Below are 111,303 nucleotides of genomic sequence, written 5' to 3'. Positions count from 1 at the left end.
TATTGGTGCAGTCATGCATTCAAGCTATATCTCTTTTGCAAAATTACCTTAGACATCTATCTGAAAATCTATCTTTTCCATATACAAAATGCAATTGCTTGAGTTTAATGACATGTTTTGACCTGGCTCAGCAGTTTTGTTTGGTGTTGTCAGCTGAAACTAGAGTGAAATTTTCACTCAGTCCGGTGATCCGCTCTAATAGTAAAACCAGAAGCAATTCAAAGGTTGACTAGCTGTCAGGTGTTTCCCTTGCTGTTTTCGTTTGGAAGTATTGCAGTGTGGCTTAGCCTGTTTTTAACAGTGGTGCAGTAGGATATGACTCCAGAAAGCATTCTGGATTTATGTGGCATAACACAAACTAGGAATTTCATGGCAGCTGTGAAGGAGTCCTAGACAAAGTGGTGATCCCACAGTTTAATTCAGGGATGGGGATGCATATCCCATGCTGCTGTGAATGGGAAACCCCTTCATAGATCTTGCCTTTGACCTTCAAGATAGCCAAGGATGCTGGCATTTCTTTAATACGAAGCTACATGTTAAAGCTGAACCAATGTTAGAAGGCTAATTCCCAAGTCAAGCAGATGCTGACATTTACACTGGCTCTAGTGGCATTGGACCTCTTATGGAGCTGCATCTATTTGTCAAACTGGAATAAACCTACTTTTTTTCTGGGCTAGTTTTGTGGCTTATGAATTGAAATATCTCAGCAAGAGGTCCAGTGAGCACTGGAGTTGACATGTAGGGGAGTGAGGGAATGTATGGCTGACAGCCTGGCATTGAAGGAAGGATGTGGGCAGGACATCTTTTTGCAGGTTATGAGCTATTAGACCACACTAAATAAACCATAGCATCTTACCTCATCCTTCTTTCCCTCCCTACCCCCTTGAATTCACTCTTTTAAATATAACGTAGAAAGCAGCTTGTATATATATACAAAAATCACATTGCAAAACTGGGTATCGGTGATATGTGTAAGGAACAGGTTTGACACTTCCTGAAGAGTTATCCTTGTAGGAACCAGGGATGGTAGGCAAAAACGAGAGATCCAGGTGTTTTTTTTAATCTCTGATAATAGCAGTTAAATGTTAGTATCAATTAAAATAGAAACAAAACACTATATAGAGTGCTGTCAGCAGTCCAGGTCTTTTGTCTCCAGTCTCTTGCTCCACGTGAGGGCTCCTGCCTCCTGTGCCAGCCCTAGGTTCCAAGTTGGCTCTGGCCCAACAGTTCAAAATGGGCTGCATGTGCCACTGTTTGCAGATGGCTCATGCTCCAGGTTGCTTTACGGCAAGGAGTGTGTTGAACTTCTGCCATTAAAATGGCTTCATTTCTGCTCCATACTAACTGGGGAACTGCATGAATTGAACTGGAGCTGTATAGGTTGTTGTCTTTAAAACATCTGTATATCAGAGCTGGCACATATGAAACGATGCTTGGGGGAAAGCTGTGTTTGTCAACAGAGGCCAAATTTTACTATCTTCATCCAGGTTCTCAGAATGGACTGCCATAATAATAGGCAATTTTGTAAATTTCTAGACTACGGGAGTTAGGGAAGGACTATGAACCCCTTCTGAGATTACAAAAATCCCACAATAAGAAACAAACTGGAAACTCCATGAGTGAAGTCTGGAATATAAGGGTTATTTTAAGCAGTTGGATTGCACACGAGGCTACAGAAGGAAAGGAGACATCTCTCTGTCAGCAGTGGTTGACTCCAGTAGGCTGTAGGGCTCTGTGCTGACAGTGGAGGAAAGCAAAAGCAACAGTGGGATCTGTACAGATAGAGTCATGCCCTTAGGGATAAAGCATGTCTCATCATATGCTTGACTTGGGGATTAGCCTTCTGACACCACTTTTCCCTTTTGGTTTGGGAGGAGCGATTACAGACTTAAGGAAAAGTGACTGGTGTAGTTCCATACTCTGCTACTAAGTGTCTGCAAGTAGTAAAACTTTCTCTTTTATTTAAGCATGGCTATATGGTGAGAAGAAGAAACAGTTGTGAGGGACATAACTAATTATGACAAACTCTGATAGATGGCATTTGTTTATTGGAACTCGAGAGATACATTGTGAAAACCCCAGTTTTCTGGTTGCTCTGCAGGTTAGGAATGATATAACGCTGGCGTAACACTAGCATGGTAGGACAGTCTCTCCATCTCAGAAACCAGCGGTTATGGCACGAGTGTTGTTAGTATAATTCCCTGAAGACAGGAGGGTAAGAATAGTCTGAATCACCCAATATGGGCGTATTGTGAGTAGTTATGTTAATAGTGTGACTGCTTTAACATCAGAAGTTCTGAGGAGGAATTTCTGAAAGCCAAGAATGGTAAATGAATAGAAGATTTTTCTGGAACACAAAGTTTTGCTTTATAATAAGGACTATGAAGGGCACAAGACAGCATGCCAGCTGCAGTTTCATACTGCGATATACATATGTATATTTGTGCAAATGCACCTTTTTTTTTTTTCTCTTTTTTGGCAGAAAAGCTGATTTTTATGAGCCTCCTGCTTTGCTTCTCCTCCCACGGGCTTCTGTCTCCTTAGTTGTGCTGCCCATATAGTTCAGGTCACCAGCAGAGAAAAGATTTAAGTTTCCAATTATTTCATTTAAATTTGGTCCTTTTACAGATCAAAGAGAAACAGCAGTTTTGTAAAAAAGTTAAATTGATATAACTGTATTTAAATGAAACCTTTGCCTGTGTGCTAAGCTCTTCTGAATATGGCTCACATGAATGACTGAAGAAGAAAACTAGACTTTTGTAAATACAGTGATTTTTCAGTAGTGTTTGCTTGTAGCCAGGTTTAGGGGTAAAGAGAGATTGAATCAGTTCAATAGATTATCACTATGTTCTCAGTCCCCAAGGGACATAGAGACCCAAAATGAAAACACGGTGTACGCACATTTTGTTAACACAGTTTTGTTTGGCTAAAGATGAAAAAGAAATAGTTGGGGAATTCTTGTGAGCAGTAAACTTCATTCCAGGCAATGACAGCAGAGAAAATATCTGCAGATTTGGTATGACTTTACAGTTTCGGATGAGTATGTATTTAACATTTATGATGAAACTTGGCCTAGCTTAATTCATTTCAACTGGTGCTTAATGGATGATCTGGGAACACTTTTAAACTTCCTCTTTAAGAGAAAATCTACCATTTTCTCTGATAAATCTTCCTGTTTTTACAGGGGCAGAGATTTCCAGGGGCCGATGACAGTTTATCATTTGGAAAACTGCCCTTCATTTCCACACATAAAGCTTGACAAGGAAAAATGCTTTCTTCTTTTACTAAATTGTTCTGATATTTCTCTAGTGGTATAAAATGTGTTCCACAGTCCTTGCCCTAAATAAATGTGTATTTGTGGTAGGTTAGATCTATTCAACGGAACACATTCTCTTCACAAGAATAAAACCAGAAACATTTGTGAAAGAGAAACACAATCCCTGATCTAGGTGAAGGAACCATGTCATCATGATACACCTTCTGATGTATGGAAGTGCCATATTATCTGAGGATAGTGCTTGTGCAGCTAGGGCTAATGTCACTTGAAGCACCTGTGCCCACCGATCCCACTGTAATAAATCTGCACGCACACGTCTTATGTGCTTCTATCAAAATTATGGCTGCCATCTATAAACTGCTGCAAAACATCTGGCAAATTAATTTTCAAATTAGATGTAGAGCTAGGTTAATGAATATTTAGTCTAGCACTGATTTCTGGGACATATTTTGACACCCATATAGCAATCTGATCCAATGCCCACCTATGTGTGCCTGACCTTGACTGACTTCATCATGATAATTTTTGTGTCGTCTTCACTGTGATTTTACTTTTAGAGAACTGTCTCCGGTTAGCTTATGTTTGTCCTCAAAAAGCAAGTAAGTGCATACATATCTGTCCAGGTGAAACCACACTGCTATTAACCCTGTAGGCACTGGCTGGAGTTCTGCAGCCCTTCTTTAGCCCTTTGTGGGGATCAAAGGCTAGTCTTTGTCTTACTGCACACACTAAAGTACGGAAGCCAGTTTGATTTCCTCCACTTGTGCAAAGGAGGAAAAGAACTATGCTGGGCATCATTTTGCTTTTTTACCCCTTCCTACACTGAGTGAGCTGGCAGGAATTTACCACAGTGGCTGAAGGTTGATCAGGGTGTCCTAAGGATAACCTCTCACTAATCGATACAGTTTGCATTTTATGTTTCTGCTGGGCATTACCACTGCTCAATTTGGTCACTGTCAGCCAGGGCCTAGTCATTATCTAGGCCTCTGCTGGGATAGGTGCAACCAAATATTGACACGTGAGAAAGTTTCTTCTCCATAAAGCTTATAAATCACTAGATACTCAGAGTAACTCCCAGCTTCATGGTTTTAAGTTAACAAAGGAGAAAAAGGGGAAATTTAATAGCTACTTTTCAAACCACTCATCTACCAACACTTTTACTGCTTGATAAGCCTGATCTTCAGTCTGATTGTTTTTCTTTCTCTAGCATTAAATCCCTCTATTCTCTCTCTCCAGCTTCTCCAGTGCTAACACTTTAATGTACCAGTGTACCCCTTCTCCTGGTTAACCTCTCCTGGATGTTTCCCATTTCCGCCTTTTTCATAGGCTTGTGCATGGGAAGGCATGGTTCGTGCCTGTGCTTGCTGTTCTGTGGGCTGTGCACGGGAGAATGGCTGAGTAGGGACCCACAGCAGTTCTCAATGTACAGAGTTACTCTGTGATGTGCCAGTCTAATTTTTCATTAGTAGCCAACAGTTTTGCAACATTGGGAGCTTTGGGTAAGCATCTATATCCCTCTGCAGATCGAAGGGTGAGAACAATATCTCATTTTATATGAAACAGCCCTTTCAATGAGCCATGCCACATCTGTTCCTTCACATCTACTCTGTTGCTTTCCTGCCAACAGGAGACTTCTATATATATTTACATTAACATGACAGAATACCAAACATACTAAAAAAATATTTAGGGAGATTTTGTATTAGAGGGTTCTCCTCTAAGGTTTTGCTTCTGCTCTACAGACTTTGCATGCCTCCCTTCCCCTTCAAGTGTGAAAATACACCTTGTGCATAGCTTGATATCTCAGAAAGACTCTGTCTAGAAAATTTTGTCACTGGGTTGCAGTATTAGATACTAGGAGTTGTTTTACAAAGATATTACACTTTAAAAAACCTGAAACCAAATCACAGGCACTACTTTAGTAATACATAGAAAGAAAACAGAAAATAATGAATACCCCCCAAAGGGGGTATTTGTTACCTGAGAAACCAAGGTGAAAAAATCTGTAGGCTGTATACAGTCCTGTTACATACACTGGCTAGAGTTAATTTGTCTGTTTTAGGTGGAGTGGTGTTCAGACCACACAGAGCAACGCTAGCATGCATGGCAGTAATGCTTCAGGCTTGTTTTTACCACAGTATTCCACTGCACTTCAATGCAGTTCTGAGAAGCTAGATTTGCTGGTGTAACGCTGTTGTGGCACAATGGGGATTGAATGTGAGCTTTACATTGCCTGTAAAGGAGTGGTCAAAGTGAGCATGAAATGTTTCTATCCTAGAAATCAGTGAAACTGTGAGCTACAACATCCTGGCTTCTACTCCAGATTAATTTTTGTCTCATAGAGACCTGCCTGTGAATTTGTACAAAAAAAAAAAAAAGGGAGGGACATGCATAAAAGATTTTTCAGCAGAGCTTATTTTTCAGTCTGATCACTTTCTCTCATAAGGTCTACAGCACAGCCTCCTAAACACTTGAGTAGCATGTCTGAGAGGAAGGTGTAGCCTGCTGTGGAGACTGGAGGAAGGAGAAGAGGAAATGGGAGTAATGTAAGTTGTTAGTGCTCCCGAAAGGGGAAATGAATCTCTAGTAGGGAGTAAAGGACAGAAAAATCACAACCACACTGAGGAATGGTCTGCTGTCAAAAATTCAAATAAAGGTTTGGTTATATCGTTTTACAAGCAGACTCGTACTGCCAGTATAGCTTATTCTGTGTTAAGTTTTTGCTATGTCAGAAACTGTGTTCATTCCCAAGTGTCTATTTAGTGAAAAGAAGACTTATCTTTGGACGCAGAGAAAAAAAAATTAAAATGCTCTGTCTTTATGCCAGGTTGAATTTCTGGGCATTCATAGTGGTAGCCTTAGGCAGCTATTCTGTGGGTCTGACAATGAGGGTGCAGTCCTGTAACTGTGGCTGGTTGGAAATGTTGACAAATTGGAAAAGGCCTGATGTCCAAATGAGATGCTATGGAAATATATTGTTTTGACAGAGCATTGTTCAGGAACAGGGACTCACCTTCAAAAAAGGAAAATAACTTGACAGTTGTAGCTCTCAGCTGGGATTTGTGAGACTTAGGTTTGAATTTCTACTTTTTGTAATTTAGCCTAAAGAGTGGAGTTTGGTTTTTGCAAAAATCTAATTTTAGTGTCCTAGCGCAAAGTCTATTAGCTATTTTAAAACCCATCTCTGTCCATCTGTTTCTGCCTTTCTCTGTCTTTTGTGTCTTGCAGATTTTCTTTCTGTTTTGTAATTTAAAAAAAAGAGAAAGGAAAGAAAAATCTTGGCTTTGTCCTGATGCAAAGCAGGACTATGTTTTACATCTCAACATCTGCAGGGCAGGGAAAGAATTTTCTGCCCAGCTCTGTCTGGAATGTAATTATGGCAATTTTAATACCCTTAGCTTTATTTCTTGTTATTGATACTATCATTGACCCATGTCTGTTTGTTTTTGTGTAAATGCTGGCAAAGAAATTGGTGGGAAATAATGGTTACCAGATGGCATCAATTAATTTTCTTTTCCAAATGGAGAAGGAAAGAAGATTCTCGATGTTTCTGCAGCAAAAATCCAAACCTCTCCCATTCTCTTCACAGTCCCCAAAGCAAGAATTTTCTAACTCTCACATTCACAATGAGTGGCTAAAAAAATCTGCTGTGGCCTGAAAAGTGAAAACTGGGGGCAGCATAATGCCAAAAATAAGTTCTACGCCCATTTTGGATTCAGAATGTAGGAAAAAAGCCATCAAAGATCACTGTACTGACTGCAGTCGTTTCCATAATGAGGAGTTTGGTTTTGTTTTTCATACACTACGTTTGAGTTAACTGCTTTGCTGAATGGCTGCAGAAATCAGGAGTGCCAAGGAGGTAGAACAGTCACTCAGACTTTTAGTTTAGATCTGATGTGAGTTCTCAGGCACATCTAGGCAATTTCTGAGCTTCTCTATTTCTGATGTCAGAGCATGTCTGGCATCCAGGGTGTACATAGCACAGTACTTGGATTTAGTCTGTTTTAGCATGCTTTGTGCATAAATGGGTTATGGATAGATGTCTTTCTCAAGCACCTTAGCAGGTTGTTTGTCCTGCATGGTCAACACGAAGAAAAAATGATCACTTAGCTCTATTTTTATCTACTTACTTCATAATTGTGAAAAAAGTAGTGATAATGCTGTGCTCATGTATGCAGTCATGATAGGCATTTGTTTGACAGAAATGAAGAGCTCTTTTGCTGGGTTACTCAGACAGTTCTTACTACAGAAGCTAACTGCAACTAACTTGTTGATATTTGAGCAGATTTTTTTCTTTCATTTATTCTGGAAGATCTACCTAATGCAGACAAAAGGTATTATTTCATTAACATCTAGGAATACTGTGTCAGCCTGTTCATATTCATGGTAGAATTGCAGGGCTTTAATGCAAGCAGTGTGTTGCAAACACAATGAACCAAACAGAAGTAGGCCACTTCACATCCAGGGACAGATTTCCAGGAAGGGTTTTTTTTTGTGCCCTTAGTTTGGGGTTGCTGTCAGTTTTCTTCTGATTCCCATGTGCAGATGTAGGGAGGAGGAGGGAGGAAAACTGTAGTGCAACACAGCAGTTAAAGGACATGCAGTTCTATCATGTAATTGTGCATGAAGCAGATGGCCAAGCCCTCTTTATGCTGGGGCTGCATCTGGCCTCAGAGTTATATTAGGACAGCATTTATGGGCAAAGCCAAGAATGATCCTCGTCTGTGAGAAGTGGGACAGCTACAGGCCAGAGCTTCAATGTGTGGCTGGAGTCAGCACAACTCAGGTTTTTACTCACACTACCAGGATATGGCAAATAATTGTGAAAATAAAAAAAGCTCTAAATATTTTTCTGAAACCACATGATAAATATAGGATGAAATAATAGCGAAAAACAACAGAAGCTGTCAGGGGAAACAAGGGATGATGTTTGGTTGGAAGTTTCGAAAAAAGGCTTAAAGAAAAGCCTACAGGCAATGAAATAAAATCTAATCAGTTTCCTTCTCTGCAGGACCTCTGGACTGGAGTGTAATCTCTGTTACTGTCATGTTGCTTTCCAAGGATGGAGTTTTAAAACTAACTCTTATTAATTAGTTTGTTTATTTTGCAACCACCAGGCTTCTTCATTGGCATCATAAAAGATCTGTCAATTGTGCAGTCTGCTGAGTGCACATGCACATAAGCTCCCTGAGTTTTAATGTTATTGACAGCAAAACTTCCAAAAGTTTGAAATCCAGGTTCAGCTTATATTTATATTTGGATATTTGGAAAAGAGTGGGGGTGGGGAAAGCTTCCTAGAAGTTAGCACTTTCATTTCATAGTTTTTTCCTTTTGAACATGGTGTTTGGACAAGACAAAAGATGAAAAATACCCTGAGGACAGGAGAAAGAAGGAAATTTAAATACCTAGCCATACAAGGCTATGTATTGCCATTGTAGAACTTTTTACTCTAAGCCATGATTTCCCTTAAAGTGGGGACACCAAAATTTCAAGGCTGATTAATAATATTTCATTTTCCTAAATGAGTTCAAATTAAGTAGATACAAAATGCACATTGCCTTGGATAATCTAGTATCTGTGAGGTACAGACAGGCTCATGTGTAAATTATTACCTTAAGGATTTGAAAATTACTTCTTTTTTTCACCAGAGGACAGTGAACTTCATATTCACTGCATAATAATAAAAATGCTGAAAAAGGACTTTTTACCAGGGCATGTAAGAGATAAGGGGGATATGGCTTTAAACTGAAACAGGATAGATAAAGATTAGGTATTAGGAAAAAGTTCTTTACTGTGAGGGTGGTGAGGCATTGACACAGGTTGCCCAGCGAAGCTGTGGCTGCCCCATCCCTGGCAGTGCTCAAGGCCAGGGTGGACGGGGCTTTGAGCAACCTGGTCTAGAGGAAGGTGCCCTGCCCATAGCAGGGGATTGGAACTAGATGATTTTTAATGTCCCTTCCAGCCCAAACTATGATTCTATGAGAATCAGAACAAGTATCTCTGCAGTTACTGTGAAACAACTACCATGTGGTAACTTGTTACACAGGTTTTAGGTGTGGAAAATCTTGGTGCAGGAAATTCATGCCCAAAATACAATCACAGTGAGTGTAAAATACCTGGGATGCACTGATCAATCTGTGTGGTGAGAAGCTGTTTGTATCACACAGAGGTAAAGGATAATGGATTTGAGTACGTACATATAAAGGAATCCCATCAATGCTACTGCTTCACCTGTGGTAGTCAAGAAGTATTCAACAAAATGCCCCAGCTTTGCAATGTCAGTTTGTCTCTTTACCAAGATGCTGTCTCTTCTGACTGAATGTGCCCAGCAGCTCACCTGTTGGGGATTCCAAGGTAGTTTCTGCTGGAGCCTGAGCTGCTTGCTTAGTATGTCCTTGATACAATAAAAGGGTTGAATAGCTTTCTGTTAAGTACCAGCAGAAATAACAAAATTTTGCTAATAATGCAATAGGATCACTGGATCTGGGGTATGCCAGGGCTGCATCAGGGAGGAGAAGCTGTAGCAAGGTTATTAAAAGCCACAGAAAAGCAAAACATCTGATTTTAACATTTCTTTCTTACCAGTCTTGAGGCAATTTTTGTGTCTCTAAGAATAGGATGAGACACTGTACAGCTATGAGGCAAAAAGACAAATAACTGGCTCTTTTAGATACCAGAGTCTACTGAGAGACTTCTAATACTCTTCTGCTTAATTTGCTCCTGTAAGTGACACATATAGCTTGGGTGTTTGGACTGCTTTCCTAGCTTGTGTCTAGTGAACTGTCAGATTCAACAGACTTGATCTGTGGGACTTTTGTGCACCTCCTTTCTGAATGTTTTATTGATAAGAGTTATTATACTAGAGTTTTAGACAGTTGGTAGCTAGAGACACGCATTCTAGCCCAAAGCAATTTAAACTCCTGGATCTAGTGAGAATGACCTTACCACCTAACTGCAGGTTGAGTTCATAGCAGAGAGTGAGTCTAAACTTGTAAACTACTCTTCTGAAGTTATATTCCTATGTACCAAAAACTGCTATGGGTTATAGAGAACAGCAGGAATAAATCTGTATGCACTTGTGCAGTGACAAATGTATGCATTTTTATTCCAATTTTCTCTATGTAAAAATCAGAAAGATACCTGTAAATGGAGACTGGTAGACCAGATCTCTGCTTTGAAAATGAGTGCATTTAACACCAGAGTTAAGTCAAAAGTATAACCCTCTAGTTTTGCATTCACTATTTAATAATGCCCGGCACAGCTTTATCCATAGTTTCATTGTAAATTAATCTTCCTGGAGTGGAGCATGTCTTCAACTGAGATGTTAGCACTTGTCTAACATGTCTTGTAACATCTCCCATGGCCTCAGATCCCTTGCTTGACTTCTGTAGAAGTTACTTGGTTTCAAGTTGTGGGAAAGACGTGGAATGACTGTTCTTTTACCCAGGCGCTTGCTGAAATCTAGCTGAATGCAACTGAATATGTGCTGAAGCAACTATTTTGCTTTTTGATATGAAAAATCAGCAAAAAGCTTTTGCAGAGATCTTTCTTGTCTTTGCTTTAGATCATTATTGATTCATTGAAAAAATCTGTTTCATAATTGTTTCGTTAAAAAAAAAGTTTCATTAGTAAATATACTAGCGGCATGAAAATTTTACTTTCTGTAGTGTTTTACATATATATACTGAAATAGTCAAAATCTTCTTGTAGCTAGATTACGTTGCCTTTATTCCATCTCAGAAACCTGAAATTCTGAATTCTGAATTTCTCATTTATTAGTTTTGGTGGACTTTATCTTTTTGAGGAGTCTTACTTGGTACTTGCTTTTTGAAGATAGGTATTAAACTTTTTATGGAAGTAAACTCTTGGGCTATTCATGAAATATGAAAAAAGTACCATAGAAAGAACTAGAAAATTATGAAACACTTGTTAATTCTGTGGGTGTAAGAATTCAATGTTCCAAAAGGGCAAAGACTTAAAACTGTAACCAGTGTAAATTTTGGATACTTAGAGACCCAAATTCTGCTTCCTTTTTGTGGATGTCTAGACTGAGTGATGAAATTAATGGCATCTGTCTGAATTTATTATGCTGGTGTAATAGCTCATATCTCTGAAAAGGTAATTGGAAGGATGAGCTAGACAACCAGTTTATTATCTATAGTTAGCTTATATTTATAGGTGCTATAGGAAAGGTGATTAGTTGGAGTGGAATTTGGCATTTCAGTCTTTGCCATTTTCAGTTCATTGCCTATTAGGGAGAAGGACTGAATGCACTATGAAAGAATATGTGTGATAGTTGCAAAATTCAGAAGACACAAAAGAAGAAAAGACAGTTTAAGCTGAAAAACGTTAGTCTTCGACGGCTATGAATCTGCTGCAGTCCTTGAAATGCACTTAAAGAACACTGCTGTCATCAGGCACAATGTGGGTTCACAAAGGGAAAGTCATGTTTAACTAATTTGAAATCCTTCTGTGATAACGTCATTCACCTAGTGGATGAAGGGAAGGTGGTGGAGGTAGTTTTTTTTGATTTTAGTAATGTATTTGATATTGTCCCTCACAGCATCCTTGTGATCAGCTGGCTGAGGGGCAGGGCTCAAAGGGTTGTCATGAATGGGGGTACATCTGGCTGATGACGAGTCACCAGTGGTCTTCTTCCGGGCTCAGTTCTAGGCCCGGTTCTGTTCAGCAGGTTTATCAGTGACCTGGATGCAGGAGTTGAATGCAATATTAGCGAGAATGCACCAAAGTGGAAAGCGCTGTTGGCTCTCTTGAGGGCCTTGCAGAGGGATCTGGATAGATTGGAGTGCTGGGCAATGATTAATGGGATGAAATTCAACAAGTCCAAATGCTGGATTCTGCACCTGGGGTGGAGTAATGCTGAGCACAAATATAAACTGGGAGATGAGTGTCTGGAAAGCTGCCCTGCAGAAAGGGACCTGGGGGTGCTGGCTGACAGCAGGCTCAATGGGAGATAGCTGTGTGCCCTGGCAGCCAGGAGGCAAACTGCATCCAGGGGTTCATCAAACAGAACATCACCAGCCAGTCAAAAGAGGTGATTATCTGCTGCACTCAGCATTGGTGCAGCCTCACCTTGAGCCCTGTGTGCAGTGCTGGGCCACACAGTTTAAGAAGGATGTGAAGGTCTTTGAATGCATCCAGAGGAGGGCAGGAAAGCTGGTGATAGGGCTGGAAGGCATGTCCTGTGAGGAGTGGCTGAGTGCTCTGGGTTTGGCTAGGCTGGAGAGAAAAGAGGCTGAGGGGCGACCTCATGGCTCTCTGTAGCTTCCTGAGGAGGGGATATGGAGAGGGAGCTGCTGATCCCTTCTCCCTGGCATCCAGTGGCAGAATGCATGGAAATGGTTCAAAGCTGTGCCAGGGGAGGTCCAGACTTGGCATGCACTCTTCATCCACCCTGACCATCCATAGGATGGATGAATAACTGCTGATCTGGGTGCCAGTCTCCATCCTGAACAAGATGGTGACATTCATGCAACAGCTTCTCCATGTCATTGTGTGACAGCGCAACTAATATACAAATACCAGTACAAGAACATGTTTAGGTTGATCTCTCATTTTTTGGAATGGGGATTTTGGTTCTCAACCTCTCCCAATTCAAACTTTTTAACTTTGTTAGGACCAGAGCAAAATAAAATGTAGCTGATAATATCCATACTAATATGGATTCATATAAAATTTTGCCCAGTCTATGAACAGCTGAAGAACTCCTGGAAAATTGAAGAGTTCTTTCTGTATTGACATCTGGCACACAGTCTGGGGCTACTAAAATAGCATGAAATATAAATCAATTTGACTTGCTCTTTAATTCTATGTAAGTTTTGCAGTCGAGGCGCAGAATAAGTACATCTACATTCCTCTCAAACCTAAGCCGTGTGAAAGATCTTGGGGAAAGGAACAATGCACCTTACGGAAGGCTCAGTGAAAGAGGTATAGCACCTCTGCACTTGGAATGATCCTACATAGAATAATGTCTTTTGAATCCTAATTCCATTATACATCCCAAGAGAAGCCTGCAGTCCTTGGGGAAACCTTCCTGTGGGGAAGAAATATGAGATAACTTAGCAAGATAATTTTAATTGGTCTAAACTTTTAAGTGCTTTCTTGTTACAATCACTTTGGTAAAGGGTATGGTTTCCTGATATAAACCCTTATGTGAATGTACACTTATACTGCAATAAAGATATTTCATACTGTAGAATTTCTCAGGAATAATTATAAATCTTTTTTTACTGTAACTTGGTCTGCTTTAAGTCATTGATGCTGCTTTAGCCTACCAGACTAGGTAACACACAAACTTTGTAGTTAACTATATACTTAATATGACACCTCTTTCAAAACTGGAGTATACATGATAATGATTCTCATAAGATGGATTGCTTTTCTGGAAAATCCATAATGAGGCATTCAGAATGATGTACCCCTTTTTCTCATTCTGGAGCAAAGGGTGCATGGGAAGTGAAACCTTCTTTCTACTTACAAAATAAATACATCACTATGAGCTTAAAAAAAAATATAAGACTGTAAGTCTTAAAAAGTCAAGCAAACAACTTATGTTAAGTCTTTACACCAGCATCAGCAGTTCAAGATGACCACTCAGTCTCTTCAAAGAGGCAGCCAGCTCATAAGATGGATGAGATTGTCTCTAGGATGATTTTAAAAGAAGGTGCCACGCATTGACAAAAAAAATTTATAATTACACCCATTAGAAAAAAAGAAAAAGAACTCCACTCAGACTACAAACTACTACATTGGCATGTTGTTTAGTTACATGTAAAAAAATTGAAAAGAATAAAGCCAGTTGCCAAGGTTTTGCAGGGAGGAGGTTAAGTTTAAGCATATGGGAAAAAACAGACCTTGTCACAAAATATCCTGTGAGCTTGTAGCCTGGCACCAGCTCCTGCTGTGCACAGCAGGCATTTCCCCTCCAAACTAGAGCATACACTCACAAGACAGTAAAGAGGATCAGCATTTCTCCTGATCCCTCCTTGAAGAACACATATTACCTCTGGCTTTGTCAAGAGGATATAGGTCCATCCTAAAATGGGATTGAAAGAAGCCAACAAAAACAACAAAAAAGCAGGCATAGATTCTGTATTAAAGGTGCTCTTCCTTATTTTTGCTAGCAAAAAATGTCACCTCCAAAACCCAGGTAGGCACACCAAAACCAAAGCACTGTAAAGTTGTTTTCCTCTTTTTCTGTCTTCCTTTCTCTCTGTGTAAAAGTTCTCCTAGTACAAAGATTTTTCTTAGAAATGTGAAAAAGAGAAAAATCTACTGTACATCAGTAACATACTCATTTTTTCCCCTTGAGGGTCAGCAAAATCCATTCTTGTATTTTCAGTCACCTCAGTAGAGAGATAAATCAATACAGAATCCATGGTACGGTCAGAGTTGCAGTGGAAAAGTTGATAGATACTACTGCAGGTAGTTTTGCACAGGCAGCAGAACATGTAGGTTAGAATGAGAAGTGTCTGAAAGAGTTTCTTCACCTAGACCTGTACTGCCAAAATGCCTTCAAGTGCTATTGTTGGATGTCCTTGCAGTCACTTCTTCATGCTTATAGTGGTGGTGGTTTTTTCTTGCTGCTCCTAGGCATTTGTTGATATTATCTATCTGTGATACTTTTTGTAGAAGAACAAAGAGAAGAGGTGGGCTTTGGCCCAGACTTTGGCTTTAAGCCTTTTTTGTCCTGTTCAGGTTTGGGACTCACAAAGCTTAGATTTGTTGTGAGTTATTAATCAGGGTTCCTCCAAGGTTTTTATAGTTTATTACAACTTAATGAAGAGTCTTATGAGGTGTTTCATAGACAGAAACTCCTGCTACAGCTATATCTCCTGGAGAGAATTGCTGAAGGAAGGGTTACCAAAATCTGGTCCCTGGAAGCTGCTTTTTTTCAGTTTAAATCAGGGATGCTGTTCATAAGTGGGTGATTTCAGGCAGGGCTCTCATATCCCTCTCTACTCAGTACAAGGCTGCCAGGATAATAATGCTGCTGTTTTCCTCCTCCACCTGCTACCAATCAACATATGGAAGCTGAGTCCGAAGGTACAGTGGCATTTGAGTGTCTTTATGTCAGTGTGTCTGCTCATTTTCAGGGTCTCCACTGCACAAAAGGTCTACCTAGGAACAACAGAAGATGCAAAGCACCTTTTTATTTCACACTTTTTTTGGCCTGCCTTATTCTTTGACGTAATTTGTGGGGTCATGCAAAAGTATTCGCATATCTTACTTTTCCTCTTGAACTGAAGGGGGACCAGTGCTTAACCAGAAAAGAGAATCTGGACCTAATTATCCATGTCATGCATAGACAGGTTGTTGAACTTTTCAGTTCACCTGCTGAAAAAATGAGGTCTGACATTAATTAATTAATGGTGGTCATTTATGTTTAATATACCTCTGCTTGAACACTTGTTTTCCTGTTAGAAACACTTGAACAGCAAGTAGGAAACCCCATTGTTGGTTTCCTACCAACATGCAAGCTGAGATAACAGCTCAGAAAAAGGCCACAAAGCATGACCCGGTATCCAGCCGAGCCCACTGGGTAAAGGTGCTTAGACCTAATATTTTAATTCAAGTCCCAGCTTTAATTTAAAGCTTCTGCTTTAAGTTGACTGCTTTAAATGGAAGACTGATTGCCTAGATGGATTTTCAGTGTTCCACAGCAGCAGTCTATTAACCTATTTAGATGGTATCTACAGTAGCAATGAGATTAGAAACTAGAAAGGAAACTGGAAGAGAAAGAGAAGTCAAGAAACCAGAAAGAAGGTTAAAATTTTGTTACTTTTCTTCATGAAAGCACCAGAAGTAAGGATCATATTGTCCCACAAGTGAGCCTGGCCAGCTGATATGAAGTAATCCTTTGAAGGCAGTCATGTATTAGTTAGATACTGAACGAGATTAATGGCTAGATAATACAAAACGATTAAAAAACATTACTGATTTCTCCCCAGTGAAAACTCCCCATTGAGTAAACTAGCTCTTGGGAGCACTGTGTTTACAAAAAACTATCTTTTTTTCTGGATTACAAAGACCTGAAATCTGTACTTTCCAAACTTTCACTGATTACTTGTAAGAAGAATTGTAAGTCTGCTTCAACAATTAAATTTCCATCAGGCTCCTTATTTGACAGCCACTGCTCTGGGGCAGAGGCACTACTCTGGGCCTTAGAAAATCTAGTGCTGCTTTCTCCAAAAGTACCTTTTGTTCTATAGCTACTTTGTCTCTGGATATGTTTTACAACTTTAAAACGATAATGAATTTTAATTTAACCCTATTTTGTCTGTTTTTCCTGATATAAGCTGTCATCTTCCCAATGGGAGGATCCTTGTCTCCCTCTCTTTACATTGGACCTATTCTTGTGAAATCTTCATGTCGCCTATAGGCCAAGGAGATGTTATTGTAAAGCATATATGTGAAATCTGTAGGTACTACTTTGCAGGGAATCCCTTCAACCAGCAGTTCAAGACATTATTGGAAGCTGGGGATCAGAGGGCTCCCACAGTAGCTCTTTGTAGCTATATTTTGCTGTCGCTTTGATTGAAACAAAGACTGGCCATCCTACAGCCCTGCAGCAGGAGAGAATTTGTTTTTCATGGAAAACCACAGCCTATTAGCAGTTGTAAGCACAAGCTATTGCCCATTACAGCCATTCTTAGAAGAGATTGCCTGCGTACACAAGTGGAAAAGTCTTATTCACTGGACTATGCAAATCAGGAAATGGCCACACTGAGATCAAAATCAACTGCGCTTAAAAGTCTGCACTCCGCAAGAAAAAAAAAAAAAAAAGTGTTATGCTGTAAAAATGCTTTTCTAGAGAGGATACTTTTAAAGCACAAAGTAGGTATCAAGTCTAAACAAATGTGAAGTTTGAAAATTGTAAACAGTTCAAGGAGTAACAGGGGAAACATAAGATTCTAAAGACACTAAGCATTTTTTTTTTTTTTTTTTTTTAATTAAAAATGTAGAATTCTGGTAAGAGTAAAATGATTTATGAGAGGCCCCGGGAAAATATTATGGACATGTTTTCTTTGCCATGATTGAAGTACAGAAATTGAGGTAGCTAAAAGAGCAGGTTATAACACAATTAGCTTTGCAATTCTTCCATTGCTTTTGCACAAGTATGGCAGGAACATTTCTGACCACAGAAGGAGACATATATACACTAAAGAGTCTAAAGTAAGTCTAAATGGTATTCAAATTAAACTTCTTGATGAGATAGAGAAAGGACAACTTCCAAGGTGTAAGGGATAGTCACCTAAGTTTTCTGAAGAACAGTCATAAGAAGAGTCGCCTATTTGCCTGGGAAAAAAGGTTTAATAGTAGTTATTTGAACTGTTTAAGTGGCTACTGCATTATTTAATTTGCTATTTTAACTTTCATATCAGTCACCGAAACTAATATATTACACTCCTACTGAAGTTTTTCCTACAGAAAACATATTCTCTTTTGTTCTGCAGTACTTGGGAGAAAAAACTGAAACCACTACTTTAAAAAATTAATTCCTCTCAAGAAAGAGAATTGGGTGATAAGAGACATAACTAACAGACTTGTCTAGATGACCATGAAAAAATTACAGATAGTTAAGGGAACAAATATCTTCTCTATACATTTACAGAAAATGACATCCTGTGTCAAAATCTCTATTTTTAAATCCCCTATCCCCTCTCTTTTTTTTTTTTTTTTTTCCCTCCCTCACAAAAGAGTGTGAAGATCCCTGGATCTGCTGACAGCCGGCTTGATTTCTCTGTTGCATCTTCCACGGTGGACCCCTGCAGGTACAGAAAGCCACAGCTTTAGAAAAAATATGTTCTTCTGTTTCTTAGGACTGTTAGAAAAGCCGGGAGAAGCTGATATTGCTAGTTAGGTTCTATAAAAGGTTTCAATTAAAAGAACAAAACCCAACTCTGAAATCTCACTTGTAAGCCCAAAGATAAGTGGAAATGTTCTGGCCTGCTTCCATACCGTAAGGCTGAGTACAAGCAGCCTGAAAAAAACAAACCCACAGAGGTTTTCTTGCTAGTGACACTCTAGGAAAGTATTTTGAGAATCTCCTCTTCAACTTTACTTTCCTCTGCAAGCGTAAAAAATCAAAAGTAGAATTCTTTCAGCAGTGAGCATGCACATTTTTTCCTTCTATTCAAAAACCCTTTTTGAGACATTGGAATGCATTTCTGGCGGGTGGTCAGGAGCACAGGAAATTTGAAAGGAGCTGTGAATAGCTGCTAACAGTTGCATTTAGAAAAGAGAAGATAGTGGAAGCTAGAAAAGCTAGAATAGGAGCTTGTTCTTTACTTAGTAGGAAAAAGTCAGATTCTTGGACTTCCAGGTAGCTTACTAAAATTTTTTTTTTTCTTATAAACCTCGATTTTCCTTTTTTGGTTGCTTTATTAGCAGCCTTTGACTTAGCACTTTTCCCCTCGACTAACCAGAGACTTGACTTGTGGTATCATGTTTCTCTGAGACGCATTTTGTTATGTTTGGTGTCTTTGTTGTAAAGTTCATGTCAGCCGCATTCTGCAACCTAACAATGTAGGATCCTGCTTAGTGAGAAAATGCATACCATATATCTGCTGTCTCAAACTCTGAAGCTAATCTAGTTACCACAGTCATCTTGAAATATGTACTGTTATGTTATGCAGAGTCCTACAAACACACTTGTATAGAGAGGAGTTAGTTCCTTTCATCCATGGATAACAGCATCACAGTGTCTGTTAAGCACAGAAAAATATAGTTTTTTTAAAATAAGCCTATTGGTAAACCAGTAGAATATAGACTGCTTTTAAAAAATTCCTTTACATTTTTTTGTTCATCAGTCACTGTATCAGCTGAACAAGTGTTTAGGAAATTCACAATATATTGCCCAAAATAAAAGTTCTTCATTTTTGCAGGAGAATTGAACAGGAAACTTAAAAACTTGCCTGTGAAATTTTGCTAAAAGCAGTTACAGTCTTAAATCCTACCTTCATGTAGGCATGTGTTTTTACATCTGCCATCACCTGAGAGTTATAAATACTGATGTTACTTCAGCTATATTGAAATACAATGAACTATGAAAAAAAAGTATTTTAAAACAGAGAAATATTGGAAATATCTGTTATACAAGGACTATATTGCTTTTACGTATTCTTTACCCCTCCCTGGACCACAGGGCAGGGTGATAAGATGACGTATTGATGTCTTGCCTCCTCTGTTTTTGTGGCTCTGTAATTGCTGGATATTCTTTCAGCAGAAGCTGAGAAACAGGATTGTCCCTCAGTACTATATTTTCCTTATGTTACTGCCTAACACAGATTGAAGTCAGGGTAAAAGGAGGAAATAGCTCTGTAAAACCATTTTTAGTAAAAAATCATGCCAGTCTGCAGTGGTTGGGAAGCTGTATTAATTTATTGCCAGCATCACTTTGGCAAGGATACAGAGAAAACTCGTGAGTCTTTTTTCAAGTAAAAGTGTGCACTTAAAGAATGATTTCGAGACAAAAAATTTGAGATAATGCCAAAGTTTTAAAATACAACCATGAAAAGGCTCAGTTGGTTCCCCCACCCATTACCGGCCTTTCCCTATCAAGACTAAGTATCTTCTAATACGGGAAAGGTTATTTTCAAAGCACAGCATGTATAGTTCATTTCCCACATGACTTCTCTTTCTTGAAAAATATTTGCTTCAAGTGACTGGAAAACAGGTTCTTTGAAACAGTGAGCTCTCCCTGGCTTCCAGTGTGAAAAACTTTTAACAGTTTCAACTAGAGGTTAGTGAATATGTAGCAAGGTTACATATTAAAATTGTCATAACTGGTGGTCTTCCTTTACTGTAAGTTTTCTAAAGTGAGAAAACCTAATAGCAGCAGAAATACTTTCCTACAAGAGTGATACCAGAAGTCCTGAGCATTTATGTTAGAATAATTTTAAAATAAGAGCAAGTAATCTAAATTAAGGACTAGAAACATGCAAAGAAAGTATGGAGGTCAAGCACAAATTTAGAAGTCAGATACAGATGGAGAGCTTAGTTGTTTAATAACTAGTTGAAGGGGATTGAAATCTGCTCATAGACAATTAACAAAAGAAGAGGGAGAAGCAAAAGTCACCAAGGTGTTATAGTGTGAATTATTCAGCCATGTTGCCACAATTCCCATGGCAGAAAGATTGGTCCACTGTGTGTTTCTTAATACCACAGGAACTTACTCTTTGTGAGGTCAAGGACAGGTAGCTGAGAATATACCTTTGACGGGTATTTGTTCCGTTAGTTGACTCTAGGGAGAATTCAAAATAGTTGTGACTGTGTCCTAAAACAACTACCTGTATCCAGTTCTGTGGATGTCTTCAGTTGTGCTCTTAATTTTAAAAAGTAAAAATATACTATAAGGGCAAAAAAGGGAAATGTTTTCAAATCTTCCCTAGCATACCAACAGTGAAAATGCTCTCACCAATTACCAGTCCCAACTTCACTGTGTCAGAGAATAGAAGCAGAACCTAAATGAATTAAGACAGAAAAGGCGGATCAGCAGACGCATGAAGTGTAAGGTGCAGCATAGGTGGGAAAGGTGGAGTAATCCCTCAAAGCAGATATATGTGTATATATTTATGATTTGAAAAAAAATAGTTAGCAAAGTTGTTAACTAAATTCAACCCACTTCAGATAGCAAAAAAACCGGTCAAGAACACTGACAGAGCTGTTAAGAGGATCTTGACCTTTCTAGCCTAGTAAGGAGGCTCTTACTCATTATACTACTGTAGCCTTTCAAAACCAAGGAAGAAATAATACTGTATTTTGTTGTCAAATACCACTAGCCATTGCTTACCATCATCTGTTTCCTGAACATATCACTGTGAGAACTTGAAACAGCTTTCCAGGTTGTGCCCTGGAAGACTTAAAAGCTACTGCTTCTGCTTTCCTGCCTAGGAAGTCAATCAATAAGCAATTGAAAGGCAATTATCACCTGTCTACCCTCCACTCCCAGTATGGATATCTCCACTACAGCTCACCTGAATGAACATATGCTACAGCACATACAGGCTGCCTATGCCTCTTTCTGGCACATGCTGGCCTAGTACTGCACAGATGCAGAGGCAGATGTAGCTTCACTTATATATGTGGGATGAAGATTTATTTATACTTATGTAGGCATAATTGCCCCAGGAAATTTTGGAAAGCCAGCAGATAGTTCAAGAAGAGATTTGTGAATGGAAAAACCCCATCTGTAACACATTCAAGGAAATACCTAATTAAAACCTGAAACACTTCAGCAATGAGTTGAATGATTTCTCATCTTTTAAAGAAGTCCTAATTACTTTAACTTTAGGATACCTAATAGGGTTGAATTATGCAGTAGCAGACAATTTTGAATGTCGATCTAATCCCTTTGTTTCCAAACAGGGGCCCTGTCCATTACTTGGGCATGGAAATGAAAGCTGCTACAAACTGGCAAGTCTTTAGCCCTGTCAAAACCTCATGAAATCACAGTATCTCTAGGTAGGCTTAAGGGTCTGCCAAGCCAATAGAAAATGGAAAGCCTTGTATGTGAACCTTGCCTTGTATGCAGATGGGTGCCTGCTTCAAGGAAATTTGCACCTGTGAAGTTCAAACTTGAACAAATCATCAGGTGAATGTCAGGCAGGTGGCCAAGGCTCTTTAAGTCTAACACGAGTTATTGAAGCTTTGTGGGCATTGTAAATTATACATAAATTGCCATGTCAAATAGGCTAGTCCTTTGGGAGAAATGTTATGACAATATGGATTTATGCACTCTGCAACACAAAGGCACAACACAACGTTAAGGCAATAGAGAATATAAGGCTAGAAGCTATACTTCTATTAAGGAAATTTAATGTTGTTTCATATGGGGCTAATAATCAGCCAGTTCCACTACTGTTGAAATTGGTGGTGACCCCTTGAGTAACCACTGTAGGTGTTTTGAGTACACTGTCATCTGCAGCTATTTGGGATATATCTCACAGAATTTGTGAGATCATGAACACACAACAGAATGACTGTACTGCAGTCTTTGGAAAAACAAGCACCTCTTTTTCTCATGTACAAAACTACATGAACAAAATGTGAAATTACTTGTTACATAACTTGGGGAAATGGAACTTTAAAGGCCAAAAATGAATAGGTGATTACTAAAATTTTACTTTTTGGATACCAACTTTACTGGATGCTTATGCATTTCCCTGGTTTTCATATAAAGCAAAAAGAGAAATCTGCAGGAAGGGAGCAGCAATGCCTCTTCTAGGATGTACTGAGAAATATCTTCATTTTAGACTCCCTTGTAGCACTTGCATAGTTTTTTCCATACCTTCCTCTTTTACTAACTTCAGCTTCTTGGTGTTAAATTAAGCTGGCAGCGGTATAGGCCATTTTAAATCGATGCTTGCAGAACTGTAAGAAGTGTTAAGTGCCAATGAAGAGTCAATGAGGAGGCAATGATAGCTGTTATCAGCTTCCCCCCCGCAAATGTCCTGGGTTTTCCATCTGTGTTCACCTTTCCAAGTTTGATTAAGAGGGATGTTTGGGTTTTTTTCATATATATAGATATGTATATGTATATATTTAAGAACTAATTTGCTTGGGCAACAAAAAGTTGTAACCCTTCGGACAGGTTTACATTCAAATGCACCTAATTTTCCTGTGGTAAACCATGATTTCAAACAGCTAAATCAGTTTTGGACTAGATATATTCATAATATCTTGCATGTAGTTTGCAGCATTTCACTGTTGTGCCATAACTGGAAGAGACTGTGCTTCTTCGGTGGAGTCAACATGTTGGTTACAACATTGTTCATTTCCAGCTGAAAATACAGAAGGTCCCTGGTGTGTGAGTGAGGACAGAGATTTTTTCCTTCTCTTTCTATTTCTTACTATTGATGTGATGCACTTCCTTCTGGATTAGAGAGGGTAGGTCATGCTATCAGGGAATATATGAACTGCTCCGGTCCAGTGAACTGCTTCTAGACCCTGGCTGATCATATTGTCCTATCCCTTCAGACAGAAAACACATTGAACAAGAAGAAAAAGTGTCTTCCTCTTCCTTTAGCCTGTAACTTGAATTTGCTTAACTGATACCTGATTGGGTGTTTCTTGGTCAAAAGCAGGGGAGGTAAGAAGAGGATTTGGAAAAGGAAGGAGTGGGAAGCATGCCTTCTGTTGTCAGCGAGCCCTGTCAGCTCACCACCACAATCCTACTGAAATACACCTTGGGGTAGAATTGGCTAAATATGTAAAAATGATCTCGTGGATCCTAAAAACTGGGTCAGAAACATCACAGGCTTTGTCATCTGCAATGCAATGATAATCCACAATTATTAAGACCTCCCAGTAAGTACACTGGGACAAAGATTGGTCAGCAGGCCAATGGCATTTTTTTACATGGTTCATATCTGGAAAGATATATTACCATTTCATATTAGCCTGATAGACATTAGAAAATGGGTACATGCTGAGATCAATAGAATTATGTAAGTTCTCAGCTAAGTAAACTGAAATATAATGAACTATATTTTTCTCTGCATGTTTTCTGTATTTTTCAGGAAACAGTTTAGACAGGGTCCCTTGAATGTATCAAATGTGTAGTAACTTAGAGATCCTGTAAATCTATGTTTTCTCTTAGCCACAGTTGTATTTGCAATTACCAGAATATAAATTCAGTCAAAATAATCTGTGTCGGTAAATGTGCCGTGAGTTTTTCCCTTTTGTAACTGTAAGTATATTAAAATCCTGGGGGATAGATTTGGTACGGAGTGTTAAAATAAGCTGAGATGGGTAGTGAAAAAACATGACTCCAGAGGAAAAAGTGAATGCCATCTCTTCTAAGAATGTACCAAACATTTATGACTTACGACATAACTAATAGTGCTATGACATTCTTTCTCACCTCTCACCCTTGCACTCTTCTTTTTTTTAAATTCGTTTAACATCCTGCTGAATTGAATATAAAAACTTGCTTCCACCGATAGAGAAAATCTCTCTCTGCCTCTCTGCTTTGTCTTCCCACTCCCAGCTGAGCAGCCCAGTTGTGCTGCCACATGTTAGATCCAGAAGCCCTATGATAAACTCATTTGTCTCTCAGAAAGTTACCAATAGATTTTGCTGGAACAGTTTTCTTCTGAGTTAATAAGAAGCTCACAGAGAGGAACTGATCATTGCCAGAGCTGGCACAAGTTAAGTGATGGAAGTATCCAGCTGAAAGCAGGGAAGGAATTAGGACATAAAAAAGGACATCAAGAACTCTCTTTTCTAATGAAATTGAACTTCAGGTCAGTTTCCTCTGTCTGAAATCATGCCTTAAACCCTACATTCAGACTTGGACTACATGCCACTATAGAGAAATAAGGCCTGCAGACACCTGTATATACTACTCAGACCTTAGGTCTGCAGGCAGTTTGTTCTGTACGCTGTTCTCTTCCAGAACAGATCACAGAAGACACACAGAAAACTTTAAATTTGGCTCCCAAAATCTTATACCGGCAAATTACTCTTTGTATGGACCAAGCACAAACATGGAAGTAATGGTTCCTAAGAGATGCTTTGGATACACTGGTCAGAAATCACTTAGAGCAAAGCGAAGATCTGATGCTTTCATTGTCTGGTGATTAGTTGATAATTACTACAGAGGACAAGAACTGTACAGCAGGTAATTCTCACTGGCCTTTATTGGAACTGCTTTAAGAAAACATTGTCCACACTGGAGCCAAACCTAGCAATATTTATAGTTAACAGTCAGTATTAAAAATATAAAATTTCAAACACCTGTGCATAACCTCTTGAAGGCCAGAAAGGTCTTTGAGGTCCCTGGGGCTTTTCTGAAGACCCTTAAGTCTCTTAAAATCAGTTCAGTAGCAGTACAGTCTTTAGCTCTCTTGTCAGCAGTCCAAAGTGGTTGTTTGTCCTAGGCTTTGCTGAGAATTCTGTTCACCTATGGCTTTTCCATAGTCCTGCTTACCTAAAGCTGTGCTTGTATGGGAGACTTGCCTTCTGCTGCTGCTGGTACTCACCTGAGCCTGAGGTTTGCCAGGTGGGGAGTTAACCAGACAGAAATTAACACTGCAAAAAGAGGTTGATTTTTTTTCATCAGATGCTTTAGCTCCCCAAACTTGCTGCTCTGGAACAGCACAAGTACCAGTGCCAGCGGAAAAGAGGGGCAGAGGTACATGTCCAGGGCAAAGAAAAAGGTAAGATTACCTAAACAGGCCTGGTAGGTTTTCTTCTTCTTCTGACAGTTTTATCCTTCTTCTTTATTACTTCTTCTGACTCCCCTAATAGGGGACTTATGCAACCCTCCAACAGACACAAAACAGGGTATCTAAACCTTATTCAGTCACAAAGTGTTTTTTTGCCTTTTAAATTTTATTTTTCTTATTTTCTATTCTCCTTCATTTCTCACTTGTAATGAAGACATCAAATCTCTGAAATACAGGCTTACAGTTAACCTTATCAGAGCTAATGAAAAAATATTTCAAACACAAACTACCTGATAATCAGTGATGGTCAGAAAACAACCTGCTATCTCCTTTTCTTTTTGGCACCTTCTGCTTGTGGATACAGAGTAAAGTATTGCTTAAATGTTTTTTTCTTCCTATATACAGAGAAATGTAGGTTTTAATTGCCCCGTTTTCCATACAGTATGCATTTTTCCTAGTTCTTTTAATCCTGGCATCCTATGTTGTTTCGTAGTTGTTCTAGAGTCAAGGAATCTGATAGAGGTATCCTTTATCCTGCTTCTTGTTGCAGAGACAAAGAATCTGATAGAGATATCCTTTATTCTGCTCCCATGCTGCTGTGGATCAGTGCTGTGCAAGCCTCTAGACAACCCAGCAATCTGTCCCAGCACAAACTGGCTTTGAGTAATTATGGGTAGGACACAAAGAGAAGGCTCCTCACCTCCAAAAAAATAAGGTGTGGGAGCCTCTTATTCGATAGTGCTGGTGGTTTGACTAGCTGGTGAAAAACACTGACTGGTACCTACAGTAATAGGGGACCAAATTCAAAAAACCCTGGAGCTGAAAGGACCTAATTAAAAGATGTCTTCACCACTGTGGCTATCTATACAATGCTACTTGAATAATGCCTCTTCTTTTTGGGCTATTTTGTTATTTCCATTTTAGTACCTAAGCTCTTTGCTTTTTTGAACATCCTTGTTAAAAACATGTAATTTTGTTGCTACAGATCATAGTGTCTTATGGTCCTAGTAAAAATGTATATTTATCTGTTGTTGGAAATAGTCAAAAACATAGCAAAATAGTTCAATTGAAATTATTAGGTAAGTAGCAAATATAAGACAGACTAGGGACAAAGCGGGCCCTCTTGGGAAGCTATTGGGAGAACTGGCTACCATTGATTTGGAGAAGGCTGAGGTTCTTAATGACTTCTTTGCCTCAGCCTTCACTAGTAAAAGCTCTGACCACACCACCCAAGTCTTGAAAGGCAGATGCAGGGACTGTGAGAACGAAGACCTTAGGCCCACTGTAGGAGAGGATCAGGTTCAAGACCATCTTAAGAACCTGAATGTGCACAAGCCCATGGGACCTGATGAAATCCATCCACGGGTCCTGAAGGAGCTGGCGAATGAAGTTGCTAAACCACTGTCCATCATATTTGAAAAATCCTGGCAGTCAGGTGAAGTTCCTGATGACTGGAAGAAGGGTAATATAACCCCCATTTTCCAGAAGGGGAAGGTGGAAGACCCAGAGAACTACAGACCAGTCAGTCTCACCGATGTGCCTGGCAGGATCATGGAGCAGATTCTCCTGGAAAGCATGCTAAGGCACATGAAAAACAATGAGGTGGTTGGTGACAGCCAAATGGTTTTACTAAGGGGAAATCCTGCCTGACCAATTTGGTGGCCTTCTGTGATGAGGCTAGGGAACTGATGGACAGGGACAGAGCAGTTGACGTCATCTACCTGGACTCTTGCAAATATTTGACACTGTCCCACATGACATCCTTGTGGATAAAGAACTGGCTCGACGGCTGCACGAAAAGAGTTGTGGTAAACGGCTCGAAGTCCAGTTGGAAAATAGTAACGAGCGGTGTCCCTCAGGGATCGGTGTTGAGACCTGTCCTGTTCAACATCTTTGTCGGTGACATGGACAGTGGGATTGAGTGCGCCCTTAGCAAGTTTGCCAACGACACAACAACTTGTGTGGTTCAGTTGATACGCTGGAGGGAAGGCATGCCATCCAGAGGGACCTTGACAGGCTTGTGAAGTGGGCCAATGCCAACCTTATGAAATTTAACCAAGCCAAGTTCAAGATCCTACACCTGGGTCGGGGTAATCCCAGGCACAGCTACAGGCTGGGCAGAGAAGAGATTCAGAGCAGCCCTGAGGAGAAGGACTTGGGGGTGTTGGTTGATGAGAAACTTAACATGAGCCAGCAGTGTGTGCTTGCAGCCCAGAAAGCCAACTGTATCCTGGGCTGCATCAAAAGAAGCGTGACCAGCAGGTCAAAGGAGGTGATCCTGCCCCTCTACTCTGCTCTAGTGAAACACCACTTGGAGTACTGCGTGCAGTTCTGGTGTCCTCAACATAAGAAGGACATGGAGCTGTTGGAGCAAGTCCAGAGGAGAGCCACGAGGGTGATAAGACGACTAGAGCACCTCCTGTATGAAGACAGGCTGAGAAAGTTGGAGCTGTTCAGCCTGGAGAAGAGAAGGCTGTGTGGAGACCTCATAGCAGCCTTCCAGTATCTGAAGGAGGCTTATAAGGATGCTGGGGAGGGATTCTTCACCAGGGACTGTAGTGTTAGTACAAGGGGTAATGGGTTCAAACTTAAACAGGGGAAGTTCAGTTAGATAGAAGGAAGAAGTTCTTTACTGTGAAGGTGGTGAGGCACTGGAATGGGTTGCCCAAGGAAGCTGCGAATGCTCCACCCCTGGCAGTGTTCAAGGCCAGGTTGGACAGAGCCTTGGGTGACATGGTTTAGTACGAGGTGTCCCTGCCTGTGGCAGGGGGGTTGGAACTAGATGATCTTAAGGTCCTTTCCAACCCTAACTCTTTTATGATTCTATGATTCTATTACCAATCTTTCTGATTTTAAACTTTCTGAGTAATTATTACCAGCTCTACTTATGAGTTCATTATATTAGGATCTTTTCCACTTCAGACATTTATCTATAAATCTGTACTGCCGTTTTTAAAGCTGTGCTAAAGGCTGGGCTTATTAAAACTTCCCTTCCCAATCAAAATGATGAATTTGGGTCTTAATGGGATAGTTAAATTAAGCACCATTTAAACTGTTTTAAAAAGCATTACGTTCTACTAGGTTGATTGTTTTAAAGTTATCGCTTAATCTGTTTGAATTGCTCAGACAGAACAAGGGTCCTTCATCTTTTCTTGCAATTCATCATCTGCTGTGATAAAATGCTTTGTCTCCACCTGTAATTACCTTCTGTAATTGCCACTGCCCCCTCTTATAATATTTTCTTGACAAACTGAAAGGTAATATATCTTTAATGTTTATAGTACCTTTAATATTTGCTGTTATCGACAATACGAAGCTCAACTGCTTAAAGCTGGAGTGGTAATGGATAATACTGTTAGGGCGCTGCTAGTAGAGAATTTGCTGGTGTGGAGCTTTTCATCTGCATGGCTGGCAGGACTTTCAAGTGTGTCTGCTATCTGGAGACTATAGCACACAACTGCGGGTAGGTTTGTGCAGGCACAGAAATAACTAATATATCTGACTGGGCAGGGGAACCCAGAAAGGGCTGCTAGGACCAGTGTTGGTAGTCATTCTCAAACCAAAGTCCCCGCCAAACCCAGTATTGGCTCTTCTGCGGGTGAGAGGGGGACTCATGGAACTGGGTGTCATCTCCACACTGTGTACTATTCCCAGAACTCCCCAGTCCCTCAGCTCTCTATGGCATGGGGATATATCTCTTGAGGCTTTTGGCCATTTGAAGATTTTTAGGCTGTGGGGTCAACAAATTTGGCAACTCTGTCCTTGCAGAATAGTCTCTTTTGCCAGAGACTGTACTCTTGCTAAGTATTTGATTCAGTGGCAATCCACCTTTTGTTAACTAGCCCAATGAGTTGTGTGTAGAGGAGATGCCTGACTGTTTCTGGGTGAGTTACTCTATTAATATTAATGTATGTTAAGAATGTTCACAAAACTAAAACTTCTTGTCCAACTCCAGGACTCTATTCTTATTCTTGGTCTTTGTATTCCTGTCCTTTTAACTTAAAGCCTAACACTCCATATGAACGAAAACCACTAACAACCCATCAAACTGACACAATTAAGTTATTTCTTTTCCTTTCAGGGCTCCGCTTGAAGTCTTTACAACTGCAGTGTTAAAATGGCATCTTTTGAGGCTGAACTTTTATTCAGTGTAATTTCTTTCAGCTCTGTCCATTTGATAGTGCAGGAAATAAAGCCTGGAGAGATGCCCTACAAAATTAACTTAGCTCTGATGGCACAAGAACTACAGTGACCACAAACTTTTCATTACTATCCTGAATTGAACTTTATTGTCCTAGTTTGAGCTAACTTCATATATGTCACTTTGAAACTAGAAATTGTCCTTGTCTGACGGCCGTCTCATCTGGGCTGCAAGCGTAGGAAATTCTCCTGAACTTTGTTGTCATATTTATTAGGTTATGCTAATGTGATCCAAATTTATCCTATAACCTGTAGCTTGACACTGAGTTGAGAGGTCACTCAGCAATTTTTTTGCTCTTCTTATCTGAAAGTTTATTCTATTGGAGAACATCATGTCCAGATTCTCACTTCCTCTGCTTGTAGGTATGGATTATAACTCCTTTTCCCCATGGCTTTATCTTACCTTGTAAAGTTATGATAAGAATTTGACAAAAGCTCAAAAATACGGTGCAGGTGGGGGCAGAAGAGGTGGCTGGCTGCACATAAGCAAGAAACAAGTTTTAAAAACTCTCAAGGCAAATTTTCTATTTAAGCCACTTGGATTACATCTTTATCATAATTAACTCTTTCTGCTGGCTCATGTGTAGTCCAAGAAGGGTGGTCCTGTGTCAACAAATTATTTAAAACTACCTGATGTTTTTACGTATATTGAAACTGGTGCCAGCCAGCCTCAAAATATTGTCTGCAAACATGCTTCAGAGCCCCTTCATGGTCTGCTCTTACACCAGCACAGTTTGTGGGAAGCAGGCAATGGGTCCTGTAAGAGTGTTTGTTACACTGGTGGGCAATCCTTGGTCATAAGTCAGAATCCCAAAGTTCACTGTGAAGCTGCAGTTCAGCTTTCTTTGCCTAACTATATGTCAGAATGGCAATATGAGGTCAGATTACACCTTTCCCCTCTAAAGACAGGAGTGCACATCTGGCACTCCAGAGCAAATTTGTTTTCTGATGTCACAGTTTTTCCTCACTTGCTGACCTGACCCATGTGACAACCTCATGAATTCTCATGAGGAAGCTATAATGATTGTTTTATCTGGTTTCTTTTTTTTTTTTTAAATTCTTTGTTGTCTCTATTCCTTTATTTGAAATGAAATTCAAGTTCACCACTCTTGAATTCAGGGCTCTGCAAGGGCTGATTCTGTTTTCTTGTTTGCTTTTGTGTCTTCTTCTGACAATTAATTCCAAGCATTAGGTATTTAACAAATGTTTACAAAGCATGCTGGTTAAAAAAAAAATAAAAATTAAATATCAAAGATTGCTTATTGGAGACCTTTTTAACTTACTAGCGACAGGGTAGGGATTAAAAATAAAAACATGTTTCTGGATTAGGAGACTAAGACAGCTTCTCTATCTCTCTTTCTTTCTTTTCTATTTATGGCTAGTACTCATACATGCTGTTCCTCCAGGAAAATTACTGCCTGTAGTCTAGTAATAGAGACATAGACCCCTGTGTACTGCATATTGTATACGGAACTACAGTGGGACTACTGGTGCAAGGCAGTCACACCAGAGCATTACATGTTCTGGTAATGCATTCCTGCATGTATTCTGCAAAATCAGCTGCCAAAGCAGATTTATCTCCGAGGCTCCATATGATACACAGAAATAAATGAAAAAGCAGATACTTGTATTTATCTCTCCATAGCAGTATTGCAGGTAGAAAATCCTCAGAGTTCAATGCTGTAGCTGCAATGAGCTAGGTGTCCCTGTCATTTGGACGGCAGATGGCACCATTTGTTTCATTCTTAAAAACAACATCTTCTACTGCGGTTTTCTAAAGAAGCAGCTCCGCGGGAGGCGGGTGGCAACAGTGCGTGTGCTGTTGTGTAGCTGGCTCAGAGTAGGAACATTTCTTTGATTTTCTTTAGTTTACCACAGAGGAGTGCAATGGGGCATGAGCCAGAAATCTGTGGGGACCTATGCTGCGATGAGGTTTTCACAGGGCCAGTGGGTTGCCTTGTCCTCACAGACATACTATCTGAAAAGGCTGCCACAGCAGGGTGTACATTTGATAGCCCAGTGGTCTGCTTGCTCCTGTGTGCTGGTGGACAAAGGTGAATATAAAGGGAACTGAGTTTTCCTGTATTTCCCCTTCTTCTTCCACGTTTAATCATCCTTGGAAAACAATGAGCTTGTATGTCTAGATAGTGTCCTATTACACCTTGATGAAGATATGCACCCCTGGGAAGAGGCTGTGCTGCTTCACTAACTTGGTCAGGGTGGACGGATAGCTATGGTTCGCTCCCTTTAATGACACATCTAATGAGGCTGTCTACTGAGCTGGCTTCTACCAAAAAGCCTCCTGTTCTCAGCAATTGCTGGTCAATCAAACATAACATACATCTCATTTCTGTTCATTCACACCAGCAGGCTGCTGTGCCTTTAATTTGTTGCACAATTAAATGCAATGAGAGATCAACAGATAACATGTCCATTATTTCGGTCAGAAAATGCCTCCTAAATGATGTGATTCAGTTGAAATCAGGTACAAGAGTAAGCAACTCTGAAAGGAGGCTGAGGTTGAGTAAAGCTGTGCTTCCGCTTACATATTTATGAATCTTTCACTTGAAGGGTTGATCAACGAATGTGAATGCTAATATAAGACTGACATGGTTTCATCCTGGGACCCCTTATGACCTTCTTAACAACATCCTGGGAAGAACTCAACCAGTCACAGCCTTGTTGTCTACACAGAAAGATCGGAGATATCTGTGGTGTCTTGTACAACTTTTGATTTTAAGTGCTATTTTTTTTCCTCAGAGTGTCTGCAAAATCTCTCAGGAACTCTTAGACATTCTTTCTGTCATGATTTTAAGGTCCTCGAACATTAACTGGAGGGCGAATTAACTCTGGACAAACAGTCTTAATGAGCTGAATTTATTTTTTAAGACATTTATGAAATATCAGAGGCGACTCTGTAAGTATCTTGTGATTCCTTTAGTGTTGTTTATTCCCAGATCACCTGGGAGCTGTGATTCTGGAGAATTTGCCTAGAAGTCAACAGGGTCTCTGATGAAGACTCTAAATAGCAGCAGAGGAAGGGTTTGTTTTCAGCAGAGCTGTGCAATTGTAACTTGAGTCATAAGCCAAGACTGTTGAAGCACTTGTGTGATAGCCAAGGTAAGCCTGCACAAAAGGCTTTGTAGCAAGGTAGGACAACAAGCGAGTGTGACTCAGAGCCCAGAATTACAAACATTGCCTGAGACTTTGCCCATCATAGTGATGCCCCAGGCACAGTTTGGAACAGCCATCTTTGGGCTGTAGCTCTGTCAGGAGTTATAAATTAGATCTTTCCCTTGATGCTGCACATACTGGGATTGTATGAGAAAAGGCTGACCCCTCAAGACTGAAAGGTCACAGATGTAAGAATTGGCCCTGATGAATTGATTTGTAATATGACTTATGAATGCTGCAGTATTATTACAGTTATTCTGCAGCTCTGATGGCTCTAGACTGAAGGGCCACAAGAATAATGTGGAAACAAAGCAACAAGCAAAAATACTTTGTTTTGCTGAACATTTCTGTTCAGCATTTGATTAAATTAGTATAGCAAGTTTTAACCCCTCTTCAGCCTGACTTTGTGTAAGTTTTGTAGATTTTGCTTTGTTGTATGTTTATGGAAAATGTGTCCCTAAAAAGCAGTTAATTGTCATGGTTTTCCTTCTAGCAGATGTTTTGCCGACAGCTATTCCAGAAGCACTTTTGTTGTCAGTCTTTTTTGTCTGAAGTGTTAGTGTGCAGGTGTCATGTCTACTCTAAATGCTCTCAGTTCTACCCATTCTAGGTCTTGACTGAAGCCTGTGTTACTCATTCAATAGAATGTCCAAAGTTTTCTACTGACCTTAATTTAACTGCATCATATTATCCCTGGTAGAATGAACAATAAAAATAAGCATATTTATTGCAGTTGATCAGCCATAGCGATCATTTATACAGTAGTTTGTGTTATTGGTATCTTTTTTGCCTTTACTTTGTGAATTTTCTATAAAGTGGCACACCAGAAAATATTGTTTAAGTAGAGGAACTGTGCTTCAGATAGAGCAGAGTTGGAAAAGAGAAGTATCTGTTGGTTGGTTCATCAACAATCAACTCTTGGTTACCTCAGTTGGATTATCTGAGTTGTGGATTTATCAGTGTCATGAGTGGAAGATCTACTGTCTTAGGATAGATGAGTACAGTGTCTGATGACCAAGGCTGTATTGCTCATCACTGGAAGTAATACACCTGCTGCCTCATGGAGCAGCTGGCTTCAAACTGTGACAGCTTGGGCATTTTTGCATGTTGTTCCCCAGGCTAGGATGCCAGGGATATCAGTGCATCCATCTCCATCTGGCGATAGCTCCAGTTTAGTGAGGCTGATATACTCTAGCAGCCAAAATGGACCTGTCTCCTTATTAAATACTGCTTCAGTACTGCTTCCCAGGCATTGCTGCTCATTCTGGAAGTTATGCTGCAGTGTTGCATGAACACATAGACCCTTGTCGGTCTACTGGATCAGCTGGATGAGGAGCACTGCTCAGGGGAGCACTGTGGCAAGTGTACAGTACCATGTTTGAGACTGCCAAAGCCAGTTTGGCTCTGAAGCTGCTGCTGTATTGGGGTGTAATATACAGAGAATACCTTTGAGAGAGCTAGCCTCTGTCAACCAAGGATGCCTTAAATTGGTTCAAGCCTGCCAATAGGTTTGTCTGGATGCAAACAAACCTTCTGTCTTCTCGCTGGTCTGTGCTGCGAACTACTCCCATGTTTGTGGTGTTATCCATACTATCTAAGCTTTTCCCACTATTTGCTAGTATAGCAGCTCCTGTGTTAGATCCAAGAAAGGATTATGCTTTGACTGGATTTGTGCAGCCTTAAATATAAGATACTCTTTGAGTGATGCTGGTTTTGGAGACACGTCTATGTATTGATTTACAATTTTTCTTTTCCTTAAACTTTTTTGTAAAGTACATGGATATCCACCACTAAACAATATCGTGTATTATCTCTCTCCCCCATGCCATCTCTTCAGCCCTTCCTCAGTATTCTTCTATCATTAGTTATTTTTTTATTTTGTTTTAGTTAGGTGATGTTTTCTGTTTATTTCACCAACTGATCTTTTTTTCTCATTCTCTTTCCAGCACACATCCAAAGTGTCTCCTTCTCATGGGTAGGCTATGATTGTAATTTGAAGAGTGGCTGACCTATGACCCCCTGGCTAGGATCAGGCAAGTAACCTCAAGGTCAGCTTTCGGTTGCTAAGACACATCTTAGTCTTTCAACATGTAAAATGCTCAAAATGCCTCACCTTCCTTAGCCAAAATCAACACCTGTACATCAACTGGTGGATGCAGACAAAGTGTGATGGAGATCACTTGTTTCTTGACATAATTGCTAGTTAAGAATTATTTCATGCTACTGTGTTTTGAACAAAAATATAGGAACATGTTTTCTTAGGCAATGTGCAAGAAAGCAGAAAGATGGAGTGCACTTTGATCACACAAGAGATGATACACTTTCTCTGATCCAAATATTGTCTCTTTCACTGGTTACTTCATCAGCAGCTAAAGTGTGATATGCATTGCTGCTACAGGAAACCCAGATCGCTATTTGGCAACAATGTGCATGTTGGTGGGCAGATGTATCAAATGATAAAAGTATCTTGGGCAGCAGACTTGGTAGCAAAGACCAATATGTATTTTATCACTGATGTCTGTGAGAGAGTAAGGTGACCAAATTGTAAGGGATTGTGAAACAGAACCTTCAAGTATCTCTCCATAACTCAAAACATGTTGCATAGAAAAAAGGTCAAAGTGAATCCTGATATTAGCTCCTTCAGGTTTGAAGACAAAATTGAATGTTTGAATCTGCAGTTCATGGCTTTCCCTGGTTTTCCCCTTCCATTGGTACCAATATGACATGATTTCAGCAAGGGCGCTGAAAACACAGGAGTGTAAAACTAGAATCTGAAGTTTCAGCCAAGCCCAGCCGTTGTAATTAATGCTTATTATTACTGGCAGTGATGAATAATAAACAGAGATGGCTGAAAAATGCCAGTCCTTTTTTTATGAGAAAATTACATAATATTTTAATTGAAAAGCAGAATTTTAAAGGAAATTAAATTAAAAGCAGTTTTTGTAAACATTTCTGATTAAAACCTTTATTTTTTAAAACATTAGAGCCAAAAACACTAAAAGTGCTTGCTTGCTTTCTTTGGTTATTTTTGACGAAGAAAGATTTCCTAGTTAAGAATAAATGGTCTTATTTCATCAAAGGTACAATTAGAAAATTTCAACCATTCATGCTGAATAGCCAGGGCCCTGAGGTCCCTGGTGGGCCTCATCCCTACCTGCATTTTGCCTGCTCTCCGACACCCCACCCCAGGGTCATTCCCCACCTTCTCAGGGCACAGGACCCCTCATCAGTCTGCTGGTGCCATCAGCCCCTGCCCCAGTCATGCCGATGCCACTACAAGGAGGGTCTCCAGCTCCCCACAGCCTTGCAACATTAACAGTTGGCAGGAATACTGCTATCAATACCAAGCAGTGGGCATGAACAAAGGGAGCCACCATCAGGAAGTAAAATCAGAATTTGCTGTAAATCATGGCACTACACAGTGTCTGCATGCGCCTCTATCTCTCGCACCTGGATGGGCATGAGGAGGAAGAGATGGTCCTTACCAGAAGAATGCAGACTACATTTATTTACTTATTTATTTATTTATTTATTTTTATTCTCCTTGCCCTTTTCCAAGGAAAATACATAAGCATGAGCAACATTAGCTCTCTCACATTTTCCTTGGTGCAAATGAGATGCTGACCTACTGCTGTTGTTTCTTGTCCTATGTTGAGTCATGCAGCGTAGATACTTTATCCTGCCCATGTCTCTGCTGTAAGACCAGAGATCATGTTATCACTTTACAAATATAGCATATTAGTACATTTGGAAGGCTCGTCACGCTTCAGGGTTCAAACAGGTCTGGCGGTCCATGAGCTATACTGCTGCTATAAACAACTTCAGTGTCCCACATTGAATAACTGCAGAGCACACTCGGGAGCTCTGGACACTTGTGTTCTTTAGTAGTAGGTAAGTGACAGTTTTGCTGATTATTGTATTTTTTCAGATGTGTGGGGTCAAGGTGGGAAATGGTAAGGAAAGTGAGAAGTCGTTATCGGGTCTTCCTTGCTGTTACTGTGCTGTGGTTTTTTTCAATGTTAATATATATGAGAAAAATAGCTGAAACATGGAGCATTAGTGCAAAGTGGTATGTTTACTGGGTACCTTTAAAGATGGTAAGATTCACCCAATACATATTTCCTCTAAATAGATTTACACCTGTGACAAATTCAAACTTTGTAAATTAGGAAAGCTTTCAAGACTCACTCTGTGACTCAGTTGTAATAAACGCTTGCTATTGCATCCCAAGGACATATGCCGGTGTGAGAATGATTTTCAATAAAAAAATTGGTTAGAGAGGTTGGTCATTTATCTTTGTTGCCTGTCAAAATTTAGAGTGGAATTTAAAAAGACTTATAGAACATCAGTTTCTGAAGGCCATTTACAGCTAATCTAACTGGTATAGGAAATCTAGCCTGCTAAATCTTTTGTGAAGAAAGCCTATCATTTAAAGTCAAATATTGTCATCATAGTTGTTGTTGTTGCTACCATAAGTATTTATGTGCTATCTATCACTGATATATTACTTTCTGTAGGCTAAAAGGTACTGACCAGTTCTCTTCCTCTCAATAGTACTTCACTGTACCATTTCAAGGATAAGTGATGGATGATAATGCTCATTAGCCAAAGAGGTAGATCCTACCAGTTTCATCCACTTTGCTCTCCTCAGACAGAAGGTGAAGGTGGAGAATTATTTCAAGGAGGATGTTCAGCTGTTCATGCCACAGGTGTCTCCTATCCACAGGTGTGGGAAGGTTTTGTGGGAAAGGCTGAAGTCACAGCTGTGGCAAGGGAGGAGAGCTGATAAAATAGAGCTGCTACCTCATGACTATAGTCAGGTTTGGACCATTTGAGATACAATAACTTGGCTGCTGGAATAGTTGAAAGCAGCGTCTTCTCTTGCTTATCCAAATAGTTTGCCAAATCTTGTTATATCACAGAATTTGTCTGCTTAGGAACTACCTCTGAGCATTTTACTCATGATATGAATGAAATGAACTTGTATCTAACACTGGAAATATGACTAGGAGGCTTGATGTCATAGGTCAGACACAGGTTTTTGCTCTCCACCTGCAGCAGAGGAAGACACAGGATTGAATTCTTGATCAATGCATGAAAAACAGACTCCTGGGAGCAAAAGGAAATGATCAAAATTTTGAGAGTCTTTGGCTAGTCTCAGTTAGGAGAGGGAGCCTAAAATAACATTTTTGATGCTGTCATCCACATAGATAATTTCAGAGGCTGGATCCTGTACAGGAAAGGTAACAGTAGTAGCCTCACTTCCTGGATATGGTCCAGGTCCATTAACCTTAAGACAAATGAGAGTAAGTCAATGAAATGTTCTGCTAAAAACCAGATGGCATAAAACAGGTCTGAGAAACCTGAAACTGTAATTTTATGCTTAATTAAGATAATCTAATTGTATATGAAAACCTCCACATTTTGTTCAATGGCACTCAGTGCAATTTTATTTGCCGTGGGTCTTTGTATGCGTAATTAGGTGGGGTGTCTTTAATTCATTCTTAGCACACACTCTAGCTTTCCCAGAACTCCCTTGTCTACTACCTAAGACAATTGTTTTCACCTGCTGGCTACAGCTACATTCATAGTTTCAACCACCTATAAAATACGTAATACACTTTGAGCTTACTGTTTTCCTTTTGACAAGAAGGAGCTTTAAAACACATGCCCATTTCAAATACATCAATCTCAGGAAAAATAGAACTCTCCTCAGCAACACTCAATGAGAAAAAAAAAAGAATGGATTTATGTCACAGATGTCAGTCCAGTATTTCATTAGCTTCATTGTCAGTGGGAGAATCACTCTGAATAATTAGTCAGCTTACTGAAGTGCTAGGGGAAAACATCTGTAATAAATCCCCTTGCATATGTAACATCTATCATGCTTGATGGCAAAGATATCAGTGCTACAAGAGTTGGGGAAGTATAAGGAGTATTGTAATTCAGCTGCTAATTAATCCATAATTAAAGACCTAATTAATGAATAACCCTGTGAAAAATTGTCTAAAAATCAAGATGTGAAGACTGCAGTGATAAAGAGGAATCTTGTTTGTGAGACTGGTTAATTTACATCTAGAATAGGAACTGATTAATGAAAACTGTCAGTAAGACATTGTGCTGCAACAATGGACAAAGAGAAATATGCACATAAAAATGTGTAGAAGCCAAGCTCAGCCTTTGCACATTTATATTCACATATCCTTTTAATTTTATGATGTTTCTAGTTATTACTACCTAAGTATAAGGAGTAGGTTAAGAAAAGATGTATTTGCTCTCTTAGCTATGATATGTAAACAGTGCAAAAGTTATTTACTTGTGTGTGAAAGAGGTTAATGTAGATTCTGTTCTTAAATGCCTCCTTTATGAAATGGCTAAAGCAGAAAACTTGAACTTGATTCATCAAAGAATTCAGGATTAAACCCTGTGATATGCAAAGACACTAATTTCTGAAATTAACTTCAGTGAAAGCGGGACTAATTAATAGCTTGAAAGTGTCAGTGTCTGTCTGTGTTTGTGTATCTAGAAGCTGGCTGGCTGAAACTGTGCTCTTGAGAGAGCAGGAGGGAACATTTCAAACTCCCAAAACATCTGGGCTTGCATCCAGGTGTCAGGATTTCTTTCTCCAGCCCTGGAGCAGTTTGTCCCTTTCCTCTTCTATTTATTCCACAGTGCAGCTGCATTTGCTGGATCTCTGCAGTCCCAGGTCTCCAGGGTGGCACCCGCTGTGATCCACAGCATTGCCCTGCCCATGTGCTGTCCAGGACCCAGCCATCATGTGTGTGTGTATATGATCTGAAGCACAATCTAAGTTGGATCCTCCACCTGAAACTCTGACTGTCAAATCCACACATTCGGCAAGTCTAGTGACATTTAAACCAGCCATGCTAGCAGGGAGGATAATTCCCTGTTGGTGTAGAACAACAAGAGATTGTTATTGGCAGCAAGACGAGGTAGGGAAAAGCAGCTTCCTGCTTTTCAGTCCTCTCGCACTCCCCAGGTGGCACAGGAAGGCACTACCCCTCTTACAAGCTGTGCACAGTTAGCACAATATAGTCATATACTATGAACATTGTCGCCATTTCTATTGCTCTTTCAAACACAGCATGTTTCTGTAATTTAATCTTTCCTCAATAACTCAAAAAATGTGCTCAGTTGCTATCCTAATGTCAGGTTTCCTTTGAATTATTTAAAGACTTGTGAGATAAATGACTTGATAGTTCTGAAGCACAGTGTGAGCGAACTAATTTCCTAAGAAATTATTTGCAGGATTGGTAGGAAATATGTTCACCACATTTACCCCTAGGTAATCCTGCCAGCAATATTCATAAAATTGTAGCAGATCTCCCACAACAATTATCTGAAAGAAAAAAGGCCCAAGTGAACAATGATGTTAAACAAATTGAAGCAACCAAAACATTACTAATTTGGTTGCTCATGTAAAGCAGCGAAGAAAAGTATACACGGGGCTGTTATTGAGGACAACCAGGCCTCATACAAACTCAGGAGGGCTATATCAGAGACCAAGTGGCCATGAGATCACTGGCTGCTGGCAAAGATAGTTGTGGAAACATATAGTCCCAAGTGCCGGGAGGATGGTGCCAGACTCTTTTCAGTGGTGCCCAGTGACAGGACGATGAACAATGGCCACAAACTAAAACATAGGAAGTCTCACCTCAACCTGAGGAAGAACTTTTTTACGTTGAGGGTGGCAGAGCACTGGAACAAGCTGCTCAGGGCAGTTGTGGAGTCTCCCTCTCTGGAGACATTCAAAACCTGCTTGAATGCGTTCCTGTGTAACCTGTTCTAGGTGGCTCTGCAGGGGGGGTGGACTAGATGATCTCCAGAGGTCCCTTCCAACCTTAACGATTCTGTGATTCTGTGATTCTGTGATCTGACAGATCTGTGGCAGAGCTGCAAACAAGGGGTGGACATATTAGTAGCTGAAGGGAGCAAGCACATTTAAGGGGTAGCATACTAACTAAATCTCTCCAGTGGCTTATGTGATCTGAAGAATGCATATCTTTGTGGCAACAACATGAATAACGATAAATAGAAAATAATAAAGATTACAGACATTACGAGGCAGATATCTTCTTTTCAGTCCTGTAGTTTTTTAGCACGTTACTAAATACATTCTGGTCCAGAACTCCTGGGTACTCTTACTATATAAAGAAAAAAATGGAAGTAGATGCCAAAGAACTGTCCATGTACTGTTAGGTGAATTTATACAATAAAATAAAATAAATGATAATATAAATAGTAAAATAAAAATAATCCATGCCCATACTTAAGCAGATGATTTTACAAGCAATAGTATTTGGCACTAATGTTGTATCATTTAAATGAAAGCATACGATAAATATAATCACAAAGATTTTGCTTTTTTGCCACGTAATCCTTCAAATGTTTAAGAGTATTTATATCCTTGTTAGACGTAAGGATTGTGTTTGATTTTAATAGGCCTATTTATAATATAGTTAAATGAATAAAATTTTTTGCAAGATTGTAAAGGGATGGTGGTGTCTTCTTTTCAAGATAAGAAATCTTACAGAAGTGTCTGTAAAGGCATTTGTCCTTTTCTATGCATGCGGAGATAGCCTATGGTAATTGGAGACTTAAACCTGAAAATTGATAACAAAAGAGTGCTCTTAATGTAAGTAAGTGTTTATTCTTACCTCAGCTGGGCCAGAGAGGTGGTGGATTATTAAACTGACCTGGAAAGAAACAAAAATGTGTTTCAGTGTTGAGAAGGGGCCTGCAGTACTGTAAGGCTGAGTGAGCTGCTGAGGAGAGGGGCTTGGTAAGGTGCTTTTTGAAGTCACAGGGCTCTAGGATGGTGAATTTGAGAAAAGTTTGTAGGTCACAGTGTCTGGGACTGAAGGTAGAGCCCCAGGGGAGAAATATGAATTTATGGTTTAGAATGTAGAGAGGGAAAATGCTAATTGTAAGGGTTCTTGTGAGTCTTTTACTGATGAAAACTGGGACAAAGTTGCAGATGACCTACCCTGCTAGTTGAGAAAGAAATGATGTTGCAAAGGCCACTGTGTTCAAAAGGATTTTTTTTCTTTTTTCCAAAGATAAGTGTTGTTTTTTTCTTCTCCCCCTTCTTCAGAAAAATATGAAGAAAAGGAAGGAGTGAAGCAAAGGGAAACTACTTTCCTCTGCCCTTACTACAGGTTTCTCTGGTTAGAAACTCTACCATCAATTTGCCAAATAGTGCAAATGCTTATTACCAAGAATGATCTCTTTTAATTTTGAAATTAATTAGTTTAAAATATTTCCTTGAATGTAATGTGTAGCTGCTTATGAAGGCAAAGTCTTGCAATCATTAAAAAAAAAGAAATGTATTTGGAATGGACAGCTTTTTTTCTGAGCTCACCATTCTGAGTAAGATAAGAAATCAGACTGACTTCCCAGTATGTCGCGTTTTAAGGATATTGATAAAGACCTTGTAGATTACTTCTTAGGAAGTGTACATGGCTAGGGATAAGATTATTTGCTTCCGTAGATACACACAGAGAACTATTTTCTCCATAAGTGATTCTCTTGTAAATGACCTTTTTGCCTTCTCTTTACGTTCCCAAATCCCTTTTCCTCTGGAAAACACTGTGCTTTCATTATCATACATTACCGAAGAGCCTTGCTTTTGTGATCTATCTCACTAATAACTCATAAAACTGAATGAATGTTATAGCTATACATCACCTAAGAAAGGTGTGCTGATGATCTACAGCATAATTTAGACATAGATGTTACTCAAAGAAGACGGCATTAAGCTGCAAACTCAGTGCAGTGATGAAGTAGGGTGTTGCACATACAGCCGATGGTTGCTTTTGGACTTGACCATAATGAAAGCAAGGTTGCCTGTTTCTTGGGTGAGAAGTAATGTGAGTATGGTTTTTGTTTTTTAATTACAGCCATATTGGTGGGTTGGATAATCCTCGCAATTATGACCAAAGCTTGTCCTTGATAAACATGTGAAAGTATAGGGTGTGAAAGGAGCAATGCTGAATTACAAAAGAAGGGGGAAATTGGAAGAGGAAGGGGGCTGAAGTATGTATAGATTTGGGTAAATAACCATGTGACTGCTTTGAGCAGGACAGTTGGACTAGGTGACCTCCAGAGGCCCTTTTCAACTTCTCTGTTTCTGTGATTTCTGGCAATGAGTAAAATGCTAATAATGACTACCTGTGAAGAGCCGAAGTATGGGAGGGGGAAAACGGTGTAGAATGCCAGCTGAAGGGAAGAAGTTAGAAAGCAGTCTAGAATGAGGCATTTTTCTACCCAAATGTACCTTCCCACCTGTGACTAATAGATGATAGCTCTGGGTTTTCTTATGCAGACCTAACCTGATGATTGGAAGGAAACAACTGTTTTTTGTCAACTTGAACAGGTACAGATCTATGTATTTCTAGAAATGGGAATTATTATTGCTAGTTGCTTCTTCTGCCACAAATTCTCGCCATGCATGAGTAAGCACCCTGAAGAATCTACATTTAAGATAAGTATAGTTTCTGGCTGCTTGCCAGGCTCTCTTTTCTGGGCAACATCTCATCATCAAGAAAATGGTGGTGTCTGAACTCTGGGAAATACACATCGTGGCATCATGCTTGATATTTCATGTCCATTTTTTGAACTAGGGAATAGAGAAAACAGCAGCCCTTGGAGGAGTTATAGATAGCAACAAAGTTTCACCTTTGTCCTGACGAATATTTCTAAAGCCTTAGCCACCCTGTGATCTGATCAGGATTTGTGGCTCTGCTGTTTCTGAAAAGATTAGTCCTGAGGAGTTATGATGGACACCTCTCACTTGCCTCCACACTCTTCCTCTGCTTGGCTTTACTATTATAATAAAAAACAACTAATGTATTGAAGCCTAATTCAATACGTGGATAAAAACTGTGTGAACTTATCTGACCTGAGTGTCTAATAAATCAGTGTCTCAATAAAGAACAGATGACTTAACCTGGGAGACAGGGAGGTGGGGAACAAGTCAAGGATATAGAGTACTTTCACAGTTTATTCAGACTTTGCATTGATTAAGGCCATCTAGTTCCATCTAGAGGTCAAGTGTCCAGCTGCCACTTCACCATTTCGTAGCAATTCAGCTCCTGCAATAGCCCTTCTACCAAAATACACTGCTATGAATCAGTTCATTAAAATGAATTAGATCCTGCTGAGTGAATGCTGGTCTGCAGCTACTGTGAGGGGGAAGTCCTTGTCACTATGTTTCTTGATTTGGGCGGCAGAGGAAAATGTTTTATTTTATGGAGCAAACAGTTTCTTAGTGAATATGTTTTAGAAAGGTGCAGCTGATTATAGATAAGCCTTTCCACTGAGAATAAGGTCACCATTCTCATTACACTGCTATTAATGGGGTTTTGACTCAGCTGTTGTCAGCAGTTGATTCCAGATAGGGTTGGAAATGTTTTTGCCTCATCGTTAGTGTTCGTAAAGATAAACAATCAATAGAAGCAGCTTTATGAACAGCTAAGATAGCAATTTATGTAAACATTGTAAGATACAGAAGACCATGTCATAGAAAAATGTCTCTGACCAGTCTCTGTGCCAGTACTTTAGGGTATTTGTAAGGGTGTTTCTTTTTAAGATGACAAATAAAGTGGACAGGTAAGCTTTCCTCTTGGTGTACCTACGCATAATCATTTTAGTCTACGCTGTGCATTTCCCAGAGGACATGAGGGTGTTTTGCTGGCTCAGAAGAAATTATTCCTTTATGCATCACGTGTTACAGATACATAGGTGAAAGGGAGTGAAAGATAAAAGGGACAGTAATGAAGTTGCAAAGGGAAAAACGCAGAGAGGAAATAATTTCTCCTTCCTTCTCAGTATTATAACAGAAGGACAGATAACAGCCCCAGCTGAAGGATGTAGAAAAAATCATCACAGTAAGGTGAAGAAAAAAATCATCAGAAGGGTGATGGAAAAAATCATCACAGTAAGGTCTGAGGAAAAAGTAATAAATATAAGCTTGAAAATACCCAGTAAAGAAAGGGGAAAATTGCTTTTTAAATGATAGTAAATGGTCCACTGGGGTTTTCTTCTTTCCTTTATTTTTTTTTTTTCTTGAGCTTATGAATGGTATAATAAATGTGGTATCTAGTGAAACCTCAAGCAAATATCTGATTTTGTTTTTCTCTGCTTTTATCTTGGTAGAAAAAATTATTTTTAAAGGCTTCAAACTTCTGTTTTGTAAGACTTGTTTGCAGTGGTTCAGCAAACCATTTTATAAAAAGCTAAGCAAGACAGAAGTCCTCTGCAGAAAATCTAGTTGCATTTCATGAAAACCAGTGAATTGTGATGATTGTACCCTCACCAGTGACTCCAAGCAAGAGAGTACAGTTTTACCTGTTTTATTAAGATTTGTATCTGTACTTGTGTTAGTGATTTAGTAGGAGATTTATTTCGGCTGTTGATATTGAACCAGTGCTACCGTTTAGGAAGGAACACCATGTTGCCAGTCATGTTGTGCTTCACAAGATGCAAATCTGGGGTCTCAATCTCTTGTGGTTGTTAAAGATAATACAGCGTGGTTTCTTCCTTGAGTAAAAAATAGGTTGCATTCATATTGGGCCAAGCTCAAGCACCACACCTGCTAAAGGGAATGAGAGCTGTTATGGACTTCAGCAGGGGCAAGGTTCCTGCAAGAAGTTTCTGTGGTTTTAACTAAAGATGGAAAGCTTGTCAAGTTAGGATCCAGTTCAGCTCAGTCTTTAACTGCACAGGACCTAATACATGGATACCAAGCCTTTGATTGTTGGAAGGTAATTCTACTTATAGTAATAAATGGGGACCATGTGTTCACAATCCTTCACCTTATCTCTGTCTTAGGTAAGTTTTCATTGTATGTTACTGGCTGGTCTTTCAATGCCTTTCACAGAGAAGCACCTACTGGAAATTCCCAGATTCCACTGGAACAGGATAGGTTGGCTGCATAACAATCAATACATGAGAACCCAAGATGAAGTGCTTTTGCATGTTTTACAATGAATAATATCTGTATGAGCTCTCTTTTAATATTAGTTACATAAATTAGTTACATAAAATTAGTTACATAAACGTAAAAATACAGTCTTTAAAGTTATTTTCATCAGTGTCAATCAAATTAACATTTCTTTTCAACTGTGTCTTTATTTTGGAAAGGGAAAATTGCAATAAATACAAAAAAAATCAACATTTAGCAGTTGCCATAGGTTTTATATAGAAGTCAATTGCATACTACATTGATTACTGACAGCACAAAACCCCAGACAAATTAGGTAAGATGGAAAGAATACTATGTTAATATTTCTTATGACTTTGCTTTTTTTCCCAGATAATTTTAATGAAATGTGATTATTTGGTTCCTTATTTTTCTATTATTTCTTTCCTAAAGTGTTCATGATGGCTTGTTCTTGCAGGAGAAGCTTAATGTCAACAGTATGGGGCATCAGGTGATAATATTTGACTTTTCTCTCATAAGAGGACTGTGGGAAACTCGAGTTAAGAAGAACAAGGAACGTCAGAGAAAAGAGAAGGAAAGATTAGAAAAAAGCTCGTTGGAGAAGTAAGCCAACTTTCCTGCCATTTATTTTAACTGAATCCATTATTATTATCCACTAACAGTGGCATATGCTAAACATTATCAGATGATACAAATCTTATATTTTTGGGTTTGATTTCAATGATTTCACACCTCCTTTCCTCAGATGATTGTAAGAAAAATGCAGCACAAATTGTGCTTCTATTTCATTGGAGTCCCTGCTCTTTCTTATATAGACTGTGATTTACTAACAGTGTATTTTATTGCCTACTGTGTAGACTTAATTTGGAGAAAAAAATAACACATTTTGTACATTTTTATTGCTTATATGCTATATAAAAGTATGGCTATTATAGAATTCATGAAAACATGCTCATAAAATTTAATTCTAAGAAACACTTTAAGTCTTTTTGTTGAGTTGACAGGAGAAACAAAAGGAATTAAATAAATGGGCATATACAATTGCTTCTGAATAGGAAAGAGAGGATAGAATAAAACAATTATCATAGGATTTTCTTTCTTGTTAAAATATTAAAAAAAGCCTTGATTGTAATGCTTACATCCACTAATCATGTTATTGTTTTTGTTATATTTAATTTATGGTTTTTTTAAGCAATATTTTGGTTGCTTTATATTCGTTCCCATTAGAGACAGTGAAATATTATACTGTGTTGGCAATGTTGGAAACATGGCATATCATTTTTCCCCTCTGAGAACAAAGTAATAAAAAGACCTTCCTGCTTTAAAAATAAAATGCACAGGGTTAAACAGTGCCCTTGTTTAAAAGCATCATTGTGTTTTGAACCTTTGTGTGGTGTTTTGGCTGTCTCAGGAGACATCCACTCCTTGATTCTTACTGCCAGTGCAGCTACGCTGACAACAAGCAGCTGCGCTAAGAGAAGACCAGGGTAATACAAGACTGAATGCCCTTTCTGCGGACCTTTATTTTCAAAACATCCATAGCTGCAGTCTTGGTTCTTCTATCTCTACTCCAAAGCCTGCATTAAAAACAAAGGAAAGTTAAGCTTGTCCTTCAGATTAAAGGATAAGCTTTCTTTTCGGTATGAGCTGAGGGATAGAAAAAGTTTGATGTTGTGAATCTTTCTTTTATGGTGGAAAAAAAAGTGAATGGATATGGGCTGAAACTTGATCAAATCTTATTTTGTCACAGATGCTACATTAAGAATGGCTTTGCCCAGTTCTAATGCAGATAAAGCACACAACTCGCTACTGCTGTCTATGTCTGGCTCTTGGGGTGCCAGTGCAGCCTTCTTCATAAAAAGAATATTATGACTAGGAAACCACACCTGTAGTTTCTAACGGCACACACTGGTCATCTTCAGAACTGCTAGGAGGTCAGTCCCAGTGCGGATCTGAACATCAACATTCCCCTGACATGTTTTGTTTTGGTTTTCTGGGGTGCAGAAGATAACTTCTGAGTTCACTAGTGCAAAAGCAAACTAGAAATGCCAGGCATTGGAACTTCTGTATGAAAGAAAGAAAGAAAGAGGGTAACCTTATGCACTCTGAGGTAGATAATTCCAGCTCCCATGTTTGTTGTCAGTAGCATATGTTAAGTGTCATTTCTTACTGTGACTTGAGTTTTCCGTAAAAACAGTACAATCTCTGTGCCATTTCTGACTGTGATTATTTGTCTGTAGTCACTCCTCCAGCTGAAAAAGTGGAGCTTGACCTCCTCTTTTTCCTACTAATGAGGTTCATAGTAACTCTGTTATTTTCCTGTGTCAACTGGAGATGGGGAATTTGGGATATGATGCAGAGAAAAAAAAGTTCCAAGTACATTTTCAGCATTCGCAAAGGAATTTATTTTCTTTTTTTAGCTTGCAATTTGCATACAGTACTTTGTCTTGTACATCTTCATGCAATCAAACTGCTTTCCAAATAGTCTTATTTCTTTTACTGCTCCTGGAAAAAGGGAGAGAACACATCAGACTTTGTTTCCTGAATGTGAGTGATCAGTATTTCACCCACTGAAATGAATGGGAAAGTTCAGGTTCATTCTTATAATGCTGGCCTAATAGAATGGAAAAAGCTGGCAGAATAATGGTCAAAGTCATAAAAATATTGGTAAGAAAATGCAAAATTCAGTTAGAGGAAAAATTCTCTTTGTTTTATGAGGTGCTTAGTGACCCCTGGCCTTTAGGTCCTAAAGGTCAAGTCACAAGTTATTTCTTGGATATTTTTCAGTGCTCCCAAAAGTTAGGCCAAAAATAAGATGAGATTTTGCTTGTTGTTATCACAAAAGGATAGATAAAATTGTAATTGTAATTAAATGCTTAATAGGAATAATGTTTCCCTGTAGAAATACATTTCATTATTTTAGGAAGTTCCATGATCAAATTCTGGTATTCTATTCAAAGATTAAAATTTTACCACAGTTAGATAGGTCCACTGAAATCAGTGCTAGTAAGAAACTGTTTTGGAATGGATTTTGTGACGCAAAATAATAATTCCAAGAAGACATGCAAATAAGGAAGTTTCCTGAACTGAGGTCTGCATTCTAGCATTTAACAGTCTAGATATTTATCTTTGCCAGTAGTCGGAGTGAATTCCCAAGTAGGGCTCAAATTAATAGAGTTTCTCTGCAAATATACTTATATAACAGATGAGTTTGGAATCTGTCTTGCTGAGGCTGCTTTTCTTTTCTTAAAAAAACCCAAACCCCAAACAAACAAAATCCAGCTTTCCTCAAAGAAATTACAGTTCACTAATGTCCTTGAGATTGTGATGAGGTCATTATCAGCCGTATTGCTATGTAAAATGACCTGATAACATGTACTGAAATGTAGTATTTATTATTTGAGGAAAAACTCCCAGTTAACCTCCAGGGAAGTTTGCTCATCTTGGGGCAAGGTGATTTAGTTAGTGCAGGGTCAGTAAGCAATCACATATAAAGTTTTTCTCTTTTTTGACTGAAGATTTTCTAATGTGCAGCCCTTACAAATAATTACAAAGCTTGAACTGTGCATTAATGGTAAAATCTTGTAAAGTTTTTAAGAATTTAGATCTAGTGCGAATGTTTAAGCAGGTGGTCAATGAAGGCTGATTCTGGAGAATGAGATTATTCTGAGAGGTTCATATCTGTCTCTGTGAGATATGGGTATCAGATCACTTTGGGTGGAGTCCTGTTTCCCCTTTGGGTTTGTGGGACTCTGGAAGTACAATAGTTTAAGGAACCCCTACTTCTGAGGGACATATATAAACCAGCAACTGAGTATATAACAGAAAGACGCAGTATAGTGTTGTGCAAGAGAAATTTCATTTTGCATTATCTCCTTAATTACATCGGACAAGCCCATTCTAAGTCTCCCACAGGATATAAAACATGGACTGTTACAAAAAATATACATTGTTCTGTGGTTACCTAGATGGTTATATATTCTGGAAAGAAATTTGTGTCTATATCACTGTTTTATATTTAATCTTCTAGATTCTGGTAGTGGTGAGCAAATTCCTATGGCACCCTGAAATCTGGAATGATGTCAGACTAACTTGATGTGGTATGATGGCTTTCCTCATAAATTTTCCTTTCTACTATATTTTTTTCGAAAGGGAATGAAAGTGAAAAGCAGGTAAAGTAAAAACTGATGGCTGACAAATTAAGCATTCAAGTGAGGAACTGCCAGAGGTGTTTGCCCAGATTAGCAGTCTAAATCTTTGCTGTGAAATGGCAGAGCCTCGCTTGTCCATCAACCAAAAATGCAGCAAAGATAACAGTTTGTTCAACTACCTCTTCCAGTGTATCTCTTCTCCAGAATTTTTCTCTCAAGGTCTGGTTAGCTAAATGTGCATGCGTTACTTTTCTTTGCTTACACTTCCTGAATGTTACAAGTCAAATGAAAACTTTCACTCTACACGCAGACAGTGACTTTTTTCCCTGAGAGGTTATGTGTTTCTTTAATAAAATAGATTTGTCTCTATCTTTCTGTCAAACTTCAGTGTTGTAACTCTATTTGTACCTGAACTAAGATTTTGTGATGTTTATCTTTATTCTCCTGCTCAATATCCAATTCAGAAATTTTTCTAAACAAGACTAAAACTCAAATTGCAGAGTCCTTAGCCCCAAACACAAATTATAGGCAACAAGCTGGGAATAGATCTGCAGCACGAATAACCACTTGAGTTATTTACGTTTGTTCTTAGGCACTTGTGCATACAGACCTTGTATTTAATGTATTGCATGCAAACAGGTTTGAAGATAAAAGCTGCTGTTGAGTCACAGTTCTTTAAAATCCATGGAAGAGCATGGCAAAGGGACTGAAATTAAATCAATCCAATTGAATTTGAAGAATATATTACTCATCCATCAGTAATATTAGTCTGGGATGAGCTCCAGTTTAACTGTCATGCTCTTACAAAAATTATGTAAGAACATGTAATGATCCTGTGTGGCTAGTGATTCTAATCAAGAGTACTAATCTAGTGTCACCATGCAGTGTCCTGGCTATTTTGTCCATCCTGATTTAGAGGAAACAGTGTCGTCTAATGAAGCTTCCTTTCTTTACCAAAGCAGCGTAGCTTTTCCTCGAGAACAATGAAGTTGTGTTTGAGGAATGATTACCTGAAGACAAGTTTAGCATTAATCAAAATGGAAATATTGAATATTCTATTTCCATGCTGATCCTGTTTCATATAAAATCATAGGCTTGTAGAATGGTTTGGGTTGGAAGGAACCCTAAAGCTCATCCAGTTCCAATTTCCCTGCCATAGGCGGGGACACCTTCTTCTACACCAGGTTGCTCAAAACCCTGTCCAACCTTGCCTTGAACACTGACAAGGCTGGGGCAGCCACAACCTCCCTCGGCAACTTGTTCCAGTGCTTCACTACTGTCACAATAAAGAATTCCTTCCTAGTATCAAATCTAAGTCTACCCTCTGTCAGTTTAAAGCCATTCCCCCTTGTCCTATCACTATATGCTCTTGTAAAAGTCCCTCTCCAGATTTCTTGTAGGCCTTATTTAGCTATTGGAAACTGCTCTAAGGTCTCTGCAGAGTCTTCTCTTCTCCAGCCTGAACAATCTCAACTCTCTCAGCTTGTCTTTATAGGAGAGGTGCTTCACAAGATAGGTGTTGCATGCCCTCTGACCATCTTCATGGCCCTCCTCTGGACTTGCTTGAGCAGGTCCACACCCCTTTTGTGCTGGGGGCCCCAGAGCTGAATGCAGCATTCCAGGTGGAGTCTCACCAGAGCAGAGTAAAGGAGGAGAATCACCTCCCTTGACCTGTTGGCCACACTTCTCTTGATACATCCAAGAACACAGTTGGCTTTCTGGGCTGCGAGCACACACTGCCGGCTCATGTTGAGCTTGTCAGCGAGCACCCCCAAATCCTTCTCATCAGGGCTGCTCTGAATCCATTCTCTGCCCAATCTGTAGTTTTGCTTGGGATTGCCCTGGCCCATGTGAATGACCTGCATGGTGTATTGTCCTGAAAGCTTACTGAAAAACAGCAATCTATTGGGAAATGTCTTGCCAGAATTAACCTTTCTTCTATACCGTTTACAGTCTGCTTTGGTAAGAAGTGTGTTTTTGTGTTGCAGATATAAAGGTATGAACCGTAACTTTTTTTGACAAACATTGGCAGCATGAAATCAACCTTTTTAAAATTAGTCGGTTTATTCGCATGATTGAAGTAAAGTACTGGAACCTTAGATCTCACCTGGCTCCTATGTCCAGATTTTATTTTTCTTTTCTGTTCATATTCCCCCATAATTAACCTTGACTTGACTAATACCCACTTTCTGAATATTGAAAATGGTAGTTGTTTCTTTAATCTAACTGCAACTTTTTGATCAGTCTCTAGAGGAAGACTAAATATTTTATTGATGAATAGTAATAAAAAGACATAAACTTCAGGAGGGCTGTGATCTTGTAACCAACTCGTTTGTCATATGTGAAAATGTGTTCTTGGAATATCAGGAGCCTTTAAAGTGCTAAGACCAGAAATTTAATTTCTCTGAAAGTATATTAACATATTTAAAGGCTGATTTTATTTGTGTGGACATTTTTTTTTTCCTGTTTGCCATATTATTTTGGGTGCCTTTTGTATCTTTACTGAAAATTCATGCAATAGCCTCTAGATATGACAAATGTGGTGGTAATTCTATTTTATTTGAAGGTTGTCACCAAAGGAAGACTGAAAATGGTGTTCATTTTCATAAAGATGTTTAAAAGTACCTTCATCTCAATTTTTTGACAATGACAGGGCTGAATTGATCCCTTTGGCATGATCTCAATTCTAACCTGCAAATTACAGCTTTGCAATCTTTGCTTAATGATAACATACTGGCTTGATCTAAGCTGCACCTCCAGGCCAGGAAGGCTCGTGCTGTAAATTGTTAGGACCTCTGCCCTTGGGATATACCTTATTTTCATTCTGAGATGCACTGTATAAAATTACGCATTTTTATTGCTTGATTATTAATTCACTTTTCATCTGTTCAAAATGTGTTTTACATAGTACTTAGCCTCATGACCATAAGCTTTCTTTTAAAGCTAAACAGAGCATGCTGCTATCATCTAATATATTGTTGTGGTTCGAGCCCAGCCAGTAACTTGGAACCACGCAGCCGCTCGCTCACTCCCCCCTTTCTTTCTCCCCCCGCTCCCGGAGGGATGGGGAGGAGAATCAGAAGAATGTAACTCCCACGGGTTGAGATAAGAGCAGTCCAGTAACTAAGGCATAATACAAAACCACTACTGCTACCACCAATAATATTAATGATAAGGGAAATAACAAGGGGAGAGGATACAATTGCTCACCACCCACCAACTGATACCCACCCTGACCCGAGCAGTGATCTGGACCTTCCGGGTAACTCCCCCCAGTTTATATACTGGGCATGACATGCCATGGCATGGAATACCCCTTTGGCTAGTGTCCTGGGTTCAGCTATAGCAGTCATTTTTCTCCTTCTTAGTAGCTGGCGCAGTGCTGTGTTTTTTAACTTTCAGCCTGGGAACAACGCTGATAACACCGATGTTTTTAGTTGTTGCTAAGTAATGTTTATTCCAACCAAGGACTTTCTCAGTCTCATGCTTTGCCAGGGAGGAGGGGAAGCCGAGAGGAATCAGAGACAGGACACCTGACCCAAACTGGCCAAAGGGGTATTCCATACCACAGCACATCATGCCCAGTATAGAAACCGGGGAGTGTTACCCGGAAGGCCCAGATCACTGCTCGGGTCGGGCTGGGTATCGGTCGGTGGGTGGTGAGCAATTGTATCCTCTCCCCTTGTTATTTCACTAATCATTATTATCATTGGTGGTAGCAGTTGTGGTTTGTATTATACCTTAGTTGCGGGACTGCTCTTCTCTCAACCCATGGGAGTTACATTCTTCCGATTCTCCTCCCCATTCCTCCGGGAGCGGGGGGAGGAAGAAGGGGGGGAGTGAGCGAGCAGCTGTGTGGTTCTGAGTTACCGGCTGGGCTCAAACCACGACAGCTAGTTTGGGTCAGGTGTCCTGTCTCTGCTTCCTCCCGGCTTCTCCTCCTTCCTGGAAGAGCATGAGACTGAGAAAGTCCTTGGTCAGAGTAAACATTGCCTAGCAACAACTGAAAACATCGGTGTTATCAGCGTTGTTCCCAGGTTGAAAGTTAAAAACACAGCACTAAGCCAGCTACTAAGAAGGAGAAAAATGACTGCTATAGTTGAACCCAGGACATATATGAGTAAATTTTACACAAGACTTCCAAATCAGTGCATGATATCCATGTTGAATTCCTAAACAGTTTTAATTTTTAACACCTGTCTTTCTTCTGAGGTCAATATTTCACTGACTGATTTGGTTATCTGCAGTTTTTGTTATGCGCGTTTTGTGTTATTTGGCTAACAATGTAACATGACCTCCTGAGATGTGTGTTTTGTATGTGTTATCAGTGAAGTGTCAGAGGGCAGTTTATTATTTCATCTTTAATGTAGGTCCCTTCTTGCTAATTTCTATATCCCTTGTGAGAGACTAAAAAATTAGATCTGAGCCCTCTGCTCTTGAGCTCCTGGGGTCTACATGACAGAAGGTAGTAGAACAGTTCAGTGCCTTACTTTTTATCAAGAGCTAGACTTTTTGACCTCCTCTTTCTGTTTGTTAGGTTTCTAACATCCTTAGAATTTATACTGTGGGGAATGAGTCAGTCATCTTGCGTGCATGAATGAAGAGCAATGAATACAAGAAAAGCATCTTGGGGGCAAGCTTTTTTAGTGCATTGAATTATGCACTGAGATAAAATCTTTATTGCTTTAGTAGAAAAATCAAAGAATTCTATGGAAATGAGAGGGCTGTAATGCAGAATTAAGCTTCATAGAGGGACAGAAAAGCTGTGTGTGGAGGACTGGAGAAGGATGTGAGAAACAACAGTACATCAGTGGTAAGTAAAGCTAGGATTATTTTGAAGATTAAAAAAAAAATAATGCCAGAATTTTGGTCTTTTTCAGCTCGTGACATTTAACAGTTCACATCTTTTTGTCTTCTTCCTTGAGGATTCAACGAACTTTCCCCACACCCTCCCTGCCCACTTCACCTCCCACCCACCTCCCACAGGAATACAGAGCTTTTGTAGGTGATTAGCTATGCACACTGGTAGAAGAGTTTTGGAAAAAGATGAGTAGGTGGTCTGGGCCTGTGTATTTTTCTTACAGTATATGAAAGTACTATTTTCTAGCTTTTCTAGGGATCTATTACTCTTGCATTGTCTTCCCTCTGTTGTGCTGGTGGTCTCTGGAGTTTGAATGACAAATTGAATTGGCAAGATCAACACTAAAAAAATGAATTGGCTCATGTGTCAAAGCATCTGAAAGGGGTGTTTCGACTTTAATGTCTGCTTATATGAAAAATTCTGTCATCTGAGTGCTTCCAGACTATAGCTGGAGAGGATACCCATTAGTAGAGCTGCCTAGTGCAGTCAAGTACTTGTGTGTCTCTCAGCCTGTAACCAGAAGTATCAGATGCAACATGTTGTGAAGGATCACAAAATGGCCTAAAGAGCTGAGTCTTCTCTAACCTTTTTATTTTGTCTTTGTTATATCAAGTCGCTTCAGAAAAAAAATTTGAGATGTTGTGGGTTGGTGATGGTCTCTGCTGTGGTCGTAGCTTCCATACCCCTCTAAGGACTCCCCAAGCTGAATGTTGTTGGAAATGTTTTCTGTCTGTCCAGTCTTTTTCTTCCTAACTCATTAAAATGTCACAGCTTGCTGTGGTATAAATCAGTCCACAATTAGACACTGACAGAAAATGGGAGATTTACTTCAAATATGTATTTTTTTTTAATTCTCAAGCCTCCTCTACTGACAGTAAATATCAGAAAGTCCTCCAGATGCCTACTTGTAAAGAGCATACTGATCTCTGTAATGAAAAATGAAGCCAAGGATGAGTAAGTTTTCTGCAGCTCTCAATAACTTCTTGGACTATTCTTTCATCGCTTCTTTCATACCTTGATAAGTAATTGCTCCCACTGTTTCTCAGAGAAGCTTTCTGCTTCTAATGTGTTGGAAATCGTTTTCCTATTAATTTGTATACCTGCAGTAGGTAACTTCACTTGTTCTGTTGTGATTTTATATTTAATTTTTATACAGTCTTCTCATTTTTTCATTTGAACATAAATGCTATTTTCTCTTCCCCCCTCCCCATGTTTTAGAAATAAGGGGAGAAAGAGATCCTTACAGTGTCTTCATTAGTATGTACTTACTCTGAGGATGAGCTGTCTTTATGCAGTCTGTCAGCACTTTATCCAGTGAGCTGCACTTTTATACAACTTCACTGTTCGATGTAGCTCATCTTCTGAAATACCTGTAGATGTTTTTCTGTATTTTCTCTCTGTAAAGACGTTGTATGGGAATACATTGCAGCTATTATTACAGAATGGTCTTTCTGTAGTTCTCTGATGACCCATGTATAGTGTGCTTCTCCTTGAGACTGAATCAAGTCCTCTTGTAGTCTTTCAGGCTAGCTGCTCTGACAAATACTTATATGTAGTTTCCAAAAGTGTGTATTGTCTGCCAATACGGTGTGTGTATGCTGATAGCTGAAGCCTCCTGCTGTTGCTGTGCTTTCTTCTTCCAATGCTCTCTAACATACCCTAAGGTTTCAGTAAGTGCCATTATTTGTGCCGGGCAGTTTACAGCTGTCTCCATAATACCTTTCCTATTTAGTCATGCAGTTTTGATCCCGAAAGATTTATTTTGATAACGTTGAGTCAAATATGACTTTTAAACTATGCAATCATATTCCCATAAATATACTCTTCTTTGCAGTTTCTATCTCATATCTTGCTAGGAGTGTCCAAAAATTGCTTGTTTTCACCAAGCCTGGAAGATGTTTCTCGTATCTCAATTTGTAACTGATTTCTTATGTGTGAATTAAAACCAGACATACTGTTTCATGTGCTATTTCCTTTTAACATTTTAGAGAAAGTCCCATTCTTAGCTGGGGATATGTGTACAGGTTTCGTTACTCCCTACTTGAACTTTGAAAGCTTGCATGCGATTCTTTTTGTAGGATGTGACATTTTCCACTTTTTCTAGGGGCCACATTATCCTGAATTTTGTGCCCTTCTTCACCTGTCAGTTTTCTTCAAGTCTTTATCTTAAAATTTCTAGGTGGAGATCAAATAAATGAATCTTATGTACCGTAAGAATCTAGTATTCAAAGCGTGAGATTGAATTTATGAGACAAGAGGCTCTACAGAGTCTTATTTTGGTATAAGGAAGGCATTCTTCAGTTAATCAATCTGTTCCTTGATTGACTAAGCTGAAATAAACCTTTCCTAAATTAAAGCATGTGCTTTTGGCAATGCGTAATTATATCAAATTGAATTTGCTCCTGAAGTTATATAGGTAAAAGTTTGCCCTGGAGGTGAGCCTAAAGTTACACTGAAATTGAATATGAAATTAGTTAGCATGTCATAACTTTGACCTCTACCTTCACCCTCTAGGATGATATTGGAAGATAAAGTGTGAAAAATAAAAATAGATCATTACAATTGAACAAGAAAGGTCAGGGAAAAGGGATTATTTCTAACTTCTTACTAATTTTTGTTTATATATAGAACTTGCTCAGTGAGAATGTATTTCCTACCCTATTGAAACAAAGGACATCATTTATGCTGTTTTCTGTGACAGTGTACTCAGACTCCACTTTTCTGTTATTCCCTGGGAGTCACTGCTTTATAGTCAGTAAGTGAAACCCTGCTCATCTGAAATCTATACTAAATCTAGAAATCTAAAAATGACTCTAGGAATGTCTTTTTTTTTTTTTTTTTTTTTATTTTTTAATGGTGAATACATTAGGTTCATAATTATATTTTGTTAAATACTTGTGCGAACCCTTTTTGGCCCTATTTCAGGATAAAACAGGAATGGAATTTCATATTAGAGTGCCGGAAGAAAGGCATTCCTCAATCAAAATACCTGAAGAATGGCTTTGTAGACACTGATAAGAAGATTCTGGACACTTACGGAAAGACTCCTCAGCTGCAGAAGAAGCATGTGTTGCCAGATGAAGCAAATAAGGAAAGAAACAAGTTTATTTTTCATCTTTCTGGAGAACAGTGGATGGTAAATATAATGGAAAAATGTATTTCTATTGTTAAAGAGTTTGGGTACCTTAGGACTATAACTTTTAATCTCCCAAACGTTTTTTTCCTGCCAATGCAAATGAAATAGATGTTTTTTCCTCAGTGTTAGAAGTGATAAATGCATTTCCTATCTTATCCTGAACTAGTGGTTTAATTTTCAAGCATGTTAATTTTAAATTCTCTCCTGCTACTTGTAGTCTAGGCTTCTCAAAAATTTTGGTATAAGCAATCATATTGCAGTAAGGTATGTTTCTCTGAAATTCCCCAATGGGTGGAAAGAGATGAAAACATTCTCCAGCTTTGTTGGCTCATTGATATCTAGTCTACTACTCAGAGATCTGTCTTCTTGCTCTAATGGTGTGGTAATATTTTTCTCAAGATCTGTTCAAATCAAAACTAATATTAGCATCAATCTACCATTGTCTTGCTGAGAAAAAGCACGTTTTATCTTCAGTTGTGTTTGATGTGAAATAACAGTTTAGAAGTAAGCTCTGAATAAAGTTTCTATGACATTCAGCGAAAGTTGGATTAGAGTTGGTCTGAAGTTTTCTGGAGTTGCTAAAGTTTTGACTGAAATGTGTTTCGAATATACACTACTTAATGAGAAAGTGAAATTAGAATTTTTATTTTTGTGTAGTTTATAATTTTGAAATACATGTTTTAGATTTTAATTATAAAAAATACAATCTAAAAGTTGATCAATAAAATGGCTAAATTTTGTTAGAAAAAATATTTTTATTGACCTGAAATGTAAGTTTGTCCCAGATTTGAACTTGAATATAAAGGTGTTTTTCAGCTTTCATCTTTTTCTGGCTTTAGCTCTTTTCTGAATAAATACAGAATAGATGAAATTTCTAGAAAATAGAAAACTCTGGTTCTCATCCAGCTCTAATGAGATGATTATTTCTTCTACTGATGCCAATCATTTATTTGGTAGGATTGATTGCTGCAGAGCTATCACTTTAGCTTGTTGTCCAGTTCTAGCCTGGTTAAAATGGACTTCCTTATACTGAGACATAGTCCAGGTATCTGCAGACAAAGATAAAATCAAAACTGCTTTATTTAGAGAAGACCAATGCTCCTTCAAAGTAAGAGAACATTGCCAGCCTCTAGCAGCTGAAAATTATTTTAAAAAAGTGAAAATCCACAAAGTTCTGAAAGAACTTATTACAGAAATTAAAAAAAAAAAAAATCAGTTATACAAATCATACCTCTTTGTCATTTTTACTCTCAACTTCTGCTTCTGAAGACAGAATCAGACATGACATTAATTTCCTCTATCAGTCTCACAAAATTGCACTTAGGCAAATGTGCAAACTAGACAACAAAAGCTGCACAGGCTGGCATTTTTCATGTGAAAAGATCTGTGGAGAGGTGACAGTTTTCCCAGAGAAGCTTGGATATTATGTAGCTAGGAGCTGTGGCATCAATTGTAGTATAGTTCTTATAGTGTCTTTTGCACACAAATACATCTAGGAGTTCAAAGTTTGGATGATTAAGCACTCAGACTCTAGAAGAAGTCAGAGGTGGGATTATCTATGCAATTTTACAGGCCCATAACCAGCTTGTTTTGCTGTTGGCTTTCTACTTACTGCTGGCACGGCACAGCCCTGTGAAGTGTCCATTTGGGAACTGGCTGCAGAATCCTCTCTTCCACTTGCTTTTAGCTGATAAGTATTTCTATTATGTTTCCCCTTTCCTCTCATCACTGAAGCAGTAATATATCCTCTAGACAGTTGATAGCTAAATCTGAGTAGGTTGATGGTATGACTTACAGATTTAATTTTGAGAACTGGGCTTGCTTCTGGGCTGTACCAGTTCTCTTTCTGGACCCTGTGAAATTAAGTCTCACGGAAGAGTAATCCCCAGCACATGGATTTTTCAAGATCAAAGTACGCGGCTTTACCACATCCTTTCCATAGGTCTCAGTTTAAGACCTCTCACTGGAAACTTCAGCAGCAAATGAACTGAGTCCACAAATCAACTTCTATCAACTAATGGTGTTATTTGCAATGTTTCAATCAATTAAAATGGTAGCTTGTGTTGGGCACTAACCACTGTCCAGGCTGTCTAGATGTTAAAAATGTAGGCATGTAATAAAGATGCTACTGTTTCATGCTCCATATCCCTATGGCATAAGAATGAATCTGGCTCACTGATTCTGCCTTGTTGAGTATGAGGTTAAAAATTAGTTTTGTAAACTGCTCCATCATATACTGGAATAGCCTGGACAATTACTTTGAAAACTACCTGATTAGTGCTCTTTTGAAAATCATCTCGGGTCTCCTTCAGAGAACCTTTGTAAGGCAGAATATTGGAGCAGATGACACATTTTGAATTCCTAATAGAATTCCTTCCTTTAGCACCTCTGTGCCACTTTTCTCCCAGCTCTGAAATGTCACTGAAATGGTAATGTATTTTCATCAGGTGGAGACCCACTGTTCCTTGTACTTGTAGTAATAATTCTAGCATATCTGAGGAAAGATAAAGCTCATACAATGAACATTGGGTTAGGCAAATAGGCACAGAGTACTAGCTAAAGAGATTAGGGCTTGATTTAACAGTATATGAATTCTGAGGAATTGTATTTTGTTTATGCAGATCCGTAATTAATTGTGGATCATTAATTCTAACTAGTTATAATTCAATTTTAGGCTAATTTTTTGAGGCACACTTTGAGTCTCTAGACATCTCAAGTCACAGCTGTTTTCTAACAGTATGGTCACACTAAACTTAATGGAAATCTTCTGAACCACAGTGCTCTGATTATCAAGCATTTTTATACTTGAAGAACATATAATCAGTGAGCCTCTCTGAATCTGAAAATCCTCTTGTAACTTGGGTACTGGTTTGGCCATGCCTGTTCAGGGTGGTTAGCTTCTGGCTGTGGACAGTTGTTGATAACTGCAGTGATGAGATTTACCTTTGTCTGTAAGAACTTTACCTGGAAGAGGCTGCATGACAACATCCTTAAAGTTCAGTGGTCCTTGTCTCGTCTTCTGCATACCAATTACATATTTATGACTCAAGACATGGATCTGATGGGTGGATGCAGAATTTGCGGCATGGCCGTACGCAGAGAGTTGCGGTCAATGGTTCAATGTCCACATGGAGACCAGTAACGAGTCGTGACCCCCAGGGATTGGTGTTGGAACAAATCCAGTTCAGCATCTTTGTCAGCGACATGGACGGTGGGATTGAGTGTGCCGTGAGGAAGTTTACCGATGACACCAAGCTGTGTGGTACGGTCGACAGGCTGGAGGGAAGGAATGCCATCCAGAGGGACATTGACACACTTGAGAGGTAGGCCAATACCAACCTCATGAAGTTCAACAATACTGAGTGCAGAATCCTGCTTCTGGATTGGGGCAATCCCAGGCACAGCTACAGGTTGGGTGGAGACTGGATTCAGAGCAGCCCTGTGGAGAGAGACTTGGGGGAGTTGGTCAAAGAGAAACTGAATGCGAACAGGCTTCAGTTTGCGCTTGCAGCCCAGAAAGTCAACCCTGTACTGGGCTGCATCAAAAGGAGCATGACCAGCAGTACAAGGGAGATGAATCCCCCCCTCTACTCCACTCTTGTGAGACCCCACCTGGAGTACTGTATACAGTTCTGGTGTTCCCAACTGTCCTACTATTGCTACCACCAATAATAATAATGATAAGGGAAATAGCAAGAGAAGAGAATACAATTGCTCACCACCCGCCGACTGATACCCAGCCCGGCCTGAGCAGTGAGCTAGCCCTTCTGGGTAACTCCCCCCCGATTTCTATACTGGGCATGACATGCCATGATATGGAATACCCCGTTGGCTAGTTTGGGTCAGGTGTCCTGTCTCTGCTTCCTCTCGGCTTCCCCTCCTCCCTGGAAGAGCATGAGACTGAGAAAGTCCTTGATCGGAGTAAACATTACTTAGCAAGAACTGAAAACATCGGTGTGTTATCAGCACTTTTCCCAGACTAAAGTCGAAAACACAGCACTGCACCAGTTACTAAGAAGGAGAAAAATGACTGCTGTATTTGAACCCAGGACACCAACATAAGAAAGACACGGAACTGTTGGAGCAAGTCCAGAGGAGGGCCACAAGGATGATAAGGGGGCTGGAGCACCTCCTGTATGAAGACAGGCTGAGAAAGTTGGGGCTGTTCAGCCTGGAGAAGAGAAGGCTGTGTGGAGACCTCATAGCAGCCTTCCGGTATCTGAAGGGGGCCTACGAGGATGCTGGAGAAGGACTCTTTATCAGGGACGGTGGTGATAGGAAAAGGGGAAATGGATTGAAACTTAAGCAGGCGAGAGTTAGCTTAGATATAAGGAAGAAGTTCTTTACTGTGAAGATGGTGAGGATGGTGAGGCACTGGGATGGGTTTCCCAAGGAAATTGTGAATGGTCCATCCCCGGCAGTGTTCCCAAGGCCAGGTTGAGTGGAGTCTTGGGCGACATGGTCTGGCGGAAGGTGTCCCTGCCTGTGGCAGGAGAGTTGGAACTAGATGATCTTCAGGTCCTTTCCAACCCCAACCATTCTATGATTCTATGATTCTAAGTGTCTACATCCCTGTGTGGCGCATTTTTTCCCCGCTGCAAATAGTAATGAACTAATATTTATATTTAGGAAAGAAAAGGTCTTATAAAAACAAATGGGCTAGTCTCTCTCATAATCTGATGTTGTGAATGAAATCAGACTGGCTTTTCTCTTTATAAGAAATGGGCAGAACCCTATTTTATTGCCCCAGCAGTGAGTATTTTCAAAATCCTTGGGACTTGACAGCACAAGAATGGTGTATTGTGCCACAAGTTTTTTGATGATTCCAAGGTATATTTCAGAAAAACTTTATCTCTCAGTTTTCCAGACAAACTCACCATGAAAAAGAGCTGTATAAGGACTTTGGACTCTTGCATTGTGTGTTTGAATCAGTTGCTTAGAGAGAATGATGGAGAGTTGATGAAACACTTAAATGAGATGTAAACACATATCTACTGAATTAAATTATTTCTTCAGAGAAATAGCATTGCTATTAGAGAAGAATGAAAACTGTGGTAAAATAATGCCATGAATATTCACAGGAATTTTTCAATGGATCCACTTTAACTCTGTTTTCCCCCTCTGATTGTTTACTTTCTGCTTTACCTAAGGAATATTTAATTTTTAGTGGATCAGTGAATTTGAAATGATTTTCAAAAAATATTAAAGAAAAACAATTTTTTGGATTTGTGATATCAATATTGGCAAAGGAAAGGTGATGATGTTCACTCAAATAGAGAGCAGGACTGTTCTTGGCTGTGCTGCTTTACGAAGGAAAGGATCTGGATGTACATCTACTTGTAAACAACTTTAATGTCAAATGTGCATGAGTAAGTGAATGAAAAATAGTAAGATTTTTTACTGGTACACCATTACTTTCTTACATATCGTTTCTTCACAGAGAAAGGCAGCAAATAAATTACATTTGCATTTATTGTCCCAGATTTATGATCTAACATAATGTGTATATTCACAAAGAACAGAGAATTTGCATTTGTTATTCCCTTGTCACTGGTAGTGACAGTAAGGTATTTATTTGACACAAAAGGTCAAGGAAATTTGCTGCATTGAATGGACAGAGAAAATGTCTCTTGTGCTTATTTAATATACAGAGATTTTTTTCCCCCAAAAGAATAAAATTCCTGATCTAGTCATGTAATACAGGTGGCCCTGATACATACTAGTTTTGGAACTAGCTCCAAACTTTCTCAAAAATGAGAGAGATTTGGATTCAATGTTTTGGTTTGGCCTGCGACAGATAAAACCACAGAGCTGGAAAAGAAACGGAATTGAAATTGTCAGAGCTTTGATGACAGTTTTAGTTCAGGCTCATGTCTAGCAGGTAAATTCTGTCCTAATTAGAAACAGTATAATTAGCAATGGTAGTAGCTTTGCTATTTATTTCCTTTTATTTTCTCTCCCGAAAATCAAAGGAGTTAGAGGTATTGTTTTGCTGTTAAAGGGAAAAGACTGGCTATTCTCCAAGTGTCAGTCTTCATGGAACAACTAATCAGCAGGCTTCCAGCTTTAGTGTGGCAGCAGAAGATTATAAAAGAACACAAGGGAATCAGAGAGTAAAGCAAATGTAAAGCTTGTGCAAATTTTAGTTCCCATGCCTATCTACCTAGTTTGTAAATGAAGTAAAATATCACATCAATTTATGTTTCAGCAACAAAAATAAAATGTATTGTAAGATGGAGAATGCTGAAAAACCCCACATTACAGTGAAGTATTTGTAAACTTACATTTGCAAATTGCAAATATTTTTAGAAGTTATAAAGAAAAAATCTCAAGAAAATATAGTAAGTCAGAGCAATCAGTAGAATAGAACCTCCTTCCATTCTTCTGAAGTCATGGATGAATTTGTTTCAATTGCTGCACAAGAGTATCTTGGTGCTTTAAACTACTCAATACAGAAATAAAGATTTAAAATTCTTTTTTTTTTTTTAATTGCATTAATAATAAAGAACTTCTAAACTCTTTTGGCTTCATTTTTCTAAAATTGTGAAGGGGTTTGATCTTAATCTGAGAGAGTACTTCATGTGCTGCACTATTTTCAATATATCAAGGAGAAATTTGTGGGATATCCCCTCCAGACTGGGAAAACAGCAAAGCTCTTGGCTTCACCAGGCCAAGCATTCCCTTTTGCTCCCTGCTCTATCTGCCAGTAAGGAGCTGGAGATGGTCTGTTGTGACAAAGTGCAACCAACCAGCAGGTCATTAGAAAGACAAAGACAGACCTGGAATGTGGAGAAATAGAGTGGCAAATGGTATCTGTTACCCAGACATCTTTTTTCCCTTCAGTATGGCTATTCTTCATCTGCTTTCTCTGTGAATCAGGGTTCTTCCCTACAGTGGCATCTATGACACTCCAGCTAAAAGCTATCCCCTATGTGCTGTGTTCTTAATTCTGTACATGTGAGAAAGACAATGCTAATTGAATTTGCAGTTGGTATTTATTCTTTTACTTTTCTGCAGAAAATTTTGGGGCACTGAGGATGGAGGAGCGGAAACCCATTTCAGAAAGCTGGAGAGATTTCCCATTACCAACCCCGAGGCATTTTATTTTTTAAATGCCATAAAATGACCAATATAGAAGATGGATCACAATGCAATATACACCTAGTGATAAAATGAAGCAAGAAATTAAATGATCCATATCAAATATGGAAAGGCAGGTAGCAAGGTAGAACTACGTATACAGGAAAAGCATCTGCATGTGGAAATCTACACAGAACTGATATTAGAGGCAGCAACAACCAACTGGATATTTTAATTTAGCTAAGAATTAAGTATCGATATTCATAGTTCAGAAGTTCAGAATTAATAAAAAACCAATTAAAATGCTTAACTCTTGATAATGTCTTGGGCAATCTGTGAAATATCTAAGGAAAAAAAGTGGGCAAAGTTCTTTATATAAAACCCAGTAATTCCTACTGTGTTGTATTCTTTATACACAGGAAAAGATTTGGAAGTTATAAAGGAATTAAAGGCTGAAACTCTTACATCTCTTTTTATGGAGTTCGATTAGTGATAGCACCTCACCCAGATTATTTATTTCAGATGTTTCCAATGTACAGTGATTTAAAAACCAGGACAAACTGGTAAATTATGTGCTGCTTTAAAAAGTGGAGTTTAATTGATCTGACCTTCGACTTTATGGATTGATTTTTGTCTGTTTTATGTTCAAGGAATTTGATAACATAATTCAAAGAAAGATGTGTACATCTGAACTGAGTACCAATTAACTAAAGCAATTTTTAAGAATTAAAGGCTTTAAAACTTTTAGTTTCCGTAACTGTTATACATTGGAGATTTCGGACAATAACTCAGAAACAATTTTTTTTCCCTATGTATTTGGACCAATACTAGAAATCTTAAAGAAACAGATTCTGCCTGACTAAAGCAAGAATTAATTGCAATTGTGGACTGATTTAAAAATTTATTATTTTTATTCTTACTAAAGAAATTTAGCAAGAAATTTTCAAACATTGCTGAAATAACTTTAGAAGTTAAGTCACTTATTTGAAAAAAAGACTTTGAAAAGGTGGTATGTGTATATCCTATCCGAAATGTTTCTATTCCTTGGACTATGTTCCACCTTGGCAAAAAAATTTTGAAACATTGGCAGGTATTAAGAACATAGTCACATTTTTTTTTATCCACACCCTATTTAGATATTCTTTATACATCCATTCTTCTGTTCTGTGTTGCATTTTACTACATCTCGTGTAAATTAAAACACTGAATTGTGTTCTGAAAAAAAGTCCTCCAGCTGGGAAAAGAGATAATATGGGAGATACCAAACAGATTGAGTACTTCAGATAGGTTTCAGTTTTACAGCAAAAAGATTGCATTAGGAGCTGAAAAATGAAAGTGTGGTGACAGGCAGCTGCAATGCTCTTCAAACGCAAACTGCTCCTATGAGGGTTAGGCCAACTACTGTTCTACACCAAGATAATTAAGGCAAAGTGTTGACATTTGGCTGTGGAATTTTTGCCCCCTGTATTTAGAAACATGGTAGAACAAAGTTCTAACTTGATGCTTTTGATTTACCTGTTCTTACTCTACAGGAATTTCCAGATTCTCTGAAAGAACAAATCTACCTGAAAGAATGGCATGTGTACAATACATTGATACAAACCATTCCAGCCTACATTGCGTTATTTCAAGATCTAAGAGTACTGGAATTGTCTAAAAATCAAATCAACCATCTCCCAATGGAAATTGGTAAGTTGGCTCAAGATATTCAGCTAGTTATACTTTAGCCATTTAACTATATTACAGGGAAATGAGTTTATGTGAATATTCTTTCTCATTCACTGATAATTGTCTTCTGTCTTGTTTCCAGTGAACAGTCCCCCGTAAATTTCTACAGATCTCTGGCTGTAATTATACTTGGCAAATTGTAGACAATACCATGTGTGTAGTACGGCTCAAACATGGTGAAAAATTGCACATTTTTATTATCTGACTATAAGGCAGTTATTGGTCATATTCCAGTAGATGGAGAGTTCTTTCTGAGAGCAGGTGTTTCATGTTCCTTACAAATTAAGAAAAATAGAAGTATTACAGAATTATAAACCTCAAACAAGATGAATTGAAACACAAGATCATGGTAAAAAGGAATTAGAACTTTATAAGGAGTTCAGTAAAAAACGTTGCTGTAACTGGTGGCACCTTTAAGAACTGAAAAGCTGGGTCCACTATGAGGCCCCTGCATTTGAGTCCATGCACCCAGGTGTACTAATACCTCAGCCTTTGTTTTTAAATGCAGTAGTCCTAAGCTTTCCCCATGATTGAGATTTCTTACGTAAAATAACAGCTGACAACTTGAAGAGATCAATACTAAAACTTCCACCTCCATAGTTACCGTAGGGTTAACTAAGAAAGAACATCCAGAAACACAAAAGTCAGTGCTAGACTTTACTGCTCTTTTCTACTCTTTTTCTACTCTATCAGTAGAGTAACACTCATGCTTTTGATTTATTTACTAACATTATGTTTTACACAGAAAATTTCCAACTGACATCAAGATATATTTTGTAGTTTCAACCCGGCAGCTAAATACACTAACAAATCATAAACAAGACACAAGCAGGAGATAATGGATATAAAATAAACACTAACTGTTTTGTCAACACTTTGACCGTAGAGCTCAGATGGGACAGTGAGTTTAATGGACAAACACCTTCTGTGTTTGTGGTGTGTAAGAAGGTGCTGTGTAAGAAGGGGAAAAGACCAAGTTCTCTTCCAGAGGCTACCCTAAACTATTAAAAGTAAGATTTTAAGGAGTTGCTGCTTAACAATCAGGGCAGGTAAAGGCTAAGAATGTTTTTTCTTTCTTCTTGTAATATTGTGCATCCTTAATGACAATGATCCCCAACAAAAAGTGATTATGAAGTGGGCTTCCAGAATAAAGGAACAAAGCCAGATCATTGCAGCATAATGAATTCTCTGTAGAGGGTGATGCAGAGGCCATACCAGGCCTTTCTTAGGAAACCAGGAAGAAAGTTTGAAATGTTTCTAGTAGCAATCACTGTTCTTTCAGCTGTGTTTATATGATTGGTAATGGTAGTTTCATGTTATTCCTGTTTATTCACTTTCCCTCTGGTATGCTCATCTCTCTAGCTTACACACAAGGTATTGCTTTCTTCTGTTCAATGTTTTTGTTATACTTTTTTATGTAAATAAAATATGGCCAGTGAATACTAGCCAACTGTTTGCAGTAGGTCCTACCTCAGACACAATGTTATAACATTCACCACCCTCCTCTTAACAGTGAATTATAGAATCGTAGGATCGTACAATAGCTAGGGTTGGAAAGGATCTTAAAACCACCTAGTTCCAACCCCCCTGCCATGGGCAGGGACACCACACACTAAACCATGTCACCCAAGACTCCATCCAGCCTGGCCTTGAACACTGCCAGGGGTGGAGCATTCACAACATCCTTGGGCAACCCATTCCAGTGCCTCACCACCTTCACAGTAAAGAACTTCTTCCTTATATTTAACCTGAACTTCCCCTGTTAAAGTTTGAAGCCATTACCCCTTGTCCTAACACTACAGTCCCTGGTGAAGAATCCCTCCCCAGCATCCTTATAAGCCTCCTTCAGATACTGGAAGGCTGCTATGAGGTCTCCATGCAGCCTTCTCTTCTCCAGGCTGAACAGCTCCAACTTTCTCAGCCTTCTTCATATGGGAGGTGCTCTAGCCCTCTTATCATCCTCGTGGCCCTCCTCTGGACTTGCTCCAACAGCTCCATGTCCTTCTTATGTTGAGGACACCAGAACTGCACGCAGTACTCCAAGTGGCATTTCACGAGAGCAGAGTAAAAGGGCAGGATCACCTCCTTTGACCTGCTGATCACGCTTCTTTTGATGCAGCCCAGGATACAGTTGGCTTTCTGGGCTGCAAGCGCACACTGCTGGCTCATGTTAAGTTTCTCATCAACCAACACCCCCAGGTTCTTCTCCTCAGGGTTGCTCTGAATCTCTTCTCTGTCCAACCAGTATCTGAATTCTTGGTCAGAAGTTTCTTTTTCAAGATACATCAAATGAGAGCAGGCATGACCATACTAAACACACATCTGAAGAAATTTGGATTTAAACCTTTCATTTTGAGAAACTGCATAACCAAATTAACAAATTTGGTTAGCTGTAGATGCTATTTATATAATATTTCTACATCACAGCAATAATTCTACCCTATGCAGACAAAGACACAGATTCACTGATGGAGTTCAGAAAGAAATAATACAAAAGGGTCCCTCCAAGACTGCTACAACTGAACTGTACAACACTTGTTGTGACAAAATTGCCTAATGATTTTCAGTCTTAGGGAATATCCTGTCTTGACAGTCTGACCTCCTATTAGTAATGAAATGAACCTGCCCTTGTTGTTGTGGCATAAATTACACAGAAATTTTATCTCAATGTGTATATGCTCTCTTTGTTGACAAGTAATGTTGTATGCTTGCAAATGGCTATGATTTTATTTCATGTACTATATATACATACAGTATATATACATACAATATGTATTGGAAATAATTTTAATAAGACATTATTATGAAAGGTCTTGGATATTTTGAAGTTTTTGGATGCTGCTTCAAAATAAAACTTTTCATACTTTGGTCATGTAGCTGCTATATTATCACAGGGAAAATAATTTATGAGGGTTTGGTTTGGGAGCTCTATCTAAACAAGGATTAGGGACTGGGTGCTAAATCAGAGGTAAGGGCTCTGGAAAGGTTAAGTGCTAAGGTATTCATCATTTTACGTTCTGTTTACAAAACAGCAGCAAGTAGGTAAATATCACAGCTAAAATGTACTTGAGAGTAAATGACAGATGGTTGAAGTTGGCAGTAACATGCATGCTGTTGAGTCTTTAATCTTCAGACAGAATTGAAGCCAAGTTTATGTCAACAAATCATCCAAAGGAAGCTAAACTGGTGAGCCATGTTCAGATTACTTTTGATTCTCACAAGAGGGCTTTAAAACTGTGAGAGAAGAGAGGATGATAAAAATATTTTTGGTGGAAAAAAGTATTGCTTCAACAGCAGTCTCTGGACTAAAATATCAGCAGAAACTGAAGTTCATGTTCCTGTTTTGCCTGATTTAGAAGGGAATGCTCTACTCTGGATTGGAGACAAGACAGACTTAAATCCATCCTGAGACATTTCAAATCGCGCTTTTAGCAATTACCATCTATGAACTTGAACAGATCAAATCTGGATAAGAAGATAGATGACAATACTTTTGATTTTACTCTTTTTTAGGAATGGTAAATGTTTTCATGGTAGCAAGTAAACAAAAATGGAGAAAAAGTCAAAATGGACTTCTTGTCTGTCTCAGAGTTGTCAGGTCTGGTTTTCCCAGGCATAACAGAAAAAAAATCATGAGCAGGGGTGTAGCTGTGGGATTTTCTTTGGCAATGGCTTCTGGGTGAGTTTGCAGTTCTGGCTCTGAGTGCACAGCTGTGGTGCAGTTGCTATATATCAATTAGTGATAGTACATTAGCAATTGCTGTAATAGAAAAATATCCAATAGAATATATTCCCATATTCACACAGGAAATAGTGAACTGCATTTTCATGTGATCCTAAAGCTTTTGTGCTGGAATGGGATAGAGAAGCTGCATCAGGATTTTTTGTCCCACAAATTATTCATGAAGCATTTCAAAGAGTTGTTAATAAAATTCTTGTACCTCATTACGTTCTTTCACATTTTTGTATGCCAAATATATAAGAGGAAAAATAACTATGCTTTAGAGACATATTTTAATAAGAAATCACAGGAATTTTTTGGACTCCTCCCTACTTCACAGTGTAAATTTCATTTGTGCATACCATTAATCCAATTTCCTAGAACTCAGAGGGGAAAACTATCAGTAATAGAGTTTTAAATGACTTCTAGATACCTAAAATAGCTTTCTCTATTAATAAGATTCCCAGTGTGCTGATGTGTGGGTTTCCAAGAAGAAAATACATATTCTGAGCTTAAATGGAGTCTAGTTGCAGATTCATATTTTACCCTTTCAATTTATTTAGTATTGAATATTATCTGTCCAACAGCTCAGTATTGTATACAACTGAGGAAAAATTTGTTTATATTACACATTTGAAAAGGAAGCATTAAACACCTGTGTTGCAAGTTCTTTTTAAGAGGATGCCAGTTGCTTTAAGGCTAGCTGCTAAAATGATGGCTTGTCATACTGGAACAGCTGGAAAGCTCCTCAAAATTTAATCCTTGGTTAGTGCATCACAAAAATACAAAATTGTACTTTTAATTGGAACAACTAGAGAGGAAATAATCTTTATTATTCATCTGCTTAAGTCTCAAAAGTGGGAATGTTGTACTAAAATGTAATACAAACATACTGCTTTAACAAATTTCAACATCACTGGATCGTACAAAGGCCAGTACTTTGTTAAGCTGAATTTCTTGAAAGGGTTTTAAATAGTGTCATTGGTACTGAGCTCAGACTGTAACCACTGCCTTGGAAACTACTAATTACGTAAATTGGTTTTGCCAAAAGATTCCTATCTAGTGACCTTGATATTGCTTTATGGAACTACATCATATATAACAATACGAGAACACATTCCTCCTATACAGAGCAGATTGGTATTACCAAACTCTGTGATTTATTTCTCTGTCTTTCTTGGGTCACAATGGGAATATCAGAGATTGTGAACACCGTTCTGGTTATGATGGAAAAGTTTTATACAAGAAGAAGCTTCTTCAGTTTCCAAGGTGATCATGCCCCATCCCTGGAAGTGTTCAAGGCCAGGTTGGATGCGGCTGTGTCAACCTGATCTAGTGGAAGGTGTCCCTGCCCATGGCAGGGGGTTTGGAACTAAATGATCTTTAAGGTCCCTTCCAACCAAAACCATTTTATGATTCTACAACTCTGTTGTTCTACCCTTCTTGAACAGTTTACTCCATGTTTCTTTCTGATACTCAGAAAGTGTTTTCCAGCTCAGAGACTGAGCTTATACTCTACTTTGCCCTTAGAAGATAAATCCTTTTCTGGGGATCCCCAGGGAGATGAGAATCCATATTTCAGTTTATCTGGTCACATGAAAAGAAGGAAGTCACATACTTTTCTACAGAATTTCTGATCTGCCAAAATATCTTCATTTCAGCTCATTGTATTTTTGTTTTCATTAATTTTCGTTTCAGCCCTTTCAGCAGACCATCACCCTATATTTTCTTCCTGAAGGTCCATTCCGCCCACAAGAATTTCTTCACATTTTTCCACCTCTATTTTACTACATGAAAACCTTCTTACCAACCCTCACAGTGTACTAATACTCTTCTGACCACTGACTGGGAAGCCAAGCTTCATCCTTTTTAATTTTTGTGCCTAGTAGCCACTTGAAATTTCTCTCAGTATGTTTACATTAAATTATTTGAACACATGAAGGCTGGTTAAAAAATGAAATTTTACTAGCCCAGGGTTACTGTGCTACAGCATTTAAAAGCCCTACTGGCAAAAAAGGGTTCTGCAGCTTTGTTATGCAAAAGTTGTTCAGGAACTCTTCATCCCTCCTTTCCTTGGATGCTTTCAGCAGAAGGAAAAAACCAAATATATTGATGTTGTGTTACCTGTAAGCTTGAACGTCAATGTCTCCTTTCAGATAACTCAAAGGCAATGTGACCAATTCATCAGAGAAGGCTGAGATTAGGAGACTATTTGTCTTGGCCCATATGAAGCTGCCACCAGATTATTGCAGATCAAGGCAAAGATTTTCTTTGCATTTTAGTCTAGTTTATACAAGTGGATCTGCATTTGTATTGAATGGGATCCTTCGATAATAAAGACTCTATGTGACATAATCTGCATTTTGCCTCTGACACCTTGTTAGGAACACTAATGTAGGCTTGTCTAAATGGTGAAGTTGCATTGTCATTATTACTATGCTGCATTGCCCATCAGGAATTATAGAGTTTAATTACTGTTTTTTTTTTTTTTTAATATTGAATTAAAAATTTAAACTAGGAATAAATACTATCTTAAGCAACTGTGGCATTGCGGCTCCCACTTAAAACTAAAATATTCTTAATCATGAAACTGCCAAGGAAGCCATGGATTTCATTACTGCTTTTACTGCCTCTCCTTGGAAAACACAGAGATGTTAGCTGTTTAACTCCCTAATTTGCACTTTTTATGGAACTGAAAATTCAGTGCCATTAAGCATAGTTAACAACAGTCTTTTAGCAGCAACAATTTTATAATTTCTGCTTGTAATTGAGAAGTTGTGCTTGAGTATTATGCGAATCTATAGGTGGCAGGTATAGTGGTCAAATCCTTCTTTACATTTGGGTAGCTGTGAAGGGAGTGTCACTTTCTCTTTTCCTTCCTAAGGCTGTCTCAATGGCTGTAGTGTATGCTCATTAAGCATGGTGATGAGTGGGCCACATACATACAGAAGAGAATGGAGAGCTTCTGCACTAAGAAAGTGTAAATAAGTCCCTAAATACAGGTTACAGGGTACCGAAAGTCATTCATACTGCCTTACCATGCCTTTTACCTCCACCAATCCCTTATCTGTTATTGAAATGAGCTGGGTGAGAATAGTTGGAATCTTACTGACTACCTACGTTGTTCGAAGGTTGTTTCAGGATACAATTCAGGATGCTCCCTAGTTTTGCACTCCTTCAGCCAAGATATGTGAATTTCAGAATCTTGAATTGTCATGAATGTTGTCTTATAGTTGTATATTTGCGCTCTTTCTAGTGGCCTTGTTTAACAAGTCTAGGGGAAAAGGAGCGTGGCAGTCTTCTCCATTTGTCTGGGAAAGTAAAAGATCTTAGCCTGCAACCTGGATTATCATGCAGGCAATTCATATAACTTAATTCTATCCCTGTGTAGGTTGTTGCTTGAAAGAATTTTAATCAGTTTTTTAGAGGAAGGAGTAATTGGAGATGTGGAGCTGAATGAAAACTAGGTTGAGATTAAAAGTTTATAAAAGAAAAGCAAGTTGTGCCCAACTCATTTGGTTTCTACCTTCTTTTGAGAAGACGATTCGGCTTCAAAAGGTAGGTCTTATTTATTTGGCAACCCGTAAAGTATTTGATACAATGAGCTATGGAAAACGAATGTTTGAATCTAAAAAAATGTGCTTTGATGCAACAGTTGTAAAAATGAGCAAAGGAAAGAGAAGCTGTCATTTGGGAGGAAGATCACTTGTGGAGTTTCTCAAGAATTAGTCTTGAGTTTATTTCTTAATTATTTTGAGGAACTAGGCTACTGAAATTTTTTGCTGACACAGTTTGGGTGTTACTGTCACTGTACAAACAGGAGGAAAGCTGGATGAGCAAGTGGGCCTCCAAAAAAGTAGATAGATTAAATTCGTGATTGCAGAATTCAAGATCATGTACTCAGGAGCTAAGAATTTGTGTAGCAAATCATGAGCTCATTGAATGCAAATAATTAACGAAACAAAACTCCTAATCTAACAGTCACTGATGGACAATGCAGTATGATACATACATAAAGTTGTTGTCACCTAGATTCAAGAAAAGTTATTTCAGATGGGAACAGAGGCAAAAAAAGTCTATTAGGACCATTCGAGGAGGCAATTTCTCTTTTGTGAAAAAAGATTAGAATTGGCTATTCAGGCTAGTAATGTAAATTCTGATATGTCTGCTACCTATGAAAACCAAGGAAAGAAAAGGGCTATTTAAATATAAAATTGGTAAATGACTTACTGATTATAAAAAACTTCTACAAATAAATTTAGACTGGCATTCCAAAGACCATTCCAAATCATGAAAAAGATGAAATTCTGGAACTTTATTTTTTCATAAAAGCAGTGGATGTAAAAAACCAAGCTATTTTTAAGACAGAATGTGACAAATAAAAAAATGGGGTTATGTGAAGTGGTGGTGTGAAGGTTTTATGCAGGAGGTCTTGGCGAATCCTGTATATGTCTAATGGTCCTAGAGGGAGAGTGGCGTAACTTAATCCACCAGAGAGCTCAGAGGTGGAAAAACAGCCATTACACAGAATTGCAAGAGATTGTTCTCTGCAGATCTTAATGAACTTGACTATGTTGTCCTGAGATTGTTATCAGAATTAAATTCAGTTGTAAAACTCACAGCTTTTTCCAGTAATTTTCATAATCTTAGCCACAACAATTACTGGCAATTGATTGCAGATTCCATCCAAGATGTTGGATTAGAGAGAGATTATATATAACAAGAAAAAATGTGATGCATCTTCTACTTACTTGCTTTCTCATACCTGCAAGCTGGGGCAAACCATACTGTGAACATTGACACACATGTTAGAAACTGTGAAATGAGAAAAAAAGCATGAAAATCCGTGGCTTCAGAAGGCTGGAAAGTCACAAAGGGAAGCTGTGCTTGTCTCCACCACTCTGCCCAGAAAGGCTGTTAAATTTTTGTGATTCTTTTTTTGTAAGTAATTCTGCTTCATGTCTCCCAGTTATGCATGGAGCCGAGTTAGTTAGGTAAGAGGATGAGTAGGGTGTTGGTGACACTAGATGCCTAGTCTACATTAGTTCTGCAGCTACTAATGGAACTGAGAAATAGAAATTTCAGTAACTGAAAAGTCAGAAATACACCTGTTGTGGGTTAACACTCATAGGCAGCTAAGACATCTCATGCAGCTTGCTCAGCTCCCTGCAGCTGCTTATTCAGTCTCCGCAGCAGGATGGGGAGATAATTGGAAGGGCAAAAATGAGAAAACTTGTGTGTCAGGATGAAGACAGTTTAACAAGTGAAGTAAAACAAATGAGCAAACAAACAAACAAACAAGTGATGCAAAAGCAACCACTCGCTACCAGCTGACCAATGCCCAGCTAGTCTCTGCGCAATAGCCACCTTGGAAAACTACTCATTATACCTACCCTGCCCTGGCTTTTACTGCTGAACGTGATGTTATATGCTATAGTATTCCTTTGTTCAATTCAGGTCCAGTATCTTGGCCCTGTCCCTATTCAGCAACTTGCCAACCCCTGGGGCAGAAACAAGAGGGAGCCTTCAAGCTGTGTAAGCACTGTTCAGCAATAGCAAAATCATTGGTGATTTATCCCCACTGTTTGATCACAAATCCAGAATATAGCACCATATGGGCTGCTATGAAGAAAATTAACTCCATTCCAGACAGGCCCAGTACAATATCCTATTGCAAGAGGAAAAGTAAGAACATTCCAGTGCTAATGAGTAAGTGATCGTTTTTTTATGTTCCAATGGGATTTGCTCTCCTTCACTAAGAGATTAACTGGATGAGGAATAAATTTGTAATTCTTTGGTTCTCTATTTTATTTAAAGACATTTTTGCTTCAGTGATTATTTTGTTGCAATGAGGTGGTAAGTTGTTGTTTATGCTACTTATCATATGATGTAATTCCTTCATCTGTCTACATCATGATACTAAACCTGGTGAGACTTCATAATGGGTAGGCTAAACTTCTATTATTTTTACATGCTTAAAAATCTGGAAATAGGGTGGTTCACACAATTACATAATTAAGTTGCTTCTATTACTCTCTCACAGCCCCTGTCTTGTGGGATAGTAATGGACTGGCAAAACAATGCCTGTTTTAGTCTCACAGAGAATTTTGCTTCTGCTATTTTAACTAAAAGAGTACCTCACAATGAATAGGAAAGACAAAGTTACCTTTCTAAAAGGACAACTGAATTTTGAAATACCACCTCAGTTTCTGTTTCTGGCAGAGCTAAAACTGGAAGAAGCTGAGTGGAAGCTTTTGTATTTTTATCTGTTGCAACCTGCAGAGTTTAATATAACAGAGTTCTTACCATATAAGGCTTGTCTGTCACCTGCAAGAAAGATTTGGGTGGTCCGACCATCATTTGATGACAGTGTCGTGTCCAAGGAAAACTCTGTAAAATGTGATTTTGTGGCTGCTACTATTGGTCATCAAAATGTGTGTCTCTCTGTCTGACAATAGTAATTTCACAGGGAAAAAAAGTGCGGCTTTCAATTCCCTGTTTCTTCACTCTCTTTTCCTGTGGAAACACCATCTGTCCTCTTTCTTTCCACACACTGTGAAAAGTAAACCAAGTTTTGCTTTGGGGAGAATTTAACTAAGGTGTTAGTGTCTTAAGGATAGGATCACTATTGTGACACTGTTTTGAGCATTTGAGACATACTGTAGAGAGATCTTCTCCAGCATCATCCAAGAGCCATGAAACAACAGATTATTTTTAAAAATTTGATTATAAATAGAAGACTGATATAATATAAAACTGTGGATCTTGTGTATGTTCTGTCTTGGTTTACCAACACATAGTCTGCTCTGAGAACCTATTGACACAAGATGGTGTTCTGTCCTGATTTCCAGTTGCTGAATTGCATTTAAGTTTCTTACTGCTGCTTTTGCTTGTGAATCACTGGTTAGAGAGGAATATTGCAGGAATATCACTGATTAGAGGTGAAAACTGCAGATGATACCAAGCTGAGTTGTGCAGTTGATATGATTGAGTGAAGGGATGTCATGTGGGAGAACATTGACAGGCTTGAGGAATGGGCGCATGTAAATCTCCTGAAAGTCAAGAAGGCCAAGTGCAAAATCCTGCTCCTCAGTTGGGGCAATTTTCAATAACAATACAGGCTGGAGGATGAATGGATTGAAAGCAGCTCCGCAAGGAGGGACTTGAGGATAGAGGCGGTTGAGAAGTTGGATATGAGCTGACAATGTCCTCCTGAAGCACAAGAAAACCAACTGTATCCTGGGCTGCAAAAAAAGAAGTGTGGCCAGCAGGCTGGAGGAAGCGATTCTCCACACTTGTGAGACACCATGTGAAGTACTGCATCCAGTTCTGGGGTCCCCAGTACAAGAAAGACATGGGCCTGCTAGAGTGGTCCGGAGGAGGGCCATGAGAATGGTCAAAGGGGTGGAAAACCTCTCCTGTGGAGAAAGGCTGAGAGAATTGGGGTTGTTAAGCCTGGAGAAGAGAAGGCTCCAGGAAGACCTTATTGCTGCTTTTCAGTACATAAGCAGACTTATGTGAAAGGTGGGGAAAGACTTTTTATACCAGGACCTGGAGTGACAGGACAAGGGACAATGGTTTTAAACTGAGATAAGGTAGACTTAGATTGGACTAGAGGAAGAAATGTTTTACGATGAGAGTGGTGAGGTTTCCCAAGGAAGTTGTGGATGCCTCATCACGGGAAGTGTTCAGTCAGGTTGCACATTAGGTGATCTTTTGAAAGTCCCTTCCCACTAAGACCTTTTTGTGAGTATGTGATTCTATGATCACCCATGGAATACAACAACAGAACTGTCCATAAAATGTAGAATGTTCTCATTTTGTTATGTATGTATTTAAGGATCCCTTTGCTAACATATCATCTATCTGATATATTCAAATTCCTTACTTTCTTCCTCTTTGACTATGCCACAGTATAATGTGCACTTTTTCAGTATAATACATTTTGAATTTTAATGATGTTTCTAAAGTTGTTTTTGTCATGCTATAAATCTAAGAAACAGAATGTACAATGTGACTAAATGTAACCTAGAATATTATAAGGGCCTTAAGATTAATCCAACAAGAACGATAACTTGCAATGAAGAATATAATGAAACAAATGCACATATCCATTATTTTTTTATAATCAAAAGTATGCAGTGCTTCATAAGAGAGAGAATGCTTTATATGGTAAGTTTAGTATGAGAAATTGTTCAAAATTAAGAGGTTCTATGAAAAATACTAAGATACTTTCAGTTAGCTGGTTTTCTAAAGTAACCAAACCAAAAGCCAACTTCTCTAGCTTCAACTGTGGTCAATAGGTATCTTATCCCTGGTAGAATCAAGATCTTTGCAAGTTTTTGCTGCCTTCTTTTAAAAGCTTGCCAAAACCATTTCAGATTAAGGGAAGTGCATGTGAGTGTAACACAGCAGTATTGCTGCTTTTAGTATTGGTAACCATGGCAGAAAATATTTATTCATCTCTTACTCATCACCAAAATAGGGAAGTTTGGTTTTTGGTTTTTTTTTTTTTTTTTTTTCCTTTACTAGACTGAGTATGCCTTTTAGTTTTAATTTTCCCTTATTCTCTTTATTTTTACTTATTATTTATTTAAATATCCTGATTTTATTATTTTTCCCTCACAGGCTATTTAAAAAATCTCAGAGTGCTCAATGTGAGTTTCAATAATTTGAAGTCAGTTCCTCCAGAACTGGGTGACTGTGAGAATCTAGAAAAACTGGATTTGTCTGGAAATATGGAAATAACAGAGCTCCCATTTGAAGTAAGACAATAAACTATGCTTCTTCAATTTTTTATTTGGCTTATAAGGTATTTTACCACAGCCTTAAAATCTTTTCTTACCAGATTAAATCACATTCCTTGAAGTTTTTAGCAATAATATTTTAGCTGTAGTATCACCGAAAATGTCTTAGCAGCAGTTAAATAGGACCAAGCTTTTTTATATTCGTTTTCAAAGGCTAAATTTTGCTTGTATTTATTCTGATATATGAAGGAGGACATGATCCCAAAGGGGATTTGGTCAATGGCGATAAGAATAAGGCTGCAAATAACTATCTTCTGTGAAAATGCAGTGCATCTTGACAGTCAAATTCAAGTACTAACCTTCATTTGTTCCCACTGTCTGTTTTCCTTTAAAAAAAGTATGGAGAGTTCTATAAACAACACTGTATGTTACGATCAGCATAACTATCTGTCTGAAAAGGATACTACATGTGAGACATGATATGAATATATAATAAAGACTGAGAAAAAGACTCCCAGGCATGCACCAACATTGTTTTTTGTCTTGGATGCATAACTGCTCCTTGCCATAGCAGCTCTGAGAGTTATTGTTCATAGAGAAATGAAACCATTGGCTGGTACATAACTACAGTTTCAGATGTCATCCATATTTCTCAGGGTCTTAATATCATGATTCTTGGAGGATGAGTGGGGGGAACTTTTTAGGAAAAAGTGTCAGGTTTTTCTTTACCAATTCCTACTTTTTCTCTAACCATCTGTTGCTGGTGATTACAGGCAATGTTGAAGTAGATTAAACTTACGTGAGATCCAGTTTGGCTATATTTATGTTCTGTTCTAGGGACATGCAAAGAGTAATTAACTTTCCCTTCTGACTTTTCACTGTAAGGTAGTTTATGTGAAAATTATTGCTAGAAATGATGTGAGGGAAATAGAAACAAAGGGTGAACATTAACTTCACCTCATAAGCGGACACTGCACAGAAATGCTAGCAACAGCACTAATAGTGCCAGTCTTCTTTCTCCTTTCTCTCCTCTTACTTCAGACAACAAAGGTAGGGAACAAGCCAGGTGAAACTTAACTGGTGAAAGGAACTGTAATAGAATCAGAAAAACATCTATCCTGAACAGGCAAAGGAATTAAATATAAGCATCTAGGAAAAGTGAATATATTCAATCCTGTGGACTAGAATGGTGAATTTAACCCCAGTCATTGGAATGTTAAGATCAATGAGTATTTTCATAGTTGCTTCTAAATGCCTTGTAATGCACAAGCTTAGCCATGTCTATGCATGTCGTGGTTTAAGCCCAGCTGGTAACTCAGAACCATGCAGCCGCTCGCTCACCCCCTGCCTTCCCCAGGTGGGATGGGGAGGAGAATAGAAAGAATGTAAAACTTGTAGGTTGAGATAAGAACAGTTTAATAACTAAAGTACAATATACTACTACTACTACTCCTCCTATTACTAATGATAAGGGAAATAACAAGGAGAGAGAATATAAAACTAAACGAGGAAAGGAAAAAAACCAAACTAGCAGTGATGCACGATACAATTGTTCACCACCTGCTGACTGATACCCAGCCCAACCCGAGCAGCGATCTGGGCCTTCTAGGTGACTCTCCCTAGTTTATATACTGTCCATAATGTGCTGTGGTATGGAATACCTCTTTGGCTAGTTTGGGTCAGGTGTGCTGTCTCTGCTTCCTCCCAGCTTCTTGTGCTCCTCCTCACTGGCAGAGCATGAGACTGAAAAATCCTTGATCAGGGTAGCAGCTAGTGATCAACAACTAAAACATCAGTGTGTTATCAGCACTGTTCTCAGACTAAAGCCAAAACACAGCACTGTACCAGCTACTAGGAAGAAAATTAACTCTATCCCAGCTGAAACCAGGACAATGCATTATGGGCAGCCTTTGCATGTAAACCTGTCTGTGCATGGAAATCTCTCCAGGGCTGAGTCCTAAGGGACCAGTCTTTTCCATGGAAAGCTCAAAAACATTGTTCCTTTCTGATGGTCTCTTCTTCAACGGGATTGAAATCCACTAGAACTGAGAGTAGACTCCTGGATCATGGCTCCTTTACAAGCTATGGAAAAAAATTAAGAGCTGCACGAATGTTATATAACAGCAAAAACTGGAAGCCACGTCATGTCATCATGGTCTGAAAGGTCAAGAAGAAAAATATTGGCATTTTCTATTGTGTTTCCTTGTTTCTCTGGAGTCTGGCGCTTAATTTATACTTGAAGTGACCTGGAGGATGGGCTACACAAACTCTTCTGATTTAGTTCATAAAATTAGTTAACCAGAATCAATATTTCAAGGCAGCTTTGGAAGCTGAACATACAATTAAGAGAACACTTTTGCCAAATGATTAAAATGCTGCAAAGTGTTTGGCCTTTGGTGTACTCAATATGGTTGATGTTATTCAGACCAATCGGATCATTAACGTTACTGAAGTAATAGGTGTCTGATGTTTGAATCTCGGATGGGCAAAGGTGGTAGTCACTGACAGGTAACTAATGAATTAAAATATTGAATTAGTCTGGAAAATCTAAAAAAGGAAACCAAAAAGACACTGTGAAGTGTTGTGATTGACTAGCCTTGGCTAATAGACAAAATGCCCACCCAGCTGCTCACTTCTTCCCCCTCTTCAGCATGACATCAGGAGAAAATAGGATAAAAAGCTCACAGGTCAAGTTTATTTACCATTTACTGTGGTGGGCAAGACAGATTGTTCTTGGTGAAGATTAATTTAATATTTGCCAATATGTATATAGGTAGTGAGAAACAAAGACATTAAAACATCTTTTTCTTTCAGTGTTACTCCTTCAGATTCCCCTCCCAGACCTGAACAGTGCAGAGAGGTGGGGGGAGTTATAGTTAGTGCACAGTGGTTTCCTTCCTCCTCACACTTTTTGTCTTCTTCAGTGTGGGGTCTCCATGGGCTGCACTTTCTTCAGGAATATCCATCTGCAGCAGCTGTGGGTCTTCCATGAGCTCTCATCTGGACGTCTTTACCATGGACCACCTCCTCTGGCTCTGACTTTAGTATTCCCTCTGCGCTTTCTCATTTTTATTCTCTCTCCCTTTCGTTGCCTTTTTTTCCCTTTCTATAAATATGTTTTTAGAGTGACATTACACGCTTAGCTGAGGAGCTCAGCTTTGTCCTGTGGTGGGTCCATTGAAGCCAGCTTGAACTGTCTCTGTTCAGCTTGGGGCAGCCCCTGGTATCTTCCACAGAGACTGCCCTGCAGCCTCTATTCTGCCAACACCTTGCTATGGGCATCCAATACAGGTATTTATGATCCCAAATTAGAATGTTTAGGTCAAATGTTACCTCATACAACTGTGGCTAACTGCTGTTAATCCCGTGGAATGTTCATATGGGTTGGTCATCATTGTCTTCTGTGGTGTGAGTACTGAGAACTGGAGACTGTAAGAGAGCAAGGATGTGCAAGCTCTGACCTGGTATGTGAGTGAGTTCCCTCTACAACATTAGGAAGAGTTGGCAACCTACACACAAAATAAGATAGAGGTTCCTGTTTATCATCTTTTAGGAAGTTCAATATTTATTTGACGTTCAAGTCCCTAAAAGTTTCTTCTGGGAAGGCTACAGATATACATAAGAATAGCAACAGTATTCTCCAATGTAAAACTTACCTGAAAGACATAAAGGCAAACTTCAGCCCAGATGGTGTGATCAAAGTCTAATTTTACCTTGGTTTTGTACATAGAATAATGGCCAAAGATATACTGATAGCATATACGAAAATGGATTCAAAGAGGTTGATGACATGCCTGTAATTCAGTCAAGAATTTTTGTCAGACCCATAAAAGTTTATGAGATCATCAGAACTCAGAGACTGAATTACATCGTTAGTAATCAGCCTCCTTGTTCCCTTTCTTTCCATTTTCTTTATGACAAGGGCAAAAAAAAAAAAAAAAGAGCAGTCTTGAAGCTTTTAGTTCATGTGATTATTTAGTTGTTTGCTTTCCTAGGAAAAGAGTTCAGTTTTGGGTTTTATTTGTTGTTGGGTTTTTTTGTTGTTGTTGTTGTAGGTTTTTTTTTTTTTAAATAGATAGATACAAAATATTACAAGATGAGCAATTTTAGGGGGAGAAATCTCAACAAGATTGATCATATAACACATGACTGTAGCTGCTACCCAGAAGTGGTAGTGGTTGAATATGTTATTAAACAAACCCATACAGTGTCACCAAATACCCATTTTGAATTGAAGTCCCTAATTTGTGAAGTCAGCTACTATATATGTGTATAAATTTTTTATGGCATATCAGTTGTTTCTGTGCCTGAATTTGTCAGTCAGACACATAAGAAATTCACAGACTGTTGTGATGTCTGTTAAGTCTGTTAATTTGTTTTGTAAACAGGGAAACTTCAGGAGACAAGATATTAAGCTTGCCTCGTACTGCTTTTCAGGTAAACTACAGTTGTTAAGGAAGTTTCCAGTATGTATACTGACTATGCTTCTTACCTTTTTAATCTACCAATTTAATTCTTCAGTGCAACTTTTTTAAGCTGAGATATGCTATGTTTGAGATGCTCTAGCACAATTAAAATCTTATGGATCTTCACTCTCAGTATCTGGTCCTGATACATCCACCTTTTTCAGTGTCTGGAACAAAAAACCCCACCCCAAACCATAGCATTCTGCATAGCCTAATGCAACCTGTGAATTTGCTGTATCAGCCTACTAGGAAACTGTATGTCCAGTACCCAGACTTTTGTAGTATTTCTATTTGGGTGTGCTTTGAAGCCATACCTCAAGTAACGTGCCTCATGCAATAATCTCAGGAGCCAAACACACTGCTCACTTGTCTGTTTCTTGTAGAAAGCTCTTTCCCTGTTTTCAGAGGCCACTTCTAACACTCTGTAAGTTATCTCACTGAATATTAAAATGAGATAATCTGATGCTCCTTTAAAAAAATTGAGGGTGCGTGCTATCATCTTTTACTTGCACAAGGCTTAGGATTTCATACCATTCCATATTATGCCTAAGGAAGAGCAAGCTGGTTCACCGTCTACTTCCCAATTTATAAATTAGGAATGACTTTGGACAGGAGTGGAAATATAAACTGAAGTCAAATGTAAATGTTAGAAAAGGCAACCTTGAATGTTTCCAGGGCTGGGGTATCTACCACCTCTCTGGGAAACCTGTTTCAGTGTTTCACCACCCTCATCGTGAAAATTTTCTTCCTTATACCTAGTTTGAATCCATGCTCTTTTAGTTTAGAACCATCACCCCTTGTCCTACTGGACTACTGGACCTACTGTTGCTACTGGACCTACTGAAAACTCTGTCCCCATTTTTCTATAAGCTCCCTTTAAATACTGAAAGGTCACAATAAGGTATCTCTGGAGCCTTCTCTTCTCCAAGTTAAACAACCCCAACTCTCTCAGCCTGTGTTCATAGGTGAGGTTTTCCATCCTTCTGGTCATTTTTAGTGGCCCACTTCCGGACCTGCTGCAACAGGTCCATTTGTTTCCTGAGCTGAATGCAGTACTGCAGGCAGGGTCTCACCAGAGCAGAGCAGAGGGGCAGAATCACCTCCCTTGACCTGCTGGTCACAATTCTTTTGATGCAGCCCAGGATACAGTTGACTTTCTGGGCTGCAAGTGCACGCTGGTGGCTCATGTTCAGTAATCCCAAATCCTTCTCCTCAGGACTCCTCTCAATCCTTCATCCCCCAGTCTGCATTGTTCTCAGGCTAAAGCCAAAACGCAGCACTGCACCAGCTACTAGGAAGAAAATTATCTATCCCAGCTGAAACTAGGATGATGCATTCTGGGCAGCCTTTGCATGTAAACCTGACTATGCCTGAGTCATATCCTTCAGTACTGTGAACTCCACTAGTGCACGATCAATGCAGCCTAGACTGCCTCCAATTAGCTCATTTGTGTGACCAACAGGTCCAGTAATGCACCCTCTCTGGTAAGGCTGTCTAGAGTTACAGGAGTTATAGCTGCTGCTGGTTTTATGTTTTGTTTACCTGAAAAATACAGTTATAATTAGCTGTCTCTTTCATCTTTCAACAATGCTAACATGTGAGACCCTAAAAAAAAAAGCTGACGTGATTAGAGATTCATTAAACACTCACGTTAGTCACCTAAGGTTTTCAAATACAGCAGTATCCAGAACAGACAGAAATAACTTTTTATACATTAATAGAATTTCAAAAGATATTTTAAACTTGAGGTTAAACAGCTGGAAAGCTTTCGCTCTCTTTTGATCTGGTTCTGTTTCTCTGAGTAGTCCTATTCAGCAAAGCAATACATTTAGCAGGAAGAGCAGAGGTACAAGCTCTATGTAAGTGTGGGGAGACTTCAGATAAGTTCCCACTGGGCAGGGAGGAGAATAAATACATAGCACTATCACGTTTGCATATTTTAATATAAAGAAAAATGTCTCTGATACCCACATACAATGGATTGATGATAGTCAAAAGGGAGTTGAAGGTAGAGAAAAGCGCGTTATTTGTTATTCCATAAAGTGCAGCTAATGAGAGGTATTATTTATGCTGTAAGAATAAAGTTGGAAAGTCTAACTGAAGTTAATACATTTGATTTATTACTGAATACATTCCTATCAGTTGTTAACTAGTTATATGTAGTTAAATGATTTATCAACTCTTCACAGCTGTAAATAACGCTTGGTGAATCTGACTTTTATTTTCATTCATCATCATTGATCAGTGGGAAAGGCATAAAGACAAGAGCCAGCCCTAACAGTTGAAAGCAGATATCTTCCTATTTTTTGTCTCATATAAGACTCAGTCAGGTAAGATCTCTGCCCTACTAGTTCTGGGCAAAAAAATTATACCAAACATGAAGTGGAAGTGATGCTGAGGAAGCAAGGGAAATCAACGGAGGATATGGCCCAGCCATTCTTGCTTTTTTTATTGAAGAGATGCCAGCTCACAGGCCTTGGCCTCTGTCATACTTCTGAGCTGCAGGGCAAAGCACGATGAGTTTCAAGTAAAGAAATTAATGGCTGGATAAGTCAGAACAAATATAAAAACAACCCAATTGTCTCTTCACCTGCTGTTTAGACTATCCATCTAATTCACTATTGTAGCTTGTTGTAGAGCTGGTTGTTGCTGGTGGAGTTTAGAAGAATTAATAATTTTACAAACAATAAAAACACAAGTTACAAATGTTATGGTAAGGTTAAAATAACTATGCTTTATGGTGTAAATGCAGCTTTGCAAAATTAAGATTTCCCAGATCTCTCTTCTACTTTGCAAAATTCATGCTGGCATTAGTTTTTCTACCCATCTGTTTTTAATTGACGTATGTTTTGTTTGCTTTGCCATCACCTGTGTTACCCTGGCAACATGAGCCAGCTACTTTCTGGTCTAATCTGAAGCGATACAGTTAATCCTCATCCGCTAAATTCCTTGACCCAAAACTTGGGACTCCATGCATCAGTTTACATGGCCAGTGTTGATGCTGGATATGTGTGGCCAATGCTTGCCTGTATCTACAGTCTGTGTGAAGAATGTGTGTGACTATGTGACAGAACTTCCTACGACTGTGTCTGGTCATCTGATACATGATTATATGGCTATATGCCTGGAGAGAGTATGCACCACCAGGCTGCTGCTGAGGGCTATGACTTCTAGCTTCAATCCTGTCTGGCAGTGTACGCTGCCTGCCAAGCTGTCTTGAGGCTCCTACTTTGTCTCCTCTTGAAATACAGAGCTGGTCAGTTAAAAGTCATCTGACCTGTGTGATAGTGGTATCAGAGGGGTTGTAATGAATTAGAAAATACATGTGTCAGGATCACTTGTAGGCATTGCCATTTCATGATTTGCTGTTCTTTTCTGCATTTGTTGTTGGTGTTTGGTTTGTTTTCTCTTTGAATGTGCTCCTGTCAGGGCAGGGAGATAGTTAACAAGAGCCCAGGCTACCCAAAACTGCTTTTAATATAGTTGAAATACCTTTCATTATCAGAAGCTGGCTCCAAGTCTTCAAGTTACAAATACAGAATGCTCTTTGAAATGCTGGTTAGAGGCAATAAAAAGGTTGACTAGACTCAAGGACCTAATGTGGTTTTTCAGAATCGTAGGATGCTGGAGTACATATTTTTAGAAAAATGAAGAAATGAGTAAAAAATATAGAGCATCTTAAATCCCCATTAATTTCATTACCATAATCAAAGAAAGTCCTGATAGGTGCCTGAGACTTTTCATAATATGTATCTGGAGTGGTCCTTAATATCTTAAGATCGGGAAACCTGTGTTATACTTTCCCTGAAATATTTTTTTACCTCATTAAGTGACTTGTAACTGTGGTTTTGTTCCTTTTTCGCATTTGTTTGATGTGGGTATTAATGATACCAAAATTGCTCAACAGAGAACTCTCAACGTGTTTTTACAACATAGCATCTCAGAACTTTATTTGCAGTTCTACGTGCTGTGGTAATAGTGATGTTAGTATTGCAATACACTGCTAAGTTGCAAATCTGCTTTCCAAAGAATTCAACTTTTAGCAGTTTTCACCTTTGAAATCTCAATAAGTAAGCTGAATATAGTATTCAGTATTAGTCTGTAGAATATCAGTGAGGTGTTTATATCATATTCTGAGGTTGAAAAAATCTGTACTGTGCTTGTTTGGACTGTGACACCATAGGTAGAAGTTTTCACTATTTGTGTAAATGTCAGCTTCCTTTGAATTCTGCAAAGTTCTTACACTGAAAACCATGTTGCTGTTGCAAACCTTATAGATTAATTGTATAGAAGATTCATTTTATCGGGAAGTGCAATACTTTTTGGTTGTGTTGCTCTTGTATTGCGAAGGAAGAATGCACCATAAATGTGTCATTTCTTGCTCAACTGTCTGAATCTTTGCAGTCTTTCCTTTCTTTGATTTAGGTCTTTCAGAACTGCTGTGAAACAAAAAAGTAACAAAAATAGTAAAGTCTTTCCATTATTTAATGACTGTCACTCACTTCTGCATCTCATCTACAGTTGTATTCTTCCTTGAGAAAGGAAGAAAAGTGAAGTATGGTGCTTCTTATGTAGAAGTATGGTGCTTCTTATGTAGATGTGCAATCGCTTTATTTAGTGGCAAGTAATTTGGGGGTTAATTATTGTATATCACATCACATATCCAGCTATTTATTTGCGTTTTTGACCAGTATTGCATGTTGAACACAGGAGTTTCACTGAGTTATATGTTGTTATTTTTTTCATCTTTCCATCTTTCCCAGGTTTCAGTTAGTTTAAGAAATATGTGTAGTCCACTCTTCTTGTATTAGTTTGTACTTCTCCATATTAGATTTTATTTGCAACTGTGAAAATCTCAATACTTTTAGATGCATGCTGTCAATAACAAATGTTATTCCTTCTAAGTATTTTTTCTGTAGGCATAGTTTCCTTTGTTATTTTCATGTTTTTATGTGCTCAAAACATTACATAGGTACTTGTAAATTGCCATGTTCACAGAAAATATTATCTGGCATTGCACGATATACACAAGTATGCATGTTTTTTGTTGTTTACTATTAAAAAATTACTAAGGGGAATATATATCTCCAGCAGCAATGTGTAGCTAAGCAAAGCTAAGTTGCTTGGACACAATCTGAATGGGACAGGGCAGTAAAACACTTATTCGGAAGTTGCTCTTTTTGATGTAGGACTTGGAGGATAACCTGTAAAATGTATTTGAGGTTATACTGCTTCAGTACTGTGCAGTACTTGATTTTAAACAATTTACTTCTGAGTAACTATGCTAGGACAGGCCAAATGACTGATTTTGTTAGACAACTTTTCCTTGTTAAGAGGCACAGAATAGAATTTAGCAATCCAAGAAGCATTATGGACTGAGCCTTCAGCTATATTTGTGCCTACCTCTTGCTGAGGTACTCTGAGTTGATGGAAGAGTTCCTGGCATAATTTAGAACAATTTCAGGCAAGAAGCTTGCCTGAAATACAGGAGCCTCTTGGCTACACTGGGGACCTAGCCAGATATTTTCTATGCTGACAATTTTTTTTCTTTTTTAAGACCATTTCAACAGTGATTCATTAGTGTATAACCTGAAGGAAAAAAGAAAGAAGTGAGACTTTAGAGAATTCCCATAAAAAGCAGATGTTCTCATCCATGGGGCAGTACTAAATATCGTGTGGCTGGGTGGTATTACTGAAGGGCTGCAACACCCCTAGTGCCTGTGTCAGATCCGTATGAAGGAAATTCTTCCTGTCTTGAAAGCCCAGCTTCACTACAAGCTTTCATAAGTAAGTATATGAATAAGTATTCAGTTATATTTTTATTAGCAAACACTTAATAGCAATAAGAACAACAGCAATAACAGCAATAATAATAATAATATTAGTAATTTAATACCTTAAATTACTTGGACACACCCAGGTTATTTGGACTCAGCCTGGATGGAGTAGTGCAGCATAGCAATGAAACACTAAAAACTACAAGAAGTCATAGCATCATGCTTTCAATTGCATAGAAAAGTTCTTAGAAAGTAACCAAAGGTATATTGTGGAAATACCTGTCCACTGTAAATAAAACATATGTGCTATTCCTCAGCTTTCTTGTCCAGGTCAGGAAAAAATCTCTCCCATATCTGAGTCTTTTACTAATATTAGCTATACCCCCAATTTTTTCATGTTTCTTTCAAACTAAGACAGAAAGCCTCCCAGAAACATTCATATAATATAGAAAGAAAAAATCATTTGGGAAGGGATGAACTCAAAATTTTACTTTTTAGGTTTGTCATCACCTGAAAGAAAGTATATAAATCCCACCTTCTACCTCCCTTGCATGTATCAAACAACACTATGAGAAAGGAAATAGAGGATGGAGACAAAATTTGCCATAATCCTGACAAGCCACAAAGCTGTGAACTGTCGCGTTCAGTTGTTGACAGTGTTCTCAGTTGTAGCCACAGACTACATGTGTCATGCATGTGTAGTCTGCGGCATTAAAAGAAAAGTAATTTTGATGATAGACATTTTGCAACAGTTTGCTCAAGTAGATAAGGTCTAATTCCAGACCAGATATGTCACCGGGTGCAAACCAGAATAATCTCCATAGTCACTTTCCTTATTTGGTTATTTTCTTCATGAGACTCCTGTTTCAATAATAGATAAATCCAGTTCTAAGTTGCAGGGTTCTACTGGTTGGTAGCCAATAAGTGGCATTTGTCAAACTGCTCTGGTGCCCAGCACCACAGCAGGCAAGAATCTTGTGTTCTTTAGAGAAGTTACTCTGTGTCAAGACAAAAAGAATTTCTACCATTTCTGTTGTAAAGTAAAAAAAAAGGGAGATGTTTATTCCTGGTATTATAAGATCGCAAATCAGTGACCTTCTGACCTCCACTGCTGAAGTCAGAATTTCTTTTTCTCCTCATATTCTGTCTTCCATTTACATTTATAAGCAAGCTGATTACTGACTGACATTGTATGAGTCTTGTTTCCAAGTTTATCAGGCTGTACCTGTTCAACCTGGTGTAGAAAGCTGTTGTCATTGCCCAGCACCAATATACGTAAGGTGAAATGATTTAATTATCAGTCATCAAAATAGTGCTACTGTTTAGATTAGAGCTGTAGGACCACATTTTTTGTTTCATTTGAATGTTTTTCTCATGTCATTTGTCTAATATATTTTGCTTCTGTCAGCATTGTGCCATTACCTGGTTCTCTTCTACTGATATTACCCCTTCAAATATCCGTGATATTTTTTCCCTTTCAAGTGAACGGTTACTATTTTATCGATGTAACCCAAAACCATTAAGCGGTGTGTTACAGTTCTTTACTTTCACTGTCATATCTTTTTATAATACCTTTCGTGACTTGCTAGAGAATAAAATTTCCTTCTCTTTTGGGTGTTTTCCCCTTGCCTCACTTTGGCAAATAATGATTTATTCTGGGTTTCAGAATGAGCTCAAATGAAAATACTCAGTTTTTAAAGTCAGGAGAGTAACTTCACAGGCTACAGTCAGTGTATTGTCATGGCAAAATGTAGCTGTTGTGTATGTTCAAATCACACTAAAAATGGCATCATTTGAATAGTACTGCTTAAATTGCTGTTGCATCTCAGAGCAGAAGTGAAAAAAAGATTTTGGCTTTGTCTCTGTTCTGTTGTGAAAGTGAGCAGTTTTGGTCATCTTGTGCTGAAGGAACAAAATAGATGTTAAAAAGGTCCTTTGACATACTTAAAGGAAATTTCCTATCCAAACACTCTGTAGAGGTCAGTTAATGCCTTTATGCTACTGACATTGCTGCTGTTTCTTTTCTAATGATTTTAATTAAAACATATGGAGAGTATGCATGCCAAGTGAGCTACTGAATCCATTTAAGTTGATGAGAAACCTCTAATTGACTTCTGGTAGAGACTAGTTTTCCCTTCTAATGTGTGTCCTTAGTTTAGAAGTTTTGGAGATTTGAAGATGAGATGACTTTATCATGGCAAAGTGCAGTAATGTAAGCAAACTGAGTGTAGCTGCAGCAGTAATACTATGAAAATTTAATGTTACTAATCAACACAAACTTATTTTTTTTGAGACAGCAGACTTGTTTTGGCCTCAGCCCAGCAAATCATTAATTTGGTATTTAATTTCATGCATACGACTCATCTCTTGGCTTAGAACAACTCCTATACTTAAATTAAAACACACAATCCACGTTCTTAAGGATTTTAACTGTAAGAAAATAGTCCTGCTCTTACTGCTATCTGGTTTTTCAATGACCTATGAATAAAGAACCCTTGATATTTTTGTGAATACTGCATATGCAGCCAGCATTCTCGTTCTTTGCAGACATGATGAAAGATTGGTGTATCAAAAAAACCTGCTTTCAAAGTCTCTTTGTTAAATTTTTATTCTTAGATCATCATAGCTATAATTACTCTATTAGACTTTAAACAGTAGGCATTTAAAAGATGGTAATGCTACAGTGATGAAGGGGATAATGTTAAACTTCCAACAAAACACTTTGGAATCAGAAAAACAGCGTATATTTGTGGATTAACTCTGCAAAAGATTTCAGATTTTAGCATTGCAAAATCAGAATAATGACATTTGGGTGAATGCTGGCTTCCACATACATATCTTGGATTTAGCTTATCAAGTTACTACCAAAAGAAGTGCTGTTTGAAGTTATGCTTTTTTACTCTTTAGAGGGTTTTGTCACAAAATATGTGAATAAGTACCCTGTTACTAAGGGTTGGAGTTGACCATTAAATACCTTGGTGTCCTCAGGTTTAAAAGTCTGGGGGACTGGGCTACAAATATACACGTATATCTTCAAGAAAGACATCTTCTGCCCGTAAAGATGCTCTTATACTATTTCTTTAATTGGTGCTTTACTCCTGGAAAGTCAATGAGATTATAAAATAGGTTATACTTACAACTTGGTGAGACAAAAGCTGGGGATTTGGTTTGAATGCATCAAGTCTAAGTGGGCAACTGTGTAGTTTGCTTTTAGGGTGCTCCTTTGTCATATATACTATAATGCTTTCAGCAAGCTCATGACATGCTGAGTGTCACTCTATTTGTTTTGGAAGGCAACATATGTGATAACCTGATCCTACTGAAGTGGTACAAATTTTCTTTGAATTCATTGAGTCTGGAATTTATGGGCACAAGCACGTTTGTAATGCATGGGTAGATATTTCCGGGTTAAGCCTTTGTATGACTTGTCATACATTGACTTTGATGGGATGCTGTTTCTGTCACAGAATGTAACTGAAAAATACAGTATTTTTGTTGTAAAGCTTAATGTGACTTTACACCTTTTCATTTGTTGGTGTTAAGTAGTAGGAACACATGATAAACTTGCATGCAATCTTATCAGTAAATCCCTTTCATGGCAAAAAGCAGAACAGAAATAAAAACACACCCATAAAACAAAAAATTTGTTTTGCCCAGGACATGGTGTCCTTTTCTTTCTGAAGTTTTAGCTGTCAGAGGGAAAGTGAAGCAGTGGAATTCTACAATGTTATCTGGATTATTTCTATGAACAAAATTATTAAGATAAGCAAAATGGGTCAATTTGTCAAATAAAAATGACAACAGTGATTAAACATAAGAACCACAATAACTGGGTCCAGGTAGCTATACTACTAAATATAGCTTTTTTTCAAAATGTCACTTCCATAAAGCCTATATACTGATTGATTCAAAGTCACATAATAGAAAAAAACAACAAAAATCAACATAAAACAAAAAAAAAAAAAAAAAAAAATTATAATGTAAAAATGATAAGGCAGCCATGTTTGTTTGAAACCCAAATGTTACAGAAGGTGCAAAAATACATCAGTCCTTCAAGAAGAAATAAAATACACAGTATTTTCTTTAGAAAATATAGCACATAGCTGCCATATTTTCCAATGCATTGTATATCATAGGTGTTTGTTGTTGGCAAATCAGAGGCAGATTAAATAAAAACTCCATTAGGTTTCAACATACTATAGAAAATAGACAGGTTTTATTAAATATTACTCTAAAAGAAAAAATACTAAGAGCTTGCAGCTTATGCAATATAATCATGGCTCCATATATTCAGCAGCATGTTGAACCAAACTTTATAACAAAGGAGTCCATGGCTTTATATTTTGTTGTTACAAAATATATATATAAATAACATTATATAAAAATGTTATTTTTAGAGGAGTGTAAACTCCTGGAAAATTTAGGTTTCTATCTAATCAAGTATTAAACCTATCTGTTTTTAATACTAGATGAAAAAGGTCAGAAAAATCTCTGTTTACTAAAATAATACTTCTATATCAATGTTATTTTTAATTTTTAATGCAATAAAACACTTTCAGGAAAACATATAAAACTAGCTTCTGCTGTTGAAGAAATATCATTTTACCACCTCATGTTAATGTTACCACATTGTTTGAGCATGACAGGAACAGCATGTGAAAGCAATGTGTTTAGGAATCTGTGTGAACAGTGATGTGAGTTGATTTTAAAGTAATCTGCCACTTTGTGTTTAGAGACCGTGGCTTTCCTTCTCTGGGAATGGTTTGAGAACACTTTGGGTGGAATTTAAGTCCGTGGGACATTGTTTTAATTCTATGCCTTCTAAATTTCTTCTGCGGAGAGAAAATTGTTCTGAATGCAGAGAAATCTGAAATATCTGCTTGGGATTTAGAATTGTGACAAAATTTGAAACCATGAAGCAAATGCAGTGTAAAGATAGTGCCAATTATTTTCTCTATTCTCTCATTGCTACAATCTGGAAGAGTCACTCTGTTTTCTTGTTTAAATGGAGGTTCTGTTTTTGTTGGAAAAAAGATTCAGTCTCTGGAAAATTTACAGTATGAGTGAGTGCTCATTGCTAGTAGTCAGTCCTCAAAATAACAGAATAGTTTTGAAGTGAGAAATGCCAGGATAAAATGTGTGCTTGCCTGCTCTGAATCAGGAGGAAAGCATTTCCATGGTAATGCCTCACCAAGGCTGTTCTAATGCAGTGGTGGGCAGATTTTGAAATTATATCTTTGACTTGAGAAACTCTGAACCTTTACTATATTTTTGAAAGGTAAACTTGATTGCGTAGTCATTTGTGACATGATAACTTCAGTACATCTCCCTGAAAAGATTTCCCTAAATTTTAAGGTTGCGCAGCAATATGAGGTTGTATCTAGAAAAAACAAAATAAAAAACAAAACAAAAAAAACTCAACCAAACAAAAAACGTCACACTCCACAAACAAATACACAAAAAAACCAAAAACCCACTGCCAAAAAATCCCAAACCAAACTGGCTCTGACACAGGACCAAGCTGTGAATACAAACATCTTAAATGGCAAAAGTAAAATTAAGATGAAAACCTGTCAGTACTGCGGTAAGTATTTTGGCCATAAAATAGAACAGAACATAGATTTTTATTAAATAATAATAAAAAAATCCCTCTCAAGGATTCAGAATGTATTTTATTACTTTCTACTTCTTTCATTCTTATGCTGTTGCTTGCATTTACTCACTTTGGAAGTGGAAAATATATTTGGTTTGGAGTATTTGGCTGCTAATTATTTTCTACACTCTAAGAAACCTTCAGGCAAAGACTAATGAAATTATTTTGCTACTTTCTCTTTTGTATCAGGATCTGTAGGACTAGATTGGGGTGGTGACATATGATTAGAAGCCCAGCAACACAATTTCCATTTTAAAGTACTTTTTTCATTAACATTTATACTCCTCTGAAGTTCACTTTAGCTAGATGAATGTTTTTATGAACACTGATAATGTGAATAATCGATTCACTACACAGAGAGGTTTATTTAACACATTTATTTCTTTAACAGGTATATTTTATATTTGTAATTAACCTTTATTGTGCTAAAGGTTTATTACTTAAAAATGTAATTCTTTTGAAAAGTATAAAATAAAAATAAACATAAAATAAATAAAAATAAAATAAAATAAAAAACTCTAGTGCACCTTATTTAGTTTGCAGTATGGAAGATGTATTTTTAAAGAAAGATCTTTGAAAAATATTTCACCAGATTTTCTGTTTGCTTAAATTGGCAGTTTCACTTTCTAAGGGTCTTCTAGCAATACACTCTCAATACACACAGAGTTATAGCAAAGGGAATTATGTGGGTTTGGTAAGAGTTATAAAATCTCTGATTTTGAGAATGGTAAACTTGCATCTAACAATAATCAAAACTGTATTTTGTCACTTCAGAGCTTATTTCATATGTAACCTAGGAAAGAACCAAGTCATTATTTAGATCCAGCCTTGGTGTCATCTGAAATTTCATTTGATATCACGACAGTGTTAGAAAGATGATGAACGTTTTGTGAGATAGTTATTTCTGAAATGGTTTTTTGTATAAAATGATCACTAAGAGATAAGACTGGCAAAAAGTTGAGAAAAAGAATCATGCAATTCTTCTTTTTCCAAGCGCTTTGAGAAAAACAGGAATGTTTAATGAATGAAATGTCTTCTTGTATTTTGTAAAATGTAACTAAAATAAAGTGCCACTTCTTTCTAGCTAAGTAACCTGAAACAAGTCACAGTTGTGGACGTGTCAGCGAACAAGTTCCATTCTATTCCAATTTGTGTACTTCGGATGTCTAATTTGCAGTGGTTGGATATTAGCAGCAACAACCTGAAAGACCTCCCAGAAGACATAGACAGGTAGTTTATGTTTTAATTTATTGGCAGGCTTGTGAACTATAAAGCAAATCTAGAATGTAACAAGCTTCTAAGGGACACCATTAATGAAAAATCACATGAGAAAGTCTCATTTGGAAATGCATCATATATTTTTGCATGTAAGCTTTACCATTGTTATTGATGGAATAGATCAGATAGACAACAGAAACTACATTTTCTAACTTATTGATGACAGATTGCACAGTCAGTGCCTCTACTTTTCAGTTAACTAATTAGATTTTTTGCTGCATTCATGACAATTTGTCATTATATCCAGGCATTGTTCTTTAGGAAGTTCATGGGGCATACTCTGTCTCAGTTCCAGCAAAGGGGACTCACCATATGGAGCTGGCAGCAGTATCACTCTGGAGGGTAGATGGGGTGGAGGGAAAGATGAGCTAAAGCGTATTTACTGAAAGAACCTGATAAACTTTGGCAGTAAAACAGAAAAATATTGGTAAGATTAAAAAACCCACTGACAATCTTTCCTTCCTACTCTGAGGTGTATATGCATGTGCACACATATACTTACGTTCTCAACTTAGAGATACACTAGAAATAGTTTTAAAAAACTCATGTCTATCCTTTTAATGGGAGTTACTAGTCCGAGAAAGCACTTATTCCTGAGGGTATTTATTCACTCTGGAGTCCTGTTGTAATTTGGTTTACAGAACTTTACATAAACATACGTAAAGAAACCACAAATTAACTAAAGTTTATATTTAAAAAAATATGGGTTATTTGTTGATCTGGGAATAGAGATCCTTGAGGCAGAAGAAATTTTACATAAAACTTATTCAACCTTAACTTTTGCAAACCCCTTGTTGCTGGTCAAAAAGACCTTTCTGGGACATTGTGTAGTCACAGATTTCTCTGACAGCAGGGGCTGAAATCTTCTTTGGTATTAGTAATTCAGATGCTTTAGCCACAACAGTATACACCTGCCATTTTTTTCCAGATCTGAACAGATATTTGATTAATTTCAAAGAGTTTCTAAGAAGATTTTTATTTTATGGAAGGATACCCACTAAACTAAAGGGTCATTTTCCCCCTGTAATCTATATATATTCCTCTGTCTCCAAAATGCTCCTTTTCTACATTTCATCTTCTCTGTTTTGTATGAAGTTGCCAGCCTCGGTGCTAAAGCATCATAATCAGACACCATGAAATAAGGTTTTCTTCATTTGACTTTGGGCTTTGAATTTTAAGTTCTCTTGTGCTCATGTGCATTCTGAAGACTGCAAAAAGCCAGGATATTCCCCTTCTCACCTCCTCAGTAAACTGATACTCTTATTCAGAATCAGGATTTCAATGCCTTCAGTGTCAAAGAGCCTTGATGAACTACAATGAAGTCTGTGATTAAAACAGAGGAGTTGGCAGTAAACCGAAACCTTACTTAATATCTTTCCTTGAATTCAAACAAACTGTATAGGCCTGCCAAACAACAGCCTGCAACAGTGTTTAAGGAACGGGCCCTTCCTGTCAAATCAGACAAACTTGTTTCATCAGTTTGCTATGCTTTTTGTCTTCTACCTACTCCAAGAAATAAATGCTCAGTCAGAAATTACTATTGCATTAGGAAAAGAACTAGGGTAAGTAAACGAAAAGAAGCCAAATGCCTTCCTTTACAAAACATTGTCATTAAATTGATTTCAGTGGGAAAACTTTCAAGAGCCATATGACCAGGAGCTGGTCTTTCTGTTGCTCGCCACAGTACTAATTACTAGTGAAAAACAATTGATGGGAATATACTGCCTAGCAGAGATGTATCTAGTTCATAGAATCCAGCATATGGGCAAAGGTGTGAGCTGATGACTCATATTTTTCATTAGTTCCAGGGTACACATAGTGAGCCTTTATATCATATTCTGTCAACATCTGTATGGAAGCACAGTAATTTTTGTAATATTTTATCTGCGGCATGCTTCTGGGTACTTGTGAGAGGTATGTTATTAATATCTATAGTGTTGAACCATGACTGGAAATTTCCATTAAAGTTAGTTGATGACAATTTGTGCAAGTGTGGTATAAGTAATTTTTGAGAAACCAAAGACAGTGCATGTTCTTTTTTTGCACACGATTAATTCTGTGTTACTATCTTGGATAGATATTCCTGTCTGAAAGAAATATTTTAAGTTATCTTCATCTTTCACATTTTTACAGGTTAGATCAACTTCAGACACTTCTCCTACAGAAAAACAAGTTGACTTATCTTCCACGAGCTCTCATCAATATGCCAAAGCTCAGTTTGCTAGTTGTCAGTGGTGATGACCTGGTTGAGATACCCACAGCTGTCTGCGAGTCAACCACAGGTTTAAAGTAAGTAGAAGAGAGAAAGTATGTTTTTAAGAACATAAGGTAGGTGCACCCAGCAGAAATACTTTCACAAGCATCAATGTCTACCATACTTAGTGGTCAAACTTGGACTCAAGTTGTATCAGAGCCATTAAGGAGACACTAGAAATCGTGGAAAATGCAGAGGAACAGCAGCATTCTGATTTTCATCTGCCACTTCCCCACACTGTGCATCTGTATGCCTAAACTGCTATTCCTATGTATACATGGTCATAGTAGCTCTAACTCTGGAGTCTCATATTCATACCCCAGAGCAGGACCAGGAGTCTGGCAGTTAGCTGTTGATAAGCTCAGTGCTATCAAAATTATGCTGCTGGGAGTGGAAGACACAACTAGTTAAAAGTCTAAATAGCATCATGTGAGTTTAGTAGTTTGTATATTCTTTGTTGTGAAGCAGCACCTTGTTGCTCCATGCAGGATAAGACTAAAAGGCCTTTTAGTCTGCAGTTACAATGACCTTGCATTTCTACAGGCGATGTTCAGGCCTTTGATTATGAAACTATTCGAGACTCCATTCTGGGTCTGACTGTGATGGTGTTAGCTTTCCCCATAGCAGTCCTCATAGTGTTGTATTTGTATTTGTAGCTAGAATGGTGGTGATAGCACACCAAGGTTTTTTGCTACTGTTGAGCAGTGCTCCCACATCAAGGCTGTTTCTCCAACCCCCCCTCACAAAGGCCGGTGGGCTGAGGATGAGCAAGAGGTTGGGAGGGGACACAGCTGGGACAGCTGACTCAAACTGACCAAAGGGATATTTCTTACTGTATGGTGTCATGCTCAGCAACAAAATCAAGAGAAAGCTTTGGAAGGCAAGCACCTTAATAAGGTTATTATATACTGCTACCCAAACTGAGTGACTGCTTCCCAAGTAGGGGCTGGACAGTGCCTGTTGACAAGTAGTGAATGTAGGGTATGATTTTCTTTTTTTTTTTTTTTTTTTTTTATTTTGGTTTGCTTTTCTTCTGTGCATGGCTTTTGTTTTTCTCCATTAAGCTGTCTTTATCTCTACCTATAACTTCTTCATCTTATATTCTCCCCCTGTCCTGCTGTGGAGATGGAATGAGAGGGCTGCTTGGTGGGAACCTGGCAGCCCAGATCAACAGACCACAGATTCACAATAATTAATGAGATTTTAAAAAGCTGTATGATTTGTTGGACCATTTGTTCTTTTGAGAGTAACATTTCTTGGATTTTTTTACTTCTTGAGTGAGAAAATCATCACAGATTTTCAGAATGTCACAGACTTAATTTGCACGTTATTTTAGATGTTTATGTTATCATCTAGTTTCTCACCTGCAATATGTGACTTTAGGAAATTTGCAAATATGACATAACGCATATCCAGTCATGCATTGTAGAAGGGAATTAACATAACAACTACCAAAAAATGGAGATACATATTGTCAGCTAAGTAATACTGGCAAAATTCCAGATTACTAGGCAGTTATTAGGAAGGAGTCCATACTGTTCATTAAAAGTTGTGAAATTACTGTCTAGTCTGTCATAAGTTTAATAATGAAAAAATATACATCTTAATGCAAAGAATGATTTATGTAGATAAGCAAAAAAAAATAAAAAAGAGAGAAAAATCTCATAATTTTTATATGGAAAGTGGAGTATAGAGAATGTGCTATTTGAAATTTTTACTTCTAAGCATAGATGAGTCTTAATAATACCACAATACAAAAACTGAGCAAATGTTCTTTACGTTTCCCTTTCTGGCTGTAGCAGCAACTTCTAAAATGTCATTCATGTAGACCAGTGGTGCTCAGAAGCATGTTGCATATATTATTTTGTTCATCTCTCTCTAGATTCATAAGTCTTAAGGACAGTCCAGTAGAAACTATTGTATGTGAAGACACAGAAGAAATTGTAGAAAGTGAACGTGAACGGGAGCAATTTGAAAAAGAATTTATGAAAGCATACGTTGAAGACCTAAAAGAAAGGGGTATGTGTTAACTTGCAGTGAACTTCCTGCTATCTTGGATATAAATGCAGAAATACAATTGGAACATTAATTTTTTAGAGAACAAGTCGTATATCCTTAAACTGTAATTGTCTGTTATGGTTAATAAGACTAAAAGTGAAAATGTCAAGTGTGTGTTGTTAAAAGTTTGGGCCCTTGATAACTAAACACTTGATATTGAACAAATGTATACAAAATTAATGGTGTGTTTGTACATGCATTAATTCAATGACTATGTATGCAACAAATATCCTCATTCTCCAGATTTACTTACCTCTCTGGTGATTAGCATTAGGGACTGAATTCCTGCAAAAATGCTTCTCCTCCTCAAAAAGAAAAACAGTGTACATATGAAATATTCTTTGTATTGATGGAACATTCTTTAACAGTGTGTCTGTATAGAATGTACTAATTGTTTAACTACATTGTTTTTGTTACACACTACCTGAAAATCTACATATTACTTTATTTGGCTATTCTGTTTTAGACTTTGCTATTCTGTTTAGTTTAAGTAACTGGAAATCTCTTTTTTTCATTTAGTAAAACATGTTAGGAAACAAAGGGAAAATTTCCTGTGAGCCAAAATATCATGTAGGCTCTGTTTACATGTCTTTGAGAGTTTGTGTGTAGAAATGAATTTTTGTGGAATGAATCCTATTTTTATTCTTTGCATTTCATGAATTTGCATGTAGGTGGTCTGTACAGGGGTCCTACAAGACCAGGTAAAAGCGAAATCTAAAGGAAGGCCACAGAATGTGGCTGCAGAATACTTTTCATATTTTGGTACTGGACTTCTATTGTTTAATGTCCATAAGCTGCACACTGGAGTATGCAAGCTGCCTGCTTCTAAAATGGCAGCCAAGCTTCCTGAAACCTGCATTTGATCATCTCAAGTATAGCCCAGATTTATACTCATTTGGGGTAAAGCAGCTCATGGATACACTTTTCTGCCTCCCTAGACATAACTTATCTCCATGCTTTTTATGATGAGGTTGGATCACAAATCACTCTTGGATTTTCTACTTCTGAAATTTTGTGCTACAGATTATACCTATACCTGCTTTTGAAAAGCAGACTGCAGAAGGAGTAGTTTCTTTATAATATGAGCAGCAGAATTTCTGAAAGATAGCACAGAGATCACTTGTACAGTACCTTTGAAATAAAACCAAACCTAGCTGTTTCTAGCTAAAGACTCCATTTATTTGTGCTGGATTACATAACTAAAGACTGAGCTGTATTTCTTTTTTCTCTTTTCACAGATTCTGCTCCTTCCTATACTACAAAAGTATTACTCAGTCTTCAGCTCTGAAGATCAGAAATCTCTAAATCACTAGTGAATACCAGAATAACTCTGTCATTATCCATTTTCATAGAAAACGCTGGAAACCACAGATGGCCAGAAGCACTTCAAAATCACCATGATTTTATTTACTTCTTACTGTAGTTGCTCCCACTAACTGCGGGTAAAACAAAGAATAGTCGAGCCTTCATAAGATGCTATTTCACCTTTTAAATCAACAAATTTATTTTCAAGTCCACAGCAGCAGCCACTAGCTTACGTATAGACCTGCTGAAAGTAAATATTCACTGTAATAAAATATACACGGACATAGACACTCTCATTATAAAGATACTGTATGCTGTATTTAAAGCAGTGGAACATGGATCACCATGTTAAAAAGAGATTTTATTTTATAAGAGGGGAAGGATTAATTTAGAAAATGAATGTGATCTGCTTTTTTCTTAAGACCAAATAACTCATGTAGTTCTTTACAATATTGAAAGTGCAAACACATACATAGTTGTTTGCATTTACTTTCTGTTCTTCAAGGAAATTGTACTTGGGATTTTTCAGTTTAGATAAAATTCAACAGCTTTACATATAGAAACTGCAGCAATTCAGCTACTTTTTTTCAAGCATATTATAAGCTTTTAACCTCTTTGCAAATTCAAGTACCAACATGAGTGAAACTTCTGTGCCAAGCAGTCTTATAACATAGCAGTGTATAAAATTAGATTTTAAGGAGTAAGCAGTGCGAACAAATACTATAAGCAAAATGATTCTAAAGGTCTCCCACTAATGGTTTCAGGTTACAGGATTTTGTGGACATTTATTAAAATTTTCCAAGTTGTGAAAGAATGAGTTTGCTGGATAAAAAGTTTTGTTGCTTTCTATTTACTAACCTGTTTATATATAGCTATGGAAGTGTATGTAATGTAGAGTCTCAGAGATCTAATTTTCCATATATTTTTTTTGTTTAATAGGTCAATACCTTTTTATCTAAAAAGACTTGAGACTTTGAAAATTGAGACTCAAATTAAATTCAAATTTGAGAATTCAAATAGCCCTAAACTTATGAGTGCATTTAGGAGAAATCATGTTTACATCTTGCTTTTTTATTATAGAAAAGCTATGTCCAGTTTTGTGCAGTTGTGACATTTCAGTCATATTTAAAAAGCAAAGGATGTGTTCCTAGAGACTTCTACATTAAAAAAATACTGCTTTTGATATTTTCTTTCCTTTTTATCTTTTTAGCATTAATTCTTTTGAAAGAAGAGAATTTGTAAATACTGTGTTATTTATTCGCTTTGCAAACTTCTGCAGTTAAATTACTATCCAAAATGAAAACCTCTCAAGTGGGTATTTAGGTGTTAATGCTAATTTCAAGCAAGTCCTGAAGCAAAGAGAAAGTTTCAAAAAACTCCAAGAAAACTTGACATTGATCTGAAACAGAAAAAGAAAAATGGAAGATCTGAAATGTTTTTCTTTTTGTTTTTTATTATGAAGATATTGAAATATGATAAAATAGCGGCAATTAAAGTGGGCTTATAGAAATCAGTCTATCTGAAACTACCCTATCGAACTTTCTTTCAGTGAAATTATAAAATTTGTTGTATAGGTATTAATACTGATGTAATAAACTTCCATAAGACATCTGATTTGGCATCACTTGAAATTCTACTTCTAGAGTTCTATTGTAGTCTAATATAATCCACTGAAAATCATAGAAATGGAAATCACAACCATAGTGTTTATAGAATTTTGATACCCAATATGGGAATTATATCTTTAAGAAAAAACAGGGGTATAAATGTAATTAACCAAACAAAGGTTCTGCTGTCAGAATTTTTGAATAAAATTACAGAGTGGTTTTGCTTGGAAGGGACCTTCAAAGAGCAACTAGCCCAACTCCTCTGCCACAGGTGTGTACATCTTTCACTGGATTAGATTTTTCAAAGCCCTGTCCAACCTGACCTTGAGTACTTCCCATGATGGGGTATCCACAACTCCTAGTGTCTCACCACCCTTATTGCAAAGTAATTCGTTGTTAGATCCAATACAAATCTAAACCCTATTTGATTTTACAACTATTGTACCTTGTCCTGGTAATGGTCCTGGTAAAAGATCTTTCTCCCTCTTTCTCATAAACCCCTTTTATGTATTGAAAAGCTGCAATAAGGTCTCCCTATAGTCATCTCCAGGCTGAAGAACTCCACATGTCTCAGCCTCTCTCCATAGAGGTGTTTCAGCCCTCTGACCATTTTTGTGGCCTTCCTCTGGACATGCTCTGACAAGTCTATGTCTGTCTTGTACTGGGGATCCCAGATTTGGATGCAGCACTGGAGGTGGAAGTCTCATGAGATCAGTACAGAAGAGAATCACTCCCTTTGACCTGCTGGCCATGTTTCTTTTGACGCAGGGTATGATTGCCTTTCCGGACTGCAAGTGCACACTGCTGGCTCATGTAGAATTTTTTATCCATCTATACCCCCAGATGTTTTCCTGCAGGACTGAGAGCTTTTATTCCTAGCACTTGTAGGACTTTACTTCCTAAAATATTATCCACAGAAAGAAAGGATTATTTTTGTCACAGAATTTGTCAAATACCCCTGTTTAAGGGAAAAACGGTGTACATGTACAACTGCTTCCATTATACCTAAGATACCTGGTGGGTAACTTCAGCTAAAACTGAAAGTTCTAATTTCAGCTTAACTTCATTTGAATTCTACTTCTGTGTCCTATACAGCAAAAATACTGCAAGAACATACTTATCACATGCTGTTAATATAATTTTATTAGCATCATCCATTGCACTACAAAATCTGTGTGTCAAAAGACACCTCATTTTGAACCTGATCTAATCTTACTGGTTTTCTACACAACTTGGTTTTTAGTAATTTCACGTCAAACTATTATCTTTCACTAAAAACCAATGCGTCTAGAGAATTCTGTTATTGACATGTTGCACATTTTCTTTTTCAATTTTTGAAAGTTTATAGTTTTATAAATGAAAAGAATTTTGTTTACTAATGGCAATTTACACTATTTTCAAGCTTCTGATGTCAGATACTTAGATACCTAACAGAAAGCAATGTGTTTTTATTTCTGAGCTGCAATACCAACGTGCCTGTGTTGTGTACAGCATTTTTGTTGGCTGTGACTAGTTACCAAATACTACACTTCCTAAAAGTCAATACTTTTCTTCTGCTTCACAAGTAATTGCTATTCAAAAGCAGTAAGACTGGGAGCAATTTAAATATGTGTTATAGAACATTCACTGGCTCAATGTGCATTGTTTTGGCCTTGTTTTTAACAATAGCAAAGTACAAGTTTGGGAGATAAACTTCTAATGAAAGCAAATTAATTAATGAGTACATAGGAATAAGTCTTTCAGCAGATATCAGTTTAAAATTTACAGTGAACACTGGACAATATATTCTTTTCTTCCCTTGAACATTTACACACCATTGGAACTGTTTTATTGTGTTTATTTTCTGCAATGAAAGCACAGAGCAAAATGATAAACAGGGAATGGTCTTTTCTTGATGATGTAATTTGATTTTAGTAATGCCTAGGTGCTGGTCTTTGAAGGATTTTTGCACAGGTTACCTCATGCTTCTCAGAAGAAGGGAGAAAACTGGAAATGAGGGTTTTCTCTGATTTTGAGGTTTCATTTGAACTAGACCTAATAAATAAAACTGTATGTAAGCATAACACTGGTTATGTACCGCTTGGGTAATTGTTCTATATGTTCAGCAGTTCAAGAAGAGTCTCCTCTCGTTTCAGTAGTCGAATCTGCTACTTGAGTTGGTGCCAGCTCTGACTATATTCTATCCTACAGCTCACTCTCTTCTTCACTTTGGTCTGTTAGCAGCTATGGGTGTTGCTTAGTATAAATAGGGGGTCTACATGGTGTTTTCATTATAGACTGCTGACATTAATATTGAAAGGATTATTAGTATCTGTTACCTCTCCCTGGAACTTTCTGATTTCTTTTTGCCCGCTGCAACATAACTACTTGGGATTCAGCAAAATCTTAGTAAAGATGCATTTTATATCTGAAAACCAATTACATATTGCTTCTGCTATGTTCAGAGCTTCTATTTTCCACCAATGCTTCCAGGGTTTTCTGAAAATCAACAGTGACATTTATAAAGTAATTACATTAGCTGTCAAAATATGGTGAATATCTCTGTAAGGAAGGATAGCTTAGAGAACTAAAAATCGGTCTTCGGCTATACATGAGCAGTGTTTGAATCCAGATTTACATATACAGCATTACATTTTCTTTTTCATTTGTTACATAGATCCAGACAAGTCGAGGCTGAGTCAGCCTTTGGCCCTGTATATTATATAATCACATTAAATAACATGTTTAGAAAAAACGATGTATTACACTGTAAGGCCTTAAGCTGATAAATATATTTGGTGCTCCTCTGAGCTACTGAAGCTGCTGTCTCTGCCTGGGATGTGTCAGGTACTTTTTGTATACAGTAGTTGCAGTGTTTTGCACAGAGGACCACCTCAACATATTTCTTTCAGATTTCTTACAGGTTTATGAATTTCACAAAAAGGTTATTCAATGTTTCATTCCTATTCTGTGTTTGCTGGTTTAAAAACCTGCAGTGATATGTCACCTGCAGTATATGTATAACTTTCTGTCTGAAAATAAGTTGATCCCACATTTGTTGAGGTGCTGCCAGGGTCTCAGGAAAGTAGAGCAGGTCAGCTGTCTGCTCTAAGTGTATTCAGAGAAAGTGAGTTAAGTAGTTAGACATTGGCAACTGCAGGAACAGTTGATGTGAGTGATAACACTTGATACAACCAGGTAGCTAAAGGAGGTTGAGCTTTTAATTTTTTAAAAAATGTAAATCTGGTTTTGTTTTACATTTTAAGAAGGTCTATATCACCAGGGTTCCTTTCTCTATAGCTATCAGATCTGTACATCAAAGCACATGTTGGCATTGTAAGGTAGCACATGTTTTCAGGAATGAGGGTTTGGAGAAAGCAACAATATTTTAATTGCAGTGAAGTGACCATTGACAATGCTGTGATATGGTTGAAAATTATTAGGATATATTTGTTTGTATGCTCCAAGTAGGCTTTGCATATGTTGGAAGGTGATGCTATACGAAAGCTTCCACCCAAAAGTAGTCCTGTAGTTCCTTTTCCTCTTATTTTGGACTAGTGTAAAGTTGTACTGTATTAAGCCAAGCTAACTGGGGCTCTCAGGCTCAGGGTAAATGGGAAAAGACTTCAGGACTCTGTTTCACCTCTCTTTTCTTCTCTTACTCTTTCTTTTTCTTTCATTCTCTTACTTACCTAACAATTAAAAATCAGGAGTTCATTTTGGAAATCTCTCCTACAAATTAAGGGGGAAAAAAAAAAAGGCATGTAATTTTCAAGAGCTTGTTGTCTACCTGGTATTGACAATCAGCAGATTAACTGGGTTGTCCCTTAATCAGTTGTAGTAATTAACATTTGGCACATGCTATGTGTTGGCATGCTCGTTAGAAATTCTCAATAGAGAAATACTATCTCCTGGCTCAGGGGATTTATTTATAACCTTTTTCTCTCCTGCTTGTCTGTTACCCAATGATGCTAAATCAACAGTCTGATATTTGTTGCTTAACCATTCCTCTGTTTCTTAAAAACATGCTGCATGTTTCATCCCAGGGCATATCACAAACTAGCTGCAGGGCTTCTGCTCCACCTGAAATCCTGCAGCTGTGGGACAGGTTTGCTTCTCTTAAAGCTGAGAAGGAAGCAGGTGTGCTTCCGAGCAAAGCAACCAGGACAACTAACTGAATCATGCAGGATAACCTGGAGGAAGCGGCAAGTGATTACAGCTCTCTGCTGCAGGGAATTAAGACACTCACCTGTTGACCTGACCTGATGTTCAGAGAATTTTTCTGCTTCTTGGGGGCATGGATCCTGGATGTTGCGGAGAAACTGATAAAGCATGTCCCACCCTCTATTACCTCCTGTTCTTCTCCCATGTGGGCATGAATAATACTACCAGGGACAACCTCAAAAATATCAAAAGCAACCACAGAGTTCTGGGTGTGATAGTCATGCTTCTGGGTCCCAGGCAGTGTTCCTGTCAATCCTCCTGGTAAGGTGAAACAATTGACTACATGCCAGCAGAGCTCGGGTTTCTGGCTGGGTTTGGTTTCTATAACCATGAGACCCTGGAGAAGTGCCTAAAGAATGGCAGAAAGCAAATGTCTAATCTTCGAAAAGGGCAAGAGGAGGACCCAGGGTTAGTCAGCCTCATCTTGATCCCTGGAAAGGTGATTGAGCAGCTCATCCTGGAAACCATTTCTAAGCATGTTAAGCACAAAAAAATCAAGAGCAGCTGTCAGCATAGTTTCACCAAGGTGGAGTCATGCTTGACCAACTTGAGAAACTTCTACGTTGACATGACTGGCCTGGTGGATGACAAGAGAGGAGTGGATATTGTTTTTCTGAATTTCAGCAAGGCCTTTGACATTGTCTCCCTTAAGATCATCATAGACGAACTGCTGATGTATGAGCTGGATGAAGAAGAGGTGAAGTGCATTGAAAATTGTTTGAATGGCCATGCCCAGAGGGTGGTGATCAGTGGCACAAAGTCTAATTGGAGGTCAGTAACAAGCTGTGTACCCCAAGGATCAATACTGGGTCTGATCCTGTTCAACATCTTAATGATTTAGATGATGGGGCAGGGTGTATCCTCAGCAAGTTTGCTGATGTCACAAAACTGTGAAGAGTAGTTGATACACTACGGGGTTGTGCTGCCATTCAGACGCACCTTAGTAGGCTGGAGAAACAGGCTGGAGGAAAGGGCCGACAGGAACCTAATGAAGTTCAACGATGATAAGTGTAAGGGAAGGTAATCCTTCCTCTCTCCTTGGCACTGGTGAGGTCACACCTGGAGTACTCTCTCCAAGAAGGGACATGCTGGAAATAATGATTAGGGGACTGGAGCTTCTCACATAGGAGGAAAGGATGAGAGAGAGGGGACTGTTCTGCCTGGACAAGAAAAGGCTCAGGGGAATCTTATAAATCTACACCTGAAGGGGGTTGTATATGGAGAAAATGGAGCCAGGCTTTTTTCAGTGGTGCCCAGTGGCAGGACAAGAGGCAGTGGGCACAAACTGAAACACAGCAGGTTTTTCCTGAACATCAGGAAACCCATTTTTTACTGTGAGAGAGTACTGGCGCACACTGCCCAGGGAAGTGGTAGAGCCTCCACCCTGGGAGATATTCAAAAGCTTTCCGGATATAGTACAGGCAGGGTAATCTACTCTAGATGACCCTTCTTGAGCGTGAGTGTTGGACCAGCTGATGCCTTAAGGTCTCTTTGATCTTTAAATGTCCTGTGACCCAGGGACAGGTGTCCTGAAAACCGCTTGGCTTCATGTGGCTAATTCCAGCTGTAATGTTTCAACACTACTGAAAGTTTGTCTGTATGGACTGGGTGCAGGTTCAATATAGCAGATTGAATGAGAAGAGTGTTATCTGCTGTGTTGTCAACTCTGACACCCTGAATATAAATCCTAACTGGATATTTCTACAACTCAATAGTGTTCCAGAGAAATAGGCTGAAATAATATATTAAGTCATGAGTGAATACTGCCTGACATTCATCACCATTTGCAGATATTACAAGCTACTTCAATAAAAAAAGCAATTTGCTTTGTGCTAGAACTGGTTCCCTCTACATCTGCTGAAAGCAATATTGCTATACTGTGTATCAGATCTTTCAATTAATACATGTGAGTACAGTGAAGAAATTCAGCAGAAGTTAGCAATGATGCTGTCATTTTGCACCCTTGTGGGAATTTTTCAGGTCTCTGTGGTGGACCCATTGGTGCTGCATGGTAAGAAGGCTTAAAGAGCCATGGATTTCATGTTAAGCATGGCCTCTGGACTACATCTTCTTTGCTATCAGCGTAACTGCTGGACACTGCACAGTAAATGGCCCAATGTCTTGTGTTTTACAGTATTCTCTTCTTTGTCGTCAGTACCATAGGGCTTTCCAGTGAAGGTGGTGAACAAGTGTCTAAATGGACAATTGGTTTTGTGTGCTTGGATGTTACAGCCTTTGTTCGACCTTGTTGTTTTTGGTATTCAAGAAGAAAAAAAGAAAGTAAAAAAAGCAGCTTCTTCACTGTGTTTAAAATGCAATCTGAAATATGGCGAGCACTGACAGGCTCAGGTCAGTAAGTAAAGTAATTTTAAATATAAAAGAGTAAGTGAAAGGGAGAACAATTTAGAAGAAATCTCTGAAGTCACTAATAAGATATCATAGTCAGAATTCAACAGTCATTTCTTTTCATGGTAGTGTCAGCATAATTAGCTCTACATATTGCTTTCTGCCTCCTCAGGGAACTGATATGGGTTAACTTTTTTGTTAACTTTTTTGATCTGTAACTTAATTCAGATCAGATCCTCAGTCTGTTTGTATCTATATCACAAAGGGACTTAGGAAAGCACTTCCTCTGAAAAGAAACTCCAGCATTACCTTTAAAATAAATGTTCACCAAACTACAGCCTGGCCACATTAGCAACGATGTTATGAAGGAGTTGTAGGTTATCTAGTTAGACCTGGCTCCTGATGTTTTGTGATCTATTTAAAATCAATGTAGCAGATACACATGGGAAATGCCACTATGAACAATCAGAATAGCAATTGTAATTGGCATCTTTATAATATGGGAGTAGGAATGAGAACTCTGGAAAACAAAATGTCAATCACATCTGTGGTACTTAAATATTGCATTTTACATGCAGTCTTCTGGGAATTGTACTCTGTCCCTCATGTTCTTTGCTGTTCCTAATTTTATAAGCTTTCATATCTGGTTGATTGTCTTTTCCACAAAGGCTCACAATGAATTCTTTATGACCTATTTAAAACTCTTTATAGACATAAAGACACAAGAAACAAAGAAAACTCAAGCAGACTAACCACTGTCTGAGTAATGAAATTTTTGTACAGAATTCACTAATCATTCTAAACTTGTTTGGAAAGGAGATAAATATAAATATTTCTGGAGCAGTTTTCCAGCAGAACTTTTAATATAGTCAAAACTGAATTTCTAGTTTATACATGGAGAAAACTGGTGAATATTCTTGTGTCCTCAACATTTGTTTTGATAAGCTCAAGGCTTTAATTTTGAGTACAGCATTAGGGGTCCACTGATTGAAAGGAAACACTGATATGTATGCACTTATAACTCATGGTAAAGTTTTACTGCAATCTAAAGTGCAAGGGTTATTTTTTTTAAGAAGCTCCAGTTTTATGGCATTTTTTCTCTGTTTTATTTTCTAAATTTCTAG

At 38.3% G+C, this 111,303-nt stretch overlaps 1 protein-coding gene across 1 annotated transcript; it reads left to right on the top strand.

The window, feature by feature from the left end:
- Nucleotides 1–46,286: 46,286 nt before the first annotated feature.
- Nucleotides 46,287–102,006, top strand: LRRC2 (leucine rich repeat containing 2). Its single transcript, XM_030469766.1, has 8 exons — nucleotides 46,287–46,411; nucleotides 57,746–57,956; nucleotides 66,569–66,725; nucleotides 79,114–79,250; nucleotides 96,213–96,358; nucleotides 98,540–98,695; nucleotides 100,543–100,679; nucleotides 101,957–102,006. The coding sequence occupies exons 1-8, from the start codon at nucleotides 46,287–46,289 to the stop codon at nucleotides 102,004–102,006; spliced, it is 1,119 nt and encodes a 372-aa protein (XP_030325626.1).
- Nucleotides 102,007–111,303: the final 9,297 nt, after the last annotated feature.

This window comes from Strigops habroptila, chromosome Z (genome assembly GCF_004027225.2).
Source record: "Strigops habroptila isolate Jane chromosome Z, bStrHab1.2.pri, whole genome shotgun sequence".
Lineage (NCBI taxonomy): Eukaryota > Metazoa > Chordata > Aves > Psittaciformes > Psittacidae > Strigops > Strigops habroptila.
Note: the sequence above shows the minus strand (reverse complement) of the source record. Positions and strands in the feature narration are given on the sequence as shown.

What these genes read in the sequence shown, in the direction of transcription:
- LRRC2 (XM_030469766.1), top strand. Translation starts at nt 46,287, where the DNA reads ATGGGGCATCAGGTGATAATATTTGACTTTTCTCTCATAAGAGGACTG. An exon ending in GAGTCAACCACAGGTTTAAA is followed by an intron (nt 98,696 to 100,542) that starts GTAAGTAGAAGA and finishes ATCTCTCTCTAG; the next exon opens with ATTCATAAGTCTTAAGGACA. An exon ending in TGAAGACCTAAAAGAAAGGG is followed by an intron (nt 100,680 to 101,956) that starts GTATGTGTTAAC and finishes CTCTTTTCACAG; the next exon opens with ATTCTGCTCCTTCCTATACT.